At 43.7% G+C, this 108,294-nt stretch overlaps 1 protein-coding gene across 2 annotated transcripts; it reads right to left on the bottom strand.

Annotated features, from left to right (window-relative positions):
* Nucleotides 1–3,440: 3,440 nt before the first annotated feature.
* Nucleotides 3,441–92,754, bottom strand: LOC142648710 (SURP and G-patch domain-containing protein 2-like). Of its 2 annotated transcripts, none has more exons than XM_075825469.1 (11): nt 92,695–92,754; nt 77,462–77,585; nt 75,098–76,384; nt 50,900–50,999; nt 38,821–39,293; nt 29,357–29,468; nt 19,820–20,181; nt 13,251–13,318; nt 7,159–7,295; nt 6,454–6,578; nt 3,441–5,041 (listed from the first exon to the last, which is right to left on the bottom strand). In XM_075825469.1, exons 2-10 carry the CDS (start codon nt 77,574–77,576, stop codon nt 6,458–6,460), a joined length of 2,775 nt encoding a protein of 924 aa, XP_075681584.1. In that variant the 5' UTR covers nt 77,577–77,585; nt 92,695–92,754; the 3' UTR covers nt 3,441–5,041; nt 6,454–6,457. The 2 variants fall into 2 exon arrangements, with proteins under 2 accessions (XP_075681584.1, XP_075681585.1); XM_075825470.1 differs by having other exon boundaries at nt 92,699–92,751.
* Between the last annotated feature and the right edge of the window lie 15,540 nt (nt 92,755–108,294).

Below are 108,294 nucleotides of genomic sequence, written 5' to 3'. Positions count from 1 at the left end.
GGCAGCATCCGCGGAGGGGACTCTGCGGCAGCATCCGCGGAGGGGACTCTGCGGCAGCATCCGCGGAGGGGACTCTGCGGCAGCATCCGCGGAGGGGACTCTGCGGCAGCATCCGCGGAGGGGACTCTGCGGCAGCATCCGCGGAGGGGACTCTGCGGCAGCATCCGCGGAGGGGACTCTGCGGCAGCATCCGCGGAGGGGACTCTGCGGCAGCATCTGCATTTAGCGACACAAACTGGAAAGCTGGATTGTTGAAATAAGCACATGGAGAAATCTCAAATTTTAAACCTAGCGGTATTATTATAGTAATGTAGTATTATTATTATTATTATAGTAATATCGTGTTATAGTAGTTCAAATAACTAATTGATTAAAAATAATTTTGTATTGTATCAAATTTGAAAGTAATGCGGCCCGTCAACTTCCCATTTGTTCTATATGCGGCCCACTTACCCGGCCGAGTTTGAGACCCCTGGTGTAAAGGATCACCTCCCCATGTAGATTTAGAGAGATTCACCTTGGGTTCTAAACTAAGGGCTCATTTATCCAATCTATACTAATTGCTACATCAAATCCAATTTCTAAAGGCACAATGCTGGCATTTCAGTTATTTGAATAAGCAAATACCAAGCATTCCCTTCTCCCCGTTAACACCCATAAATCTGCTCCCTCTTACATTGGGTTATCCACTTACTGAAGGAAGTATTTGGCGCAACATGAACAATAAGCCCTTACACAAGGCTTTCCAGTACTCTATACCTCAGAGTTTAGACACTATCCTAGACCCCTCACAGAGATAGGACTAATTTTCTTCTTTCTGAAAGCATAAAAAAATATGAGTAAACAATTTTTTGGAAAGTTCTCCATCCCCATCTTAGTTGGATACCCTTGTTACATTCCCCCCCCCTGAAGAAATGTAAAGCCAAAATTTACACTGATCTTGTAGAAAAAGGTGCACCTCCTAAATCATCCTTCATCCTGGGAAAGAGAATTATCTAGAACATGGACAAAAGAAGAGGCCTCCGTTATTCTCATGGCTTTTCGCAGTGTGTTAGGGTTCTACTGGATGATCGTCGTTGTATATACTCATTCCTCCACATATGGTGGGAATGCCCCTATAGCCTTTGTGGCTAGAAACACTACATAGTATACACCAAACGACAGGGTGGCATGCATCTCCCTCCCCGGCTGTAATATTACTTTTGGCACCATTATACTCTTAAGCAATCCAGTAAAAATCTTTCTACACACTTACTGACTGCTCCCAAACTCTCAATACCTCTAAAATGGAGATCCATTTCTCCTCCAAGCTATAGAGAATGAATAGACAACAGATGCAGGATGGAGGAATTGGCTAGCTGGGCAGACAGACGACATGATGCGTTTGTTGCCAGCTGGTCGGCACGGAGGGAACATAGATGCTCTCTTTATTAATTCGCTATCTGTAACGAATTCCCCATCTTGTCTCCATTCCCCTCCCCTCTTCCTAACCCTTTTGCCCTCTTATACTTGATGACATTTGTTTGTATAGTTTCTTTGAAACTTTATATATAGTTCTTAATTTCCTGTTTAATCATTCTTAGGGTATGTGCACACGCAGTGTTTAAAGCAGTTTTTCGGGCCGTAAATATCCCGAAAAACGGCTGAAAAATCTGAACCAGAACGACTCCAAACATCTGACCATTGATTTCAATGGGAAATACGGCGTTCTGTTCTGACGGGGCGTTATTTACGCCTAGTTTTCCAAAAACGGCACGCAAATTGACGCCCGCGAAAAAGTGCACGTCACTTCTTGGGACATTTTTGGAGCCTTTTTTATTGACTCTATAGATAAAAAGCTCCAAAAACGGGCGTCAAACACTACGCGAAAAAAGCGAGTTTGATTAAAAAAAACGCCTGAAAATCAGGAGCCGTTTTCCCTTGAAAACGGCTCCGTATTTTCAGACGTTTGAGTTTGCGTGTGAACATACCCTTACTCACTGACTCTTCAAGGCAAGATTTACTTGAAAATGGTGTACTCTAAATAGTGTACTAGATACTTTGACTAATTGTTATCGACTCCCTAATCTCTCTCTAATTCTCAGGTCAAGTGATCCCATGTTCTGTCTGAACCAAAAATGCAATATGTAACATTTTATTAGTCTGTATCAGTTTTCTTTTTGCATTTCATGTCTCACTCTGTTGGATAAAGTTCAATAGGAGAATTAAAAAAAATAAAAAAAATGAATTTTCTCCTCCAGTCCAGCAGACCCCCTTCCATTCAGGTGCAAATCTTCAGAATACAATTTGTACCCCAATGAAAAGTTAGCCCAGTGCTCTAGGAATATTTAATGGGTAACTAAACGTTCAAACGTCTGACATGTCATAGTGACCTATCAGAAGTTTTGATTGGTGCGGGTCCGAGCACTGAGACCCCCACCAAATCACTAAAACGAAGCGGCAGAAGCGCTCGTGTGAGCGCTCAGCTCCTTCGTTCTTGTTTGGCTTTTTCCGGAAAGCCGATGTAGCGGTGTACGGGCCCATAGACTTTCTATTGAGTCCGTACACCGCTAAATCGATTTCTGGAGAAAGCCAAACAGAAACTAAGACGGGTGAGCGCTCACACGCGTACTTCTGCCGCTTCATTTCAGCGATTGGTGGGGATTTCAGTGCTCAGACCCCCACCAATGAAAACTTCTGACATGTCACTAGGACGTCAGAAGTTTGTTGAACGTTTAGTTACCCTTTAAGGCTCCTCCATCTACCATGTATTCTGTCGTTTGCGATATCATTGCCTGTTCTTTGTGATTTTATAGTTTTGCAAAACAAAACATTTTAGCCTAAAAAAAACAAAAACAGTTCCCAGCTCTGATTTTAGAGTCTGATCCACCATGGAGTTAATGGTTCTAGACTTCTTTTGCACTTTATCAAATTTGAAGAATATATATATTTTTTTTTCCATGAAGTGCAGCTATTTTTTATTGTGTGCTAAAAAGATTATCCTTTATGTGTAAATCTTAGCAACTGCAATACATCCACATGTGATACATCTATGGGTTTATCAGTAGACTGCGCTATTGATTCCGTCACAAACAATGGTACCCTGTCCCAACGGTGACAAACAAACCATTAGCAACGTTTGTCACTATTGAGATCAATGGTGATGCAAACGGAAGCGAAGGTTTACGTTTGCCTTTCCGTTGAGGGGTTCCCCCGATGGAAACCTCAGACTGAACCCCTCAATGGAAAGTCAATGCTGATGTGAACACAGCCTTATCCTACTTTCAGAAGGGGACTTAACCCCATGTGTAAGGTGTGCTGTGTCTTCAGGACAAAACAAGTACATTCACCATATAAATATAATGTGATCAGCTTATACAAGAGCGCTCCTTTTAACAAATGTAAAGTTTAAAAAAAAACAACACACAAGAAAACAAAATGACACATGGAAAAACCAGAGGTACTTGTTTTAACGATTTTATTTTATCATCAACCGCCATCTCTTCAAATGAATCCTTCTAAAAACATTAGTAAAACAAAATACTTACACCAATATACTCGGGGATGTTATTTTTTGGATCCCACAACCTTTGTTCCAGCAATACAATAAAATATTTATGATCAAAACTTCCCTTTTAGAAGGGGTAGCATTCCAGTTCTAAACTTCAGGGCTGTGAGGAGTTCAATACCCACAAAGTGGACGTTTATAGCAGCCGGAGTTCTGCACGTAGACTAATGCTGTTTTTTCACAGCCTGCACTCTTCTGCTCTGACCAGAAATCTGAGGGGTATTTGACTTTCAGCTAGGAACATTCCTCGCATAAGAATGTGATGTATTACACGGGTCAGATCATTTTAGATATAGCAATATTGAAGCGTTAACACATTTTTAATGCATACTATACAACATGATAAACTTTTAATCTAGAAATTATTTATTTTTTTGCAAACTCAAAGACAGGTTACAGCTTTAACAGACCTGTTTAAAAAAATAAATAAAATTCTTCCTAATGGGGTTAATCTGCTTATAACGTACACCTTCTCAAGAGGGACATTTCACCAATACCCTTTAACAATGTAATAAAGCATCTCAAAATCAATCTTAAAAGGGTATTTCCAACTTGGACATCTGTGGCATATTCACAGGATATGCCATAAATGTCTGATAGATGTGGGTCCCAGTGGAACCCACACCTATAGATTAACTATAGGGGTCACCCGACCCACATTTCACTTGTTGCGGTGTCCCCAAGCTGCCGATTCCAGGCAGGGACTAGTGTGGAGAGGGCCGCGCGTTGCACTCTTTACTTTGTTCAATGGGAGTTACGGAAAGCACTGATTGACTGTTTCTGTAACTCCCTTACTACAGAATGGAGCGCCACGTGCATGCACGGCCCTCTCTCCACTAGCCCCCGCAAGGAAAAGGCAGGTTGCGGCTGCCGCACCAGGTGAAGCTTGGGTCGATTTGGCTGCAGGTCCATATCAGTCCCTCGATATAGGTGCGGGTCCTGTGGATAGGCTATAAATGTCTATGTTTACAAAACCCCTTTAAGATATATTTGAAAATAACTAAACAGCTTTATACGTTGGTTGTGTAGCAACCAAATAAAGGCTTCTCTTAAAGAGCAAACAAAAAGGTTTTGATAAATGAGGCCTAAATTGTTTTATAAGTGTAAAACGGACCTTGTTGACCATAACCACCACATTGCCGCATTCATTTTTCCAGAGCAGTACGACAAATAGCTGAACATTTATTGGTTACTATGGCTAAAAAGGCCAGTTTTAAAGGTAAGACAATTTTAATAAATGAGGTGATTTCTTAAAAGGTTTAATAGTAAAAAGCCATACATTTGAAATGTACAACAGGATAGGAAGCCACGTTTTGCTCATGTACGGAAAAAAAAAAAAAAGTCTCCCAGCATATAACAGAAAACAAAAAAACAAAACTTTTAGAAAAATCATGAAGACACACTTTTCAGTCTAAAAAACCACAGGGGTCATACTTGAGACCCAAAATATACATGAAAAAGTGACTTCCTAGATTTCAGTAGTCTTCTGGTATCCTGTGAAATGGGGGGAAAAAAAAAAAAAGGAAAGAAGAGAGACTAAATATATTAAAACATCATGGCATGAAATTCACTAAGTACAGAAGTGGTCCAACCAGGCCTGCAAGAGTCCCCTTAACAATAAGGGCAAGACTATACAGCAGAATGCAGGGAATAGTGGTCAACATGGAACATTCTGTGATTAATATAAAAATCCTCCCACAAAACTGTAATCACACGAAAAGGCACGGTGATTTGGGACACATCATTATGACCAAGACGTTCAAGAAGTCGTTTATAGTATAATAAACCACACAAACTGCTGGTTTATTACTTTTGATGGTAAAAATACCAAAAAGGAAGAAAATAAAGGCAAATAATATCCTTGGCAATACTTAAAAGGGGTTGTCCAGTTAAAAAAAAAGAAAAATAGTCACCCCCTTTAGGGAATTGTGAATGAATAGAGGGGATCCTCATCTCTTGGCCAGAATCGAGAGTGGCTACAAAGAGCGTCTCTCTCTCTCTCTCTGGAGGACTTGTCCTGTTCTACGTTACACAGACAACCCAATGATTTGAACGGCCACTATGTAATGCTTAATTTCCCCTGTAGTGAGACACTGCAAGGAAACTGAACGCTTACTGCAAGGTTCCCCAAAAGATTATAACCAATTGCAACCAATTGCTGGGGGTCCTAGCAAGGGTCACTTTGTGATCAGCTTATTGTCAAGTGACCCTTCTAAAAAGTAGGACAACCGCTTTAAAAAAATTTTTATTTTGGCAAACCACTGCCGAGGTGACGTTTATTAAACAAATCACAAACAAACTCTTCTCAGTTTCCATATACCAAGTGACAAATCACTTCACTTTTCAACACACAAGATCTCTATTGGCATCAGATGTTCTTGCAACTTTTCAAAGTAAAAATTTGGATGTCCAAGTTGCAAACAAATGGCCGAGAACAAAGGCAAACACTAGTGGGTGTAGGAAGAGTCAATAGGTAAGACGACAAATTCAGAAATCAGCTCACGGGTGTGGACTGTACAAACATTCATTTGCCAGTGCGAAGCCAAAAAGGCAATAAAAGCAGGATACTGGCATAATACCGATATTCTCAATGTTTTTCTACACAAGTGTAACTCATTTTTACCACATAGTCTAGCACCACAGACAACCATTTTACTTTTCTTTTTAAATACGAAAAGCTAAATAGTGTCCCCCTCCTTCATTACGGAACATGTTGTACGAGCTGAAGCTGCTCATGTTGAAGAAAAAGAAAAGCACACAAAATGTGCCAGTAACTCATTTCTCAAATACACGGTTTAAAAGTGAAAATGCTCTCATTAAACCACATCTTCACCTGCTTCTTTTAAAGGACACGTGGAACACAGGAGGAACGCAGTTTTAAAAATAAAAATAATCTGCAAGCTTACCTACTCATTTTGTAATTTTCTGCTTGTACATTTGAATCATTCTTTGACGAAAAACATCAAAGTTTGTAGACTTGCCAGCCTCCTTTACTTTAGAACCCAAGCCCTCTCCAGCAGAGACTGCGCCCCTGAAAAAGTGGCAAAAGCCGAACATAAAACTTTTTAACACAGCCAGTGAATAGCTTTTTAACGTGGACAGTATGTGACACAAAATATACGCTTTAGAAAACTTCTGTGAAATGTCAGACAAGTTAAAGTACAGCTCTAAAGAGGAAATCCAGGCTAAACACCACTCGGAGTTGTCAGTGGAAGCCTTTGGTAGGAGTCTCTGACCCCGGTTGATTGCCAAACTGAGCTTTGGAATCCCTGGAAATGTAACAGTTTATAGCTCCATTGAATACAATGAGGTGCATGCCTTGTGTAGGAGATCCCAATCTAATGTGACAGAAATCCTACATTTATTCTACTTGGTAAGCATAGTAAGACGTAACAAACGTGAGGACAAAATGTACTACTGCACAAGAACCTTTGAGTCACTGGCCAAAAATTTCCAAGGATGCAGAAAAACCCAAGGATGCAGTGATCAAGGCTTTTTGGGTATAGCCACGTCTGTGGGAAGACTACATTATATGGATTCGATCTAAAGAAGAGTACAGAGAAACTGCTACAGACAACAAACATGTAAAGTAAACCTATTATGCAACATACACGTTTATAGGATTTTTGATGCCTGATCCACCGGAGCCAAGTCCATCACCTTCTTGCCAGCCCATCCTACTCAACATCTGAAAACCCACATTCTTTTGGGTAAGCTTCTTATTGGCAAACTCTAAATCCACTGGTTTCTTGAGGTGGGGGGGGAAAGGAGGAAGAAAATGGTTAAAATATAGACAGACATTTCACTTTATGCCACTGAGCATTTCGGTATAGGTGCCGCCAGCCAACTGTAGTTGAACAGAAAAATACTTTGCTTGGAAGGCAGAACCATTATTTCAGTAGGTGGGTCTTCAAAAACAGTCCACAATCAGTTCTTATGGTAAACCTATAGCTAGGTAGGGTGCTGTATTTTATTCAGGACAGGTTGCTCTTCAACAAAAACGGAAAAACCGTCAACTACAAGTATTAAAACTACAAAGAAATATAGGAAGTGACGTGAGGAGATGGGTAAACCTGTGTAGATGAAGTGCCTATTGCTGTACACATTTCAAAATATCCGAAAGGATCATCGGGGGGGGTTTGGGTGGAGGAGGAGGGGGCGCACACACCGTTTAATTTGTCGGATGGGTGACTGCCGATGTCCACAACTTCTATTCACCCTAAAGCGGCTCTTTACAGCAAACAACAAAAGTTCCTCCCCGATACCCAGTGCAAAATACACCTTATACGCCCCATGCACCTGCTGGATGACAATGTGGTCGTAAAAAGGGTAATTCTGTAACCGGAGAACAAGATCACTCAGTGAATGTGACGCTCAAGATGACGCTGCAGCGACAACACCGCAGGTGAGCAGGCTTCAGCTCATTCCCCTTTCAAGGGATCTCCCCCCGACACAGCCCCCCCCCCCCAGAGGCAAACTTAATCCGCTCCCAAGATTATCTTCTCTGGCGATGACCGAGCCTTCTCGAAGGCTCTTTTTAGCCAGCATTCACACTTCCCAGGTGGAGGAAGCTCCATTGCCACCTAAGTACTCTCCTGACGCTATTCTCTTGGCCAGATTCTGTGATCACCAACTCCCTCAAACAAGGTCAGCCATTTGCAGGCATTTCGACTTAGGATCAAGTGAGATGCTATGGTCTTAAAAGGTTAAAATCAGACTTTTACACGTATCTGACCTATAGGAACAACTTTATGTCTCTGTATTAGAAATTAAAGTTCCTGAAAACAGATTAGGAGATAATTTTAAGATTAGGCGATTGCTTAAATGCATTATCGATATACCAAAAGTTTGCGAAGGACTGTTTGCAACTGTTAATACCATATATTAACACCTTGCATTTAGAAATTGGCAGGGCTCACCGGCCCGGACTGCTGTCTACAAAAGATGGCCACCAAGAAACATAGCAGCCGGACCGAACTTTCTTAGTAAAGGAGAAGGTGAAGAAGGCAGATAGAGAACGCTCCTCTCTCTCTATTGATAAGCCATGAAATTCAAATCTTTGTGGATAAAGCCCTTATTCAAAGACGCAGGACACTGAAAACATTACTGCCCAGCTTGTTAAAGAAAGACAGATACAGTTGGGCTTTCCCCCTACGCCTTTGCTTCTACTATAATAAACCCTAGGTCTTATTTCGTGAAGGTGTAGCACTTACTCTTCAGTTGAAATTTCCAAAGATCTATTCACACCAGGGAAAACCAGCACGGAGGAGAGGCCTGTGTCACCTCTGAAGATCTGCCACCAAGAAGAAAACTGGCCCCTGACTTTAGTTACAATTAAGAACCCTACTTATTGGGGCCTGTAAATCATAACTTTAACTCACTCATTTGCGAGAGATTCCTGCTATGGATAATCCAGCTAAATGGACATGGAATAAGCACTGAAACTGCAGGCAATCCTTGCCCTTTCCCATGATCGGCGTTCGAGCTAGTCATATAGAGGTTTCCTCATTCACACCCATCCTTTTTTTCTTCCTCCTCTCCCAGCTCAGGTGCTGGAGTCTCTAAAAGCGATACAGGGCATTATTTGCCACTCTGATGTTATTTGAATTCGTATTACGATCACCAAATCAATCTGAGGGGGGGGGGGGCAACATGAAATTGCTATGCCTACACAGTAAAATCTTTTAGCTAGCACAGATTTGCTATTATTTATGCCAGCTTTTTGGCACAAATTATAATAAATGTTAACAATCTGCAATGGACCCGTCCCGCTCGATGAACCAAGTCCCTTTCCAAAAAGTGCAGAGGACGGCGTAAAAGGCCCGAAAAGTCAGTTTTCATTGCAGATTGAAACTTTAGGGCCTCTCTGCGACTTTTCTACACCAGAAAACTTGTGTAAAAAAGGTTGATGAATTCCCCCCTATGTTCTCTGCTTTACCAATTATTGTCAACATCAATGACCTCAACACTGTTCTCTTATGTCTCTCTTCTGTGCTACTGTTAAGAATTCTAGGAGGTTTGCTTCTTAAACATTTAGAGTAACCTGAACATTCTACTTAGTAAGAGTTCCCTTAGGTAATATAAAAGGAGAGTCTGATAGACAATTTGTAATGCAAAGACCTCAACATTGTTTTCTTTTAATGTTACGCTTATATCCTATTGTATGTTTGCTTCTTAAACCTTTAGGTTCACGTGTTGCATAAATACTGCGTATTCCCCCCCCCCCCGCAACATCTTGTTGCAGAAAACCCACAGCATAATAAAGTAGCAGCTAAGTAAATGAGCGGAAAAAAACGCTCAAATTCTATGGTGCGCGTTTTTTTTAATCCACAGCATGTCAATTGTATATGCGTAAATCGCTGCTTTTGTGTTGCAGGTTGAATTTAATGGGGAGGTTAAACCCACAACAAACAGCAGATGCTGCTTTTTTTTTTTTGCGAGAGCAAAGCGGCAATACCGCAGCAAGAAAAAAATAAATAAATAAATAAAATAAATCACTTTTTCGTCCAGGCCGGCCTCCTGAGATTATGTTTCATCCCATGGTATCGCTGCAGCCAATCACGGGCTGCAGCGGTCATATGGGATAAAATATCATCCCAGGAGGCTGATCTACAGGACATCATATTCCAATACATAGAATAAAAAGTGATCAAAAAGTTGCATGTATCCCATAATAGTACCAATAAAAACTACAACCCGTTCCGTTACGTGCGTGAAAAGAACGCACGTCACACCTACCTATGCAAGTCAATGGGGCCATTCAGACATTGTGTTTTTCACGCAGCATGTGTCCGCTGTGTGAAACTTACTGCATGTCCTATACTTGTGCGTTTTTTGCGCATCACGCACCCATTGAAGTCAATGAGTGCGTGAAAATCACGGACAGCACATCCATGTGCTGTGCGTGATACACGCAACAGTTGCTAAAGAAATGATGAGAAAGAAAACCACCTCCTTCATTTTGGATGACATACGGATGACATACTCGCGTAAAAACCGCTGACAAGCACCATACACTGATGTCACACGGAACTGCAACGCAGGAAAAACGCTGCGTTTTTTTACGCCTGCAAAACAGACACTTTCGTGTGAATAAGGCCTTACTCAGTTTTTTTTGACAGAAAAAAATTAAAAATAGGTTATTGCTTTTTATAATACGGTGAAATAATAAAAATTAAAAAAAAAATCATAAATCATTTTATAATGCAAATGCTGTAAAAACATAGCTATATATACACACATATGGTATCGCCTTAATCGTATCGACCTGCAGAATAAAGCAAATATGTAATTTATAGCACGCGGTGAACACAAACTGGGCATAACATCGGGCACTAAAATGGAATATCAGTGAAAAATTGCAATTTTCACTAATCATCCGCTACGCATTCATTTCTAATGAAACATCCGTCGGGTCAAAATCCTCACTACACCCCTCAAAATTCCTTAAGGAGTTTGGTTTCCAAAATAGGGGGTCACTACTTGGCGGTTTGTTTTACCATTTGACCTGAGAGCCCTGCAATTGTGGGCCAAAGCTGCGAAAATCACCAAAATAGGCCCCAAATGCGCTTTGTGTTCTTTCACTCCTGAGCTCTGTCATATGTCCAGGAAAATGATAAATGCCATGAGGGGTGTAGTTTCCAAAATGGGGTCACTTTTAAGGGATTTCCCCTGTACTGGTACCTCAGGGGCTCTGCAAATGCTACATGGTGCCCCAACACCAATCCAGCAAAATCTGCATGCCAAATAGCGCTCCTGCCCTTCTGAACCCTGCAGTGTGTCCAAATCGCACTTTATGACCACATATAAAGGTATTGCCATAATCGGTACAAATTGCTTTTCAAAATGTTGGGGTGCCTTTTCTCCTTTAGAAATTTTTAAATTGTTACAAGGAATAATGTTTTTTCAGAAAAGAAAATTAGATTTTCATTTTCACTGCCTAATGCCACTAAATTCAGCAAAAAAAAAACAAACAAAAAAAACAAAATGCTCACTATCCTACTCGATAAATCTCTTGAGGGGTCTAGATTGCCAAGTGGTCTTTTTGGGGGCATTTCTATTGTTTTGGCACCACAGGACCTTTTCAAATCGGACATGGTGCATAAAGTATATTCTAATAATAAAAAAAAAAAAAAAAGGGCCCCCAAAATCCACTAGGTGCTTTTTTGCTTCTGAGGCCTGAGCGTCAGTCCATTAGCACACTAAGGCCTTATGTGGGATATTGCTAAAAACTGCAGAATCTGGGCAATAAATATTAAAGTTGCGTTTCTCTGGTAAAACCTTGTGTATTACAGAAAAAAAAATGGATTATAGGACAGGTGTCGCGGAAAATTTTTTTTTAGATCTATTTGCTTTTAGTGTTTTATTAAAAAAAAAAAATTAGTTATTTGTGCGTTTGTGTTTTACTTTTTTTCTCCAAACTTTTTCTGCTCTATGGGGGCTGCCATTTTTTTTTCATCTCTGTATGTGTCGATTAACGACACATACAGACATGGAATACGGCACATACAGCCCCGTAGAGAATGCGAACGGGAGCCGTTCCATTCGCTATGCTGTACGCCGTCTGTGTGGGAACAGTCCCACACAGTCCAAATGGAAGGTCTTCGGCCGAGCGACATCAGGCTCCATTTTCTTGTGGACCGGAAGCCGCAGGCGGACAGTAAGATGACTACTTCCGGTCGCGGTTTCCGGACATGTGTTCTGAAGCAAGCACTAGGAGCGGAGGGAGCAGACGGACCGGAGGGAGCGGCGGAGGCAGGAGCAGGTAAGTTATGTCCGTGTTTTACTGTGTGATTACCACTATATGTAAGCCTACTACACGGTGTATTCGCTCAAAAAATGGCGGCACACAGTGTAGGAGGCTTGAACATACAATCCCCTCCTTTCACCTGGCACTAGCCAGGATAAGGGAGGGGGGATTCTGTGAGCTCACTAGAACATGTGTGTTTACACCAAATTTGCAGGATAAAGCAGTGTGGTTGCTTTACCACATGCCAATGCTGCAATTTTGGGAATTGCTCCCTCTAGTGACCAGCACAGAGAAATGTTATAAATTAGAATCTAATTTATAATATTTCCTGACTTGTGAAAAAATTAAAAAAAACTATAACAATGTCTAATCATGTATACACTGTTTAACTAAAAAAAAAAAAAATTCTAGCGACACATTCCCTTTAAAGTTTAATTTGTGCAAAAAAAAAAAACCCCAAAAAACAATTTGTACATTTCCCCTCCACTGTGAAACAGGGTTAAGAAACTTTCCAAATGCGGTTTTGAATACTTTGAGGGGTGCAGTTTTTAAAATGGTTTCTAATATATAGGGCCCTCAAAAAACACTCAAAAAACAAAAGGACGTTCAAAAAACGATGCCAACATAAAGTAGACATATGGTAAAACTAACTAGTAACTATTTTGTGTGGTATTACTATGTGTCACGCACGATGAGCCACACAAGGGAAACCGGGTTCTATTTTTCGTGGCCCACCTTGTAGTTTAATATACATGATCTCAAACGTCAATTTGCACAAATAACCTAAGGAGATGGATCGATTTGGGTTTCCTTGCTGCTAGGAACACTATTGCCATTTCCTGGAAGATTTAAACTTTTTCGAATAATTGTAAACGAAAACTAGACTACATTCCACGGGATAGAGAAGACTTCTATAGGACGTGACTATCCTAGATTGTACTATGCAAGGCTTACCCTTTTTCTGTTGTATCTACGGCCACGTCCCCGTGGGCGCTCATATTCGATACGTACTGGATCACGAACTGAAATAAAAAAAAAAAAATGTTAAGCAATAAGACTATAAAAGTAAACCAATTTTTTAATATATATATATATATATATATATATATATATATATATATATTAAAGAGGGAGTATGCAAAACAGTTATATTTTGCCAGTATAGTGAAATCCCTTTGAAATCCAGCACAGAACACGCAGATGTAGTGTCATATGTTCAGCCTCAAACCTTTCTACCGTATAACAATTTTTTTAATTCGATAAGCCAGCACCCATCACGTATAGTGAATGACGATTAACCCCTTTGCATGTTACGACATAAAAGTAGGTAGTGGTGGGGACTAACTTCCCGCAGTTACAACGAGAAAAGGATTTTGCAGTGAGTACTCAAAAAAATCCTGTTTTCTTGTTTGTTACATTGGGGGACAGAGACCGTGGGACGCCCTAAAGCAGTCCACAGGGGCAGCAACCGATAAAGGACATGGTCAACTTTTTCACAGATGCCTGCAAGACCTTGTGTCTAAGGAAAGCATCTGCAGAAGCAAAAAGGTGTGCACGGAATACCATGTAGCCACATTGCACACCTGAAGAGCAGAAGCTTGATTGCACATAGCCCAGAAAGCCCCAACCACTCTGGTAGAGTGGGCCGTGATCAGAAAAGACAGTACCTTACCCCGAACTCTGTAAGCCTTGCAAATCGCTATCTGAATCAATCGAGCGATAGTGGCTGCCAACTCCTTCCAGGGACCCTACGGGAGGATCGACAAGGAATCCGACCTCCGGAAGAAAGCGACAAGGTGCGGACAACATCCAGATTGTAGACAGAACGCTCCCTTAAATGACTGGGATACTGACAAAAGGACGGCAGAACAATGTCCTCAGGCAAAAAGGAGGGCATTGCAAAGAGCACAACGTTATCCTGACTAAGAGTCAGGAATGAAGCTGACATGACAGAGCCACCAGTTCAAAAACCCTATGGATGGAAGTCACTGCTACCAGAAAAACACCTTCCATTAAAAAAAACGAAGGAAGATCTCTGATCGAGAGGGAGAGAGAGAGCCGCAAGGAAGTGAGATTGCGATCCTCACACCAACGAAAAAAGGTCTTCCAGGTACGATGATAAATGCAGGCTGATGAAGGTTTCAGAGCCTTATGTATTGTGAGAATAACCCTCTTCGACCGCAAGCCTTTAGAATGGCAGCTTCAATAGCCATGCTGTTAAGCGTAGCGTAGGAAGTCGGGACTGAGAGGCAAGGGCCACAGAACTTCTTCCAGCAGGGACACCACATCCATGTACCAACAACCACACAGCTAATCCAGTGCTATTAGGTTGGCTAGGTCCACGGAGCCATGAGCGCGTAAATCGGTAAAACCTTGCGATTGAACCTGGACTCCATCAGGTCCACAACTGCCCTGCCCCATCTGGTGCCAATCTGGTCGAAAACCTCCTGGTGGAGCGACCACTCACTAGGATCCACCTGTTCATGACTTCAGTAGTCCGCAACCCAGTGGTCGAACCCCTGGAATGTGTACCGCTGTTAGAGTGTGAATTTGATGTTCCGCCAAGGTGAGAATCTTCAAAGCCGGACAGGAGAGAAGTCCAGTGCAGCAGGCTGAGGGACTTGTGGGGACCACAGCTGCTGGGACGTGAGGTTCCAAATTATTTCTCCTCAGTCTGAGGCTGGCATCAGTGGAAAGGATATGCCAGTTTAGCGGAAGGAAAACGCACCCTTGGGGAACAGCAAGGGAAGAGGTCTGCCCACTGGAGGGTTCGACGGATAGCCAGAGCAAGAAGGATCTGTTAAACCAAAGAATCCAGAGAATAGTTCCACCAAAAAAGCATTGCCGGCTAAAGAGGACGAGTGTGAAACTGCACAAAGAGTTCCAAGGACCCTCCAGCAAAAAGGTGGAGAGAGATCAGGACAACTGTCCACAACGAGCAAATCCCTTCCTGAAGGATAAACAGCAATTCCAGGGGAAGGAACACCCTCGCTGACGGAGTATCCAAGACCACACACAAGAATAGGAGCGGTTTACAATCCAACCGAAACATCAAGGTGTTCAGTGTGATCTAGAGCGCAGTCCCATTGTTCTCCCTGGTAGGAGACTATAAAAATTTAGTCCAGATACGGGGTGACAGACACCCACCCTGGTTCAAAGGAGCTCCATCACCACAGACAGGATTTTTATGAAAACTCTTGGAGTGGTTGCCAGACTGAACAGAAGAGCCACAAACAGGTAATGGTGAGAAGGAACTGCAAATGACAGCACTGGTGGGACTGGCCAATAGGATAGTGCAAATATGCGTCCTTGATATCCACCATTGACAGGAACTCCCATGTTCCATGGAAGCGATGACCGTTTGGAGGGATACTATGCGGAAATAGCAGATGGGTCGAACTGAGCCGTCTTTCTTTGGTACGGGAAAAAGGTTGGAGTTGAACCCGCAAAACCTTGGAGTCGAGGGAGGGCACCTGAATGACTCCTTGATGGATCAGAGCATTGCCTCCACGAAAAAAGGCAGCCGCTCCGGAGATGGAGACTGAGGAAGAGTGGACTGGAAGAAATGCTCTGGAGGAAAACTGGTAAATTCAATTTTGTATCCGGTGGATACCACTTGCTGAACCAGGCATTCGAAATGTGGGAGAGCCAAATGTCTTTCAGGTGCAGAAATCTGCCCCCACCCGAATCAAACAGGGCGCACCTTCCGGCAAGAGTTGGGATTACCAGCTCTGGCCTTGGTGGACTGAGGTAGAGGTTGCTAGGAGGGGCGAGCCTTAAAGTAAGATTTGGCCTCCTGCTTCTGGAGGGATGGTTGTCTGGAGTGGTGGAGTACCCATGAAAAGACAAAGCGAGGACCTGCCTCCTTGACAGGGGCGGTCCGTTGGACCCTGTTCTGGGGGAGTGCGCTTGCCACCAGTAGCTTCAGATATGATTTTGTCCAGTCAGGTCTTGAAGATACTGGAACCTGGAAAAGGAAGAGAGTGGTCAGGGAACGCATGGAAGTCAAATATCTGCAGACCAACCTTTCAGCCATAATGAGCACTTCAACAGAAGTGGACAGTTGGGAAGACCCCTTGTCATCCGGATCCTAAAACTGAAATCAGAAAGTTCCCTTTCTGATAAAAAAAAACCAAACAAAACAAAAAAAACACGTCCCATGGGGGAGATGAGGGAGAAGAGGGCGGTGAAAGTGAAGTTCGTCAAGAGGACCTGGCTGGCCTTCTTTTGGGGCCTGTCATGTGAGGAAGACCTAGATGAAAGAGTCCAGGGTTGGTTGGTCAGAGAGGTAAACCATCATGCACATCATGGCCTGTGTTATATTTTCCAAGTTACCAATAGTCCTAAAAAAAGGGAATGGGCCCAGTCAGGGTCAAATCCCACAGGCGCAGGCGTTGCAGACGCCTGGCCAAGAGGCCGGCATGCATGCATCACATAGGGAAGCAAGAGGACTACAGGATAATTTTGTGCTGCATTTAGAGCAGGCATAATGGAATGTGATGGTTGTCTGGCAAGAAGGTTCTCCGTTCGGGACAGACGTTGCAGTAGAGGAGATCACCTCACCCCACACTATGTTAAACAATGGAGGTTAGGTGGCCAAGGAGTACACTCCAGTACTGCACAGCAAGCAATTACGCCACCTTAGGAAGGGGGCAACGGCTTCCTGGCTTCCAAGGTCTGCTAGGGAAAATACTCCCACAGGTGAGAAAAAAAACACTTAGGAATTGAGGACTACGGCACATGTAGTGAGGGAGGCCTAGGGCTGGTCCTACCCGGTTTCAAGAAAGAATGCACTGTCCTAGAAGATACAAAATGACAAAAAAAAAATAAGGCTGCTGCAATAACAGGAGTGTCTGCCTCCTACAGACACTAAGTTAAAGAGGCTCTGTCACCAGATTATAAGTGCCCTATCTCCTACATAGTCTGATCGGCACTGTAATGTAGATAACCGGTGGTTTTTATTTTGAAAAACGATCATTTTTGAGCAAGTTATGAGCAATTTTAGATTTATGCTAATTCGTTTCTTAAGGACCAACTGGGCGTGTTTTTACTTTTGACTAAGTGGGTGTTGTAAAGAAGTGTATGAGGCTGACCAATCAACGTCCTACACTTCTCATTGTTCCAGCCCAGCTTCTTTCACTGCAATCACACTGTGCTGTGGATCATGATGGGCTGAAACAATGAGAAGTGTATGAGGCTGATTGGTCACTGATTGGTCAGCGTCAGACACTTCTCTGTATAACGCCCAATTGGTAAAAAGTAAAAACACGCCCAGTTGGTCTTTAAAGAGGCTCCGTCACCAGATTTTGCAACCCCTATCTGCTATTGCAGCAGATCGGCGCTGCAATGTAGATTACAGTAACGTTTTTATTTTTAAAAAACGAGCATTTTTGGCCAAGTTATGACCATTTTTGTATTTATGCAAATGAGGATTGCAAAAGTCCAACTGGGCGTGTTTAAAGTAAAAGTCCAACTGTGTGTTACAACTGGGCGTGTTTACTTCTTTTACTAGCTGGGCGTTCTGACGAGAAGTAAAACCTGCAAATGCCGATGCTGCTGCAGAATCAACTGTAGCCTCTGGTGCCGATGTGTCCTCGCTCGTCCGACACGATGCAGGACCTGGGGCAGGAAGTGAGTGACGTCACAGCGTAATCTCTCGAGAACACGCCGTGTGTCTGCACTGCCAGAAGCTGGGCGTTCTGAAGAGAAGTGGATGATACTTCTCGTCAGAACGCCCAGCTAGTAAAAGAAGTAAACACGCCCAGCACACAATAGCAATAGCAGATAAGGGTTGCAAAATCTGGTGACAGAGCCTCTTTAAGAAACAAATTTACATATATCTAAAATTGCTCATAACTTGCTCAAAAATGATCGTTTTTCAAAATAAAAACCACTGCTGTTATCTACATTACAGCATCGATCAGATTATGTAGGAGATAGGGCACTTATAATCTGGTGACAGAGCCTCTTTAAAGGGAAGGTGTCCCGAAATTATTTTTTTTTTATATGTTTTTGCTTTTAGTATGTTATTAAAATACATTTTTTGTGTTTTACTTTTTTCTTTCTTTTACTTCTCTATGGGGGCTGCCATTTTTTTTTTTCATCTCTGTATGTGTCGATTAATGACACATACAGAGATGGAATAAGGCACATACATCCCCATAGTGAATGCGAACAGGAGCCGTTCCATTCACTATAGCGTACGCCGTCTGTGTGGGAACGGCGCATGTGCCGCTCCCACACAGTCCAAAAGGAAGGTCTTCGGCCGAGCGACATCCGGCGCCATTTCGTGTGGACCAGAAGCCGCGGCCGGACAGTAAGATGACTACTTCCGGTCGCGGCTTCCGTCCATATGTTCAGAAGCAAGGACTAGGAGCGGTGGGAGCGGAGGCGGCATGAGCAGGTAAGTAATGTTTGTGTATGTTCGTGTTATACTGTGTGATTAACACTGTATGTAATCCTCCTACACTGTGCATTCGTTCAAAAAAATGTCGGCGCACAGTGTAGGAGGTTTGAACATTCAACCCCCTCCTTTCTCCTGGCACTAGCCAGGATAAAGGAGGGGGCATTGTGTGAGCACACTAGAGCGTGTGTCTCTACACCAAAAATGAGGTTGCTTTACCACATTGCAATGCTGCAATTTTGGGAATTGCTCCCTCTAGATTCTATTAGAATCTAATTTATAATATTTCCTGACTTGTGAAAAAATAAAAAAAAATTAGAACAAATGTGTAATCATTTATTGACCAACCGTTTAAATAAAAAAAATTTTTTTTCTAGCGACACATTCCCTTTAAGACTGAATCCTGCAAAAAAACAAGCACACTCAGTCCAGGCTGGCCTCCTGGGATGACGTTTCATCCCATGTGACTGCTGACGCCAATCACAGGCTGCAGTGGTCACATGGGATGAAACGTCATCCCAGGAGGCCGGGCTGCTCAGACAACACAGTGGGGCGCATTGCCATACGAAGACCAGGGTAAGTAAAGGATTTTTTTTTTTTAAAAACGTAACCGCTTTTTTCCGCAGCGGACATTCCTTCCGAAAACCTGCACCACAGTTTGGTGCGGTTTTTCGGCCTGAATTCAATGCGGGCTCCAGAGTGGATACGCTGCATACATGGCCTTTAAATAAAGACTGGCCGAGAAAATGCCAGTCTTCATAAATCCCCCCACCCCCATTTGTGTGTTAGAATGCTGTATTTTTCATTTATATAGAGATTAAGCCTTATATCATGTTAATCAGAGATGCTGCCGAACTCCCAATGACTTGTGGAAAACCATACAAGTCAATCCTTGGAGAGGCATACAAAGAAACCTACATTAAACAGGACCTGTCACTTGCCCAAAAAACTGCAGTTGACAGCTCACAGATTCTAATATCTCAGGAACAGTGGGTGCTAGAAGAAAAAACTAAACATTTGTAAGGCTTGCCGGCAATCAGATGTCAGCTGCAGTTTTTTGGGCAGGTGGCAAGTCCTCTAAAAATCAAACCAGGATAAAAATAAAATAAATGTGTCTTACTTTTTGGCTCTTCAACAAGACAAACTCTTTTAGGTGGAAGCATGCCAACCTTAAGATTAGCTACTCGCTTTCGAGCTATAGGAGGCCGAGCTGGAGTAGGCATGTGGCTAAATGCAGCTACTGGAGTATTCTCTGTGCTTGGAGTACTCTCTGTGCTTGGAGCTTCAGCAGCTTCACATTCTGCACCCATTTCCACATCAGAGTCATTTTGCGATTCATCTCCGGTCCTTATGTTTTCCAAATCACAATCCTCTAGCCCAATTTCCTCATCATCAGTTGCTTCCGCTTCTCCAGCTTGCTTGAACTCCTCCACTTTACTTTTATAGAACTTGTATGCTGGACTTTCTTTTTCACATAAAAACCTAAAGAAGTTATAAAGTGGTTACGGTCTCTTTCTATTTCGAACAGTCTATGATCTGACTAACTTATGAACTGTATTGTCAAAAATGAAAAATGGAAAAGTTAAACATCGGTGATCCTTTATTATCTTCAGAACTACAGGGAAAGCAGGGGGCATCTGTAGCTACCAAGGCGAAGTCTACTTTGACCAATTTGTGGGAGAGGAAAATTTGACACCAAAACTGACCAGTTATAATTAACGGGCCAATTAAGACGTCAGTTTTTTTTTTCTCAGATCATTAGTTCGTGTTAAAACACCCCCCCGCCCCCCAAAAAAAAAACAAAACACAAAACAAATAAACCACACAAGACAGAATTTTTGTACTTACCAGTAAAACCCCTTTCTTATTGCATTCACTGGAGGACACCATACCATGGGGTACAGGCCGCTTTCACTAGAGGGATGAAACTAGTTAAAGAGGCTCTGTCACCAGATTTTGCAACCCCTATCTGCTATTGCACACAGACAGGCGCTGCAATGTAGATTACAGTAACGTTTTTATTTTTTAAAAACGAGCATTTTTGGCCAAGTTATGACCATTTTTGTAGTTATGCAAATGAGGCTTGCAAAAGTCCAAGTGGGTGTGTTTAAAAGTAAAAGTCCAAGTGGGCGTGTATTATGTGCGTACATCGGGGCGTTTTTAATACTTTTACTAGCTGGGCGTTCTGATGAGAAGTATCATCCACTTCTCTTCAGAACGCCCAGCTTCTGGCAGTGCAGACACAGCCGTGTTCTCGAGAGATCACGCTGTGTCGTCACTCACTGGTCCTGCATCGTGTCAGACGAGCGAGGACACCGGCACCAGAGGCTACAGTTGATTCTGCAGCAGCATCAGCGTTTGCAGGTAAGTAGCTACATCGACTTACCTGCTAACGCCGATGCTGCTGCAGAATCAACTGAAGCCTCTGGTGCCGGTGTCCTCGCTCGTCTGACACGATGCAGGACCTGTGAGTGACGACACAGCGTGATCTCTCGAGAACACGGCTGTGTCTGCACTGCCAGAAGCTGGGCGTTCTGAAGAGAAGTGGATGATACTTCTCATCAGAACGCCCAGCTAGTAAAAGTATTAAAAACGCCCCGATGTACGCACATAATACACACCCACTTGGACTTTTGCAAGCCTCATTTGCATAACTACAAAAATGGTCATAACTTGGCCAAAAATGCTCGTTTTTTAAAAATAAAAACGTTACTGTAATCTACATTGCAGCGCCTATCTGCTGCAATAGCAGATAAGGGTTGCAAAATCTGGTGACAGAGCCTCTTTAAAGACCTGAACAGCAGAAGCCTGATGCTGCACCACCCAGGAGGCCAACTGCCCTGGTAGAATGAGCAGTGACCCGGAAGGGAGGTTCTCTACCCTTAGCAGAGTAGGCACTTATAACGGCTAACGATATCCAGCTAGCAATGGTGGTTTTTGAAGCCGGGCCACCCTTACGAGGGCACTCTGGAACGAAAATAATGGGGAGTCCGACTTCCGGAGGGACTGTATAGCTGCAATGTAGACCCGACGGGCTCTGACAACATCCAAGCAATGTAAGGCATGTTCACGTGGATGAGAAGGTTTAGGACAAAACAAAGGAATGACAATGTCCTCTGTAAGATAGGAGGGAACCACCTTAGCACCAGACATAGCCCCACCTTGTCCCTATGAAAAAACGTAAACGGAGGTTTGCAAGACAAGGCTGCCAGATCAGAAACTCTACGGATAGAGGTGATCGCCACAAGGAAAACTACCTTCCAGGATAAGATCCTGAGAGAAACTTCCTGCAGAGGTTTGAAGGGTGCAGCCTGGAGATCATCAGGGAACAGATTGAGATCCCAAGCTGCCAGAGGGCACCGATAAAGAGGAGCACAATGTGAGGCGCCCTGCAAAAAAAGTCTGAACTGGAGCGCAGAAAGCCAAAATGCATTGGAAAAAACTAGATAGAGCTGAAACATGCCTCTTTAGAGTAGCAAATCTGAGTCCCTGATCCAAACCGGCATGAAGTCCAGAATTCAAGGGATGGAAAAACGGAGAGGAGGAACGGATGAGATTCCCACCACCTAAAATAAGCCAACCAAGTGGAATGGTAAATCCTTTGGGATGGAGTCTTCCGGGCCTTAATCACGGTCTGAATGACTGGATCAGAAAAACCTTTGAACTTTAAAGAGGCTCTGTCACCACATTATAAGTGGCCTATATTGTACATGATGTGTTCGGCGCTGTAATGTAGATTACAGCAGTGTTTTTTATTTAGAAAAACGATCATTTTTTACGGAGTTATGACCTATATTAGCTTTATGCAATGAGCTTCTCAATGGACAACTGGGCGTATTTTACTATATAACCAAGTGGGCGTTGTAAAGAGGAGTGTATGATGCGGACCAATCAGCGTCATACACTTCTCTCCATTCATTTACACTGCAGATAGCGATATAGCTATATCGTTATGTGCAGTCACATAAACAAACTAGAACGCTACTCTACCACTTCTGTAGCGTCTATGATTTACAGCATAGCAGGCGTAGTCTTGCGAGATTACGCTGTAAGCAGTCATTCACAGCGAGTTCTCGCTGTGCTGTAAATCACAGAGACGCTACAGAAGTGGTCAGGAGAATGAATACACATCACGTCCTGGCTGGAGGTAATGTATATTCATTGTCATGACACATGAGTAGCGTTATAGTGTGTTTATGTGACTGCACATAACGATATAGCTATATCGCTATCTGCAGTGTAAATGAATGGAGAGAAGTGTATGACGCCGATTGGTCCGCATCATACACTCCTCTGTACAACGCCCACTTGGTTATATAGTAAAATACGCCCAGTTGTCCATTGAGAAACTCATTAGCATAAAGCTAATATAGGTCATAACTCCGTAAAAAATTGTTTTACTAAATAAAAAAACACTGCTGTAATCTACATTACAGCGCCGATCACATCATGTACAATAGGCCACTTATAATGTGGTGACAGAGCCTCTTTAAAACCACGGTTTCAACAGCCTAGCTGTAAATCACAGCCGGTAAAGCAGAGTGGAACATTGGACCTTGGGAAAGGGAGGTCGTGCCGCAGAGGAAGCGCCCACGGAGCATCTGCCAACAGGAGCACGAGTAGCAAACTCTGCGAGGCCAGTCTAGGGTCACCAGAGTTGCAGGACATCTTGCGTCCTTGACCCTTTTCAGCACTCGAGGCAGGAGTGGAAAGGGAGGAAAAAGATAGAGGCTGAAGGACAACCAGGGGAGAACCAGAGCGTCGTCTCCTATGGGCCTGGAATCGTTGGTTCTGGTGGCGTAGTCAAGGCACTTGTGATTGAGGCGAGAGGCAGAGATCCACATCTGGGAAACCCCACCGAACGCAACTGCGGTGAAAAATAAATAAGTCTCTAGATAAAGAGACCATTCTCTGGGATGCAGGCTTTCCCGGCTCAGGTAATCTGCCTCCAAGTTATCTACTCCTGGGATGTGCACTGCTGAGATTGCTGGGACATTTTGTTCTGCCCAGCGAAGGATCTTGGTAGTTTCCTTCCACACAGTCCTGCTACTAGTACCTCACTGATGATTGATGTATGCCAATGCTGTAGAGTTGTTGGTCTGTATCCGCACTGGAAGACCCTGGAGATGAGATGTCCAGTGAGACAGGGCCAGGAAGATGGCCCTCAGCTCAAAGGTGTTGATCTGGAGCGGAGCTTCTGGGTCAGACCAGGTACCCTGGACTGTGAAGAAGCCGAAGATCGCCCCCCCCCCCCCCCCCGGCCAGACACACTTGCTTCCATTGTGATGACTTGCCAGTGGAGAGTTGTGAAGGGTTTTCCCTGAGAGATGTTGGGGAAAGACATCCACCACAGAGGCTCCTTCTTGACTGAAAGGGGCAGACGGATCATCAGATCCAAGGAGTCCCAACGAGATAGAGTTGCCAGCTGTAGAGATTGGGAGTGAAATTGAGCAAATAGGACTGCCTCAAAAGGTTGAGACCATCGTCCCCAAGACTTTCATGCAGAAGCGGATGGAGCATCCCTGCGGAGTACTGTCACTAACTGTCTGAGAGTGGAAATTTTGTCCTTGGGTAAGAATACCCTGGCCGTCTGAGTATTCAGGACCATCCCTAGAAACTACATTCCCCGAGAAGGAGATGACTTGGTGCTGTTGATCAGCCACCCGAATCTGCAAAGATAATCCAGTGTAATGTTGAGAATGTCCAAGTTGTCCTGTTTGGAAGGTGCCAGTCCAAGTACGGAATAACCACTATCCCCTGGTTCGGAGGACAGTCATGGGCGCCGCCATGATCTTAGTCATGAAACTTAGTCGTGGCCAGCCTGAACGGGAGGGCCACAAACTGGAAGTGCTCGGAACCTACTGCAAAGCGCAGGAAACGATGATGTACTTGAGCAATAGGAACATTAAGATAAGCATCCTTGATGTCTATTGAAGGCAGGAACTCGAATCTTCACATATCGAGACGTTTTAGATCCAAAATAGGTCGAAGAGATCCATCCTTTTTTTGCTGTGAAAAGGTTTGAATAAAACCCTTTGAACAGCTCTGGAACTGGTGCTGGGACAATTACTTCTTGATGGGGGAGACACTGAATGGTTGAGAAAAAGTTTGGAGGATAAACGCCTGGGAGGAAAAACTATAAGGGTATGTTCACACACCCTATTTACGGACGTAATTCGGGCGTTTTACGCCTCGAATTACGTCCGAAAATACGGCTCCAAACATCTGCTTATTGAAATCAATGGGGTTACGATGTGCTGTGCACACAGGCTTTTTTTTTTTTTTTTTTACGCGCCGCTGTCAAAAGACGGTGCGCAAAAAGACGCCCGCGTCAAAGAAGTGCATGTCACTTCTTGAGACGTAACTGGAGCAGTTTTTCATTGACTCCATTGAAAAACAGCTCCAATTACGTCCGTAATTGACGCCGCGAAAAACGCGAGTACGGGCAATTACGTCTGAAATTCAGGAGCTGTTGTCGCCTGAAAACAGTTCCGTAATTTCAGGCGTATTGGACGCTGCCGTGTGAACATACCCTTAGGCTACAAAATAAATTTTCCTCCCAGGCGTTATATCCTCCAAGCTTTGACACAACCTCCCGCACCCAGGCATCCTCAATGTTTTCTTGCAAGAGAGCAGCTCAGGTGAGGGAAAATTTTCAGGCTGTGGAAGCCCGCTGTGCTGGAGCGGGTCTGTTGCAGGGCTTCCAGGAGTTTATAGAACGAAAGGAAGGTTCTCTGCACGTCGAAGGGACGAGTCTCGCGAGTTCTGCCTCTGAGTTGGGGCAGAGTACCGAAATGAACGAAACCATCTTTGTCTTCTGACTGAAGGAACTGGGCGTGGTCTTTGACCACGTTGTGGAAGAAAAGTGCTCCTTCCTCCTGTAGCCTCAGAAAGGAGTTGGACCTGGTCAGGTCCATAAAGGAGATCCTTGGCAAATGGAAGGGTGAAAACCTTCTTGCTAGAGGCACTATTAGGGTATGTGCACACACACTAATTACGTCCGTAATTGACGGACGTATTTCGGCCGCAAGTCCCGGACCGAACACAGTGCAGGGAGCCGGGCTCCTAGCATCATAGTTATATACGATGCTAGGAGTCCCTGCCTCTCTGCAGGACAACTGTCCCGTACTGTAATCATGTTTTCAGTATGGGACAGTTGTCCTGCAGCGAGGCAGGGACTCCTAGCATCGGACATAACTATGATGCTAGGAGCCCGGCTCCCTGCACTGTGTTCGGTCCGGGACTTGCGGCCGAAATACGTCCGTCGATTACGGACGTAATTAGTGTGTGTGCACATACCCTCAGTATCCCAGTTCCTAGTCCAAATGGACCTGGGGGCAGCTACCTCATTAGCCATGGCCTTAGCCTACCTTTGGGCAGCTTGGACGGAGACATCACAGATATATTTAGACCTCTACAAAAGCTGTCCATGCTAGCAGTGAAGTATCCACATGAAAGTCCCCAGAATCAATTGCATCCTGCAGTTGGGTAGCTAGCTCAAAACTAGCCAAGCTAACCCAATATGCTACAAAAGAGGGACTGACAAGCTGCGGCTTTATTTTCATAAAGCCGGACAATGGGAGCATCTACCGAAGGGTGTGCGGACAATTTGGCAAAACACTCATCTGAGAAAGGAAACATATATATAGTACGCACTCTTGGACACGTGCATAGGCTGTTCAGGGTGTTTCCATGAATCAAAGAACAAATTTGACAAAACCCTTATGATCTGAAAATACCAGAGGGTGGGGTCACCTGTGGCGATGCAATAATAATAACTCCTTCTGAGGGGATTCAGCAGGATCATACGCAATCTTGAGTATATCTCTAACTGCCTGAATGAGATCCTTCACAGAAGAGTGGATTTTCTTCTATTACACTCAAACTCCGAATCGGCGAGAGAGACATCCCCTAAAGAAGCTGGTTCTGATATATCTTTTTAACTAAGGATGCCTGCAGCATTTTTGTCCAAAGAGGAGTCAGAGGAAGAACGATATCTCCTTGATTTCCTGGACTGCTTGAGGGATGCACTAGGAGAACTAGGAGTGCAATCCAGGGAGGAAGGCGCTGTAAGGCATCCGCCGTGGCCTGAGAGGCACGGGCGAGATGATCTACTGCCTGGGTGAGGGAAGCTGCCCATTGGGCGATAATATGCTGTGTCCCCCGTGAAGCAGGAATGTTTCCAGCATTGTATGACTTCTGTACACTGCTCAGTAGTAAAAACAGAGGATAATGCTTAAGTAAGTCAGTCTTAGAAACCATTAGTAAAGATGCACCACAGAATAAAAACCCCTCTATATATAATGCCACAAAGCCCGTTGACAGTCTGAATGCTCCACCACCACCACAACAGCTCCCAAATGGCAGGAGGGGGGGGGGGGCCTTACCCATCAGGCATCTTCAGGCGCAGCCTGTCACCCCTTCGGAAAACGCACACACGAAGTGTGGCTGTCTGGCATCCTCAACTGCTGGAGCGGTAATAATAGGGGACTGGGTGACCAAGGCGGGGAACATCCAGAGATGTGGGCATCCACGGAGCATCCACCAAAATGGCAGGCACCCACTGAAGTAGTGGGAATGCATTTCACCCAGCACCCGCAGGGGAGTCACCAAATAGAACACATGTTGGACTCATCCTACACCTGAAAAAATAAACAAAAAAAATCTAGCAGAATTGCCTGCTGCAAAAGGACAGGTCTGCCTCCTACGGACACTAGGCTAAAATTAAGGAGCTGATTGCTCAGTAGAGTGTATAGCCCACTGGGCAGAGCCACACATTTGTTTATATTTACCAAGTCTCAGCGGCCTATACTCCACAGTACTGTGTCCACAGGTGAACACTTTAATGAGAAAAAACGTGGAATGCCCTTTGTCTGTTTTTCACGCAGGAATGGCCCATAGTAGTGAATGGATTTGTGTAAAAAATGGAACACACGTGGATGCTGTCCACTCAGGTTTTTTTTATGGATGCTTGCCTGGAGACACTGGAGTAGTTAAAGCAGGGAGTAGAGCCAGAGCAGTGTGACCCAGAGTTAAAATATGGTCAGGAGCCAAAAACATGCCAGAGATAGATCTAACAATGCTCCCTATGCTCTGGTGCCGGGACGTTCGACCCGGCACCAGAGCAGGGCAAGGTCAATATCACGGACAGTACAGGTCTATTAAAACTAGATGCCAGAGACTTGACAGCTCCATATAGGAGTGCAGAAAGCGCCAGCATCCTAACAAGCAGGCATTCTGAATTCTGCCAGCTTCACCGCTTAGAGTGGGAATGTCAAGTAAACACTGTGTCCCTGCACTAGTTAGGAGGCAGATGTATAGCTAAAACATCTGCCTCCAGAAGACAAGAGGGCAGTTTATCCCTAAAACTCCTGCAGTTTGCATTAACAAGTGCTATCTAAGGCCCTGTTGATACTGAGGTTTTTTTTGCAGGCAGACAAAACCTGCCTCAGAATTCCTTCAGGAATTTTGAAGCAGATTTTGAACTGCCTGCACGTATTCTTCCGCGTTTTTCGCCCCGGCCATTGATGCTACTGAAAGGACAGCAGGCGAAAACCGCTCAGAAACGAGCGCACAGTTTTTTTCTGCATCTCATTGATTCAATGGGAGGTCAAAGGCGGAAACCGTGCTTTTTTTCCCCCTGCGAGTGATCAAAAGCCGCCCATGGGAAACAAAAAAAAAACACACCTAAGCTTCCCATTGAAATGGGTGACGATTTCGGACATTTCGGCATCAAAATCAGCGCCAAAGAACTCTGTGTGAACAGGGCCTAAGGATCAGTTTACACCGAGCATTTTTTGGCCACAGTCCTTGCATTAGCTTCAATGGCCGCAGGCAAAAAAAAAAAAACAACAAAGCGCGGGCAGGTCAAAATCGGCCTCAAAATTGCTGTATATGGTCTAATAGCGGTGACTGAAAAAGCACACAACACCGCTGGGAGACTAAGTGCAACAAGTCTCTATAACAATGTAGTTAAAACATTATTTTACTTTTTAACATCTATTGTGGGAAACATTATACCATTGATAACTTCCAACTGTTTATAAACTATAATAAATTGACTGTTCAGCCTATACGTGATCTAAATGCACTGGACCTAAACTTACCGTCCCACAGCCCCACTTAATTGGACATCTGAAATAGTCGCATATTTACCCAACAGGCAGTATATTTTAAACTTAAAAAAACAAAAAAAAAGCGGGAAACTTTGTGCACAATTATTTTGTGGGGTGGTTATCTGTTAGGGGACCTCCGACCCCACACTTTCCCAACGGACATTACATGCCAGCACCTGACAGAACACCTTATAATTTCAATACTTTTTTTTAGATAAAATAAAAGTTCGATTTTAATTATCTCCACCCGCTACCTCATATTTACCCTTTCCTTACACGTATATGATATACAATTGGTGGTGCACACCAGGATGGATCCAAACGATCCCTATGGAGGAATTTTCTACACTTGTTAGCAAGTAACCATTGCAAAGGTCATAAATGTGCTTTATCCCATGGTTTTTCTAAAAACAATAACCAACAGGTTTACATAGTGACCTACAGAAAACTGAAAATTTCCAGTGAGCGATTCCTAGTTAAACCTGCAAATTTCACATAACATTTAGACAGGTCACTATAGTATAAAATTCCCCCACACTTACCAAAACTCTGGGTTGTTTACACTATTCTCCATGCTGAATTGCTCTATTTCTGGTCCCATCTGAACAACAAATTCCGCCAGCTTTATTGCAGTATCCTTTGTCTTGTCATCAACTATGAAAAAAAGACCCAGAAAGACAAACGTTATACAACGGGACGGCAACGAAGAAAGATAGTGAAATAGTTCACGATTATTGGGTGGTCTGTTATGCAAAGCCAGATGGAAGAGGTTATAAGTACTTCTAGCTATAGAAAACAGGCTTTATGGTAGCGGCAATGTAGGACATTGCAGGCCTGTTCACATCAGCGTTTGGGTTCCGTTCAAACTTTACGCCGGAGGAACCGATGAACGGAAACTATAGCTGCCGTTTGCATTACCACTGATTTCAACGGTGATGCTTCCGTTGCAGTTTGTTTACGTTCCATAAAGTTTGTTTCTTTCACGAAAACAGTAGTGCAGTCGACTTCGCTACTGTTTCCGTGAAAAGAACGGAAACTTTCCGGAACGGAAGCCAGCTACAATGCAAACGGAAGCTATGGTTTCCGTTCATCGGATCCTCCAACTAAAAGGTTGAATGGGATCTACTCGTCAGTTCCGAACGCTGAAGTGTACAGGCCCTAACGTGACAAACTTTGCCTGCTGTGCATTAATAGTGCTGTCTGAAAGGACATATGGACGTCAGAGCGGGTTCCCCTGCTCAGGCCACCTCTATGAGCCATACTAGAGCTGGTCGCATCATTCCCAGGCAAAAATCGGCTGTTTCGGGAGACAGAGCGGCCCCCACTCTTCAGACTGCAAGATTATTAAAGTGATTTCAATAACTTTTATTACGTATTTTCTATAGAACTGATGTTCGGATCTCAGAACGAAAGCACTATGGACTGCAGTACAGCAGGCATAAAAGAATAGCGGAACGGGAGTCAACAGAGTTTTCTAATTTAGAAGTATGAACAGCACGCTCCCTTCCTTCTTCGCCTGTATTGGAAGTGAGGAGATCTCAGAGGAAAGAAAGGCAGCCTGTCAATTCCCAGCACAAAATACATATCTCACAGTGCATTAAAGGGGGTTTTATACTGGGCGATTATTGGGCAGATGACCATTCATAGAACGCTCGTTGACGATAATTGCTCTGTGTAAACAGGGGAACGATCAGCAGACGAACGAGAAAACGCTCGATCATCTGCTAGTCGTATAGTTTTAAAAAATTTAATTATCGTTGTTGACACATCTCCCTGTGTAAACAGAGACGCTCTGGCGACATAATAATGTGTGGCTATGGGGACGAGCAATTGGAGTAACGACCGCTAGTCCCCATCCATAGCTCCGCGTTACAGTAGCAAACGAGCGTTTGCTGCACCGGCCGATTATGTGTATTGTCGAATTGGAGATGTATACTGCTGTGAGTGTTTCGTGTTTATTGCTCACATGCTGAAACAGCAGGGGGTGCAGGAGTACAATAGTCTCAGTATGTAAAGAATATATACCCATGGCACGGCGCAATACAACCCCTTCCCGCAGCAGCCCTTTTTCAGATTTTCATTTTTTCCTCCCCACATTTCAAAAGCCATAACGTCTTTATTTTTCCGTCGATATAGTACTATGCGGGCTTGATTTTTGCGGGACGAGTTTTAGTATTTCATAGCACCATTTATTTTGCCACAATGTACTAGGCAACAGGAAAAAAAATTTGTGGGGTAGAAAATGGAAAAAAAACAAAAAAAAAAAAACGATTCCTCCATGGTTTTTTGCGCGCCGTTTTTACGGAATGCACTGTGCAATTAAAACATGTTAACTTTATTCTGTGGGTCAATAAGATTATGGCGATACCAAATATATATCGTTTTTTCTATATTTTACTACTTTTACAAGTAAAAACCTAAGTGTAAAAAAGAAAATATATTTTGGGTTGCCAAATTCAGAGAGCCATAACTTTTTTATTTTATTTTTCCGTCGATTAAGTGGTATGAGGGCTTATTTTTTGCGGGATAAGCTGTAGTTTTTAATACTACAATTTTGGTGTACATGCGACGGTTTGATCACTTTTTATTTCATTTTTTGTGGGAGATTATTGGACCAAGAAATAGAGATACTGGCGTTTACAATTTTTTTTTTTATGGCGTTCACCGTGCGGGTTAAATAATGATATATTGAATTGACTTTTACGGACGCTGCAATACCAAATTATGTTTATTTAACAAAAACAAAAAACGTTAACTAATTTTTACTTTTCTTTTTATTAGTCCCCCTAGGGGACTTCAACCAGCGATCGTTCGTTCGATCGCTTGCATGATATACTGCAATACTAATGTATTGCAGTATATCGTGATTCCGACAGGCATCTATTAAGCCCTTCACTAGGCCCCCAGGCAGCCATAGAAACCATCGCCCCCCCCCCCCCCGCGATTGCGCTGCGGGGTGGCACAGTGATCTTTTAGAGGGGGTCGCTCGTTACTCTGAAGTGTCGGCTGTAACAAACATACGAAGCGGGTTCACTCCATGAGCCCGCTCCATACTTCCCCTACCCGACTTTGGCGTATGGATACATTAAATGTCGGGAAGGGGTTAAAGTGGCAAAATGTGTATTTCAAAAAACAGTTTTTACCCATTTCAGTCCACAGACATTTTTCTTTTTTTAGTTTTCACTTTTTCCGCCCCACCTTCTAAGAGCCAAACTTTTCATTTTTCTGTCGATATAGCCGTATCAGCTTGTTTTTTGCGGAACGTGTTTTTCACAGCACCATTTAAATGTACCATATAATGTACTGGGAAAGTAAGAATTAGACCTACCGGTAATTGTATTTCCAGGAATCCATCATGACCGCACCACAGGCGGAGGTTGCCCTATTGACCTCTATAGGGACAGGAAGACAAAGGTTAAAAGGCCCCTCCCTCCACCCACTTGCCAGTGTTTTTCAATTACTACACCAGGATGGATGTGACCCTAACTTATTTCTAGGGATAATAACTGATATGTTACTTGCACAAATCAGAATTTCAATAAAAGGGAGGGAATGTAAGGGTGCTGTCATGATGGATTCCTGGAAATACAATTACCAGTAGGTCTAATTCCTACTTTCCAGTACATCCCTCATGACAGCACCACAGGAGCAATACCAAATTATAATGCTCCGGGAGGGACTAGGGATTGGAGGACTTTCCGTCCAAAACTTCAATCCGTATCTGACAGAACATTTAGCCTATAATGTCTGTAAAACGTATAATGGCTTCACCAAGTGGCAGCTCTGCAGATTTGGTCCATAGAGGCCTTTTCTTTCTGCCCAGGATGCCGAAACTGCCCTCGTTGAATGGGCTTTAATGCCTTGTGGGGCACATAGTCCTTGGGACTTGTAGGCTTCTTGTATGGTAGTTTTTACCCATCTCACTAGAGAGCCTTTTGAGGCTTTCTTTCCTCTATTCTTTCCCCCATACAGGACAAATAGATTTTTATCTGGTCTCCAAGAGGAGGTTCTATCCAGATACTGGAGAATTGTTCGCCTGTCATCCAGCCAATGGAACTTTTCTTCTTGTTGGTCTTTAGGATCTGGACAAAAAGGGAGGTAGAATTATTTCTTGTTCCCTATGGAAGGTAGATACTTTCGGAATAAAAGGTTCTAGCTTTAGAATGACCTTGTTTTCTTTTACAAAAATATAAAAGAGTATCCGGCACACCAATTTTGAAACAAAGGTATTTTTTATTTTGTTTTTAATGCCAGTGGCAGAGTGCGACGTTTCGGTCTAAGTGACCTTCATCAGGCACTGAGCCGTGCTGGGAAACTAGAATAGAAGAGCGCCACGATACAGCGGCCAGCCGCTATCAGCACCACTAGCACTCGTCTATTCAGTTTCCCAGCACGGCTCAGTGCCTGATGAAGTTCACTTAGACCGAAACATCGCACTCTGCCACTGGCATTAAAAACAAAATACCTTTGTTTCAAAATTGGTGTGCCGGATACTCTTTTATATTTAGGTTTGGGTTGGGCCCCTATCCGTGCAAAACCTCACCCTTCCACGTATCTGGTGCTGTCTGAACCTATACACAAATTATTTTACTTTTAGGTAGGGTTCTATGACCGGCTCCACCGATGTTCAGCTAAAGGAGTATTGAAAAAATTACGTAAGGCTGAAATCTGCACTTTTAAAAGTAACTAGGGCCAAGCCCTTTTTTGAATCCAGAGTGTAGAAAATCTAGGATTTTCGCGATGTTGGGAGTAAAGGCGTCTGGTCCTGGATCTCCATACCAGGAACAGAATTTCTTCCAAATTTTTTGAGGTAACTTCTTTATGACTTGACAAGATAGTTGAAATTACCTAGTCTGACAAACCGTGGTTTCTCAAGATCTGCCTTTCAGGATCCAGGCTGACAACTTCAGAGTTTCTATTCCCTGAAAGAAAAAAGGGACCCTGGGAGAGAAGATTCTTCTTGACTGGGAGCACGATAGGGTCTTCCAACACTAGGTACTTTACGATTGGAAACCAGCTTCTTTTTGGCCAAAAGGGAAGAATAATGATGAGCTTTGTCAAATCTTCCTGGATTTTTCTTAATGCCATTGGTATTATGGAGGAAAGGTATAGGCCAGATCCATTTCCCAGGGATGGGATAATGCATCTACTCCCAATGGGTTGTCTGAGATTTAGCGAGAATGTCTCTACCTGGGAGTTTTTCCTTGTGGCAAAAAGGTCTATTTGTGGATAACCCCATTTTCGGGTTAATGACAGAATGACGTCCCTGTTTAGGGACCAATTCTCCAGGGACTACTTTTTCCCAACTCAGGAAATCTGCTGAGCCTTTTAGGTGGACTGCAGAGATGGATAGGACATTTTCTTCTGCCCAACTGAAAATTTGTGCAGAGAGGGCCTGAAGAAGTGTGTGTCTTGTTCCCCCTTGATGGCGAAGAAAGGACACTGCTGTTGTGTTGTCCGATAAAATCCTTACATGCCTCCCTTTTATGATGGGTGAAGCTCTTATACATGTCTCCCATTCGGCTTTTAGTTCCCTGAAGTTTGAGGACAGTCTTCATCTGAACAGGCCATGTGCCTTGAAAGTGCATGTCTTGGATTACCAAAGCAGAAAATTACCACAGCACTGGACCACAAGTGGGTGCACGCCTCAATAGGACCGGATCCGCGGTCCCCTATATCAGATAGACAAAATAGACGAGGAGACAGCACTTCCAACATATGTCAGCTTTTTAATCACCCATGCAACGTTTCAGTCCAACAGGACCTTTCTCAAGCATGCTTGAGAAAGGTCCTGTTGGACTGAAACTTCGCACGGGTGATTAAAAAGCTGACATATGTTGGAAGTGCTGTCTCGTCTATTTTGTCTGTCTTGGATTACCGACCCCCAGCCGTGTTTTCTGGCATCTGTGGTAATTAGCACATAAGGAGAAGTTCTCCATGGGACCCCCTTGCTTATGTTGTTTGTGCAGAGCCACCAATGGAGAGATGATTTCACGGTTTCGGAAATCTGAATCCTTGAATTCAAGGAGTCCTATTTTCGATCCCACTGGGACAAGAACAGATTCCGTAAGGGTCTGGAGTGAAATTGACTCCACGGAATAGATTGGATGCAAGAAGTCATCATTTCCAACATCCGCATTCCTTCCCTTATGGAACAGGAGCCCCCCCCCCCCACCAAATTTCCTCACTTCGGTCAGTAGAAGTATTTGTTGCTCTCTTGGGAGGAAGGAATGTTGAAGGGAGGAGTCTAGTAGCACTCCTAAGACCACCTTCTGTTTTTGGGGAGGAAGACTTGACTTCTGGAAGTTGATTATCCATCCCAATTCCTGCAGTAGGGAAAGAACCTGTCACCGATGACTGTTTAAGATAGACTGAGTATCTGCTGTCAACAGGAAATCGTCTAAATATGGGATAATTACTAGGCCCTGACTTAAGAATGCCATAATCTCTGCTGTCATTTTTGTACAAATTCTGGGGCGGAGGAAATGCCGAAGGGGAGACAGACAAACCGGAAGTGGAGAACGGAAGGACCATTCTGAAATCGCAAATCTGAGGAATCTCTGGTAAGCGGGGTGGATAGGGACGTGATAGTATGCATCCTTTAAAAATCGATTGTACACATTGACGCTTCTTCCCTTATTAGAGGAATAGTCGAACTGATAAGACTCAATCTTGAATTTGCAATATTTTACCCATTTGTTCAGTAACTTCAGGTTGATTATGGTCCTGTAAGAACCGTTTGGTTTCTTGACTAAAGAAGATTTTTGAATAGTGGCCCTTGAATTTTTCGTTGTGGGGAACTGGAGTAATTTCTCTCAATTTGAGCAGTTTCTGGACGACCAGGATAAGGATCTGATGAAGGTCTTTTGCTTGGTACTTTGTGATTACAAATTTCTCTGGAGGAATGGAGGATAGTTCTAATTTGTACCCTATTTCTATAATCTTTAGAACCCAAGGTTTCTGGGTAATTCCGGTCCATTTGGAATAAAAATGTAGGAGTCTTCCCCCCACACTCTTGGCGTCATTGCTTTGAGGGCTGAAATGAGTTATTGGGGTTAAGGAGATATCCTCGACCCCTTCCTCCCTTGGGGTGACTCCAGCGACTTCTTTCCCGCTGTAGTTCTGTAAGGTTGGCTCCCTCTGCTGGCGAAACCTCAGAAACTGAGGGGGTTTTTTAGGTTTCCCGTCTGGAAACCCCTTTTTCCTATCCGCTGCGTTCTCCAGCATGTTATCCAGGAGAAGACCAAACATCAGAGAACCTGTAAATGGGATAGAACACAACTTGTTTTTGGACTTCGTAACTCCTGACCACATTTTGAGCCATAATGCTCTTCTAGCAGCATTTGAGAGAGCTCCATTCCTGGCAGCAAATCTAATGGATTCTGCTGAAGCATCTTCCAAGAATCCGGTTGCCATCTTTAGTAAGGGCAGAGATTCTAATAGATATTGTCGTGATGTTTTAATCAAATGGTCTCCAGCTGGTTTAACCATATAAACATTGCTCTTGCTACAGATGTGGCCGCAATATTCGTAGAGATCAAAGCGGATGAAGAGTCCCAAGCTCTTTTCAGCAGCCCTTCTGCCTTCCGGTCCATGGGGTCCTTCAACAGAGGAATCTTCAAAGGGGATTGCGTTTTGTTTTTTTTAGCAACCCTGGCTACTGGGACATCTACTTTTGGGATCTCATCTCAAGATTGTGTCTTCTGGATCAAAGAGAAGTCGGATTTTAAATTCTCTTGAAATGGTCTTTTTTTTCCCGAATCCTCCCATTCAGTCGTTACCATTCTCTTGAGTTTTTCGTTTACCGGAAAAATCTGTTTTCTTTTCAGTTAGGCCCCCAAACATCTCATCCTGGATGGTATGGGGTTGGTCTTCTTCGGGAATATCCATGGTCTCCCGTATTGCCTGGATTAAGGTATCCGACATCTCAGAAGTGAAGACATTTTATTTCTCTTGAGTAGATTAAGTTGAAGGCAAGAGTTCCTCTCCTTCTAACTCACTCTCCGATAAGTAATAACACTCCTGCTCCGAGTCAGACCCCTGAGATGGTGGGCAATATTTTTGTTCCACTTCAGCCCGTGGCCTTTTTGCCCGGGAGTGTGAGGGAGTTCCTTGAGGAGGGGCGAGGGAGGCTACTAATTGACTCACTTCTTCGCGAATCATAGCCCTAAGTTCAGACATAAATGTCGGTTGTTCCTCTTTTAGTAATTTTGCAATACAATCTTGACACAATTGTTTCCCATGTGACTCTGGCAATTTTTTCGCACAAGTCGCACATTTTTTTAACCTTTTTATCAGTTTGTCTCTGAGAGGAATCTTCATCCTAAAGAAAAAAGAAGGCAGGTAAAGTATGGTGTACTTACATACCGAGTCACAACCCTTACCCAAGGGTGAGACTCACATGACCCTGGGACATATCCAGAATTCCGTCAGAACGAGGAACTTCCATTACCGCAAACAAGTACATACCTGTGCGTGTCCCTTTAAATGCGGGCGGTTTGAATTTCCTGCCTTCCAAGATGGCCGCGGACCAGAAGTAGCCAGACGTCATTTACGGTCTCGGCTATTAGATTGAGGTGCGGCCGCGTCATAGCCGGCGACTGAGATATCCAGCTATGCGGCGCTTACGGGGAGGTTTGCTGGCGCTTCCAACCATATGGAGCTGCTGGTCTCTGCATGGTCACGCAGCCAGGCCGGAGCCTGCTTGGGAATACCAAACCCCACACACTACCGGAATCCTGCCTAGGATTCCTAAGGTAGGTGTTTTAGGTTGGGAGCTAAGGGACCTCTCATTAGAGGGGTATTAGCCTAGGCCCTAGGAGGACTAGAAGGGGGAGTGCACGGACTCCCCAATCTTGCCCCCTGCCCGAGTTTTCTCCAGGAGCGATGCCTCTCTGCTCCTGACCCTGTAGGGACAGGAAGAACACTGGCAAGAGGGTGGTGGGAGGGGCCTTTTAACCTCTGTCTTCCTGTTCCTATAGAGGTCAATAGGGCAACCTCCTGTGGTGCGGTCATGAGGGATGTACTGGAAAAAATTATTTGTGGGGTGTAATGGGAAAAAAAAACAGAGGTTCGCGTACTCCATACGATACCAAAATGTATATTTTAGGTTTTAGCACGATTACACAGAAAAAAAAACAATTGTTAAAAATAATAATTGGTGTAGTTATATTCAGAGAGCCATAACTTTTTAGTTTTCCGTCAATTGAGCTATGTGAGGACTTGTTTTCTGCAAGTGAGCTGTAGTTTTCATTGGTTTCCATAACACTGTGCTGGGTTAAGGCCCTTTTACACTGGGCAATTATCAGGCAGACAAGCGTTCATAGAACGCTCGTTGCCCTATGTAAACAGGGCAGCGATCAGCAGATGAACAAGCAAACGCTTTTTCATCTGCTGATCTTATAGTTTTAAAAAAGTGAAATATCGTTGTCTGCAGCACATCTCCCTGTGTAATCAGGAAGACGCGCTGCCGACATGATAATGTAGGACGACGAGCGACCAGAGTAACGATCGCTCATCCCCATCCATAGCGCCTTGTGACAAGAGCAAATGAGCGCCGATCAACGAGCTGTCTCGTTGATCGGCCCAAATTGGCCAGTGTAAAAAGGGCCTTTACTGCAGCTCTGCTCCTATTCACTTGAATAAGAGCAGAGGTGCAGTACTGCCGCTATACAGTGGTTGGAGTCTTTTGCTTCCGGCACGTCCCCCCCCCTTCCCCCCGCGTAGCTCCCAGAGGCAGCCGGTACAGCTGATGAGTGCAGGGTCCGGGTGTTGGACACCCACCGATCATATACTGATAACCCATCGTGTGGATAGGTCAACGGTATGAAAAAACAAAACTGGACAACCCCTTTAAACTGAATTCAATTTGGGGTCTCTCAATATGGCACTGCTAGGCAGAAATACTCATATCAAAAAGAGAATAATCCTCAAAAACACAATCTACAAAATAACTGAAAAAAGCAAGAAGGGATGCACACAAAATGTGGAAGAATTAGCTACAAACCATCTACAATCTGTGGATCTGCTTCTTTTGGCTCTTTTTCCCCTGGTAACGCTTCATCTTTTTGAGCGTCTGTACCATCAGACAAAGAGAAGGTATCTACCGTTTCCTGTGACTTGACTTCCACTTCGCAAGCAGAATTTTCTGTTGTGGTTTCTTTTGTTGGTACAAGTTCTTGTCCTTCGATTACCTCTTCCACCTTAACAGGAGGAGTTGACTTTGTGCCACGTTTTTTGAGTTTTGCCTGCTTTCTTTTTCTTGAGAAGGCCAAGGTCTTGTAGAGTCTCCTCTTCACGGCTTGTGCCTTCTTTGCATATAGCATGGCCCTCACAGACTCACAAGTCAGCTCTTCAGGAGACTGCTTACATTTTTTGGTCTGCGTGCTCTTGACATGTGTCTGACCTTTAGATTCCTGAAATTCTCCAAACTTTTGACGATAATATTTATACTCATTGCTACCCTCATCAAACAAGAACCTAAAAAAAATTAAAAAAAAACACAAAAATTGTTAGTGAAGGAATAAACTGAACCTTCATGAAAAGGGATGGGGGGGGGGGGTCCTTCTGAAACGTCAATTACATTGGCAAAATCCATGGGTTCTGCCAATTTTCTTTATTATACAGCATCCAAACCCATTAAAGAGGCTATGTCACCACATTCAGAATCCCGACACGTCTGAATCTTTTCTGTGAGATTTCCAGCAAGGGAAACGAAATCTCGTTTACATCGTAATCTCGCGAGATTACGAGTGGCTTGCTGGAATCTCACAGAAAAGATTCAGAAGTGTCAGGATTCTGAACACACATGACGTCCAGGCTGGAGGTCATGTATATTCATTATCAGGACACTTGATTAACGTTAATGTCTGTGTATGTGGCTGCACATCGTGTTCTAGTAAGAACGCGATGCTGCTGTGTAAATGAATGGAGAGGAGTATGACGCCGACTGGTCACTGATTGGTCAGCGTCATACACTCTATACAACGCCCACTTGGTCAAAAGTAAAAACACGCCCACTTGGGCATTAAGAAGCTCATTAGCATAAAGATAAAAATCGCTAATAAAGTGGTTTACAATAGATCGTTTTTCTAAATAAAAAGCATTACTGTCACCTACATTATAGCGCCGATCTCCTTATGTAGGAGATGGAGCACTTATAATGTGGTGACAGAGCCTCTTTAACCCCTTAACGCTCCAGGACATACTATTATGTCATGGTAAGTGCATCGTTCGCGCTCCATGACATAATAGTATGTCATGGAGTAAACACGGCGCCGTTCGCGCGGGGCGCGTTCATGAGCTGTGATAGCTGCTGTTTCCGACAGCAGACTATCACTGCTCAATGTGCCGGGACCGATCGCGGAGCTCCCCCGCCGATTAACCCCTCAGAAGCCGCGTTCAATAACGATCACGGCTTCTTAGGGGTTAATCCGCCATCGCCGGCCTGCTACACGATAGCGGCCGGCGATGGTGACTATGGCAACCGGACACCAAACAATGGCGTCCGGCTATGCCATAGACGGAAGCCTAGTGGGTCCGGACAACGTCAGGACCCACTATGCTTGCTGTCAGTGAGTAGCTGACAGTTCTAATACACTGCACTACGCATGTAGTGCAGTGTATTAGAATAGCGATCAGGGCCTCCTGCCCTCAAGTCCCCTAGTGGGACAAAGTAATAAAGTTAAAAAAAAGTTAAAAAAAGTTGTGTAAAAATAAGAAAATAAAAGTTTTAAAAAGTATTAAAAGTAAAAATCCCCCCTTTTCCATTATCAGTCCTTTATTATTAATAAAAATATATAAACAAACAAATAAACGATACATAATTGGTATCGCCGCGTACGTAACGGCCTGAACGACAAAATTATTTTGTTATTTATCCCGCACGGTGAACGCCATAAAAAATAATAATAATAAACCGTACCACAATAACAATTGTTTTGTCACTTCACCTCCCAAAAAATTGAATAAAAAGAGATCAAAAAGTCGCATGTACCGAAAAATGGTACTGATCGAAACTACCGTTCGTTACGCAAAAAATAAGTCCTCGCACGGCTTTATTGATTGAAAAATAAAAACGTTCTGGCTCTTAGAATAAGGTAACACAAAGTGAATGATTTTTTACAAAACATTTTATTGTGCAAACGCCATAAGACATAAAAAAAACCTATAAACATAGGATATCGCCATAATCGTATCGCCCCGCAGAATAAAGTGAATATGTCATTTATAGCGCACGGTGAACGCTGTAAAAAAAATTGAATAAAAAAACAATAGTAGAATTGCTGTTTTTTAGTCACCACGCCACCTAAAAATAGAATAAAAACTGACCAAGAAAACTACAATGGATTCCTCAAGGGGTCTAGTTTCCAAATTGGGGTCACTTTTGGGGGGTTTCCAATGTTTTGGCACCACAAGACCTCTTCAAACCGGACATGGTGCCTAATAAAAAGGAGGGCTCAAAATCCACTAGGTGCTCCTTTGCTTCGGAGGCCGGTGCTTCAGTCCATTACCGCACTAGGGCCATATTTGGGATATTTCTCAAAACTGCAGAATCTGGGCAATACGTATTAAGTTGCGTTTCTCTGATAAATCCTTTTGTGTTATAAAAAAAATGGTATGAAGAGGATTTTCTGACCAAAAAAAAAAAGTAAATTTCACCTCTACTTTGCTCTAAATTTCTGTGAAACACCTAAAGGGTTCATAAACTTTCTAAATGCTGTTGTGAATACTTTGAGGGGTCTAGTTTCTAAAATGGGGTGTTTGATAGGGGTTTCTAATATATGGGCCCCTCAAAGCAACTTCAGAACTGAACTGGAACTTAAAAAAATAAATAAATGAGGCAATACTTCGCTTCTTACATTATACTGATAATGAGCCGTGCCCACCCCGAGATGGCCCCAGTTTTGACCGTTTGTATAAACGGAGACCCCTATTAGACCGTTTCAGTGCCCGGTTTTCCCAAGCATTCACCCCCGAGACGTGTATTTCTATTGAGGAGTCCCTGGTACATTTTAAAGGGAGGGTTCAATTCCGCCAGTACCTGCCGGGTAAGAGGGCAAGGTATGGCGTGAAGATGTCCAAGCTGTGCGAGAGTGCATCAGGGTATACCTACAGATTTAGGATATATGAAGGAAAGGCCACCCCCAAACCAGACTGCATCCTGGACTACAATAGGTACATGGGAGGGATGGACTTGTCAAATCAAGTCCTGAAGCCCTACAGCGCCATGCGGTGTGGTATAAGAAGCTGGCCGGGCACATCATACAGATGGCTTTGTACAATGCGTGCGTGCTACGTCGATGTGCAGGCCAGAGGGGAACTTTCCTGGAATTTCAAGATCTAATCTTTAGGGACCAGGAAGGGGGGGCATCCAGTACTTCTGGAAGCGGGGCCACACGCATCGTACCAGGGCAACACTTTCCAGGAGAAGTTCCCTAAACCGGTGGAAAGGGAAAGAGTCAAAAGAGGTGCAGAGTCTGCTATAAGAGGGGGATAAGGAAGAACACAATATACCAATGTGACACGTGTCCCGAAAAACCAGGGCTCTGTATAAAAGATTGTTTTAAAATGTATCATACATCCCTTGATTTTTAATTTACCCTGATGCACTCCGCACAGCTTACCCCCCTCATCTTTCCCTTCTGAGCCCTGCCGTATGCCCAGGCAGCTGATAGCCACTTGTAGGGTATTGCCGTACCCAGGAGAACGCACATTACAATTTAAGGGGTATATATCTCCGGTGGCGCATGCTGGGCACACTATATCGGACACTGACATGCCATATATATATATATATATATATATATATATATATATATATATATATATATATATATATATATATATATATATATATATATAAAATTGCAAATCTCACTCTGCACCATCTGCTGCGCATTATCTTTTACACAGTACCTGTGGGGTCAAAATGCTCACTACACCTCTAGATGAATGTCTTAAGGGGTGTAGTTTTTAAAATGGGGTCACTTCTCGGGGGTTTCAACTCTACTGGTACCTCAGGGGCTTCTGCATACATGACTTCGCACCAGAAAAGCTCCAGTAGGCCAAATGGTGGTCCTTTCCTTCTGAGCCCTCCCATGGGCCCAAACGGCAGTTTATCACCACAAATGGGGTATTGCCGCACTAAGGACAAATTGGGCAACAAAATGGGGTATGTTGTTCCTTGTGAAAATAAGAAATTTTGATAAAAAATGACATCTTATTGGAAAAAATATCATTTTTTTCCTTTCACAGCCCAATTCAAATAGGTGCTGTGAAAAAACTGTGCGGCCAAAATAACAAAAACCATAAATGAATTCCTTGAGGGGTGTAGTTTCCAAAATGGGGTCATTTCTGGTGGGTTTCCATTGTTTTGATACCTCAACACCTCTTCAAACCTGGCATGCTGCCTAAAATATATTCTAATAAAAAAGAGGCCTCAAAATGCACTAGGTGCTTCTTTGCTTCTAGGGCTTGTGTTTTAGTCCACGAGCGCAGTAGGGCCACATGTGGGACATTTCTAAAAAATGCAGAATCTGGACAATACATAGTTAGTAGTATTTCTCTGGTAAAACCTTCTCGGTTACAGAAAAAAATTGAATAAAATTGAAATTCAGCAGAAAAAATGAAATTTGCAAATTTCATTTCCACTCTGCTTTAATTCCTGTTAAAAAACTTTCTATATGCTGTTTTGAATACTTTGAGGGGTCTAGTTTTTAAAATGGGGTGTTTTATGGGGGTTTCTAATACATAGGCCCCTCAAATCCACTTCAGAACTGAACTGGTACCTTCAAAAAAAAGGCTTTTGAAATTTTCTTAAGAATATGAGAAATTGCTGTTTATGTTCTAAGCCTTGTAACGTCCAAGAAAAATAAAATAATGTTCAAAAAACGATGCCAATCTAAAGTAGACATATGGGAAGTGTGAACTAGTAACTATTTTGGGTGGTATAACCGTCTGTTTTTCAAGCAGATGCATTTAAATTCTGAAAAATGCTATTTTATGTAAATTTTCTCTAAATTTTGCAATTTTTCACAAATAAAGACTGAATATATCGACCAAATTTTACCACGAACATGAAGCCCAAAGTGTCACGAGAAAACAATCTCAGAATCGCTTGGATAGGTTTAAGCATTCCGACGTTATTACCACATAAAGTGAAATATGTCAGATTTGAAAAATGGGCTCTGAGCCTTAAGGCCCAAACTAGGCTGCGTCCTTAAGGGGTTAAGGGCCAGACTGATGTGTCAGATATTTCCAATAACTGAGCAGAACCTCTTTGGAATGCTGAAATAATCAGTTCCACACACGGATGTGACCTCAGTAGCGTAGCTAGCAGGGTGGCATCGGGGGAGGTGGCCCTACGCCAACTGAGATGGTGGGGCCCTCCGCTCCCTTCTTCTCACATGACTGTGCGGGGCCACAGTCATTCAAGCTGGCAGACGTGCGCGCATGCTAGGCATGTCTGCTAGTGCACGCTTCTAACGCTGCCCGCCAGAAACAGGCGAAGCCTGCCTGCGTGACGAGAAGGTGAGCAAGCACCCCTTCCCGATGTATCCAGTTCTGAAGTTATACAGGGTTGATGGCTGGACTACCCATCATCCCTGTATATAACCCCCTATTATCGCTGTATATACCAGCCATCATCCTTGTATATAACCCCCACATCCCTGTATCAGTTTGAAAAATGGATCACATGATTATTTTTGAGTTTGAGCCAACGTGGACATAGACTTGGTAAGTAACATGTTTTTTTAATGTATTTTCTGAATATATTAAAGTGGTTTTCTATTGGAATTAGAAGAATTGCATGCTGTAGGCCTAATTGTGAATGTACTTCTAGCCGCTCACCTGCTCCGCTTCTGGGATTTGTATATGATAAGGTTTATGTGATGGATTAGTGCCAATGTTCTGCTTGCTTATAATTGGCTAGTCTACTGCTTTAAAGTATCAAGTTGGTTTGGATGTGTATGTCCTTTTGATATACTGCTGACCTGGTATTATAGTCGGCTATTAAACTTCTATAGATTAGGACGTGTCTCTGATATGGAGATGGCTGCCGTGTCCTCTCCTGTTAATCATTCTTAAAGGGGTTGTCCGAGATTTATTTTTTTTAAGTACATTTAGAAATACATTACACATATTAAAAATTGCATAATATACTTACCTGTGCAATCTTGCTTCTGTTCTCCGCTCTGGCTGCTTCTTCCTTCTGGTCACTTGAGCTCTGACGTCACCTTTTCAGCCGCCTCCACTGTCATGTCGTATCCCGATCACATGGTCTCGCACCAGAGAGACCTCGGATGGTATACGACACGTCACTTGTCACGTGGTGTAGTTCGGCTTCTTCTGCTTCACATGCAGTAACGCGCATGCGCTGTCACTGCTGTTCTCGCGGTCCCTGCTTTTCTCGAGATAACAGCAGGGGCTGCGCATGTGCGTTACAACAGAACAAGCCGATATACACCACGTCACAAGTGACGTGTCGTGTACCCGTCAAGAATTCAAGATCAACAACGCGGCAGAGCCGGAGCAGAGAGAGACGTCAACAATCAAGTTCCCGACGGCAGGATCTGGAAACGGGCCACTTTGGAAAACGTAAGTATATTACAAATGTATTTTATTTTTTTTAACTTCAATGATTTAATGGTGTTATTTAAAATATTCTGTTATCTCGGACAACCCCTTTAATGTAATAGTCCCCTTTTCTACTCTTTTGCATAATGTAGTAGATAGCATTTAAACGAGGCTATACATGTGTAATGTACTTAAAGAGGCTCTGTCACCAGATTTTGCAACCCCTATCTCCTATTGCAGCAGATCGGCACTGCAATGGAGATAAGAATAACGTTGTTTTTTTTTTTTTTTAACCGAGCATTTTTGGCCAAGTTATGACCATTTTTATAGCTATGTAAATGAGGCTTTCTAAAGTACAACTGGGCGTGTATTGTGTTCGTTACATCGGGGCGTTTTTACTTCTTTTACTAGCTGGGCGTTGTGTATAGAGGTATCATCCACTTCTCTTCACAACGCCCAGCTTCTGGCAGTGCAAAGACACAGCGTGTTCTCGAGAGATCACGCTGTGACGTCACTCACTTCCTGCCCCAGGTCCTGCATCGTGTCGGCCACATAGGCACCAGAGGCTACAGTTGATTCTGCAGCGGCATCAGCGTTTGCAGGTAAGTAGTTACATCGACTTACCTGCAAACGCCGATGCTGCTGCAGAATCAAATGTAGCCTCTGGTGCCGATGTGTCCTCGCTGGTCCGACGCGATGCAGGACCTGGGGCAGGAAGTGAGTGACGTCACAGCGTGATCTCTCGAGAACACGCTGTGTGTCTGCACTGCCAGAAGCTGGGCGTTGTGAAGAGAAGTGGATGATACTTCTATACACAACGCCCAGCTAGTAAAAGAAGTAAAAACGCCCAGATGTACGCACATAATACACGCCCAGTTGTACTTTTACTTTAAACACGCCCAGTTGTAACTTTAGAAAGCCTCATTTACATAAATATAAAAATGGTCATAACTTGGCCAAAAATGCTTGTTTTTTTAAAAAAAACAAACGTTACTCTTATCTCCATTGCAGCGCCGATCTGCTGCAATAGCAGATAGGGGTTGCAAAATCTGGTGACAGAGCCTCTTTAAGACAGCCTTTTATACTGCTCCCAATTTTAATCATGGATAATATAGCAGCGTATACAGTACAGCACAGCACTCTTGCTCATTCACAATGATACCCACTATGACTAGGATGCGCCTCTGCAGTTGTAAAAAGGCATTGGGGGGGGGGGGGGCTACTAGGTTGGGCCCACTCACATGTTTCTCCTACCCTGTGCTAAACCCCTAGCTACACCTCTGGACCTTCTCTAAACTTTCATCCTGAAGTGTTTTTCAATCCATAATAGGAAATAGAGGGGAAGTGGATTTAAACTCCACACAGATTGACTACTGATAACCCGTGGCAAGGAAACTGAACATCCTTCTACCCTCCTTTATTTTGAAGCCATTCCTAGAGCAAAGTGACACCATCACAATAATAACTTCAGTGATTCCCTACTATTTTGTAAAATAGTAATGAACTGTACCTCTGGTTTGGACTAACAATTTAAGGCTGGGTTCACACTGAGTTTTTTTGCAGGCAGAAAATGTGCCTCAAAATTCCGTTTGGAATTTTGAGGCAGATTTTGCTCTGCCTGCACACCTATTTTCTGAGTTTTTCGTGGCGTTTTTCTCCCTGCAACCATTGAGCACCGCGGGCAAAAAACACTTTCTCTGCCTCCCATTGATGTCAATGGCAGGTCAGAGGTGTAAATGCCCGAAGATAGGGCATGTCCCTTTTTCCCGCGAGCCGGTATTTCCATTCGTGGGAAAAAACGCCTCCGCCTCCCATTGAATCAATGGGAGACATTTTCGGACGTTATTTGGCGCGTTTTCCGCGTCAAAAAACTGTGTGAACTGGTCCTAAAGCAGTTGTCCACTTTGGACAATCCTTTTCTGAAGGAAGAGTTCTCGTATTACAGGGTGCTACACTGCTGGAACCCTCAGTGATCAGGTCTATTTCATAAGGCAACCTGGCAGCAAGTGTTCAGTTCTACTGCAGCACTGCCACAGTGGAAATAAAGCATAAGGCTGGGTTCCCATGTAGCGCAAACGCTGCTGAATATCCGCAACGGAATTCTGTGCGGAGAAGCGGTAGAAATTACAGTAGCAGCAAAGTTAATGTGATTTGAACAAACCTCATCCACATGCTGCAGGGGAAAATAAAAAATAAAAGTCAGCTAAGAAACAGTTCATAAATTGACCTGCAGTGTGTTTTTTTAATCCGCAGCATGTCAAGTTAAGCGGCTGGAATTGTTACCATTTTGTTGTGGGGCGGTAAAACCTGAAACAAATAGCAAATGTTGCGATTTTTGCAGTGGAAACACATTGTGGCTTTATCTGGGGCGTAACTAGTCAACACTGGGCCCCATAGCAAACTTTTGACTAGGTCCCTCTCCCCTGAGTGCTACACACAGCCCGCTCTTGTAGATAGTGCCCCCTGTAATTAGTGCCATACAGCCCCCTCCTGTAGACAGTGCTATACAGCGTCCCCTGTAGACAGTCAGATGCTTTCAAGTATCTGAAAGAGGGACAATCGATGCGGCGCGTAGCGAAAAATTTCTTTTAAGCCACGCCTCTAATCCCACTCCATCTCCGCCCATACACGCCCGGTTCAGCCCACACAGTATGATGCTCCCATAGTGCCCCCCACACAGTCCAATGCCCCCATACAGTATGATGCCCACAAATGCCCAAATTCCCCCATGCAGCATAATACCCCCATAGCTGTACCCACAGTAGAATGCTCCCCATAGCTGCCCCCACACCGTATATGCAACGCCTCTCACGGCTGCCCCCACACCGTATATGCAACGCCTCCCACGGCTGCCCCCACACCGTATATGCAACGCCTCCCACGGCTGCCCCCACATAGCTGAATGCCCAACATAGCTGCCCCCACATAGCTGAATGCCCCACATAGCTGCCCCCACACAGTAGAATGCCCCACATAGCTGCCCCCACACAGTAGAATGCCCCACATAGCTGCCCCCACACAGTAGAATGCCGCCCATACAGTATATAATGCCCCTATAAATGCCACCATATCAGCCCCCCTCCCATACCCAGTCAAATGCCTTATAGTGCCTAATAGAAAAATAATAAACTAATTACTTACCTATTCCCGTTCCCATGACGGGTGGCTGATCCTTATCCTCTGGTCTGTGCTGTGAGTGACTCAGCACAGACCGACGTGATGAGGTCACAACATCGTGCCTGCCTGCGCTGAGCCTCTCACGGCAGAGTGTATGCTGGAGAAAGGAGCCATTGCTCCAGCATTCAGGAAGTGGAACCAGAATGAAGTGCTGTAAAATTTCCTGGTAGACGGCTGCGTTGACTCTGGACTTAATAAAACACAGTGGACCAACACCAGCAGATGACATGGCTCCCCAAACCATCACTGACTGTGGAAACTCCACGCTGGACCACAAGCAACTTGGATTGACGCCTCTCCAGTCTTCCTCCAGACTCTGGGACCTTGATTTCCAAATGAAATGCAAAATTGACTTTCATCTGAAAACAGGACTTTGGACCACTGAGCAACAGTGTTGGTCCACTGCGTTATATCAAGTCCAGAGTCAACGAATCCGTCTAGCAGGAAATTTTAGAGCACTTCATGCTTCCCTCTGCTGACAAGCTTTATGGAGATGCTGATTACATTTTTCAGCAGGACCTGGCACCTGCCCACACTGCCAACAGTACCAATACCTGGCTTAATAACCACAGTATCACTCCACTTGATTGGCCAGCAAACTCGCCTGACCTAAACCCCATAGAGAATCTATGGGGTATTGTCAAGAGGAAGATGACACCAGATCCAACAATGCAGACGAGCTGAAGGCCGCTATCAAAGCAACCTGGGCTTCCACAACACCTCAGCAGTGCCACAGGCTGATCGCCTCCATACCACGCCGCATTGATGCAGTAATTCATGCAAAAGGAGCGCCGACCAAGTATTGAGCGGATATACTGTACATACTTTTTAGTAGGCCAACATTTCGGTTATTAAAGATAATTTTTGAAATTGGGCTTATTTAATATTCTAATTTTCTGAGACACTAAATTCTGGGTTTTCATTAACTATTAGCCATAATCATCAACATTACAAGAACAAAATGCTGGAAATAGATCCCTCTGTGTGTAATGAATCTATAGAATATATGCGCTTCACTTTTTTAATTGAATTACTGAAATAACACATTTTTGATGATATTCTAATTCATTGAGAAGGACTAGTATATATGATCAAGATTGGGAAACAAAATGTTCTCTGTTTTGACCCTCTCTCCGCTCTGGACAGAAGTGTCACGTTTATGGCAAGGAAGCGCTTTCCTAGCTAGATGGCACAGTGCTTGTTTTAAATACTCCATGCCGCAAGGCTTCAGGTTAAAAGAATCACTTTGATGCCTTTGGTTCCGCAGTCTAAAAATTTAGGAGCCATATTTGCTCCCATGCCTACAATACAAATTTTCTGTACACTGGTGCTTTGTGCCCATTAGATTCAAGACAGAAAAATCCTGCCTATTGCTGTTGAAAGGCCACAAATGTTATTTTGCGTATTATTTGGAGCTTACAATAATAAGCTTTTGTAGCCAAGTGAATCCCTAGAGTTAGGCATGGTGCAAGGATCAACCAGGGAAAGCGAAAGGAGATCTGTCCACACTGCCAATTTGGTGTCACCCGTATTCCACCCGTATTTATGGGCACGTTTTCGCTGCAAAATTGCACTGCAGCAATCGGCAGCCCTTCCCGCAGAAAAAGTAAAAGAAATACATACTTACCCGGCCGTTGTCTTGGTGACGCGTCCCTCTCTTGACATCCAGTCCGACCTCCCTGGATGACGCGGCAGTCCATGTGGCCGCTGCAGCCTGTGATTGGCTGCAGCGGTCACATGGGCTGAAACGTCATCCCAGGAGGCTGGACTGGAGGAAGAAGCAGGTAAGTATGGGTAAGTATGAACGTCTTTTTTTTTTTTTTTTTACAGGTTGCTCTATATTGTGATCGGAAGTCACTGTCCAGGGTGCTGAAACAGTTACTGCCGATCGTTTAACTGTTTCAGCACCCTGGACAGTGACTATTTACGGACATCGCCTAGCAACGCTCCCGTAATTACGGGTGCACACACACGTAGTCACCCGTAATTACGGGAGCCCCATAGACTTCTATGGGCCTGCCCGTGCCGTAATTACGGCCTGAAATAAGATATGTTCTATATTTTTCAACGGCACGAGCACCTTCCCGTAAGCATACGGGGAGGTACCCGTGGCCAATAGAAGTCCATGGGCCCGTAAAAACGTGCTGTAATTACGGCCCGTAATTACGGGCGTTTTTACGTTCATGTGCATGGGGCCTTAGAATGTGGCATTCTAAAAGGTGAAATTTTGCGGTGGTCATTCAGGCATCTGAATGCCTTGGCCTTGAAAGTGTTAAAAGTTTCCATATATTTAATCCCATCTCCCCCGCCAATTTGCAAAAAGTTCTTACCAAAATTCAGACTTCTGTCCACCTGCTTGGTTTCCTTTTTTTGCATCTTCTAGAAGCTTATCAATGGTAGCAACAACTTTGGGATCAGCTGCTTTCATTACTTTGAGATAAAAAAAAAAAAAAGAAAGTTAAGACAGTCAAAGCTTAAAGGAACAGTGTCATCACAAATAATTTTTTTATATGTTAAAGATGTTAGTGCTTTAATAAAAACGTTTATTTTCATTTGTGTGTTTGTGTTTTACTGTTTCTTATTTTTACACTTTTTCTTCCCTATGGGGGCTGCCATTTTTTGTTCCATTTCTGTGTGTGTCGATTAACGACACACACAGACATGGAATACGGCAGCCACAGTCCCATAGGGACTGTGAACGGCTCCCGTCCCATTGACTGCCGTGTACGGCGTCTGTGTGGGAACTGCGCATGCGCCGCTCCCACACAGTCCTATTCGAAATTGGCGCCGTCCGGCGCCATTTTCCTGTGGACCGGAAGTCGCGGCCGGACAGTAATATTACTATTTCCGGTCGCGGCTTCCGGACTTGTGCACATGGAACAGCGGCAGCAAAGGGAGCGGACGGGCCGGAGGGAGCCGCGGCGGCAGGAGCAGGTAAGAGATTTCAATGTATGTTAGTGTTTGTGTGTGTTTACTACTGTATGTAAACCTACTACACTGTGGGTTACCTCAAAAAATGGCGACACACAGTGTAGGAGGTTAAACCTTTCAAACCCCTCGTTTATCCCGGCACTAGCCAGGATAAAGGAGGGGGGGATGCTGAGAGCTCACTAGAGCGAGGGCTTTTAACCCAATGTTGCAATGCTGCAATTTTGGGAACAGCTCCATCTAGTGACCAAAAATGGGTAGTATTATAAATTAGAAATAATTTATAATATTACATGGACTCGTGCAAAAAAATAAAAAAAATTTGAACAATGTTTAATCACCCACACACTAAATGTTTAATTTTTAAAAAAAAAACATGTTTTTCTGGCAACACATTCCCTTTAAAAAAACAAATAAATAACCTACTAACAAGACATCTGTCCAGATAAAAGTTAAACACAAAAAGATTGAAGGCTGTGTGCACTTGTGCAACTATTTTAAAAGCAACTTTACAAATAGTCTGCGAAACAAAAAAATAAAAATAAAAAAATACAAACGCTGCCCCAGCTTCTAGTTTAACCCCTTAACCCCTTGAGTACCCAGCTCATTTTGGCCTTGAGGACCAGACCCATTTTTTCAAATCTGACATGTATCACTTTATGTGGTAATAACTCTGGAATGCTTTTACCTATCCAATTGATTCTGAGATTGTTTTCTCGTGACATATTTTAGTTTAGTGCAAAAATTTGGTCGATAAATTCATTGCTTATTTGTGAAAAACACCAAGATTTAGAGAAAATATGAAGAAATTATGATTTTTCCCATTTTAAATGTATCTGATTGTAAAACAGATAGTAATACCACACAAAATAGTTACTAATTAACATTTCCCATATGTCTACTTTATGTTTGCATCGTTTTTTGAACATCCTTTTATTTTTCTATGACCTCACAAGGCTTAGAACTTTAGCAGCAATTTCTCATATTTTTAAGAAAATTTCAAAAAGCTATTTTTTCAGGGACGAGTTCAGTTCTGAAGTGGTTTTGAGTGCCCTATATATTAGAAACCCCCATAAAACACCCCATTTTGAAAACGGCACCCCTCAAAGTATCCAAAACAGCATTCAGAAAGTGTTTCAACCCTTTAGGCGTTTTACAGGAATTGAAGGAAAGTAGAGCTGAAATTTTCAAATTTCATTTTTTTTTACAAAATTCATATGTAATACATTTTCTTCTGTACCACAGAAGGTTTTACCTGAGAAACGCAACTCAACATTTATTGCCCAGATTCTGCAGTTTTTAGAAATATCCCACATGTGGCCCTAGTGCGCTAATGCACTGAAACACAGGCCTCAGAAGCAAAGGAGCACCTCTTGGATTTTGGGGCCTCCTTTTTTCAGAATATATTTTAGGCACCATGTCAGGTTTGAAGAGGTCTTGTGGTGCCAAAACAGTGGAAACCCCCAAAAGTGACCATTTTTTAAACTACACCCCTCAGGGAATTTATCTAGGGGTATAGTTAGCATTTTTACCCCACAGGTATTTTGCTATATTTTCTGGAGTTAGACTGTGAAAATGAAAATCTACTTTTTTTCTGGAAAAGCGTAAAAATTTCTAATTTTTGCAAGAAATAAAGGAGAGAAAGCACCCCAACATTTGTAAAGCAATTTCTCGCGATTACGGAAATACCCCATATGTGGTAATAAACTGCTGTTTGGACCCACAGCAGGGCTCAGAAGGGAAGGACCCCCATTTGGATTTTGGAGCTCTGATTTTACTGGAATGGTTTTCAGTGCCATGTCACGTTTGCAACGCCCTGGAGGGACCTAAACAGTGGAATCCCCCCAAAAGTGACCCCATTTTGGAAACTATACCCCTCAAGGAATTTTTCTAGTGGTATAGTTAGCATTTTGACCCCACAGGTTTTTTGCTGAATTTATTGGAATTAGTCTGTGAAGATGAAAAGAGACTTTTTTTTGGAAAACACACAGAATTTTCTAATTTTTATAAGGAATAAAGGAGAAAAAGCACCTCAACATTTGTAAAGCAATTTCTCCTGATTACGGTAATACCCCATATGTGGTAATAAATTGCTGTTTGGACCCACGGCAGGGCTAAGAAGGGACGGAGCACCATTTGGATTTTGCAGCTCAGATTTTGCTGAATTGGTTTCTGGGGGCCATGTCGCATTTGCAGAGTTCCTGAAGTACCAGTACAGTAGAAATTCCCCAGATGTGATCCCAATTTGGAGACTATACCCCTGAAATAATTAAATTAGAGGTGTAGTGAGCATTTTGAGCCCTCAGGTGTTTTATAGATTTTATTAGAATTGGTCCGTGAAAATGAAAACATTTTTTTTTCCAATAACCTGTAGCTTTAGCTCAGAATGTTTCATTTCCACAAGGAATACAGGAGAAAAGACACCCCAAAATGTGTTACACAATTTCTCCCGATTACGGAAATACCCCATATGTGGTTGTAAACGGCTATTTGGACATACATCAAGGGTCTAAACGGAAAAAGTGCAATTTCGTTTTTGGAGTGGAGATTTTACAAAATTTGTTTTTGACGCCATGTTGCATTGCGCTGAGGTACGAGTACAGTCAAAACTCCAGAGAAGTGACCCCATTTAGAAAACTACACCCCTCAAGGAATTCATCTAGAAGTGTAGTGAGCATTTTGACCCCCAAAGGTTTTGCAGAAATTAGTGCACAGTGGAGGTTGCAGATTGAAAATCTAAATTTTCCACATATATGCTATTTCAGTGCCCAATGCGTTGGGCCCAGCTTGTACCACTGGAGACATACACCCCATAAATTGTTAAGCGGTTCTCCAGAGTTCGGTAATACCCCATATGTGGTCATAAACTGCTGTTTGGGCACACTGCCAGGCCCAGAAGGAGCGCCATTTGGCTTTTGGAGCGCAGATTTTGCTTGGTAGTAGTTTTGTTTAGTGTTTTACTGATGTTTCAGTTTATAATGTGGGGGCATATGTAAGCTGGGCGGAGTGTATCAGGGTATATGTAAGCTGTGCGGAGTACATCAGGGTATATGTAAGCTGTGCGGAGTACATCAGGGTATATGTAAGCTGGGCGGAGTACATCAGGGCATATGTAAGCTGGGCGGAGTACATCAGGGTATATGTTTGCTGTGCGGAGTGTATCAGGGTATATGTAAACTGTGCGGAGTACATCAGGGTATATGTAAGCTATGTAGAGTACATCAGGGTATATGTAAGCTGGGCGGAGTACATCAGGGTATATGTAAGCTATGTAGAGTACATCAGGGTATATGTAAGCTGGGCGGAGTACATCAGGGTATATGTAAGCTGGGCGGAGTGCACCAGGTCATAATAGGATGATGTAATAATGGGGAGAATGAATAATAAAATTAATTATCCCTGGATAGTGACGTACGCTTTGAACCAATCCTTCAAGCACAGGCCGGATTTTTGGGTGCAGGAGTCGCACTTCTAAAGGGTGTCTGTGGTGTTATACAAAACATCCGCACTCCAGTATTGCCTAATCTTTGACTTCTTCACTAGCCCCATATGTAGCACAGACCCCAAAATGTCATAGTTTCCGCTGCATTTACAGGGTCTACCAGTGGGGGCTGCAAATGATGACGTGGGGTTTTAGGTGAAGAACTGCTGCACATATAAATTAGTCTGGGCCGTCGTTTTTCATTATTGCGTTCCAAGAGTCATAACGTTTTATTTTTCCGTGGACGAGCTGTGGGAGTGCTTAATTTTCATGGTATGAGCTGTCGTTTTTATTAGCATCATTTTGGGGTACATGCGATAATTTTATCAGTTTTTATTCCATTTTTTCTGAGGTGAGGAGACCAAAAAACAGAAATTCTTTTACTATTTTTTTTATAATTTTTTACCGGCGTTCTCTGTGCAGTATAAACAACATGTGTACTTTATTCTGCAGTTCGATACGATTATGGCAATACCAAATTTATATAGTTTTTATATGTTTTACTACTTTTACAAACTAAAAAACACTTTTTTCTAAATAAAATGTTTTGGTGTCACCATGTCCTGAGAGCCATAACTTTTTTATTTTTTTGTCGACGGAGCTTTGTGAGGGCTTGTTTTTTGCGTGACACACTAGTTTTTATTGGTACCATGTTTGGCTACGTGACTTTTTGATCACTTTTTATTCAATTTTTTTGGAAACAACGTGACCAAAAAAGGAAATTCTGCCATTGTTTTTTATGGTATTTTTTTTTACGGTGTTCACCGTGCGGGATAAATAATATGATATTTTTTTAGGTCAGGCCAATACGAACGCGGCGATACCTATTATGTCTACTTTTTGTCTTTTTTTTTCAAATCATAAAGGGCTTTATCAGGGAAACAAGGCCATTATTGTTTTTATTACGTAAAACTTTTATTTATCTAAACCGTTTTTTTTACTTTTTTTCACTTTTTATTTTACACATACTAGGGGACTGGAAGATCTGATCTTCTGATCCCCTGCACAATACACTGCACTACTTCTGTATGTACTGATGTAGTGCAGTGTATTGTAACTGTCACTTTACAACTGACAGTTGAGCCTATTACGTCCTGCCTTGGGCAGGACCTAATAGGCTCCCGTACCTGGCAACCAGGAAGCCGTTGCTAGGCTTCCTGGTTGCCATTGCAACCATCAGAACCCCGCGATTTTTCGCGGGGGGGGGGGCAATGGGGTGCAGAGGGAGCCCCCTCCCTCTGTATAAATCACTTAAATGCCGCTGTCGCTATTGACAGCGGCATTTAAGGGGTTAAACTACAGCGATCGGAGAGGACAGCGATCGCTGTAGTTGCAGTGGGATGTCGGCTGTATATTACAGCCGACATCCGATGAAGATGGAGCGAGCACAGCTCCTGTGCCCGCTTCATCCTCAGGGCGTTACTATACGCCCATTTTCGGGAAGGGGTTAATAAAAATAGTGTTTTGTTTTTTTAAACCGCTTTCTCTGATCTCCTCACGTATCTCACAGAAATGAGGAGATCAGAGCAAGTGACAGGAGCTTTCTCCTGCAGACGACGTCACAGACGGCTGTGATTGGTCAGTCTTCAGAGACTGACCAATCACAGCAATCGCCAGCATTGGGGACTGCTAATTGGTCCCCAAGCCGGTAGAAGAGACGGTTAGCTGTCAATGACAGCTGCCGCCGCTGTTATGTCACTATGTGATTTCACATAGTGACAGTTTATTCCTACTCCGTAATAGTACGGCGAAGGTACGCTGGAATAAGCGGCCAGCGACGTACTATTACGGCGAAGGTACGCAAGGGGTTAATGACCAGCCTATTTTAAACCTTAATGACCAAGCCATTTTTTACGTTTTTCCATCGTCGCATTCCAAGAGCTATAACCTTTTTATTTTTGCGTCGACATAGCTGTATAAGGTCTTGTTTTTTGCGGGACAAGTTGTATTTTTTAATAGCACCATTTTGGGGGACATATTATTTATTGATTAACTTTCATTAACTTTTTTTTGGGGGGGGGAAATAGAAAAAAAACCCCTGAAATTTCGCCACACTTTTTTGCATCTTAAATCTATGCAGTTTACCGTGTGATAAGTAACACAATAACTTTATTCAGCAGGTTGTTACGATTGCAACGATACCAAATTTGTATCGTTTTTGTATGTTTTACTACTTTTACACAGTAAAAACGCTTTTTTTTTTAAAATTATTTGTTTTTGTGTCTCCATATCTGAAGAGCCGTAAAGTTTTTATTTTTTCGCCGATGCAGTTGTGTGAGGGCTTTTTTTTTTGCGGGAAGACTTGTTTTTATTGGTATCATTTTGGAGTAGATGCGACTTTTTGATCACTTTTTATTACATTTTGTTTAAAGTCAGGATTCACAGAAAACAGCAATTTTTCCATAGTTTATTACATTTTTTACGGCGTTCACCGTGCGGGTTAAATAATGTAATAAATTTATACCAAATATGTGTAACTTTTTAACTTTATTTTGTTTTTTTAATAGTAAAGCATTTTGTAAGGGGAAAAGCTGGGTTTTTCATTTTTTTTCAAATTAACTTTATTAAACTTTTTTTTTCTTTTTTACTAGTCCCACTAGGGGACTATAATATGCGATTATATGTATTGCAGTGTATTACTGCCTGTCCGTTTAAAACAGACAGGCATCTGCTAGGTCATGCCTCCGGAATGATCTAGCAGGCATTCATTATTGGCAGACCTGGGGGCCTTTATTAGGACCCCGGCTGCCATTAGAGACACAGACACTCGGCGATCGTATCGCCGGGTGTTGGTGGGGGAGAGAGGGAGCTCCCTCCCTCTCTCCAAAACCACTCACATGCGGTGCACGCTATTGTGCACCGCATCGGAGAGGTTAAACAGGTGAGATCGATACTTATATCGATCTCACCCGGCAGAGCAGGGACGATCCCAGCCCTAGCTGCCTCTAGGAGCTGAGAGCAGGGAAATTTGACGCTCCCTGCTCTGTTTACTTTATCCTGATGCAGTGCCGTAAAAAGGCATATGCATCAGAATAAAGCCCATTAGTGGCCGCCGTTAAAAGGCGTATTGGCGGTCACTAACGGGTTAAAAGGACTGGGTTAACAGTTTTGAAACAGCAAAACTGCCGACAGCGCTATATAGGGGAGGGCATTATAACAATACGCGTTGTCTCAGTCATGTCCGTTGCACGACAGAGAAAACAATTCCCCAAGCGTAGAAATCGCCACTTTCGGGTTTGAGTGACAGCTCTAGCAGCCAATCAGGAGACCGCTAGAGACGTCACTCAGAGGAGGAGGAGGAGTTGGTAGCGTTCCCTAAGGAGACGTCAGGAGGGCTTGCACATCAAGGGGCCACCTCAGTGCCACTTGCGGCCGCAGCATCGGGGGAATTAAACGTCCATTGTTCCAATGGCCTCCCCTTCCCCAAATAGCGAAGTTTTAAAGCCTTAAAATTGCAGTCAGATTCCCTTTAACCTACAAACAGGGGCCAATGAAATGGAGCAACAAAAACCGAGTAGACACAAAAAAAAAAAAAAAAATTATATTTGCAAAATTGTATTTTTTATTTTAGATTTAAAAAGAAAAAAAAAAAAAATTGGGGAAATTCACATTGTACCAAAGCACACATATTGCAAGCCTTGACTAAACAATAAGTTGTGATGTATTTTTTTTTATATCCATGGATTAACAGGGGGACACAGATCACGGGTATATATGCTGCTGCCACTAGGAGACTTGACACTATGAAATAAAAAAAGGTTACTCCTCCTACAGGACATACCCTGCTATTCCGTCTGTCCGCAAGCAGTAGGAGAAGCAGAAACAAGGAAAGATATGTCAAACACGAGAGGAGAATACCTTAAACGGACAACCGTAAATGATCACAGGACATGGTAAGTTACTTCAGAGATGCCTGCAATACCTTGCAACCCAGAGAAGCATCTGCAGAGGCAAAAGGTATGCAACTCGTAGAACCTGACAAGTGCGTGCAGAGAAGACCAACCATGTGGCTGCCTTGCTCAATTGAAGGGCAAAGGCCTGATGGCACACAGCCCAGGAAGCCCCAACCACTCTGGTAGAGTGGGCCATGACCCAGAATGGGGGGACCTTTGCCCCGAATGTGATAAAGTCTTGCGGACAAGCATTCGAATTCACAGAGCAACGGTGACCTCAGAGGCCGCCAAACCCTTTCTGTGGGCCTCTGGGAGGATGAAGACGGAATCCGACTGCTGGAAGGAAGAAGTGACAGAGTTCATTCCGCAGATAACACACACAACATCCAGGTTGTGGAGTGTAAAAAGGAAAGTGAGGCAGCACCACCAAATTTGTGAAAATAATGATCCGTTTATTCCACTCGTGTGCGACGTTTCAGCTCAGTGTGAGCCTTTCTCAAGGCTCACACGGAGCTGAAATGTTGCACACGAGTGGAATAAACGGATCATTATTTTCACAAATTTGGTAGTGCTGCCTCACTTTCCTTTTTACGTCTATCGGGTCATTGGACTGTGACCTAAGAGGCTTGCACCCAACTTATATCCTATTGTTGATAAATGGATAAATAGACTCCAAGCGTATATCGGTTACAGGCTAGGTAAAGTTTAAGAGACCAACTTCCCCCCATAATGTATCAGATAGACTGCTCCATGATTATCAAACCATACCGAAGAAAAAATTAGAGCATAACGTCTGAGTATACAAGAATATATCAATTTTATTTTTAGAAAATAACATACAATTAAAAACACTTCATAAGAAGACTCTAGTACCAATACCGTGGTACATCATACAGCACAGGACAGTATTACGTGATGAAATGGTATATAGGGCAAAACCATATATGCTACCCACACAGTCAAATATGTAAAATATCTCAAAGTGGATTATATACTGATGATCCACAGCGTCCTCTCAGTTATATATAAATACAGTGGATATTACCAGGTCACAAGGGAGTCACATAGGGAGAATCAGTAAATAAACGGTGAGCAGTTGTAGTAATGCAGTCTTACCCATTCAAAACGAGAGTATCAACATACGTCCGTGCTGAACGGTCCACAGAAGAACCCCAACGCACGTTTCGCTGTTTTTGGTCGCTTCCTCAGGGGGTACATTAAACCCAGTGTGTGTGGTCCTTTTATAGTGTGTGTGTGTGTGTGTGTGTGTGTGTGTGTAATGAAATGAATCCACATTAGCGCCGAGACAATATATATCCTATTGTCCAGTGCTGCTGATGATATTTGCTTGTTTCAGGTTGTGAAGTGAATGCTCCCTCAGATGACTGGGAGAAGGCCACAAAGACAATATCCTTGTTCATGTGGAAGCCCGAAACACTTTAGGCAAAAAAGGCGGCAACGCGCAGAGCTCAACCTTGTCTTGGTGAAGAGTAAGAAATGGAGGAGAACGTCGAGAGACACCAACTGAGACACCAACATTCAAATGGAGTTGACTCAAAAGACATCCAAAACCACATACAGATCCTAAGCAGGGATCGGAGGATGCTAAGGGGGGGGGACCGCATCAGCCACCCCTTGCCAAGCAACAAAAAAGTCTTAAAGAGGCTCTGTCACCAGATTATAAATGCCCCATCTCCTACATAATCTGATCGGCGCTGTAATGTAGATAAAAAGAAGAAGTGTTTTTGATTTTGAAAAACTATCATTTTTGAGCAATTTTCGATTTATGCTAATTAGTTTTTTAATAACCAACTGGGCGTGTTTTTACTTTTTACCAACCGGGCGTTGTACAGAGTGTATGACGCTGACCAATGATTGTTCCAGCCCAGCTTCTTTCACTGCACAATCACACTGTAACAATGAGAAGTGTATGCCGCTGATTGGTCACTGATTGGTCAGCGTCATACACTCCTCTGTACAACGTCCAGTTGGTAAAAAGTTAAAACACGCCCAGTTGATTATAAACGAATTAGCATAAATCTAAAATTGCTCATAACTTCCTCAAAAAGGATCGTTTTTCAAAATAAAAACCACTATTAATCTACATTACAGCGCCGACCAGATTATGTAGGAGATAGGGCACTTATAATCTGGTGACAGAGCCGCTTTAATGATGTCAGCCTTAGACGACAACAGGTAAACAAATAAATGGAAAACGTAGACACCTGCCTCGTCAAGCAGCTGAGAGAAAGACCGTGATCCAAACCACTTTGTAAAAAGGATAGAATCCCTGACAAGAACAAAAATGCAAGGTAGGAAGCTTGCGATCCTCACACCAACTGAGGTAAGCCTTTCATGCACAACTGTAGACGCAGGCTGAAGAGAGCTTTCTGGCATAGTGAGAATAACACTCTCCGAAAAAAAAAATACAAAATGTGTGTATATGTATATATATATATATATATATATATATATATATATATATATATATATATGAGCCCTCAGAACAGGGGTCCCTGAGAGAGAAGGTCCGGACGGAGAGGTAAAGGCCACGAGACGTCGGCCAACAGGGACACGAGGTCCATGTTCCAAAAGCGGCGCAGCAACCCATTCCACCTTGAGCTGTCGGAGGAGGCGCGGCAGGAGGAGGCAAGATGAACAGGAGACAAAGTATGACCAAGAATCCACGAGAGCATCCACGGCGCAGGCCTCTAGATCCCAAAGTTCAGGAGATGAAGCAGGGGACCTGTCGATTGAACCTGGAGGCCATCAAGTCCACGTCCGGACGACCGCACCTGATACAAATTTGGTCGAAGACATTTTGATGAAGAGACCACTCCTGGGATCCAGGGCTTCACGACAGAGCCTGCTACCTAATTGTCGACTCAATGAACGTGAGACTAGGGTCATGGAAGCCTCAGCCATCACTGCGGTGCCACGAGTGCAGCCCTGGCAATTTAGATAGATAATTCACAGCCGTGGCATCGTCCGTCTGAAAACTCACCAGGTAGATGTGTCCTTGATGTCCACAGAAGAAAGTAAATTCCGGTCCCATGGAAACAATGACAGATCGGAAAGCTCCCATCCAAAAATGATGGACCCAAATATGCACGTTGATGCGCTTGAGATCCAGGATGGGCCGAAATGAACGGTCCTTCTTGGGGGATGACAAAAGGTTGGAAAAAAAGCCCCGTAACCGATTTCAAGAATGATGACCCCGTGAAGAAGCAAAAGTCGACTGCCCCAAAAAAAAGGCGCTGCCCAAGATGGGGGACTGTGGAACAGCGGACTGAAAGAAACTCTCTGCTCTGGAGGGAGGCTGGAAAATTCAATTTGGCATCCTCAAGATACTACCTCAAACCCAGGCGCCCGAAATGTGAGATAGCCAGACGTCCTTGATGTGAAGAAGCCTGCCCCCCCCCCAACCCAAGGAAAGTAGAGTGGGGGGCACACCTTCAGGCGGAAATGGCCTTGCCGGTTCCAACCTATGCAGGTGGAGGCCAGGGACGCCAGGAGGGTCAGGTCTTGTAGGAAGGTTTGACCTTCGGATACTGGCGAGTCTGCGGCCTGGAGGAAGAGGTGCTGGGGAAAACACGAAAGGAATGAAAACATGGACCCGCCTCTTTGGCTGGGGTAGTGCGCTTAGGTGTATTCTGAGGAAGATCGATGCTTTTGCCACCTGTGGCTTCTGAGATAATCTCATCTAACCTAGGCCCAAAGAGATGGGACCCTAAAAAAGGTAGAGCAGTTAGGGAGCACTTGGAGGCTGAATCAGCAGACCAAGCATTGAGCTAGGCGGTCCTACAAACAGCGACAGAGGAAGCAGAGGTTCGTGCCACCAGGTGGGGAGCGTCAAGTGCAGCTTTGATCTGTTTCCTTATCCCCAATACGTCCAAGTATATCTGCAACTAGTTCCTCCTGAGGAGGCCATGACTGAGTTTGTAAGCCTATTGAGTGACGACTGCAAACCCAGAGCCGGAGCAGAGAGAGACGTCAACAATCAAGTTCCCGACGGCAGGATCTGGAAACGGGGCCACTTTGGAAAACGTAAGTATATTACAAAAGTATTTATTTTTATAACTTAAATGATTTAATGGTGTTATTTAAAATATTATGTTGTTATCTCGGACAACCCCTTTAAAGACTACACCCTCTAGTTCCAACCGGGCTGGGAAAAAAGCCTGAGAACGTTGGGACTGAAAGAAAGAAATGGAGTCAATGGTAGGTGCATAATCAGTGACCTGAAGTGTGTCATGAACAGCTCTGGGAAGTGAGGTAGAACCCTTACCAACTAAATCTGAATCAGATAATTCACTATCAGACAAAGCATCTCTGCAAGGAGAGGAGGCACCAGACCTGACATCAGGGCCAGAAACAACTTGCACAGATATGGGGGGGTGGGGGGGTGAAACAGAAGACGACGGTGAAAATGAATGCAAGCGGGGAGCTTGATATGGACATTAGGTGAAGACATGGACGTGAAGCCCATAAGACGATGGGCAGAACAAGAACCCGGCGGTCGTTCAGACATGCCACCCAGAATGGACTAAGCAACGTTCGCCAGGTTATGAACTGTCGGGAAACAGGAATTAGCCCATTCCGGATCCACACCTATCACACCAGGAATGAGCAACACTGGGGGTGGCAGAAGTGCAGAGGCCACGGGCTTTTGTCTAGGACATCACATAAGAAAAAAAGACTGGCCACATGGAAATTTAGAATTGCACTTTGAGCAGGTATAATAAATGGCAGAGTTTGTCTGGCGTGAAGTCTCCACTTAAGGGTCAGACATGGCAGTAGAGAGACTTAACTTCACACTGCAGCAGTGCGAACAAAAAATAAAAACTGCGTAGCAAGTAGCACCCCTATTCAGGGAGTAATGGCTGCTTCACTTAGCGCTGCTAGAGAAGTGTACTAACTGAAAACTAGCACAGAAATAAAAAGAGCATGTTCCCTTAGGAAACAAACTCAGTGCCTGCAGCTAGGGCACCTGTAGGCGAATAAAGAAGCAAAGGTTGATCCTACCCAATTCCAAGATGTCAGAAGTCCTCCTCAGGCAAGAAGCAGCAGCTCTGTTCAGGAGGACAGCAGAGGGGAACAATGAAGCCCTGCACACCGAGCGCCGTGATCGACTGCTGGCAGTCATGCGAGTAGACCGGTCAATCAGGAGACATGATTCCCCATGAGACGACGAGAAAAAAAAAAAAAAAAAGGCACGCTGGAGCGCTATTGGTGCATACTATAAAGAAGTTCCCACCCCTGGCTGTGCATGGAAGTGCATAATGGCACCGCCAAGGTTATGGCACCAGCCATACACTAAAAAGTACCGGTTGCCCAAAAGAGTCAGGTAGCGTAGAGAGGGCTAAAACCCCAGGGAACAGGCTGGTCTGGTGGACCGCCACAGTGCACAGGCGTTGCCCTGGTTTCGGGTTTTTTTTTTTTTTTTTTAAGCAACACTCAGTAACGAACATGTACTAACCAGCAGGAACAGCCTACTCAGCATTACTGCTTTTACCAAGTGGACACTGGTGGGAGGGCGGTGACCCTAGTTTTTCATGATGAAACTAAAAATAGAATTCTTGGTAGAGACTGCTGCCATCAGCAGAAGTGTCTGCCTCCTACGACACTAAGGTAAGACTAAATAGCTCAATGTCTGTGGGCAGGACATATCCTGTAGGAGGAGTCACTTTTTATTTTTTTCTTCATAGTGTCAAGCCTCCTAGTGGCAACAGCATATGCCCACGGTCGGTGTCCCCGTAATGTAATGAACAATAAATATATTTTTTTTCATTAAAAAAAATGCAATCAGCATGGAATCGAGGGTCCAGCGTTGCCTGAATTTGAGAACGTGTCAAAAAGGAGTTTGCATGTTATTTTTAAAAAACGGTTCTTACAGTGTGGCACTTCTTACTTCTCATCGCTCATCTATGTCTAACAGCCTACCCATGCCCTACGTTGTGCCAATAACCTAAGACTAACATCCTCCATAATCAACCTCCCACTCCCGTCTCCAAGACTTTTGCGCTGCACCAATCCTCTGGAATGCGCTACCCCAGACAATCAAATTATTTCCACACCTGGAAAGGGTGGTTCACTTCCGGTATGACGTAGCCACGTCAAGACGTGCTGGCCGCCTCTCTCCTGCACCTCGCCTCGATGCCCCATCGTTGTATTGAAGACGCCGATGTTTAGGCGCCCCCTGCCTGCTTGACTCCACTGCTCGGACAGGAGGAGGTTTGCAAAGCTGTCAGCAACTCAGCTTCTCTCCAGGCCCCCTGTGGTAAGAAGCTGCTTTCCAGTGTGAGAGGACGGCCTTGAGCACAGGCCTCAGCTGTGAGCCCTGAGTCAGCTGGTCTGTTCCCTCCACCCCGTCGGCTTACTTGTTTCTGTGGCTCCGCTGCTCTGACCGAGCTGTTAGACCCTGGCTGTACTAATGACGTCTCTCCGATGCCTTCAGTGATGCTGTCGGGTGTTGACTCTGCTGTGAACTGTGAGCGGTGAATTGACTGCTCTGTCTCATTGCATCCTGCTGGCCTGTCTGTTACAGCTGCTCCAGCCCTGCTCTGGCCCCTACTGATGTTGCTAACGATGTTTCCAGCTTCTGTATAACTTATTTCATATTGCACTGACCAGTAGCTCTAGTCAGTTGCTGGTCGATTTGCTACTCCCCTCTGCTGCACTATTCTATAAAGTGAACTCGGCTGCTTGCAGTCGGCCGTCCAGAATGGATTCACACCCCTGGCGTTTAGAATAGGAGGATTATTCCCTGAGGTTCTATGCGTGGAGGGGTAAGATGCGGGACTTCTGCAAAGCACTATTTTGATATGATTTGTTATGTGGTTCTCATTTATAATTAATTGTATTGACGGAGGTGTATTGTCTTGGGTAACCCTCAGGTTTATCCAAAGAACCAATCTATTTTGAAGTATTATTTCTGTCTGAACTCGCTCTATAAAAAGCCTGTGATTATGCCACCGAAAGGTTCACAGAGAAGCTTATTTGGGGGCAAATCCCCAAAAGCCGCTGGGGGCAGAGGTGATCTCAATAATAAACTTGAGACAATATGGAAATCCCCCTTCGTTAAAATGCGTTTAGCCGAGAAGGGCTTAAAGGGGGCAGGGAGTAGTGAGGAACCCCCTGTCTGCCAAGAAACCTCAGTACCGACAGGAACTCTGGGAGATCCAGGAGGCATGCTGGCGGAAATTCTAGTAGCGGTTACAAAATCTAACGCCTGTTTGGAGGACCTGACAGCACAGATGGGGGAAGTTCAGTCCGAGATGGTACTGATGAGGAATGACCTTAAGAATATCCGGGAGAAACAACTAGAAGCTGAATGCAAAATTAACAACATGGAGAAAGAAGTTAAGGAGGCGAAGAAGGGATTAGCAGGAGCTATAATTGAGATGGAGATTTTGAAAAACAAAATGGTGGATATGGAGGACAGATCCCGACACTCTAACATCAGGATGGTGGGCTGCCCGGAGGGGCAGGATGAAAGAGATCTGGCGGAAGGGATACAAAAGTGGCTTGGGGGTCTTCTTGGAGAGCGGATTCTCTCCAAAGTGTTTCATATAGAGAGAACTCATGGAGTCCCAGCCAAAAGACCTGTCCCGGGCGCCCACCCACGCACCATTTTGATGAAGCTGCTTTGTTCAAGAGACCGGGACATTATTTTGAGGAGTACAAGAGAGCTGGGCACACTGATGTTTAATGGGGCAGAGGTGGCACTAAATCCGGACTATTCATATGAAACCCAAAAGAAAAGGAGTAGCTATAAGGCAATCAAGAAACGGCTGATTTAGGCCGGTCTGGCGTATTCATTATTGTTTCCGTCAATACCAAGAAAAAACGTTCTTTTTTGATTCAGCGGAGAAAGTTGGGGTCTGGCTGGACTCAAAGGGTTTGGGTTGAGTTGGGTACTATCTGTGCATCGGGGTAGAGTGATTGGGGAGAGTGAGGTGTGATCTAGGAAGGGAGCTGCGATCTGAATTATCGCAGGTCATTAGAGGAATGGGTGGTCAGTGGGGAGGTCGTGGAGGGGGCGGTTGTTTTTTTTTTTTTTTTTTCAAATTTTTATATTTTTCCAATTTTTTTTCCCCAATTTTTGTATATATTTTTATTTATTTTTTTTCTCTTTTTTTCACCTCTTTTCTTACTATAAATGGCAGTGACTAAAATAATGGTTTGGAATATAAGAGGTTTGGCAGACAGAATTAAGAGAGTGGTGGTCTTTGATATTATTAATAAACATCTCCCAGCAATTATTTGTTTATTGGAAACTCATTTAATTGCGGAACGTAAGTCATGGGTTAGTAGGGGTTGGGTGGGTCAGGAGTTTCACTCTTATTTTTCCACTTTTTCTCGTGGGGTCACCGTCTTGATTCATAATAAAATGAATTTTCAGGTCTCCTCAAAGTGGATAGATAGGGATGGAAGGTTTGTTTTTTTGTATGGAGAGCTGGAGCGGCGTACTTGCCTTCTGGCTTTTGTTTATATCCCCCCCCCCCTTTCTCATTAGATGTTTTAAGTAATTTGGTAAAGTTTAGGAATGATCATGAGGATTGTCCGATGTTGGTTATTGGTGATTTGAATAACGTTATGGATAGTCGTATGGATCGGTTTAGCCTTCAGGGAGTTCAGGCCGGGAGGAATCCGGGGAAATCTCGGCTTGCAATATTCTCTGAGGAGGTAGGATTATCAGACGTTTGGAGGATGAAATATCATGACAAGAAGGTTTTCTCGTGTTTTAGTCGTTCTCTGAACGTTATGTCTAGGATTGACTTGGCTTTGGCTAATGATTTCTTCTTGCCGGATATTGATAAGATGACATATGAACCACACACAGTCTCTGACCACTCTCCAGTTGTGGTTACCATTCAGAATGGTTCTGGAAGCCTTGCCTAGGTTTAAACTTAATGCACATTGGTTTTCGATAATCCAAGATCATGACGAGATTAAACAAGAGCTGGCTATGTTCTTGGATATTAATTTGAAAATCGGCCCATATTCACTTTGTCTGAGATGCCTTTAAGGCATATATAAGAGGCTTGTTTAGATAAAAAATCCAGCACCTGCGTAAAAACTTTTCTAAAGAGGAAACTAGATTGAGAGAGGAATCTTCTCATGCGGAGAGACAGTTCACCGGCGACCCGACTGCGCTGAACCAACAACAATTATATAAAACCCAACAAAGCTATAAGGAATTTCTGTTTAATAAAGCCCAGCAGAGGATCTTCTTCTCTGGGCAGAACTCCACACTGCTTGAGGATGATGCGCTCATAGACAAATTTTGGGTGGTCTGAATTTTGAAAGATTGGCGGAGGTGCAGAGGGTACAATTGGATGCCCCCCTGACGGTTGAGAAAGTGAGGGAGGCACTTGGGTGGATTGGAGGGGACTCCTCGCCCGGTCAGGATGGATTACCTTTTGAGCTGCACAGACGTTATGGAGTTGCTTCTCCCCTGTCTTTTGGAAGTCTTTAAGGAGTCATATGCGGTAGGGGGAGTATCTAGATCTATGTCAGAAGCCATGATCGTATTGATTCCTAAGAAGGATAAGGATTTGACGGATACAGGGTCGTACAGGGCCATATCTTTATTAAATACAGATGTGAAGCGGTTAGCTAAGGTGTTGGCAAGGAGGCTACAGCAGGTGATCCCAGGAATCATTCACCCAGATCAGAACGATTTTATTCCGGGTCGAAGTACTAGTAATTGTCTGCATAGACTGTACACTAATATACAAATGGGAGAGGGGGAGCTCCGCTCCATCCTGTCTTTAGACGCTATCAAGGCGTTTGACAGGGTGGAGTGGCGGTTCCTATGGAGAGTAATGACAAGGTTTGGCATAGGGGATACATTTATAAATTGGGTTAAAATAATGTATTCTGCCCCATTGGCCAGGGTAAATGTAAATGGTGAACTATCTGAACCAATTATGTTGTCTCGGGGAACACGGCAGGGCTGCCCCCTCTCTCCGCTTCTATTTGCTATTTTTATAGAACCATTAGCCATGTTGATTAGGGGCGATAAAGAGATTAAGGGATGCGGCTGTGGTGGGGAAGGGGATAAAATGGTTCTGTATGCCGATGATATTTTATTATGCTTGAAAGAAACCCCAACTTCCGTTGATAGAACGATGCAGGTACTGGAGACCTATGGTAGATTTTCGGGTCTTAGAATCAATTGGTCCAAATCACGTCTTCTCCCATTGGATCAGGAACAGGACTCCCCTTTTGGAGATCTTACTATCCTAAGATTGGGCCAGCCATTTGAATATCTGGGTATAACTGTCTCAGGAGCTGTTGAGAGATTTAATGCCTTGAATATGCTACCAGTGATCAAGAAGGTCAGATCAAAAATAGCGGTATGGCAGAAACTTCCCTTATCCAGGGCTGATAGGATTGGTCTGGTTAAAATGGTGGTGCTACCACAGGTCTTATATGTACTGACCGCAACACCAGTGTGGATAGACAACAATACATTTAAGATGTTGGAATCTTTACTAAATGAATTGATTTGGGGAAGAAAACGTGTTAGGATGAAACAGGTTTATTTGTGCAAGAATACGTCTGAAGGAGGATTATCCTTTCCTTACTTCCGGGGGTACCTTGTGGCCGCCGGATTGAGGCTTCTGATTCAATGGGAGAAGGACCCGGCCCTCAGGAGGTTGCTTGATTCAGTGGGAAAGAAAGCTGGAAATATTTTTGAGTTATTGGAGACAGGCCTACTGGAGATGGAACCACTGAATAAATGGCGCCTGAGTCTGATGTTGTCCCGTTCATGGCGAGCACTGAGAGAGATGTTAGGTTTTAAAGGAATTCTCAAGTTTACTCCAATTTGGGATAATTATAATTTTAGAGAATTTGGGACAATTCCAGATATACATTTCTGGAAAAATAGAGGGATTTTTTTTATCTCACAGATTATTATGGATACAAATAGTCACTTTTGATAATTTGAAAGAATGGTATCGTATTGAAGAGAAGTATTTATTTAGATATTACCAGATTCAGCACGCATGTAAGCAAATTGATGTAGCACGTAAACTGGAATCTCACAGGGTAATTGATTATTTATTAGTAGTTTCACAAAGGAAAAAATCACTTTCACATATTTACCGCTCTATTATGAGCACATTTGGAAAGCAAATTCACTTTAGAGCACAAGCCAAATGGGAAAGAGATCTAGGACCAAAGGATGAATCTCACTGGGATCATTGTTATAGGAGTATTAGCACGGTCTCTCTCAGTGCCGCCCATAGGATGGTTCAATTCAATATAACGCATAGATTGTATTATACGCCTATATCCCTACAGTCAATGAGTTTGAAGGCAAACTCTTTCTGCCTACGTTGCCAACACCCTCAGGCAGCCTTTTTGCATTTAATTTGGGCTTGCCCTGGAATAGCCCAATTTTGGAGGGAGATCTGCTCGGAGATCAGCGGTTCTTATGGACTGGTTGTCCCATTAGAGGTTGAGTACCTGATTTTGGGCAATTTAAGCGATTTGCAGATTTCAAAGGACAAAAGAGCTTTATTGGGGAAATTGCTCTTCTTGGCCCGTCTTCTGATTGCTAGACTGTGGGGGTCTAGCTCTCACCCAACACTGCAAAACTGGCTGGGCTTGGTTGGTAAAATTAAGAAATATGAAAGGGTATGGTATGGCAATGCCAACAACATCGCTATATATATATATATATATATATCCCCTAAGCATGCTCTATACTACTGTATAGATTGTAAGGTCTTGTGAGCAGGGTCCTCACTCCTCTTGTATCTCCTCCTATTTCCTCATAGATTGTAAGCTCTTGTGAGCAGGGTCCTCTCCTCTTGTATCTCCTCCTATTTCCTCATAGATTGTAAGCTCTTGTGAGCAGGGTCCTCACTCCTCTTGTATCTGCTCCTATTTCCTCATAGATTGTAAGCTCTTGTGAGCAGGGTCCTCACTCCTCTTGTATCTCTTACTATTTCCTCATAGATTGTAAGCTCTTGTGAGCAGGGTCCTCACTCCTCTTGTATCTCCTCCTATTTCCTCATAGATTGTAAGCTCTTGTGAGCAGGATCCTCACTCCTCTTGTATCTCCTCCTATTTCCTCATAGATTGTAAGCTCTTGTGAGCAGGGTCCTCACTCCTCTTGTATCTGCTCCTATTTCCTCATAGATTGTAAGCTCTTGTGAGCAGGGTCCTCACTCCTTGTGTGAATTGTAAATTAGTTTTGTCACTATGTAATGTCGGATAATGTCTGTACATGTTCCCTCTGAATTGTAAAGTGCTGCAGAATATGTTAGCGCTATATAAAAGGTTATTATGTGCAGATGGTTTACATGCAGGAAGATCGATCACTTACTAATGTACTGGCTGTAGAGGAGTGGTCTCTGTAAGCCAGTCTCACATGACCAGGGAAAATCCAGTCAAAATAGTAGTTTGTTTATTCATCCATCCATCCATCGATCGTGCAATGTTTCAGCCCCATCACAGGCATTTCTCAAGCATTATTACACATGGCCTAAAAAGTGTCCATTTTCTGTATCACAATGCTTGAGAGGCTCTGTGATAGGGTGGACACGTTGCATGATGGATGAATAAACCCCTATTTTGACTACATTTTCCCTGGAGCTTTGAAGTGCACAAACTCAACATTGACAAACATGGGGAGACTTACCAAAACTGCCGTTTCATACGCCAGTCTTAATAAACAGCTTGCTGGAGTAAGATTTAACACATGTACTAAGAAGCGAATGCCTCTTAATAAAAAGGTTTCGTATCTTTCAGCTGACTACGCGCCACTCACAATGACCGCGGCTTCATCCCTCGCTCTCCTTGATCGGACATAAAATATATATATATATACTTACAACACCGCCACGCTTCTCTCCACCGGGTCCCCTTAGGCTCTCACAGCAGGCCTTGACTCATACTAGGTACTGACGCCAAGCAGCGTCAGGGACTTATATGCGATGCAGTACTCATATGCGACATTTAGGATGGTGAGTGCTGCATTGCATATAAGTCCCTTGTATGAGCCATGGACTACAGTGAGAGCCGAAGTCGAGAAGCAGAGCTGTGATCTAATATATCTAAATGGATATATACCGTATTTTTCAGACTATAAGACGCACCCAGGTTTTAGACAACAGAAAATAGAACAAATTATTTTTTTAACAAAAATTAATTTTTTCCGTTTCACCACATTCTGAGAGCCATAACTTTTATATATTTTTTTCATTGATTGAGCGGTGTAAGGGTTTATTTTTTGCGGGACGAGCGGTAGTTTTATCGGCACCATCTTTTGGTATATACAATTTTTTTGATCACGTTTTATTCCATTTATTTATTTATTTTTTTTAAGAGCTAAAGTTGATCAAAAAACTATTCGGATTTAAAAAAAAAAAAATAATTTGACGCCATTATTAGTTAAATAATGATATATTGTAATAGATCGGACTTTTATGGACACAGCAATACCAAATAATTTTTTTTACATTGTGCTTGGGGAAAAATGGGAAGAGATATTGGTTTTTTTGAACTTTTAATATTTTTTTTAAACTCCTGAAAGTTTATTTTTTTACACATTTTAATTAGTTTCCCTAGGGGACTTGAACCAGGGGCCCCTTGGTTACATGTGGAGTTACTGAAAACAGCGTAACTCGCTGAGCTAAACTGTTTCCGTAACACCCATAGAAGTGAATGGAAGTTATGAAAGCAACGTAGCATGCGAGCTAAGGTGTTTCCGTAACTCCACACAGTAATCAAGTGGCCGGGAGGGCACAGAAAGCTGGAACGGGGTTTAGGGGGCCCTGTTCTAGAGATAGGTGCGGGTCCCAGAGATGGGACCCCGGTCTATCTGACATTTATGACATATCCTGTGGATATGTCATAAATGTCCTTTATGGAAAAAAACCCTATAAATGCCGCAGTCGCGGTTGACCATGGCATGCAACTAGTTCAAGGGGGGGTTTGCCATAAAACACATGTAGCCCCTATCCACAGGATAGGGGCTACATGTGGGATCGCTGGGGGTCCGAGCGCTGGGACCCCCAGCGATTAGGAGAACAGGGGTCCAAAATGTACCCAGAGAGCTACATGAGAATCTTGGACTTCCGGGTTCGGCGTCCGGCTTATTTGTTCGGCAGCTCCATAGAAATCAATGGAGAGCCCCTACCGCACGCACAGAAGCTCTATGGAGCTGCCGGACACAGAACGTGGAAGTCAAAGCTTCTCATGTAGCGCTCTTGGTAACTTTCGGTCCCCGTTCTCATCGCTGGGGGTCAGACATGTATCCCCTATCCAGTAAAACACAGTTGACACCTGCAGCGTATTGAGCGGGCTCAGCACCTTCCATACATCACCCCCCCCCCCACGCTCCATGATGTGCCGGCACGTCATGGGTCGGGAAGGGGTTAAGTAATGAAGCGGTCAGTGGGCCCGGCGCCGGGTCCCTTGACTACGGACTAGAAGACGCAGGGACTTTTTAGCAAAATGTATTCTAACAACTGCGTCTTATAGTTTGAAAAAAACGGGTATATATTATATATATAATTTTATATTTTACACTCCACATTGCAATTGCAACACCAAGAGGGGCAAGCCGTTGGGTTATGCATATCGAGGACGTAACAGCTGTCACGAAGATCTGCAAATGATCAAATTTTCAGGCACCTAGCTCCAATCTGTGGCATGTGGAAGGCAGATTGAAAGCAAAGTTCTTTTTTAGCCACATGAAACCTCAGAAATCAGATCAAGTGGTGTGGGATGATTGTGCGATGACTCCTGTTAGTCAACGTGACTGTTGTCGCAAACGGAGAGGGACAGAATACTTGAAATGAGAGGGACTTGGTTTGTCACTCCGGCAGCCCGCTACGCACCTAGGCTGATATGTCAGCACTATTCAAGGTTGAGTGTCCCGGAGGTTGGTAAAACAACGAACGGGAATGAAAGCAAGAGGTGCACGGAGGCGAACCTCTGCACGTACGGATCGTCTGATTGGAAGAATGGCACGTAGTGATCCATTCTGTATTGCAAGTGAAATTGGACGTCACATCCCAAGCCTAGGGTTGCAACCAGTCTCGACACAGCCCATCAGAAGGTGTTTGCACGATATTTGGCTACGAGCCGGACGTATGGCTACAAGTGTTCCATTGACCACACGCCACCGCTCTCAAAGGCTATCATGGTGCACAGCAAGACGGCAGTGAAGGTCTATCCTCTTCAGCGACGAGTCCTGTTTTTGTCGGATGCAATGATCGCCGGATATTGGTCTGGAGACCACGTGGGCAATGCCATGAAGAGGCCTTCACAATGGTATGCCAGACCCGTCTTACTCCCGGGATTATGGTGTGGGGGGGAGGGGCATAACATATGGTAGCCAGACCCTTCTAGTCCTCACTTCAGGTACACTAACAGCTCAGCGTTACATTGATTTGGTCGTGGAACCAGTGGTACGGCCATTTCTCCAAAGTTTCCCAGAAGCCGTTTTTTCAACAGGACAACGCCCGGACGCATGTTGCTCGTGCTACTGTGAGCAGCCTGCGTGGCCTGAACGTGCTACCATAGCCTGCAGAGTCTCTGGACTGGTCACACATCGAATTAAATTGTTCAATGTGGGATGCGGGTAGAGTATGATGGGTCTCTACCTTGCTACACCCCATCAGACTATGTATTTTTTTTTTGCCGCAAACGATAGTTATTCTGTCGGGCCGCAGCCTTTTGTTGAGTCATGCCCCCTTTTCCAAAAGTGCAGAGGGTGGAGTAAAATGCCCAAAAGCAGAAATTTATAGTTTCCTCAAGAAGCACCATCTAATAAGGAGGACTTAGCTACACACTATTCTAACTTCCCTTAGACATTTTAGGCTACGTTCACACATCACAATTTGTTCCAGATTTAGGAGCCAAACCTAGAAGTCAAACCAGGAGGAAGGAGAAGTATAAAGTCTCTCTTTACATTTCCTATTCCTTTTTTACCACTTCTAGCTTTGGCCCAAAAATCTGCATTCAATTCTGTACAAAATCTGCAACAATTTGCGATGTGTGAACATAGCCTAATAGATGCCTGTATCTCTCAAGAGTGGTACTTTAGCACTCCAGGGCTGGAGATATTCCAAGAGCCAGATAGCCAATCAAATTCACTCATGGATTAGTTTAAATTGCTCATAAAGTCTATAGTATTTGGCATATGACAATATTTAACAAAAGCCTATCTTTATTATTGTAATATTAAAGCAACCAACCTTGACTTTCCGCATTAGCCTTTAACTCTTCTTTCTTTAGAACATCAGTAGCTTCAGCTGATCTGGCTCTGGATTTTAAGGTGAATTTATTGCCTCCATTTTTAAGCCAGCCTTTCAACTGTAAAATAAAGTCATTCCCAAAAAGAAAAGAGTCCTTGAAATTTGGATACCCTGAAGGCTTCGGACATGATTCAGAGACACCCAGTGCTTCAAGAATATTATTCTGCCGGGTGGTAGTAATCATTGCAAATGTTTGGCCTATAAGAACCATAGATTTCCGGCACAACGACACAGTGTTACTCAGGGAGTAAAGAAGTTGTCCTGGATCTGCAATAGGATTCTTCAGTTCAAATGTATTAGAGGCCATCAGCAGAGGCGTTGCACATCTTAGCAAACGCAGCTGGATCATCATCATCTCCCTGTCAAATGGTTTGATCACTTCAAAGAAATCATTCTTGGTTGCCACAGTTCTTTTTCTAATCAACAATTCCAATAGTTTATTGTCAATTTTGGGGCTCTTCAATGCAGGATGAGCTATAGATTTTACACTAGAAAAGCACATTTCTCTGTGATGTAATGTCATTGGTCCTTTAAAACAATCCACTATCATCTTACAGGTGTCAGTCTTCACTTTGAAAAGAGTCCGATGTTGTTTCAGAAGACCAGAATCAACATTCAAATTATTAAATTTGGCCCATTTCACAATGCGCACGCTGAATTTAAATGCTGGGTTAGCGCTGTCTAAACTACCAGGTTTCATTTTTGAATTTTTTTGTGAAGTGGAGGCCCCACCAGCTATACTTGTTCTACTACCAACACTCTGAGCATGCTGTATTGTACGGCCTTTTTTCGCTCCAAGCTTCATGGGCCCCTGAGGGGAGCGCAAATCCCTGATAATTTCTGGTCCTTGAATAGGGCGATTAAGCTCCCAACTTCTACGAGCAAGGTTCAAGTCTCTAGAAAAAAATTCTCCCCGGTCTAATGACCTTACATTTTCGAGTTCACTGAACTGGCGATTTGTAGCATTTAGTTCTTCTCGGTATAACCTCTCCTTTACATTTGGCTCAGCAGGACCCCATCTGTTCAAAAGAGGATTCAAATTTCTTCCTCCAGAGGGTTCCCTTCCTAATTCATGATGGTAAGGCTGGTTTGAATTACTGTCTCTCCTTGTCTCCATACCCCAGCCTCTGCCCACAGAACTGTGTGGTAGATCACCCATGGAATACCTTTGTTTATCTCTGTAAAGAGATTCCATGTCATTTATTTGCCTTCTTGCGGTGGTTGGGCCTAATTAAAATAAAGAAAAAAAGTAAGGCTAGCATGTAATTCAGGACATAAACTTTGGAATTAATGAACAGCGGTTACATTTATTGGACAAAAATTTGCAAAAATGTCCTCAAAAATATAGCGATGAGCAGAAGCCCCTCACATGAATCACAAATACAGCTACTCAAAGCCTAACTGCTACATAAAAGGTAGTGGGGCTGGCCGGTTCCATTAAATTGATTTGTTGACATTATGAGCAAAAAATGACAGGCTATCAATGGGAAACTACCATTTAAAATCTATTAACGGAGTTTTCCCATTGATATCTGTGGTCACTAAGAAAAAATTATTTGTCTAGTTGGTTTCTACAGTCTACTGTATTTTTCTTTCCCGATTTAAATGGTGTCGCCTCAATTGGAACTCCTTAGAATGAAGAGACCCAGGAGTATCAGCTGATCACCCAAGATTGACTTCTCTAACCCCCAGAAATAGGAGGTTATAACTGGGGGAAGCTGCATGTGGCCATTTACTTCTCCTGAAGTGAAAAAAATGCACGAGCAACCATGAAATTTATACATTCAAGTCCTTCAGAGACAGGTTGTATGTATTACATGTACTAGTCCGGAGTTACAGCCTGTATTAATATCAATGCCTAGATTTATATTTATGCTGGCTTCAGAGCTGAAATCTCCCAGCATTACGTGCTGGCTCAATGTTTGCCTGACAAGCAGCTTGTTTAAAGTTCTATTAACGGTCATGTTCAAAGGTGGACATGGCCTTAAAGGGGTTGCCCCAAGATTAAATGTTATCCTCTAACCACAGGATAGGTGATGACCTGCTGATTGGTGGGGGTCCGACCACTGAGATGCCCACCGATCACAAGAACGGGGGGGTCAGTTTCTGAGATCTGAGGGGTCCCAGCGGTCAGACCCCCATCGATCAGCAAGTCATCACCTGTCCTGTGGTTAGGGGGTAACATTTAATCTTGGGACAACCCCTTTAAAAGAGTGCCATGGGCTTATTACACAAGTGCTAGAATTACAAGTGAAGTGACATTTAGCAAACACTATTACATAATATACAGTTTAAATTACTCACCCTCCAGCTCCCGTAAAGTATCTGAGATGGCTTGGTCCATGCTTACACGGTACCTTTTCATTTTCTCTTGTACTACTCCATCAAAAGCTTCACGGGTCATCCTTTGGCCCGCCATACTTTAAATCTGTAAGGCAAAAAAGTTAATTACTGGAATACTTGGATTATCAGAGCAAACTTAGATTAACTGAAAAGCAAGAAAACACATTGGATAGGTTAGATGCATGATTATAATTATATATATATATATTATTATGATAAAAAAAAAAACACGATAGCAACACATCTCAAAAGCACATTACAAAGTAGTAAACAAAATGACAATTAAATGGTCAACAACTATTCAACAAGCTTTGCATAAATCAATAGTACAAGTGGATGCAAGAAACTCTACAATTTACCTTATTACAACAAAAAATTCCTCTCTCTCTACTTAGGAGGGAGGGAAGAAAGGAGCCTGCTAACTGTTCACAAAATCTGAGGAGAGCGAGCGAGTGACAGACGACGCTGCAGCGGCTAGTAAGTGATATCTCTCACCCCAGTGCGGTAGTCACAGCTACACCGCTGTATAATCTCCATGTTGCTGCCATTTCTGACGATTTACTGACAAAAAGATAGGAGAGCAGGATGTCCTCTTCCGTATGTGTGCAGTGTAGGGCAGACATAATAGCAGTTAGAGTATGTTCATACTGCGGAGTGGAAAACTGAAGCACAGATACTGTATAACATGTGAGGATAAATACACTGCACGTGTACTTACTGTAGGGAATACAGACTTTCCATCTAGCAGGGCTGTGTGAGGTGAGAGCAGCTCGGTTATTGTAGGTCAGTACAGTTTGATACGGATATCTGCTGCATTTATCTCACTTCCAATAGATAACCTCTTAGGCTGGGTTCACACGAGCATGTTACGTCCGTAATGGACGGAACGTATTTCGGCCGAAAGTCCCGGACCGAACACACTGCAGGGAGCCTGGCTCCTAGCATCATAGTTATGCACGATGCTAGGAGTCCCTGCCTCTCCGGGGGAACTACTGTCCCGTACTGTAATCATGTTTTCAACATGCTCATGTGAACCCAGCCTTACCCAGGCCAATGTTCGGGCAAACAAGCATTCATATGAACGGTCGTTCCGGATCATTGACCTGTGTAAGCAGGGCAATAATCAGCCGATTAATAAGATCGGATGTTTTATGCAGCCAATAACGCTACTCAGCAGCACATCTCCCTGTGTAAACCAGAAGATGTGATACCAACATGATGCAAATGCATGGGGACGAGTGATCGTACTAACAATTGTTCGTGCCCATACATTACCGATCATTGCTGGTTTTCATAGCCAATATTAAGCCTTCTAAAAAGGACCTTTATCGTTGTTGGCATCTCTCTACTTTCCTGCTGCAGAGTTATATTACCTTTATCATATTGCTTTTAATATAATGTAAACAAAAATTTTATTTATTTGTGTTGTCACTTTTTAACCCCTTAGTGACCAACAGTACGCCTTTTTACGTTCCTCACTAATGGGCTTTAGGCTAATGCGACGCCTTTTAACGTGATCGCATTAGCCTAAAGTAGCGCCGAAATTAAAGACGGGGCTCCGTTCTCTCAGCTACCGGAGGTAGCTGAGAGTTCGGGGCAACGACCAGAGACCATAACGAGTGGTCTCTGGTCACGTGAATCGCTATTTCACGGCGATCACGCTAAACCGGCAGATAAATCGCCATTTCTCTCTCCTCTCATGGAATAACTCCTTAGAGAGGAGAGAGAACGGGTAAATAGTGCGTCCGACCCCCCCCACGTCCGATCCCCCCCGTCCGATTCCCCCCCCGGTCCGATCCCCCCCCCCACGGTCCGATTCCCCCCCCCCTAAAATGGCGCCCGAGTGCGCTTTGCATGTCTCACCTGTGTCGTCATCTGGCACAGCAACAATCAGGGACCGTTGTGACTGGTCCCTGATCAGGTGATCTCTGTGATAAAACCTATCACAGAGATCACTGACAGTTATTTTCAAAACACAGCCAGGACATGGGCTGTGTTTCTCTCTCCTCCCATTGTAGTTGTTCTGAGAGGAGAGAGAAATCAGTCTAAGTCCTGTGCTGTGAAGAAAGAAAAAAAGTGAAAAAAAAATCATCGTTCTTATACACACACACATATATATATATATATATATAATATATAAAATCTATATTAGCGTCAGTGCTAGATTAGCGTCAGCGCTAGTTTAGCGTTAGTGCTAGTTTAGCGTTACTTTAGGGTTAGGGCTAGTTTAGCGTTCGTGTTTAGGGCCGTTTAGAATTAATTTTACGTCTGTTATATAAAAAAAAAAATATATAAAAAAAAAATATATATATATAAATAAAAATAAAAGATAATTTGTGTCGTTTTTAGGATTTTAGGTTTACTTTAGGGTTAGGACTTATAGGGCATATATATATATATATACATACATACACATCTATAAATATGTCTCAGCGTATGTACAGCGCGGAGCAAGCCTACGCCTTGCTATGTTCCGACACTTCTGAAAGCGAAACAGACACCGCTTCAGAATTTGTTCCAGACAGTGACAGTGATGATTCTAATTCCACCGCTGAACCCCATAGTCCTATGGTGGTGGATACGTCAGTCGCTGTAGGGTGTCAGGTGTCAAGTGCAGGGCCGAGTGTTGCAGTCCCTCCCGTGATGTGGGATCCTGCACTATCATTTTCCCCCCAAGTACCCCAATTTGAAGCGACCCCAGGAATTAGTGTCGACGTCCCAAATTTTACCCCCTATAATTTTTTTCATTTATTTGTATGTGATACGGTCCTAGACTTGATAGTCCAGCAGACTAATCTGTATGCTAGGCAGTTTGTTCTACAAAAGCCTGCGTCTATGTACTCCAGAATGTGGAGCCCCACAAGTGTCCCAGAAATAAAAAAAAATTTAGGCATTACCCTCAATATGGGTTTGGTTAAAAAACCCTCTGTCCGGTCCTACTGGACTTGTAATGCTGTCCATGCTACCCCTGTATTTGCAGCAGTGATGTCCAGAAACCGCTATGAGGCCCTAATGCGATTCATGCATTTTACTGATAATTCCCAAGTCCCCCCAAGAAGTGACCCAGCTTATGATCGGCTTAATAAATTAAGGCCATTAATCACCCTTCTAAGTGATTTATTTCTAAAGTTGTACACCCCTGACAAAAATTTGTCAGATGAATCGCTCATGAGCTTCAAAGGGCGTCTTTCCTTTCGTCAATTCATCCCTTCCAAACGAGCCAGATATGGGGTGAAATTGTACAAAGTGTGCGAGAGCACAACGGGTTACACCTGCGGTTTCAAAATCTATGAAGGCAGGGACTGCCAAATTTATACCCCAGGCTGCCCAGAAACTATTGGCACCTCTGGCAAAATTGTGTGGAACCTAATGGAGCCATTTCTGCACAAGGGGTACCACGTCTATACAGACAATTTTTATACCAGCGTTGCCCTTTATAAAGCCCTCCATGCTGCAAATACAGGGGCCTGTGGGACAGTACGGAAGAACAGAGTGGGACTCCCACAACAGTTGGTGTCCAGGCGTTTGGGAAAAGGAACATCCATGGCCCTTGCAAGTCAGGAATTGCTTGCAGTGAAGTGGGCCGACAAGAAGGATGTCTACGTGCTGTCCACCGTACACACGGACACCACTGTGGCAATTACGGAGAGGGGGGCTACCACTGCAAAGCAGAAACCTGTCTGTGTAACAGACTACAACAAATTTATGGGGGGTGTAGACCTTTCCGACCAGGTGCTTCAGCCTTACCTGGTGAAGAGCAAAAATAAGGCCTGGTACAAAAAGGTAGCAATCTACCTCATCCAGGTTGCTACCTATAACAGTTTTGTTATTTTCAAAAAAAGCCCAAGGAACGCTCACTTTCCTTCAATTTCAGGAGAAGGTCATTGAGCATCTCCTTTTTGAGTCCACTATACCGGCACAATCCTGCGAATCTGAGGATGTGCGCAGGCTTTCAGAGCGCCACTTTTTACACCCTATTCCCTCCACTGAGACCCAAAAATATCCCCAAAAAAGGTGTCGGGTATGTAGCAAGCATGGCAGGAGGAGGGATACCCGCTTTTATTGCCCCATGTGTCCATCAAAATCAGCCCTTTGTAACTACCCCTGTTTCGAAACCTTTCACACGGTTGCAAATTACTAGAATTTAACACAAAAAAATATTTTCTTTTTAGTTTGTGGGCTTTCCAAGTAGGGATTATTTCTTGTGGGAGAGGTTGTAGAGCACATTTTTTTCAGACCGTGAAACTAATTTTACCCCTTATGATTTTTTTTATTTATTTGTGGGTGATCAAGTGCTGGAATTAATTGTCCAGTACAAAATCCCACATCCACAATTTTTTTATTTTGACTGTTCTTATGACTATGTCCTGCCACATACAGCTGTTACATTCCTAATTCTGTACCGTGATACAGGCATGATCTTTTTTTTTATTTGGAGGATCTCTAATAATTGAGCTGTTCCTTATCAATACACCATGGGCTTTGTTACGGTTCTTCTGGAAATACTGACATCATTTTGGGGATTAGTGATCCTTTACTGTTCCTATAGATGGTTTTGGACACTGCCCCTCTATATATTCTGTAGGTGATTGGTTGTTTTGTGCACATAGCGGTTCCTACCTTGCCGGGCAGGGGCCTGTTATGGTGTACCGCGTCACTTGGCACATTCGTCCCTCATAAGGATTGATGGAGCTAAAGAGACGTTGTACAACCAGTCACTGAAAAAAAAATCCTTGTCATGACAGCCCTGCAGGTGTTCTTCTATCTAGTGAACAGACTCGAGTTTGCAACATAGTTGGATACATTTTCCTCCATTTGTTTGAAGATATTGCCCGTCACTCCAGTACAGTTTATTTTTTCCTCTTTGACTGATTTTATATTAGGACAGAATTCTGTCCACAATGACATCATAATGGTACCAACTGCTTCTTCAGCAAGACAGTCATAAGTACAGGCAAATACGTCTATAGCGACATGTATCCGTTATGAATACACGGCTTCACTTCTATTCTGTGCCGCACAAATTTATTAATGTGGCATATTTCTAACAAAATAACCCTCTACCACGTCTCCTCTATTTCATGTGGAAACGTAATAAAAGCTTGAAGAAAACATTATATACCCATAGTGTCTGAAATGATACCCATTATTTCCTCCTTTAAAAAATTTTTGGTCCGCATGCTCACTACACCACTAGATGAATACCTTTAGGGGTTTCGTTTTTAAAATGGGGTCATTTCTGCGTGTTTTTTTTTTTTGTTCAGGCAGCTCAATGCCTCTAAATGCATGATATGGGGCCTAGAATTTATTCAATTGTGCCCTGAAAGCCAAAGGGTGCTCCCTCTCTTTTTGGCCCAGCCACACGTCTAATAAGCAGATTGGGGCAACAATGAGAGTATTTTTGAAAACAGGAGAAACGGGGTGATAGATTTTGGGGGGTGTTTCTTCATTTTCATGTTCACTTTACAAAGAAATCGGTCTTCAAAGTGATACTTTTATATAAAAAGTGATTTTTTTTTTTTAATTTCACCAGCTATGCATTAAATTTAGCAAAAAACTGTGGGGTCAAAATACTCACTACACCCCTAGATAAATACCTTAAGGGGTCTAGTTTTCTAAATGGGGTCGTTTATGGGGAGTTTCTATCGTTCTGGTAGTTCAAAACCTCTCCAAATGTACAGTGGGGCCTAAAACATTTTCAAGCAAAATAGGAGTCCTGAAAGCCTCCGGGTGCTCCCTTTCTTTCGGGCCCTGCTGTGTGTCCAGGCAACACATTAGGGTCACAATGGGGGCATTTTTGAAAACAGGAGAAACAGGGTGATAGATTTTGGGGTGTGTTTCTTCATTCTTATGGTCGCTTTACACAGAAATCGGTCTTCAAAGTGATACTTTTATGAAAAAAGTGATTTTTTATTTTTTTTCACCTGCTATGCATTAAATTTAGCAAAAAACTGTGGGGTCAAAATACTCACTACACCCCTAGATAAATACCTTAAGGGGTCTAGTTTTTTAAATGGGGTCGTTTATGGGGAGTTTCTATCGTTCTGGCAGTTCAAAACCTCTCCAAATGTACAGTGGGGCCTAAAACATTTTCAAGCAAAATATGAGTCCTTAAAGAGGCTCTGTCACCAGATTTTGCAACCCCTATCTGCTATTGCAGCAGATCGGCGCTGCAATGTAGATTACAGTAACGTTTTTATTTTTAAAAAACGAGCATTTTTGGCCAAGTTATGACCATTTTTGTAATTATGCAAATGAGGCTTGCAAAAGTCCAAGTGGGTGTGTTTAAAAGTAAAAGTCCAAGTGGGCGTGCATTATGTGCGTACATCGGGGCGTTTTTAATACTTTCACTAGCTGGGTGCTCTGAAGAGAAGTAACATCCTCTTCTCTTCAGAACGCCCAGCTTCTGACAGTGCAGATCTGTGACGTCACTCACAGGTCCTGCATCGTGACGGCCACATCGGCACCAGAGGCTACAGTTGATTCTGCAGCAGCATCAGCGTTTGCAGGTAAGATCGACTTACCTGCAAACGCTGATGCTGCTGCAGAATCAACTGTAGCCTCTGGTGCCGATGTGGCCGTCACGATGCAGGACCTGTGAGTGACGTCACAGATCTGCACTGTCAGAAGCTGGGCGTTCTGAAGAGAAGAGGATGTTACTTCTCTTCAGAGCGCCCAGCTAGTGAAAGTATTAAAAACGCCCCGATGTACGCACATAATACACGCCCACTTGGACTTTTACTTTTAAACACACCCACTTGGACTTTTGCAAGCCTCATTTGAATAATTACAAAAATGGTCATAACTTGGCCAAAAATGCTCGTTTTTTAAAAATAAAAACGTTACTGTAAATCTACATTGCAGCGCCTATCTGCTGCAATAGCAGATAGGGGTTGCAAAATCTGGTGACAGAGCCTCTTTAAAGCCTCCGGGTGCTCCCTCCCTTTCGGGCCCTGTCGTGTGTCCAGGCAACGCATTAGGGTCACAATGGGGGCATTTTTGAAAACAGGAGAAACAGGGTGATAGATTTTTGGGTGTGTTTCTACATTCTCATGGTCGCTTTACAAAGAAATCGGTCTTCAAAGTGATACTTTTATGAAAAAAGTTAAATTATATTTTTTTATGCCTGCTTTGCATGAATTCTTACAAAAAAACTGTGGGGTCAAAATACTTACAACACCCCTTAATAAATACCTTAAGGGGTCTAGTTTTCAAAATGGGGTCACTTGTGGGGGTTTCCACCATTCTGACACCTATGAGCCTATGAAAACCTGGCTTGGTGCAGGAAAACAAAATGTACTACAAAATTTATAAAATTATTACTTAACTTGTAAGTCTTCTAAATTGCTCAAAAATTATTTTTTTTTTTTCAAAAGTGCTGCCAAAATGGAGTAAAGAGATAGAAATATATATTTAATAAAAAAAATTGTACAGTATGTGTACATATGTGACATATTGCAGTTAAAAATAGGGAAAAATTATAATTTTTACAAAATTTCTTCAATTTTTCTATTTTTTAAGTTATTTCCGCAAATCGTATCAGTCTACTTTTACCACTAAAATAAAGTACAACATGTGACGAAAAAACAATGTCAGAATTACTTGGATATTCAAAACTTTCACAGAGTTATTCTCTGATAAAGTCACACATACCAGATTTGACAAATTTGGCTTGGTCATTAAGGTCCAAACAAGCTTGGTCACTAAGGGGTTAATGTATTCACACTTTTACTTCTCTATGCGGGCTGCCATTTTTCCCATCTCTGTATGTGTCGATAAACGACACATACAGAGATGCTATACGGCACATACAACCCCATAGAGAATGCGAATGGGAGCCGTTGCAATCTCAGACGCGTGCAATGTCTGTGTGTGAACGGCGCATGCGCAGTTCCAACACAGACCAGAACGATGCTCGTTCGTAGATCGAAATCCGGCGCCATTTTCATGTGGAACGGAAGCCGCTGCCAAACAGTAAGATAACAACTTCCGGCTGCAGCTTACGGCCGGCCATATGTTCAACTAAGCAAAGGCGCAAGGAAGAGGAGCGGAGGCAGAAGCAGGTAATTTATGTTAGTGTATGATGTGTAGAACCTCCTACTACTGTGCAGTCGCTCAGAAAATAGCAGCACACAGTGTAGGAGGTTTGAAGATTCAAACCCTTCCTTCTCCTGGCACTAGCGAGAAGAAGGGAGGGGGGATTGTGTGAGGACACTAGAGAGTGTGTCCACCCCAAATTTGCAGCATAAATCAATGCGGTTGCTTTACCACAGTGACCATGCTGCAATTTTGGGAACTGCTCCCTCTAGTGGCCAGCACATGGAAAGGTTATAAATTAGAATCTAATTTATAATATTTCCGGACGTGTGAAAAAATGAACACAATGTGTAATTACTTATATATTAATTGTGTAACTGAAAAAAAAAAAATTCTAGCGACACATTCCCTTTAAGATTACTAGGCTGTCATTTCCTCCTCTGTTCTCCTTCAACCATATGCCACACATCACTTCTCTGTCTCCTCCCAACCCGGCTCTCTCTATACAATGAGAAATGATCCCACACTCCATTGCAACTGATCGCAAGGGTTAGAGAAGTCGGACTCACAGAAATGAGTTGATCGAGGAGGTGGCTTCATTCTAGAAAGGGGTCGTCCCTCCAGGACCAGACAATTTTTTTAATTTTTTCCTCCCTGCCTTCCAAGGGCCATAACCATTATTTTTCTGTCTACATAGATGCATGAGGACTTGTTTTTTTGCAGGACAAGTTGAAGTTTTTAATATACTGTATATTGTATATATAATGTACTGTGAAACAAACTACATTTGTGGGGTAAAATGGGGGGGGGGGGGAGGGGTGGATAAGCAATCCCCCTTGTTTTTGGGTTTTGGTTTTACACCGTTATCCCTTCAGTAAAAATGACATTTTGACTTTATTCTATGGGTCAATATGATTACAGCAATACCAAATTTATAGATTTTTTTAGGTTTTATAAACTTCTACAAAATAAAAATATGTTTAGAAAAAATAATAATTTGTTTTCGGTCACCATATTCTGAGACCCATACCTTTTTTCATTTTTCCAGCGATAGAGCGGTGTAGGGGCTTGTTTCTTCTAGGCAACCTTTTTATCGCCACCATTTTGGGGTACACATGACTATTGCTTTTTACGAACGTGGCGATACCAATTATGTTTTTTACATTACTTTAAGGGTGGAAAAAAATGGAAAAGGTTTTTTTTTTTTTGTAGATCCACCGCTACATTGAACATGTAGTATTATATGCTGGCCATTCAAATGAATGGCCTACCTGTCTTTGTTCACATATCTCTGGCTAATAGAACAAGCACCCTTATGGCAGAGCGCCTCTGTGGAATTCATATGGCCAGGGGGCCGCAATAACGCCTCTACAGGTATTATTCATGCCTGTAAAGGCTCCTGAATGCTTTCAAATCCGTCTCATGCATATTCTTAAGCATTAGACTAAATTCACTTAAAAGAGAACCTTTCACTTGCCCATACATGTGCAGCATATAATGGGGAGGGCTGAACAAACCCCGGGGCACTTTACATTTTTTTTTCTATCTTCCGCCGTTATTTAGATATCGGTGCCTTTATATTTGGCGCCAGATATTTGAAATAACCCCCTGAACGGTCAATGGGGCGTGTAACTTCGTTGTGACACTGTCCAATCAGCTACACACAGTGCCACAGCAAGAGCTGGAGAGGAGAGCGTGTGCGCATGCACAGCTCAGAGCTGTGCATGCATGCGCACTCATGTACGTATGCTCTCACTATTCAGCTCTCGGCAGACAAGCTGAACAGGACTGATCTCTCATGAGAGATCACACAGTCTTGTCCTTGTCTGCCGAGAGCTGAAGAGTGAGATCGTGCGCTCCTGCATGCATGCAAGCGCGCGCACAGCTCCGATGCCGCTGCCAAAGATACTGTCGCCGCCATGGAACAGAAGAAAAATTCACATTCTTATTCTCCTCTTCTGTTCCGTGGTGGCGGCGGAGCGGTGCACAAGCACACGCTCTCCTCCCCTCAGCTCTTGCTGTGACACTTTCCGTAGCGGATTGGAGTGTGTCACATCGATGTTACACGCCCCCTTGCCAATGACACACCCTATTGAGAGTTCTGGGGGGTTATTTAAATGTCGAGCAACAAACAATGGCACCGATATCTAAATAACCGAGAAAGATGGGAAATTTGTTTTATAGTGAGACAGGGTTTGTGCAGCACTGCCTATTACATGCTGCATATGTTTGGGCAGATGAAAGGTTCTCTTAAAGGGCATGTTCATGGCGCTAAAAAAAACAAAAAACGATGTGTAAACGTATCAAATACGCTAGTTTTTTGTAAAGTGCTGTTTAAAATACAAGCAGGTTCACGTTTTCTGCGCGCGGTTTGAGTGTTTAACCACTTAATGACCAGCCTATTTTAAACCTTAATGACCAAGCCATTTTTTACGTTTTTCCATCGTCGCATTCCAAGAGCTATAACCTTTCTATTTTTGCGTCGACATAGCTGTATAAGGTCTTGTTTTTTGCGGGACAAGTTGTATTTTTTAATAGCACCATTTTGGGGGACATTATTTATTGATTAACTTTGAAACTTTTTTTTGGGGGGGGGGGGAATAGAAAAAAAAACCTGAAATTTCGCCACCCTTTTTCGCATCTTAAATCAACGCCGTTTACCGTGTGATATAAATAACACAATAACTTCATTCAGCGGGTTGTTACGATTGCAAGGATACAAAATTTGTAAAACGCTTTTTTTTCAAAATTATTTGTTTTTGTGTCTCCATATTTGAAGAGCCGTAACGTTTTTATTTTTTTGCCGACGCAGTTGTAGGAGGGCTTTCTTTTTGCGGGAAGACTTGTAGGTTTTCATTGGTACCATTTTGGAGTAGATGCGACTTTTTGATCACATTTTTTTAAAGTCAGGATTCACTGAAAACAGCCATTTTTCCATACTTTTTTATGGCGTTCACCGTGCAGGTTAAATAATGTAATAGATTTATAGTCGGGGTCGTTACGGACGCGGCGATACCAAATATGTGTAACTTTTTTTACTTTATTTTGGGTTTTTTAATAGTAAAGCATTTTGTAAGGGGAAAAGGTGGGTTTTTCATTTTTTTTCACATTTTTTTTAAAATTAACTATTAAACTTTTTTTTAACTTTTTTACTAGTCCCATTAGGGGACTTTAATATGCAATTCTCTGATCGCTATTATAATACACTGCAATACTTTTGTATTGCAGTGTATTATGCCTGTCCTCCGGCATGATCTAGCAGGCGTTCTCCTGGGGGCCTTCATTAGGCCCCCGGCTGCCATTGGAGACACAGACACTCGGCGATCGTATCGCCGGGTGTCGGTGGGAGAGAGAGGGAGCTTCCTCCCTCTCTCCAAAACCACTCAGATGCGGTGCACACTATTGTGCACCGCATCTGAGGGGTTAAACGGGTGAGATCGATACTTATATCGATCTCACCCGGCAGAGCAGGGACGCCCCCAGCCCTCAGCTACCTCTAGCAGCTGAGAGCAGGGAGATTTGACAGCTCCCTGCTCTGTTTACTTTATCCTGATGCAGTGCCGTAAAAAGGCATATGCATCAGAATAAAGCCCGTTAGTGGCCGCCGTTAAAAGGCGTATTGGCGGTCACTAACGAGTTAAGGGTAAATAGGACTCACGTTGACTATATGAACATTTGGCCCGTCTTTCGCACGCTTTATGCGCCAAAGAATTTAAATGACGCTTTTCTATTAAGCAATGTGTAATTTAAATACGCTCACGTAAAAAAGCTTGTTGCATCTACCAATGGCACGCTTTCCCATTGAAGTCAAAGGGAGGCTTAATCAAGCATTTAACACGTATGTCAAATACACTGTGTGAACAGGGCTTAAAGAGGCTCTGTCACCAGATTTTGCAACCCCTATCTGCTATTGCAGCAGATCGGCGCTGCAATGTAGATTACAGTAACGTTTTTATTTTTTTTAAAACAAGCATTTTTGGCCAAGTTATGACCATTTTTGTATTTATGCAAATGAGGCTTGCAAAAGTCCAAGTGGGCGTGTTTAAAGTAAAAGTCCAAGTGGGCGTGTATTGTGTGCGTACATCGGGGCGTTTTTACTTCTTTTACTAGCTGGGCGTTCTGACGAGAAGTATCATCCACTTCTCTTCACAACGCCCAGCTTCTGGCAGTGCAGACACAGCGTGTTCTCGAGAGATCACGCTGTGACGTCACTCACTTCCTGCCCCAGGTCCTGCATCGTGTCGGACGAGCGAGGACACATCGGCACCAGAGGCTACAGTTGATTCTGCAGCAGCATCAGCGTTTGCAGGTAAGTAGCTACATCGACTTACCTGCAAACGCTGATGCTGCTGCAGAATCAACTGTAGCCTCTGGTGCCGACACGATGCAGGACCTGGGGCAGGAAGTGAGTGACGTCACAGCGTGATCTCTCGAACACGCTGTGTGTCTGCACTGCCAGAAGCTGGGCGTTGTGAAGAGAAGTGGATGATACTTCTCATGAGAACGCCCAGCTAGTAAAAGTAGTAAAAACGCCCCGATGTAACACACATAATACACGCCCACTTGGACTTTTGCAAGCCTCATTTGCATAAATACAAAAATGGTCATAACTTGGCCAAAAATGCTCGTTTTTTAAAAAATAAAAACGTTACTGTAATCTACATTGCAGCGCCGATCTGCTGCAATAAGAGATAGGGGTTGCAAAATCTGGTGACAGAGCCTCTTTAAAGCTGGAGGATGGCACTGGCGGCACAATAGGAGGTAATATGAGGTTCTCAATCTTTTTTTATGTACTGCTTTAAGTTCTCGTACTGTCCCGACAGCTCCTGTGGCTATTATGGAGTAGCTGTGCCTGCAATTTGCGTCGGCAAAAAAAACGCACGTATTTCATTTGTATGAATGTCCATGTTGCGCTCATGTGTCAGTTTCTTACGTCCGTATATCATTCGTTTTTCTCCTCTGCAAGAACTTCTTGGTTTCACTTTTCTTTTTTCTTCTGCATCGTTTAGCAGCGGTTCCGTAAGAAACAGACAGCACACAAAAATCGACAGCACGCGGACGATATACATCACGAAGCCATAGACTTCAACAGACTAGTAAGGCCCGCAAGAACGGACCAGAATAGGTTGTGAGTTCCTCGCAATGGACACACTCAATTAAATAATAAAAATAAAAAAAAAGGACGTGTGAACAGCCTTATTGACTATTATGGGTCTGCGTGGTCCGTTGTTAAATTGGACAGCACATGAACAAGACATACGGTCATGTAAATAAGGCCTTAGAGCCGCGAGATCTCACAACCTTACACTATATGCCTCTGGGATCTTCTTACCAGGAAGTTTTGGTCACTTTTTGGGGGCCAATGATTTTTATTTTTTTTTATTTAAAAAAATAATAATAAGAAACTGCTGTTCATGCAATCCTGATATGTCAAAAACTAAGTTCAATGAGGTAATATAAATATGAACATGTATAATCGCAATATATACTGATCATTCACAGAACATGTAGATTACTTTATTAAACCCCATCCTTTTACATAAACGCTGCATAATAAATGGCACGGTTATGGACTTATTTCCCCTATAGAAGCTGATGGCATTTGGCTTGATCTCTATGCATTTCTAATGTAAACCGGTGGAAGTACAATTATACTTTGCATAGATTCACTTATATACCACCACTTGCCGTTTCTGTAGTGGAAAAATAAATGATCCATATGCCCTTTAGACAATAAGAGTATTTCTGCAGACTAGCCCCTATAGATACTAGCATACCTATAAGGGTTAAAGGACGGGTGTCGCGAAAAAAAATTTTTTAATCTCAATTTGCTTTTAGTGTTTTATTAAAAAATGTTTTATTTATTTGTGTTTTACTTTCTATTTTTGAACTTTTTCTTCTCTATGGGGCTGCCATTTTTTTTTCCATCTCTGTATGTGTCGATTAACGACACATACAGACATGGAATATGGCACATACAGCCCCATAGTGAATGCGAACGGGAGCCGTTCTATTCACTATGCTGTACGGCGTCTGCTCCCACACAGTCCAAATGGAAGGTCTTCGGCCGAGCGACATCCGGCGCCATTTTCTTGTGGACCGGAAGCCGCGGCCGGACAGTAAGATTACTACTTCCGGTCGCGGCTTCCGGATTGTGTTCTAATGCAAGCACTTGGAGCGGAGGGAGCAGACGGAGCGGCGGTGGCTGGAGCAGGTAAGTTATGTCTGTGTTTGTTCGTGTTTTACTGTGTGTTTACTACTGTATGTTAACCTACTACACTGTGTTTTAGCTCAAAAAATGGCGACACACAGTGTAGGAGGTTTGACCGTTCAATCCCCTAGTTTCTCCCGGCACTAGCCAGGATAAAGGAGGGGGGATTCTGAGAGCTCACTAGAGCGAGTGAGTCTTCTCAAATTTTGCAGCATAAAGCAATGTGGTTGCTTTACCACATGCCAATGCTGCAATTTTGGGAATTGCTCCATCTAGTGACCAGCACTGGGAAATGTTATAAATTAGAATCTAATTTATAATATTTCCTGACTAGTGTAAAAATTAGAACAATGTTTAATCATTTCTACACTGTTTAACTAAAAAAAATAAAAAAAATTCTAGTGACACATTCCCTTTAATCTGTGCAATAATTAACCCCTCCCCTTATAAACTACAGCTCTGGGGAGAAGAGAGGCTAAAGTTGCACTTTAAATGGGCTTTCAAATCACAGAAAGTGATAGCATATTGCTAGGATATGCCATTACCTTCTAATCAGAGGCAGTCCGACTACCAGAACCCCCAACGATCCTGAGAAGGAAGGATCTTAGCACCGCGATCACTTCAAGGTTTTCCGCTTCACAGATGGGCCACACGGAACTGCAACAACTGCCGAGGTGCCACAGAGCTATACCGGCCCCTTCATTCCCAGGATCGTGGGATATGACAAACTAAACAACAATAACTATAAAAACCAGTGTGAGGCGATACAATAAACAGCAGCCAGATCCTGTAGCACACTGGTGTCTATACATAACGCACGTAAATATGATATTTATATCGCTAGAACTCCCGCCAACTAAACACTAGGCAGGCAGCAAATCTACAGTCGCTAACAGAACAATAAAATCCAATACAATAGTAAAAAGACCTTCAACCCAAGCGTTACCTACTAGCTCGTCCCGATTGAATCCGCAACGCCACTTCCTCCCAGCCAGTCGCACGTATCACTTGCGCTGACGTGATGACGCAGCACGCTGACTAGTGAAATCCATATTAACTAAGGGCAGGATTTTCAAAACAGTAAAAATGTTCCTAATTTTTTTAATTTATTTTTTAAACGACTTTGTGCACTAACCTCATTACTCGGCGTCTCAGATAAAGTTAAATAAATATATTTTGAGTCGTAGAACGTTTTTGCTCTTTTGTCACACGGATCGTTAACGTCACTTCCGGCCATGGGTGCTGGGGATTAAAGGAGGAGATTTTTTTTTTTTTTTTATTATCGTAGAGTGTGATAGCGTTTCTGGTAATTGTATAATAAAGCGCTGCTGCTGCACTTGTAGATCTATGGATAATATGGTTGAGCCTAGAATGTATGGGCTCTGAAGAGTTTCCCCCTGCAGCCCATACATTGTATCCTGTTCAGTACTGAAGTGCCTACAATGTATGGGCTCTGATGAGTTTCTCCCTGCAGCCCATACATTGTATCCTGTTCAGTACTGAAGTGCCTAGAATGTATGGGCTCTGATGAGTTTCCCCCTGCAGCCCATACATTGTATTCTGTTCAGTACTGAAGTGCCTAGAACGTATGGGCTCTGATGAGTTTCCCCCTGCAGCCCATACATTGTATCCTGTTCAGTACTGAGCCTAGAATGTATGGGCTCTGATGAGTTTCCCACTGCAGCCCATACATTGTATCCTGTTCAGTACTGAAGTGCCTAGAATGTATGGGCTCTGATGAGTTTCCCCCTGCAGCCCATACATTGTATCCTGTTCAGTACTGAAGTGTCTAGAATGTATGGGCTCTGATGAGTTTCTCCCTGCAGCCCATACATTGTATCCTGTTCAGTACTGAAGTGTCTAGAATGTATGGGCTCTGATGAGTTTCCCCCTGCAACCCATACATTGTATCCTGTTCAGTACTGAAGTGTCTAGAATGTATGGGCTCCGATGAGTTTCCCCCTGCAGCCCATACATTGTATCCTGTTCAGTACTGAAGTGTCTAGAATGTATGGGCTCCGATGAGTTTCTCCCTGCAGCCCATACATTGTATCCTGTTCAGTTCTGAAGTGCCTAGAATGTATGGGCTCCGATGAGTTTCCCCCTGCAGTCCATACATTGTATCTTGTTCAGTACTGAAGTGCCTAGAATGTATGGGCTCCGATGAGTTTCCCCCTGCGGCCCATACATTGTATCCTGTTCAGTACTGAGCCTAGAATGTATGGGCTCTGATGAGTTTCCCCCTGCAGCCCATACATTGTATCCTGTTCAGTACTGACGTGTCTAGAATGTATGGGCTCTGATGAGTTTCCCCCTGCAGCCCATACATTGTATCCTGTTCAGTACTGAAGTGTCTAGAATGTATGGGCTCTGATGAGTTTCCCCCTGCAACCCATACATTGTATCCTGTTCAGTACTGAAGTGTCTAGAATGTATGGGCTCCGATGAGTTTCTCCCTGCAGCCCATACATTGTATCCTGTTCAGTACTGAAGTGTCTAGAATGTATGGGCTCTGATGAGTTTCCCCCTGCATCCAATACATTGTATCCTGTTCAGTACTGAAGTGCCTAGAATGTATGGGCTCTGATGAGTTTCCCCCTGCAGCCCATACATTGTATCCTGTTCAGTACTGAAGTGCCTAGAATGTATGGGTTCTGATGAGTTTCCCCCTGCAGCCCATACATTGTATCCTGTTCAGTACTGAAGTGCCTAGAATGTATGGGCTCTGATGAGTTTCCCCCTGCAGCCCATACATTGTATCCTGTTCAGTTCTGAAGTGCCTAGAATGTATGGGCTCCGATGAGTTTCCCCCTGCAGCCCATACATTGTATCTTGTTCAGTACTGAAGTGCCTAGAATGTATGGGCTCCGATGAGTTTCCCCCTGCAGCCCATACATTGTATCCTGTTCAGTACTGAGCCTAGAATGTATGGGCTCTGATGAGTTTCCCCCTGCAGCCCATACATTGTATCCTGTTCAGTACTGACGTGTCTAGAATGTATGGGCTCTGATGAGTTTCCCCCTGCAGCCCATACATTGTATCCTGTTCAGTACTGAAGTGCCTAGAATGTATGGGCTCTGATGAGTTTCTCCCTGCAGCCCATACATTGTATCTTGTTCAGTACTGAAGTGCCTAGAATGTATGGCCTCTGCTGAGTTTCTCCCTGCAGCCCATACATTGTATCCTGTTCAGTACTGAAGTGTCTAGAATGTATGGGCTCTGATGAGTTTCCCCCTGCATCCCATACATTATATCCTGTTCAGTACTGAAGTGCCTAGAATGTATGGGCTCTGATGAGTTTCCCCCTGCAGCCCATACATTGTATTCTGTTCAGTACTGAAGTGCCTAGAATGTATAGGCTCTGATGAGTTTCTCCCTGCAGCCCATACATTGTATTCTGTTCAGTACTGAAGTGCCTAGAATGTATGAGCTCTGATGGGTTTCCCCCTGCAGCCCATACATTGTATCCTGTTCAGTACTGAAGTACCTAGAATGTTTGGGCTCAGATGAGTTTCTCCCTGCATCCCATACATTGTATCCTGTTCAGTACTGAGCCTATAAGGTATGGGCTCTGATGGGTTTCTCCATGCAGCCCATAAATTGTATCATGTTCAGTACTGAAGTGTCTAGAATGTATGGGCTCTGATGAGTTTCCCCCTGCAGCCCATACATTGTATCCTGTTCAGTACTGAAGTACCTAGAATGTATGGGCTTTGATGAGTTTCTCCCTGCAGCCCATACATTGTATCCTGTTCAGTACTGAAGTGTCTAGAATGTATGGGCTCTGATGAGTTTCTCCCTGCAGCCCATACATTGTATCCTGTTCAGTACTGAAGTGCCTAGAATGTATGGGCTCTGATGAGTTTCTCCCTGCAGCCCATACATTGTATCCTGTTCAGTACTGAAGTGCCTACAATGTATGGGCTCTGATGAGTTTCTCCCTGCAGCCCATACATTGTATCCTGTTCAGTACTGAAGTACCTAGAATGTATGGGCTCTGATGAGTTTCTCACTGCAGCCCATACATTGTATCCTGTTCAGTACTGAGCCTATAAGGTATGCGCTCTGATGAGTTTCTCCCTGCAGCCCATACATTGTATCATGTTCAGTACTGAAGTGTCTAGAATGTATGGGCTCTGATGAGTTTCTCCCTGCAGCCCATACATTGTATCCTGTTCAGTACTGAAGTGCCTAGAATGTATGGGCTCTGATGGGTTTCCCCCTGCAGCCCATACATTGTATCCTGTTCAGTACTAATGTACCTAGAATGTATGGGCTCTGATGAGTTTCCCCCTGCATCCCATACATTGTATCCTGTTCAGTACTGAGCCTAGAATGTATGGGCTCTGATGAGTTTCCCCCTGCAGCCCATACATTGTATCCTGTTCAGTACTGAAGTGTCTAGAATGTATGGGCTCTGATGAGTTTCTCCCTGCAGCCCATACATTGTATTCTGTTCAGTACTGAAGTGCCTAGAATGTATGGGTTCTGATGAGTTTCCCCCTGCAGCCCATACATTGTATCCTGTTCAGTACTGAAGTGCCTAGAATGTATGGGCTCTGATGAGTTTCCCCCTGCAGCCCATACATTGTATCCTGTTCAGTTCTGAAGTGCCTAGAATGTATGGGCTCCGATGAGTTTCCCCCTGCAGCCCATACATTGTATCTTGTTCAGTACTGAAGTGCCTAGAATGTATGGGCTCCGATGAGTTTCCCCCTGCAGCCCATACATTGTATCCTGTTCAGTACTGAGCCTAGAATGTATGGGCTCTGATGAGTTTCCCCCTGCAGCCCATACATTGTATCCTGTTCAGTACTGACGTGTCTAGAATGTATGGGCTCTGATGAGTTTCCCCCTGCAGCCCATACATTGTATCCTGTTCAGTACTGAAGTGCCTAGAATGTATGGGCTCTGATGAGTTTCTCCCTGCAGCCCATACATTGTATCTTGTTCAGTACTGAAGTGCCTAGAATGTATGGGCTCTGATGAGTTTCCCCCTGCAGCCCATACATTGTATTCTGTTCAGTACTGAAGTGCCTAGAATGTATAGGCTCTGATGAGTTTCTCCCTGCAGCCCATACATTGTATTCTGTTCAGTACTGAAGTGCCTAGAATGTATGAGCTCTGATGGGTTTCCCCCTGCAGCCCATACATTGTATCCTGTTCAGTACTGAAGTACCTAGAATGTTTGGGCTCAGATGAGTTTCTCCCTGCATCCCATACATTGTATCCTGTTCAGTACTGAGCCTATAAGGTATGGGCTCTGATGGGTTTCTCCATGCAGCCCATAAATTGTATCATGTTCAGTACTGAAGTGTCTAGAATGTATGGGCTCTGATGAGTTTCCCCCTGCAGCCCATACATTGTATCCTGTTCAGTACTGAAGTACCTAGAATGTATGGGCTCTGATGAGTTTCTCCCTGCAGCCCATACATTGTATCCTGTTCAGTACTGAAGTGTCTAGAATGTATGGGCTCTGATGAGTTTCTCCCTGCAGCCCATACATTGTATCCTGTTCAGTACTGAAGTGCCTAGAATGTATGGGCTCTGATGAGTTTCTCCCTGCAGCCCATACATTGTATCCTGTTCAGTACTGAAGTGCCTACAATGTATGGGCTCTGATGAGTTTCTCCCTGCAGCCCATACATTGTATCCTGTTCAGTACTGAAGTACCTAGAATGTATGGGCTCTGATGAGTTTCTCACTGCAGCCCATACATTGTATCCTGTTCAGTACTGAGCCTATAAGGTATGCGCTCTGATGAGTTTCTCCCTGCAGCCCATACATTGTATCATGTTCAGTACTGAAGTGTCTAGAATGTATGGGCTCTGATGAGTTTCTCCCTGCAGCCCATACATTGTATCCTGTTCAGTACTGAAGTGCCTAGAATGTATGGGCTCTGATGGGTTTCCCCCTGCAGCCCATACATTGTATCCTGTTCAGTACTAATGTACCTAGAATGTATGGGCTCTGATGAGTTTCCCCCTGCATCCCATACATTGTATCCTGTTCAGTACTGAGCCTAGAATGTATGGGCTCTGATGAGTTTCCCCCTGCAGCCCATACATTGTATCCTGTTCAGTACTGAAGTGTCTAGAATGTATGGGCTCTGATGAGTTTCTCCCTGCAGCCCATACATTGTATTCTGTTCAGTACTGAAGTGCCTAGAATGTATGGGCTCTGATGAGTTTCTCCCTGCAGCTCATACATTGTATCTTGTTCAGTACTGAAGTGCCTAGAATGTATGGCCTCTGATGAGTTTCTCCCTGCAGCCCATACATGGTATCCTGTTCAGTACTGAAGTGTCTAGAATGTATGGGCTCTGATGAGTTTCCCCCTGCAGCTCATACATTGTATCCTGTTTAGTACTGAAGTGTCTAGAATGTATGGGCTCTGATGAGTTTCCCCCTGCAGCCCATACATTGTATCCTGTTCAGTACTGAAGTACCTAGAATGTATGGGCTCTAATGAGTTTCCCCCTGCAGCCCATAAATTGTATCCTGTTCAGTACTGAAGTGTCTAGAATGTATGGGCTCTGATGAGTTTCCCCCTGCATCCCATATAATATTATCCTGTTCAGTACTGAAGTGCCTAGAATGTATGGGCTCTGATGAGTTTCTCCCTGCAGCCCATACATTGTATCCTGTTCAGTACTGAAGTGCCTAGAACGTATGGGCTCCGATGAGTTTCCCCCTGCAGCCCATACATTGCATCCTGTTCAGTACTGAAGTGTCTAGAAAGTATGGGCTCTGATGAGTTTCCCCCTGCAGCTCATACATTGTATCCTGTTCAGTACTGAAGTGCCTACAATGTATGGGCTCTGATGAGTTTCCCCCTGCAGCCCATACATTGTATCCTGTTCAGTACTGAAGTGCCTAGAATGTATGGGCTCTGATGAGTTTCCCCCTGCAGCCCATACATTGTATCCTGTTCAGTACTGAAGTGCCTAGAACGTATGGGCTCCGATGAGTTTCCCCCTGCAGTCCATACATTGTATCCTGTTCAGTACTGAAGTGCCTAGAACGTATGGGCTCTGATGAGTTTCCCCCCTGCAGCCCATACATTGTATCATGTTCAGTACTGAAGTGCCTTGAATATATGGGCTCCGATGAGTTTCCCCCTGCAGCCCATACATTGTATCCTGTTCAGTACTGAGCCTATAAGGTATGGGCTCTGATGAGTTTCTCCCTGCAGCCCATACATTGTATCATGTTTAGTACTGAAGTGTCTAGAATGTATGGGCTCTGATGAGTTTCCCCCTGCATCCCATACATTATATCCTGTTCAGTAATGAAGTGCCTAGAATGTATGGGCTCTGATGAGTTTCTCCCTGCAGCCCATACATTGTATCCTGTTCAGTACTGAAGTACCTAGAACGTATGGGCTCTGATGAGTTTCCCCCTGCAGCCCATACATTGTATCCTGTTCAGTACTGAAGTGTCTAGAATGTATGGGCTCTGATGAGTTTCCCCCTGCAGCCCATACATTGTATCCTGTTCAGTACTGAAGTACCTAGAATGTATGGGCTCTGATGAGTTTCTCCCTGCAGCCCATACATTGTATTCTGTTTAGTACTGAAGTGTCTAGAATGTATGGGCTCCGATGAGTTTCCCTCTGCAGCCCATACATTGTATCCTGTTCAGTACTGAAGTGTCTAGAATGTATGGGCTCCGATGAGTTTCTCCCTGCAGCCCATACATTGTATCCTGTTCAGTACTGAAGTGTCTAGAATGTATGGGCTCTGATGAGTTTCCCCCTGCATCCCATACATTGTATCCTGTTCAGTACTGAAGTGCCTAGAATGTATGGGCTCTGATGAGTTTCCCCCTGGAGCCCATACATTGTATCCTGTTCAGTACTGAAGTGCCTAGAATGTATGGGCTCTGATGAGTTTCCCCCTGCAGCCCATACATTGTATCCAGTTCAGTACTGAAGTGTCTAGAATGTATGGGGTCCGATGAGTTTCTCCTTGCAGCCCATACATTGTATCCTGTTCAGTTCTGAAGTGCCTAGAATGTATGGGCTCCGATGAGTTTCCCCCTGCAGCCCATACATTGTATCTTGTTCAGTACTGAAGTGCCTAGAATATATGGGCTCCGATGAGTTTCCCCTTGCAGCCCATACATTGTATCCTGTTCAGTACTGAGCCTAGAATGTATGGGCTCTGATGAGTTTCCCCCTGCAGCCCATACATTGTATCCTGTTCAGTACTGACGTGTCTAGAATGTATGGGCTCTGATGAGTTTCCCCCTGCAGCCCATACATTGTATCCTGTTCAGTACTGAAGTGCCTAGAATGTATGGGCTCTGATGAGTTTCTCCCTGCAGCCCATACATTGTATCTTGTTCAGTACTGAAGTGCCTAGAATGTATGGCCTCTGATGAGTTTCTCCCTGCAGCCCATACATTGTATCCTGTTCAGTACTGAAGTGTCTAGAATGTATGGGCTCTGATGAGTTTCCCCCTGCATCCCATACATTATATCCTGTTCAGTACTGAAGTGCCTAGAATGTATGGGCTCTGAGGAGTTTCCCCCTGCAGCCCATACATTGTATTCTGTTTAGTACTGAAGTGCCTAGAATGTATAGGCTCTGATGAGTTTCTCCCTGCAGCCCATACATTGTATTCTGTTCAGTACTGAAGTGCCTAGAATGTATGAGCTCTGATGGGTTTCCCCCTGCAGCCCATACATTGTATCCTGTTCAGTACTGAAGTACCTAGAATGTTTGGGCTCAGATGAGTTTCTCCCTGCATCCCATACATTGTATCCTGTTCAGTACTGAAGTACCTAGAATGTATGGGCTCTGATGAGTTTCTCACTGCAGCCCATACATTGTATCCTGTTCAGTACTGAGCCTATAAGGTATGCGCTCTGATGAGTTTCTCCCTGCAGCCCATACATTGTATCATGTTCAGTACTGAAGTGTCTAGAACAGCGGTGGGCAAACTTTTTGACTCGCGGGCCACAATGGGTTCTAAAATTTGACAGAGGGGCCGGGCCAGGAGCATTTGGAGGGAGTGTTTGGGCCGGATATACTAAAGCATTAAATGTAGTGTGTGCAAACCTCATAGCACAGTAAGAACACTACAACCCAATTTATTAACTGTCTTTCAAATGTGAAAAATAGCCCTTATCAGTTAATAAATTTGTCTCAAGGAATATGCAAGATATGGCATTTACATACTATTTCGCAGATACTGGGAGGAGGAAATGTAAATAGATTAAAATAACATACGCACTGTGATTTATCAAGAAAAAAGTTCTGTTGACTCTGTAAATTAGCTGCCAACCTCTGAGCAGTAGCCGCCCGTTCTTGTGTTGACTGCTTGCTAGCATAGTTTGCATGCTTCGTGGCAAAGTGACGGCTGATATTGTACTCTTTGAAAACCGAAGGGCTTAATGGTGACGTGAAACGAAGTGAAAATTAAAGTGAAATAAAGAGAAATACGCGCCACATTAACAACGGTCAATGTGTTTTGAGTGCGCCATCTATTGGGAAAACGTGGGCATTGCAGGGAAAGGGGAAAAAAAAGGAGGTTTTTACTATAATTTGGACAAGTTCGGCGGGCCGGATTAAAAAGCCTAACGGGCCGTATGTGGCCCGCGGGCCGTAGTTTGCCCATGTCTGGTCTAGAATGTATGGGCTCTGATGAGTTTCTCCCTGCAGCCCATACATTGTATCCTGTTCAGTACTGAAGTGCCTAGAATGTATGGGCTCTGATGAGTTTCCCCCTGCAGCCCATACATTGTATTCTGTTCAGTTCTGAAGTGCCTAGAATGTATGGGCTCTGATGGGTTTCCCCCTGCAGCCCATACATTGTATCCTGTTCAGTACTAATGTACCTAGAATGTATGGGCTCTGATGAGTTTCCCCCTGCATCCCATACATTGTATCCTGTTCAGTACTGAGCCTAGAATGTATGGGCTCTGATGAGTTTCTCCCTGCAGCTCATACATTGTATCTTGTTCAGTACTGAAGTGCCTAGAATGTATGGCCTCTGATGAGTTTCTCCCTGCAGCCCATACATTGTATCTTGTTCAGTACTGAAGTGTCTAGAATGTATGGGCTCTGATGAGTTTCCCCCTGCAGCTTATACATTGTATCCTGTTTAGTACTGAAGTGTCTATAATGTATGGGCTCTGATGAGTTTCCCCCTGCAGCCCATACATTGTATCCTGTTCAGTACTGAAGTACCTAGAATGTATGGTCTCTGATGAGTTTCCCCCTGCAGCCCATAAATTGTATCCTGTTCAGTACTGAAGTGTCTAGAATGTATGGGCTCTGATGAGTTTCCCCCTGCATCCCATATAATATTATCCTGTTCAGTACTGAAGTGCCTAGAATGTATGGGCTCTGATGAGTTTCTCCCTGCAGCCCATACATTGTATCCTGTTCAGTACTGAAGTGCCTAGAACGTATGGGCTCCGATGAGTTTCCCCCTGCAGCCCATACATTGCATCCTGTTCAGTACTGAAGTGTCTAGAAAGTATGGGCTCTGATGAGTTTCCCCCTGCAGCTCATACATTGTATCCTGTTCAGTACTGAAGTGCCTACAATGTATGGGCTCTGATGAGTTTCCCCCTGCAGCCCATACATTGTATCCTGTTCAGTACTGAAGTGCCTAGAATGTATGGGCTCTGATGAGTTTCCCCCTGCAGCCCATACATTGTATCCTGTTCAGTACTGAAGTGCCTAGAACGTATGGGCTCCGATGAGTTTCCCCCTGCAGCCCATACATTGTATCCTGTTCAGTACTGAAGTGCCTAGAACGTATGGGCTCTGATGAGTTTCCCCCCTGCAGCCCATACATTGTATCATGTTCAGTACTGAAGTGCCTAGAATGTATGGGCTCCGATGAGTTTCCCCCTGCAGCCCATACATTGTATCCTGTTCAGTACTGAGCCTATAAGGTATGGGCTCTGATGAGATTCTCCCTGCAGCCCATACATTGTATCATGTTCAGTACTGAAGTGTCTAGAATGTATGGGCTCTGATGAGTTTCCCCCTGCATCCCATACATTATATCCTGTTCAGTACTGAAGTGCCTAGAATGTATGGGCTCTGATGAGTTTCCCCCTGCAGCCCATACATTGTATCCTGTTCAGTACTGAAGTGTCTAGAATGTATGGGCTCTGATGAGTTTCCCCCTGCAGCCCATACATTGTATCCTGTTCAGTACTGAAGTGTCTAGAATGTATGGGCTCTGATGAGTTTCCCCCTGCAGCCCATACATTGTATCCTGTTCAGTACTGAAGTACCTAGAATGTATGGGCTCTGATGAGTTTCTCCCTGCAGCCCATACATTGTATCTTGTTCAGTACTGAAGTTCCTAGAATGTATGGCCTCTGATGAGTTTCTCCCTGCAGCCCATACATTGTATCCTGTTCAGTACTGAAGTGCCTAGAATGTATGGGCTCTGATGAGTTTCCCCCTGCAGCCCATACATTGTATCCTGTTCAGTACTGAAGTGCCTAGAATGTATGGGCTCTGATGAGTTTTCCCCTGCATCCCATACATTGTATCCTGTTCAGTACTGAGCCTAGAATGTATGGGCTCTGATGAGTTTCCCCCTGCATCCCATACATTATATCCTGTTCAGTACTGAAGTGCCTAGAATGTATGGGCTCTGATGAGTTTCCCCCTGCAGCCCATACATTGTATCCTGTTCAGTACTGAAGTGTCTAGAATGTATGGGCTCCGATGAGTTTCTCACTGCAGCCCATACATTGTATCCTGTTCAGTACTGAAGTGCCTAGAATGTATGGGATCCGATGAGTTTCCCCCTGCAGCCCATACATTGTATCTTGTTCAGTACTGAAGTGCCTAGAATGTATGGGCTCCGATGAGTTTCCCCCTGCAGCCCATACATTGTATTCTGTTCAGTACTGAAGTGTCTAGAATGTATGGGCTCTGATGAGTTTCCCCCTGCAGCCCATACATTGTATCCTGTTCAGTACTGAAGTGTCTAGAATGTATGGGCTCTGATGAGTTTCTCCCTGCAGCCCATACATTTTATCCTGTTCAGTACTGACGTGTCTAGAATGTATGGGCTCTGATGAGTTTCCCCCTGCAGCCCATACATTGTATCCTGTTCAGTACTGAAGTACCTAGAATGTATGGGCTCTGATGAGTTTCTCCCTGCAGCCCATACATTGTATCTTGTTCAGTACTGAAGTTCCTAGAATGTATGGCCTCTCATGAGTTTCTCCCTGCAGCCCATACATTGTATCCTGTTCAGTACTGAAGTGCCTAGAATGTATGGGCTCTGATGAGTTTCCCCCTGCATCCCATACATTGTATCCTGTTCAGTACTGAGCCTAGAATGTATGGGCTCTGATGAGTTTCCCCCTGCATCCCATACATTATATCCTGTTCAGTACTGAAGTGCCTAGAATGTATGGGCTCTGATGAGTTTCCCCCTGCAGCCCATACATTGTATCCTGTTCAGTACTGAAGTGCCTAGAATGTATGGGATCCGATGAGTTTCCCCCTGCAGCCCATACATTGTATCTTGTTCAGTACTGAAGTGCCTAGAATGTATGGGCTCCGATGAGTTTCCCCCTGCAGCCCATACATTGTATCCTGTTCAGTACTGAAGTGTCTAGAATGTATGGGCTCTGATGAGTTTCTCCCTGCAGCCCATACATTGTATCCTGTTCAGTACTGACGTGTCTAGAATGTATGGGCTCTGATGAGTTTCCCCCTGCAGCCCATACATTGTATCCTGTTCAGTACTGAAGTGTCTAGAATGTATGGGCTCTGATGAGTTTCTCCCTGCAGCCCATACATTGTATCCTGTTCAGTACTGAAGTGTCTAGAATGTATGGGCTCTGATGAGTTTCCCCCTGCATCCCATACATTATATCCTGTTCAGTACTGAAGTGCCTAGAATGTATGGGCTCTGATGAGTTTCCCCCTGCAGCCCATACATTGTATTCTGTTCAGTACTGAAGTGCCTAGAATGTATGAGCTCTGATGGGTTTCCCCCTGCAGCCCATACATTGTATCCTGTTCAGTACTGAAGTACCTAGAATGTTTGGGCTCAGATGAGTTTCTCCCTGCATCCCATACATTGTATCCTGTTCAGTACTGAAGTACCTAGAATGTATGGGCTCTGATGAGTTTCTCACTGCAGCCCATACATTGTATACTGTTCAGTACTGAGCCTATAAGGTATGGTCTCTGATGAGTTTCTCCCCGCAGCCCATAAATTGTATCATGTTCAGTACTGAAGTGTCTAGAATGTATGGGCTCTGATGAGTTTCCACCTGCAGCCCATACATTGTATCCTGTTCAGTACTGAAGTACCTAGAATGTATGGGCTCTGATGAGTTTCTCCCTGCAGCCCATACATTGTATCCTGTTCAGTACTGAAGTGTCTAGAATGTATGGGCTCTGATGAGTTTCTCCCTGCAGCCCATACATTGTATCCTGTTCAGTACTGAAGTGCCTAGAATGTAAGGGCTCTGATGAGTTTCTCCTTGCAGCCCATACATTGTATCCTGTTCAGTACTGAAGTACCTAGAATGTATGGGCTCTGATGAGTTTCTCACTGCAGCCCATACATTGTATCCTGTTCAGTACTGAGCCTATAAGGTATGGGCTCTGATGAGTTTCTCCCTGCAGCCCATACATTGTATCCTGTTCAGTACTGAAGTGCCTAGAATGTATGGGCTTTGATGAGTTTCCCCCTGCAGCCCATACATTGTATTCTGTTCAGTACTGAAGTGTCTAGAATGTATGGGCTCTGATGAGTTTCCCCCTGCAGCTTATACATTGTATCCTGTTTAGTACTGAAGTGTCTAGAATGTATGGGCTCTGATGAGTTTCCCCCTGCGGCCCATACATTGTATCCTGTTCAGTACTGAAGTACCTAGAATGTATGGGCTCTAATGAGTTTCCCCCTGCAGCCCATAAATTGTATCCTGTTCAGTACTGAAGTGTCTAGAATGTATGGGCTCTGATAAGTTTCTCCCTGCAGCCCATACATTGTATCCTGTTCAGTACTGAGCCTAGAATGTATGAGCTCTGATGAGTTTCCCCCTGCATCCCATATAATATTATCCTGTTCAGTACTGAAGTGCCTAGAATGTATGGGCTCTGATGAGTTTCTCCCTGCAGCCCATACATTGTATCCTGTTCAGTACTGAAGTGCCTAGAATGTATGGGCTCTGATGAGTTTCCCCCTGCAGCCCATACATTTTATTCTGTTCAGTACTGACGTGCCTAGAATGTATGGGCTCTGATGGGTTTCCCCCTGCAGCCCATACATTGTATCCTGTTCAGTACAAATGTACCTAGAATGTATGGGCTCTGATGTGTTTCCCCCTGCAGCCCATACATTGTATCCTGTTCAGTACTGAGCCTAGAATGTATGAGCTCTGATGAGTTTCCCCCTGCATCCCATATAATATTATCCTGTTCAGTACTGAAGTGCCTAGAATGTATGGGCTCTGATGAGTTTCTCCCTGCAGCCCATACATTGTATCCTGTTCAGTACTGAAGTGCCTAGAATGTATGGGCTCTGATGAGTTTCCCCCTGCAGCCCATACATTTTATTCTGTTCAGTACTGACGTGCCTAGAATGTATGGGCTCTGATGGGTTTCCCCCCTGCAGCCCATACATTGTATCCTGTTCAGTACTAATGTACCTAGAATGTATGGGCTCTGATGAGTTTCCCCCTGCAGCCCATACATTGTATTCTGTTCAGTACTGAAGTGCCTAGCATGTATGGGCTCTGATGAGTTTCTCCCTGCAGCCCATTCATTGTATCCTGTTCAGTACTGAAGTGCCTAGAATGTATGGGCTCTGATGAGTTTCTCCCTGCAGCCCATACATTGTATCTTGTTCAGTACTGAAGTGCCTAGAATGTATGGCCTCTGATGAGTTTCTCCCTGCAGCCCATACATTGTATCCTGTTCAGTACTGAAGTGTCTAGAATGTATGGGCTCTGTTGAGTTTCTCACTGCAGCCCATACATTGTATCCTGTTCAGTACTGAGCCTATAAGGTATGGGCTCTGATGAGTTTCCCCCTGCAGCTTATACATTGTATCCTGTTTAGTACTGAAGTGTCTAGAATGTATGGGCTCTGATGAGTTTCCCCCTGCAGCCCATACATTGTATCCTGTTCAGTACTGAAGTACCTAGAATGTATGGGCTCTAATGAGTTTCCCCCTGCAGCCCATAAATTGTATCCTGTTCAGTACTGAAGTGTCTAGAATGTATGGGCTCTGATAAGTTTCTCCCTGTAACCTATACATTGTATCCTGTTCAGTACTGAGCCTAGAATGTATGAGCTCTGATGAGTTTCCCCCTGCATCCCATATAATATTATCCTGTTCAGTACTAAAGTGCCTAGAATGTATGGGCTCTGATGAGTTTCTCCCTGCAGCCCATACATTGTATCCTGTTCAGTACTGAAGTGCCTAGAATGTATGGGCTCTGATGAGTTTCCCCCTGCAGCCCATACATTTTATTCTGTTCAGTACTGACGTGCCTAGAATGTATGGGCCCTGATGGGTTTCCCCCTGCAGCCCATACATTGTATCCTGTTCAGTACTAATGTACCTAGAATGTATGGGCTCTGATGAGTTTCCCCCTGCAGCCCATACATTGTATTCTGTTCAGTACTGAAGTGCCTAGAATGTATGGGCTCTGATGGGTTTCCGCCTGCAGCCCATACATTGTATCCTGTTCAGCACTGAAGTACCTAGAATGTTTGGGCTCAGATGAGTTTCTCCCTGTAACCCATACATTGTATCCTGTTCAGTACTGAGCCTAGAATGTATGAGCTCTGATGAGTTTCCCCCTGCATCCCATATAATATTATCCTGTTCAGTACTGAGCCTAGAATGTATGGGCTCTGATGAGTTTCTCACTGCAGGTCATACTTTGTATCCCGTTCAGTACTGAAGTGTCTAGAATGTATGGGCTCTTATGTGTTTCTCCCTGCATCCCATACATTGTATCCTGTTCAGTACTGAAGTGTCTAGAACGTATGGGCTCTGATGAGTTTCCCCCTGCAGCTTATCCATTGCATCCTGTTTAGTACTGAAGTGTCTAGAATGTATTGGCTCTGATGAGTTTCCCCCTGCAGCCCATACATTGTATCCTGTTCAGTACTGAAGTACCTAGAATGTATGGGCTCTAATGAGTTTCCCGCTGCAGCCCATACATTGTATCCTGTTCAGTACTGAAGTGTCTAGAATGTATGGGCTCCGATTAGTTTCCCCCTGTAGCCCATACATTGTATCCTGTTCAGTACTGAAGTGCCTAGAATGTATGGGCTCTGATGAGTTTCTCCCTGCAGCCCATACATTGTATTCTGTTCAGTACTGAAGTGTCTAGAATGTATGGGCTCTGATGTGTTTCTCCCTGCATCCCATACATTGTATCCTGTTCAGTACTGAAGTGTCTAGAACGTATGGGCTCTGATGAGTTTCCCCCTGAGTTTCTCCCAGTGGCGTAGCTAGAGGGGTCGCAGCAGTTGCAATTGCGACTGGGCCCCGAAGCTAGGGGGCCCATGGCCCCCCATCAATAAAAA

This window comes from Rhinoderma darwinii, chromosome 1, assembly GCF_050947455.1.
Source record: "Rhinoderma darwinii isolate aRhiDar2 chromosome 1, aRhiDar2.hap1, whole genome shotgun sequence".
Taxonomy (NCBI): Eukaryota; Metazoa; Chordata; class Amphibia; order Anura; family Rhinodermatidae; genus Rhinoderma; species Rhinoderma darwinii.
The sequence above is the reverse complement of the archived record's forward strand: the minus strand, read 5'-3'. Positions and strand labels throughout refer to the sequence as shown.

Coding starts and splice junctions, on each gene's coding strand:
- LOC142648710 (XM_075825469.1), bottom strand. CDS start 77,576: ATGGCGGGCCAAAGGATGACCCGTGAAGCTTTTGATGGAGTAGTACAA. Junction 29,469..38,820: donor AGATCCACAGATTGTAGATG/GTTTGTAGCTAA, acceptor TTTTTTTCATAG/TTGATGACAAGACAAAGGAT. Junction 7,296..13,250: donor GTAGATACAACAGAAAAAGG/GTAAGCCTTGCA, acceptor CCCCACCTCAAG/AAACCAGTGGATTTAGAGTT.